The sequence below is a fragment of the Numida meleagris genome, chromosome 4 (genome assembly GCF_002078875.1).
Source record: "Numida meleagris isolate 19003 breed g44 Domestic line chromosome 4, NumMel1.0, whole genome shotgun sequence".
NCBI lineage: Eukaryota > Metazoa > Chordata > Aves > Galliformes > Numididae > Numida > Numida meleagris.
Genome location: NC_034412.1, coordinates 34792268 through 34897704, shown reverse-complemented (window position 1 = coordinate 34897704; position 105437 = coordinate 34792268). Strand labels below are relative to the sequence as shown.

Here is a 105437-nt window from a genome sequence, read left to right as displayed (position 1 = left end):
CTCCCATCCTTTCTTTTGCTTTTGTTTGCCCATGGCCAAGAATGTGTTGAAAAATGATTGATGTTCCTCTTAGCCCCAGCAAAGCTTACTGGAGTGCCTCAATGGTACAGCTTTGCCCAGAACTCAAGCAATGGTACATAAGGGTGTCACTGGTGGTAGCAAACATTTTGCATGCTTGCATCCAAACAGACAAGAGCTTCTACCAAGCACAGCTGTGTTGTTTTTGAGTGCTTTTGCTGTTTCTGCATGTGTGTATGGAAATAGGTACCATGTTGCTTTCTACTAATGTGTTTTATTCTAATAACCCAAATACAGGGGAACTGTGGGAAGATGTTAGGACCTTTATGGATGCCTGAGAAAAGTAGGCAAGTATTAAGCTGAATCAACCTGGATTCTAGGTTGCCTTACAGCTTACAGTTATTTATGCTAGGGTAGCTGTAGCTCAAAATACCTCCTGAATCACAGGCTGTCTTTATGATGGTGAGGAGACTGGTTTAGAAGCTGGCTAATTGCCCAGAACAGCTATGCAAAGTTAGCAAAGCAAGGCAATTCTGTGTAGAGACAAACTCTGATCCCAGATTCTAAGCAGCCGCTTGGTGGGCAGCCAGGAGTGGGGCGGGTGAAAAGCAGCAGCCAGGAGCCTGCCAAACAGTTGACTTTGTCTTTGCTGCTAAAATTGTGTTTGATTTACTGTGGCTTAATTAACAGGGAAACCAAGATGAAGATAGGTTCTCTGTAGCTTTGCCCATGCAGCCAGCTGGGTCACATCAACTATCCTTCTACTGGGAGCTGTCTTCTTCCTGCAATGGCAGGGTAAGGTAGCAAAGACTAGTGCTGTGGTGTAAACAGAACAAAGTGATAGGCATTAGCCTTTAAGTTGGATATTATGTCAGAATGAGAGCTTTAATTTTACCTTTGAGGAATCTCAGTTACATTGCCAGCATGTACATCTTGGAATTCTTCGAACTCTTTACATCTTGAACCTGAACTTTGACTCTCCTGTTCACCTCAGTTTTCTAAAACATTTAAAACTGCAACACTGAAATGCTGCAATTTGAATATAGTATGTATACTGTTCTTTTAAAATTAGCAAATTGTTAATCTACACATGCATTGTGATGCTTTATTATTGACAAATGAATTCATTTTATACACTGTACATTTTATATGTACCTATTAATATATATATGTATATATATTTTCAAATGTTCATAGTATTTATTCACTGTTAGGGGTTTGGGTTTTTTTCATTCATATCAGTTTCTACAATTCTGAGCCCCAAAACCTTACCACAAACAGGGCCAGCTTTTTCTCATAAAAGATAATGAATAAAAATAAATTTAAATCTGTATGTAAGATTTTACAGATATAGCTTAATGTGCAGTGTTAAGAAGGATACCGGTTGAGCTGAAAGTATCTATTGACTATATTAGATTCCTGAAAAGATTAAGAACAGATTTGGTTGAGTATATGTGGCAGAAAGTACAGGCTTGATTTCTTAACTACAGATAGATTTAAGTCTGTGATTTATTAAAGGCCCTCTGTAGGGGGAGAGGGGAAAACTGACCACAATAAAAAGATAATTTCCCTTCTTTCCTCCTTTCCCCTGTCAAAAATAAATAAATAAATAAATAAAAGGAGAATTAAATAAAATAATTTTAAAAATAGCTTTATTTCCACTGTTTTCTAACATCTCTCTCGTGGTCACTGTCTTTTTTTTTTTTTTTTTGATAAAAAAAATTAAAAATACACATACATTCTTCTTTAAGGTTTCAGAGAGTTCAATAGACTACATAGTCTTATAAGCACATGATTATATGTAGGCAACAGTATTCTGTGAAACTGAGAAATACGGCAACGTGACACAGACCAGTGTTTCTTTACAAGGTCAATTCAGGAAAGTAGTACAAACCAATTCCTCTGTTTGGTTTCATAAGATAACACAGATCAAGTGCAATGGCAAACCTGTCCTCCTGGGTTACACAGAACACAGTATTATTATTTACAGGGGACTTGAATGTGGTTAGCTGGAACTGATGTGAAGTTTTCAAAGCAAGTCAGCTCTTCAAAATTTAGTATCTTAGTATAGTCTGTTATTTTCAATAAGCAGGCAAATGACTAGTAAGCTATTCATTACTATTCATTTAGATATCAGCTTAACCGATTTTATTTGCATTTCAGGAATCATCTAGCTCCATTAAGAACATATAACTGAAATTTCCAAGTACCAATTCACATAGTAGCTACCACCTGATAAATTATTAAGCATTTGGTCACACAAAGCAAGACTCTACAAGCAAAAATAAAATAGGTAAAATTAAGCAGCAATGCACATACTGAACAATAATTGAAGAAATTTAAAGCAGTAATTATTCAACTATTTTTGCTAAGGAGTAAGAGGCATCACAATTATAATATATTACTCCAACTCTTACTTACTAACTCAATCTGTAAACTAAACTGGGAGGTCAATTTTTGTCTTTTGCTTCATGATGTCTCCCTACACAGTTATGCTTTTGAGATCTTGGAGTCACTTTTCAGGTTTCTGCCTTTAGCAACCAGAACTACTGCTGAAGAACTCAGACTAATGAAAGTTGTAAACTAAGTACAAATTAAATTAACTCCGCAAATTGTTCAGTATACAAATGAGTACATGAGTAGACCAGTACCTTAGCCTTTTCCTGGGTTTCCATAGATGAGATGCAGGCTCAGGCCTCAGTTAGTATAGAAAGTTTATCCTCTAAAGATGTTCAAATCAAATGTGCACTCTATTTTAGCATAACTGAGATAACAAAGTGTATAGAAAAGCAAGGAATATAATTGGAAGGCAAACATTTACTTTGAATGAGAGAGAAACAGACCTAACCAGTTCATGACTGAACAAAGTTAACTAAGTCCTATGACAAAGAATAAAGTATTTTAATTCAGGTGCTTAGCATAAGTAGCTCATGAAGAGGCCTGTGCTAAATAATCACTGAGCATCAACACTCAAAGCAAAATTAAGTCCAGCAGTTTCTCTGTTGTCCAACAAAACTTACACTGTCTCTCAGGAAATCCATTATCTCCATGAGGAACACATAGGTAATTGCAAAAGCATGTAATTATACCACCAAAATCTTTAGAATAAACATAATTCCTTACCGGTGTTTTTTTCTCACTCCTATCACTCTGAAGAAACAGGGCCAGTGAAGCTTCTTGCTGAACTGATTCAGTGACTTCCGATCTGTCCGACTGCTCCTAAAGGTGCTAACAGGAAGGTGCAAGATGAAGGTGGATTGAAGAACCTGAGAGAAGGCAGCAAATCATGGTGTTACCATGCTGTACACCTCCTTTTTTCCCTAGCATCTCACTGAAATATGATGATAGTGCCTTTTTCAGGGCAGTTGCTTTTTAAAATACCAACTGCTGTCAAATGTTTGTTTGTTTTCCTCTTATGTTAGTAACATTAGCTCAGTGGTGCGCAACCTTCGAAGGCATATTCAAAAGGGCTGTTATTTTTCTTCTCAATTTTATGATTGTCAGTTTTGTTATAGTAAACTTTAATAACTTCAGAGTTTTAACTGTTGAGCTTATTTCATCTGTTTTGGAAGATAATGAAATTCTGATAGCTCATGTATACGGATGTAGCTATCACATTTAAAGAGAACAAGATTTGTTAAGTTGTTAGACGTAACAAACCATGGACTAGTTAGTTCATCACTGAACTTTGTTGTAACAATGACAGATCTAGAACAATAGAATCATGGAATCATAGAATCATAGAATCATAGAATCATAGAATCATAGAATCATAGAATGGCTTGGGTTGAAAAGGACCTCAAAGATCATCGAGTTTCAACCCCCCTGCTGAGTGCAGGGTCACCGACCACTAAGCCAGGCTGCCCAGAGCCACGTCCAGCCTGGCCTTGAATGCCTCCAGGGACGGGGCATCCACAACCTCCTTGGGCAACCTGTTCCAGTGCGTCACCACCCTTTGTGTGAAAAACTTCCTCCTAATATCTAACCTACATGTCCCCTCTCTCAGTTTAAGACCATTCCCCCTTCTCCTATTGCTATCCACCCTTGTGAACAATCGCTCCCCCTCCTGTTTATATGCTCCCTTCAAGTATTGGAAGGATACTAAGGATACTAAGAAAGAGTTACAGAACAAGAATATAATTGTATTTTATTTTGAACAGTAGATGGAAGTAAGTCCAGCTGAACAAAGCTTGTTTCTTTTTAGGTGAGGTAAAAGCTTTGGCCATAGAGGCAGTAGAGTTCGTATCACAAGTCCATAAACCAAATGTAAGGTAAAGAGTGCCAGTTATATCCAAATGATGGCTGGCTACTTTAGAAAGTATTATGAAATTATTCTGGAGTGATAAAGGCCTTGAGAGTGACTGACCCTGGTTCTGATTCTGAAGGATGCTGTGGTTAGAGCTGGGAAGTGGGGAAATCACAGGTGCTGTGATTTGAGTACCTTTATTAGAAATATCACAGCAGATTTGCTGGGGGACTTGAAGCAAGAATTGCTTTTTATGATTCCATTTGCACATCTGTATAAGTGCCTCTTATGTGCATGTGCAGGAACATGGTACAAGTGACATCATTATTTCTGAGTGCTTCTTGTTTCTTCAGTAAAAGGTGTTACAGGTGTATAAACACAGAGTTGCAGCAGTTCAGTTAACTACACACTTAGAAACCTCAGATAGTCTTTTTCTGTTCCCTCTTTCATTCCCCATCACACCTAATGCAGAATCCTTTGGTCTTTCAAACCTTTAGTACTATTTATGAGCCAAATACTTATCACAAAAAGCTCAGCGCCTGCTCTCTCCACATACAAGTAAGATGTTCATTTAAGGCAGTCAGAAGCTCTAGGCTTCTGGATAATGATGGCTAGGTGCTTTCCCATATTTAGGTAAGCCCTTGTGTGGGACCTTTACGGCCATCGCTCCAGGCTGAACAGTGCGTGCGTTTATTATTAAGTGTTGACCTGATGTTATCTTATCTTTAGTCCTTGCCAGCTAAATGGCTATCTTGCCCTGCTAGCAAACGCCCGTTAGCTGCACCGAAAAAAGAGGTTTTGGGGGGGGGGGAATAAATTGTAAGACCGGTGCTTTATTTCATCTTTTTCCTGCTTGGGAAGTGATACCGCCTCCTGGGCTGATGACACTGCACAGAATGGCTGTGCTTCTAGAATCACGCTGATTTTTGTCCCCAAGAGTTCCAGCATTCTGAGCGGTATCCGCTCCTCATTTAACCACTTCTTTAATCCCTTCTTCCAAACTGAATGGCACGTGCTGGAGTTTTAAATCTCACAGCACCTATTCCTTGACTGGCTTTTCTATTTTTCACCTTACATTTAAGACACGTATACGCTCGTGCGCCTACGCCTTCCGCTGACCGGGACGGAGGAGCGCGCCCCCTGGCGGCGGGCTGCTAAACACAGCCGGTTGCCGCCCCGCCCCCTGCAGGCGGCTCGCGCCGGTGCAACGGCCCCGCCCCTCTCCCCGGCTCGCGGCGGCCTCCCGCGCGGGGCGCGCAGGTGCGGGACGCGCGCTTCAGTACGCGGCGCGCGCGCGCGGCTGCTCTAGCGCGCGGGGCCGGGCCGGGCGCCGCTGATGTCACCGCCGTCTTCGGCGCTGCGGCTGCTGCTGCTGCTGGGGGCGCCGCCGCCCGTGGCCGCTCGTCCGCGCCCGGCGGCGCGCGGGTAGGCGGCGGGAGAGCCGAGGGCATGCGGCTGCCGCCCTTCCGCCCTCCGGCCGTGCCGTCGGCCGGGCATGGTGGCGTCTGATGCGGCCGCTGCGTGCGTGAGTCCCCGCGCCCCGCAGGCGGGCGGCAGGGCGGCCGCCCTTTGTCTGCGCCGGGAGCATGTGGGTGAACCCCGAGGAGGTGCTGCTGGCCAACGCGCTGTGGGTGACGGAGCGGGCCAACCCCTACTTCATCCTGCAGCGGAGGAAGGGGCACGGCGGCGATGGAGGCGGCGGGGGCCTGGCTGGTAAGGGCGCTGCGGGGCGGGCGAGCGCCCGGGATGGGGCCGCCCCTCTTCGCCGGCCCGGGGCTGCGGCCGCTGCAGCGCTGCGGGTCGCCGGGTGCTTTCTCGGCGTTGAAGTGCTTCACGTGGAACGCGGAGGTTTTTCTTAGGAGGCTTTGTGCAGGTGGGCAGCGGTGTCTGGTGCCTCCCGGCGGGAGGGTGTGACCCGCAGGGCTTCTGGTGAGGTCGGGGGTTTGCACCTCCAGGGCGTGCTGTTGGAAATAAGAGCAGGCTGTCATTCACAGCCATATGTAATCAGAACAGGGTTGTTTGGGCTGCTCTGTCTTCCCTGGGATGTCCTTGTGAAGTCTGTGCCCTGAATGCTTCGTTTTCAGCCTCTGTCAGCTAGAAACGCTGCTGTAGTTGTTTAGGTCGTGTGCATGTTGGTCTCTACAATAGCGTGTGTACGCATCTGTCAAAACCTTTCATAATTTTTAGGTAACGTACATACGTTTTAGTAAAACTGGAGACAAGCAGCCTGATGACGTTACTACCACTCCCTCTTGATCTGGCAGAAAATGTGCACGCGTGCTCTCTGCAGACCGTGGCCTTTCCCATACCTGCTTACACTGAAGCGAGTTCCTCAGTCTAACTAAAGTAAACGCATGGGCTGCATTCAAGGTCCTGTGTGTGCTTTCCAGAAGATTAAGTGTTCCTTCAGCTTTGGAGTGCTCTGTGGACTTGCAAACAATTTGCAATCTCAACTAATGCACCACGGTGAAGTGTTTTTGTATGGAGGCCCTTGAGATCTTAGCGCTGAAGGTTAACGAAGCCCACCTTGTCCAGGAAGCGACTAGCAGATGCTTCACATTGGCTGTAGATGTCTGTCTGTTGTTGTTTTCTTGCTGTCTTTACTGGTTTTCAGTCTCTGAAATTACAGAAAAATCCAAAGTGTTCACAAATCTATTTCAAGTATTTCTTGCTTCAAAAGTTTACAACCCTGCTGTTTTTCCTGAGGAATTCTTTGCAGACTCTCATGAATTACCCACCAGCCTCCAGGGGACTCTTCCCTCCACCTAAGTGATTTGAGTAGGCATTCTTGTACCTCTCTTAACTTTGAATTAAAGATTACTTGAGAAGCCCAGACGACCTTCCAAATATTTATCTGTTATTGGAGAAACGTTTTGAGAATTTTCTGTTTTCGTCTTATTTGCAGAGTGTATTTCTAGGCCTCCTTGCAGCTGTATATGCGACAGTGCCATTGGCAATACCGCTATACAAATGGAGAGATCACTTTGGAAGATTTTGTCCTTTGAGTGAGGATTGTTAAATCCATGTTTTGTGAAGCTCAGATAAGGCAACAGCATTTAGGAGATCACGCTATAGAAATAGTTCTGTCTTTGTTTCTGCATTTTTTTTTCCCCTCTTCATACTGAACTTGTGAGACTTTGCCATCTTAGAGCATGTGTTTATGATGCAGTGGTGGGCATGTGAGTAAGGAAGAAAGAAAGGGGCGTGGAGCGTCCAGACTGCTCTCAGCTTGGTAGGCACAGTAGGAAGTGGAACCTAGGATGAGTTGTTTCTCTTGGAAATATCAACACTGGAATTTTATGCTGGTTGTTCTAACAGCTGTGGATGGCCTGTTGAGGGCTAATACAGGCGAGGAAAACCAGTGGCTCACTCTTTGCAGGCAAGGCTGGCTATAAGCCAAATACTGAGGGACCTAACTGATCCCAAGAGTGAAGAAAATGGCTGAAACAATTAACGGGGTATATGGTTTCTAATAATGATAACATTTAGGATAACGCTGTGGGAAGTTCTGTAGATTCTCTAGTGACAGAGTTTGGAGGTTATTAGGTCTACGTTAGAGAAATAGGGAAAAAAAGGAGCTTTTGACTTTTTCCCTCTCAATTTTCTGTACTGATGCAGTACTGCAGTTTGCTCAGATAACACCCTAAAAAGACACCTGCCTTATCATGTGTAAAGCTTGGTACAATTGCTCTGAGGAAAACCAGATCATGTGTTCTTGAAGCTGACTAGAAACATTGAATGTAAGGTGTCTCTGGGGCTGAGAGTCATTGAAATTTATAAATTTAAAAGAGGATGTAAGTTCAGTTGTCACCCTTTCTTTCCTTGTAATCTAAGCTCTGCTAGTGTGTCCTCCCTCATTGACTCTTCAAGTCATTTGTCTTAAACTGTAGAATGATAATTGATTTTCTAGTTGATGAGAATATGGGCTCAGTGACATGAGATGGCTTTGGTGTGTAACTTAAACCATGGTTCAGCAATGAGAAGCATTGATTTCCTGGCATTCCCTTCGAATGTAGGTTTTCTGTGAAACTAACCAGTCTGAGCTGGGCTGAGCGTAATGCTCTTCTTCGTTGACGTTTCAGACTTGGAAGAATGAGGCTGGTCCACATTGCCGTTAGCTGACAGAAGAGGTAGAGTGCTTTCCCATAAGTTGTGGATTGGGAAGCTTGGGTACAGACTTCTCCAGACGACCTTGTGTTTGGATGCTTTGACTGGAAATGCAGCTTAAGACTTGAAGTCACCCTCAAAGTGGATGCTAGGGTCTTGGTGTATCTGTCTGTCTTCATTTCCTTGTCACCCTCCAGTAGAGGGAGGTTACTATTGCCAGAGGGCAAAAGAAAGGATCCAAAAGGTCCAAAAGAAAGGATCTTTCAGGTCTTTAGACACACCTCAACTGAGGGGAAAAAAAAAAAAAAGTAGTTCATATAGCATTAAGAGTGAGTGAAAGTAATTCTGGTGACTTTATGTTGAGAAGGAGCATTACTCGCATTACCTGTTCTCTTGGATCTATTCTGAGCACAGCAATCCTTTGCTGGAAAGACAGTATTAGGAACTTTAGGAGAAGGTCTGAACTCAGCCCTTTCTGCACTGATTCTTTCCCATTGGCCTCAGTTTATACAGCTTAGCAGAAAGGAGAGAGCCTAATTTAATTACTCATTTGGATGTTAGAGACTTTTTCTACACCTACATTAGTATTGCATTGTAACCTGTTAGAAGCATGACAATCATCTGGTTTGTATTAGGACAATTTTAAATTGTTTTTGTCATTGCTGTTTTGCAAACTTGCATTGTCTTACATCACTGCATAATTCTTCTAAGGATGAGACTAAAAAATGTACTTTCCTGCTGTAAAAGTGTTTGGTAGTTGTATGTAGCCCTGTATTTTCTGTCTGTGTGACCTTCACCTGAGAGTTTCATCTTCCTTTTGTTCACCAACAGGGGAAAAAGTCATTTCTCAAAGGTGCGGTTGGTTTTTAACCCTCTCTTCTTCATAACTATTCTATTTCCTGTTTGTCAGCTACCTGCCTTGCTCAGGCTGGTAGTTTGGACCGTGTTAAATACTTCCTTCACAAGAGAATCCAGTGTGTAATAGGGCAACTTTTACCAGCTGATGCAGAGGCAGCTGGAGAGAATGTGAGCAGAGACCTCTCCCACCATTTGGGTACTATGTGCTGTATGACCATATTACTTTGATGGATGTAAGGATCTTGAACAGGTCATAAACATGCATAACTAAAAAGCTTAGGTTTTTTTTATTAGTATATGTTGCATTCTGATACATCACATGGGTTATAAATCCCTCTGTCTGCTTTCTGCTATAATGTAGTAAAGCTTGCCAAAGACTTTTATTTGGGAACAACATTACAAGGAGTTAGTGAGACTAACAGTTGACAGTAAAGCAGTGTGTTCACAGTTTACAGAGCATGGTATGTTTTACATAATTGCTGTGTTCCTTTTGCATGTGTACATTTCTGTATGAAACAGACATGAAATTCTAATTAATTTCCTTTAAAATGTTGTTATTTTAAGATCCCTTTGAGTCCCAATGCAAATAAATTCGTCTTAATTTGCAAGAACTGTTTTTAGGAATGAATTATTTTGAAGATAGGGCATTTATGCTTACAGCTGGGACAGTGCGTGTGTGAGAGATTCAGTACAAGTTTGTGAGTCCATGAGACGTTGCCAAAGATGATTCAAATGCTTAAGCAGAAGAGAGCAGATGGAAATTTGCTGACTTCTGGCTGTAAAAGAAATTGATGAAGTACTATCGTTCTCACCAGCTATTTTTGCTAAAGGGATTATCATACATTTTCTGCACTAGAAAGTCACAAAGGAGAAGTTCTGAGCCCAGCTGACTAATTCAAGGCCATAATGTTGAATCTAATATTTTTAAGACTGTGACAGTGTGCTAACAATGCTTTTTTGCAGCCTTCTTGGGCATCACAATTAGTAGCTCAAATTCGGAGAAGAATTCCGTCTTGCTCTCAACTTAGAGGATTGAGGAAGGAATTACTTAAAAGCCTGTTTATGCCTAAGATAAGTTTTGGACCTGATTAGATGACAGTACGTGCTTTAACAAACTTGTTGCTTTCTGTCCTCGTTAGCTCAAGCAGTTAGGTTTTATATGTCAAACTTGTTGCACTTCAGTAGAAAACATGCTTTCTAATGCTTGAAGTATAGCAGTTATCAAAATTCAGACATTTAGTGTAATTACTTGACTGGTAAACCTGTCCATTAGCTTTCCATGCCCATTTTGGTTCATGGAGTGGGAAGTCTTCTGTTTGGCTCTGTAATCTAGTGTTGCATCAAATGTGCTCTGCCACTGCTGAGATTCCTTAATAGGATCTGCTGAGGGTTTGGCTCTTTAGTAGACTTTCACTTAAAGAGATCCAGATGCCAGAGAGTTGAACTTGTTTTAGTTCTCTGGATTGACTCACTCGTCTTTCTGCTCAATCCCAGATGCTTTCACAGATGCTTTACTGGAATTGTCACATTTTCTGTCTAATGCTTGTGTTGATGTCTGATTCTTACGGACAAGGCACTCTTTGTATAGCTGTAGCACCTGAGATGAAAATTCTTAATATTGGTTGGTGTGATGTAGCTCAGGTTTCTGTACCAGAAACCTGTTTCTGTACCTTATTGGCCAAAGACTTTCCCTGACATTACTTCATCTTTAAGACTTGGCGTGACCCATGAAGGTCTGTGCGCTGAGCTTTCACTTGCCCTTTTTGCCTTCTGACATAATGTTTTTGCTTGACAAACAAATTCAAGATTGTTTTCTGGACGTGCTATTTCTCCTGAAATCTGTTGCTATGAAATGCTGGTGTAACTCCTTTAAGCATCTAATTGAAATTTTCTTCTGCTCTACTTAGTATATTTCTGATGTCTGATTAATGTTGATGTTCAATAATGTACACTTGCATTTTGCCTTCAGAACTGTTGCTGAGGTGGGCTCAGGTTCTGTAGGACTGCTTCAAAGCCTTCAGTATTTTTATTTTCCTTTCAAACATAAAGGTTGTAAATATTTTCTAGACCTGATTTGCGATTTTTTTTTCTGGAGTTGGTCCAAAGTTCCAAGATAGAGGACTGTGAATTCCTACCACAGCAGCAGCCTTAATTTTGGCAAGTGAGTTCTTAAGATGATTTGGGTTCTTTCCTCACAGTCTTGTCTTGTACTTCCCCTTTGTGTTTTCCAGTATTTCAGTAGCCAGAGTTCTTGGGGTTTTCTCTGCCGTATAATTTCTTTGCCTGGTAAAGTGCCCCTTCTGGTAGCTTTGAAGTTCTCTTCTATCACAGGTATTCAGTCAGAAGAGGTAGAATTTGTGTATGTTTTTTTTTTTTCTTGGGAGTGTGAAACTTGATTGATTCTCTTTAGATTTGGCTTGTATTTGCTTCAGGACTATCCCTTACTTCAAGCTGAGTTGATTGTACATGCTTCAATTGTTGATTTGTACCATTGCTTATACTTAGTTGATTCATTCTCAAGTCTTATGTTGGTGCAGGTGCAGTTGGTTTAAGTTCTGGTACTGAGTGAAACCTGTTTAGTTTTCTTACACTACTCTCATAGAACGTGATGCTTATCGAGAGTTAGTTTTGAATGAAATTCAGTGACTTTGCTGCTGTTTTGGTGAGCGGTTGTTGGTCATGCTTTTCCCAAGTGTGTGTGTGTGCTTGTTAAAACAATTGAACTCATGAGGAGTAAGTTGTCAACTCTATGTGTATTCTTCTCACTGTTTCTACAACACTGATTTTTGCTTGTTTCAGCTCGAGTCTGGTAGGTTTGTTTCTGGGAACTTGCTCATTTGGATACATTATGTCTGCATTACTGTACTCGGACAGTCTGTAAACTTGGCCTCAGTGGAAATAATAGCAATATATTTTTTGGCTGTATGTGTATGCATCTGTATTTACTTGTAGTGATTTAGATTATAATGGATATTTTGGTTTTCATCTCTGAGGAGAAAAGCCGCAAACATACAATGCAAAAATATTTTAAATGGTGCTTTGTAGATAATGCTGACAAGTGTGGTTATATCTTAGAATGATTATGGGAGCTTCAGCTTATCAGCCGAAGTTACAAGAAGTTGTGAAAGCTGAAAGTAACTCTGGTCAGATGTAGATTAGAAGGCAGGATACAGATTTTTTTACAGGGTTGGTCATCAGTTGTTTGGACCCCTTGACAAGTACTATGGTAGACATTTAGTTGCTGATGACTTCTAAATTAAGATACCTAGAAGTTGATCTATTACAGTTACTCTTGTTAGCTTGAAGGGAGGATGAAAGCTTTATCCTTTGTTCCAATTTTGTCCTGCAGTAGTAAAGCCAGACCATCACGTTAAAAGATTGGATTTTCAGTCTTCACTCTCACCTGTATTCATCAACTTGAAGGCAAGAAACTATGTACTGTTTTTGCTCTTTGTCTTACTAAATGTCATCAGTGACAGAACTTCGTCAGCATCAGTTTCACTGGTGTTTAAAAACCTGGGTCTGAAGGAAACTGTGGCAAATAAATCCATCCTACATGAAGTTCGGTGGTAAAATGAAAAATGGGAAAGGCAGGCACTGAGGAAAACAGACCTAAGGCGTTGATTTCAGACTAATTTTTTTTTACTTTACCTATCATAATATAGTAATACGTGTCCATATGAGCTTATGCTGTATAACCCGCATGAGAAGACAGTTATCAAGTATTTAGGTTTTATTTTGCTTTAGTTTGTATGAATGGAATGCATAGTACAAAACCCTTCGTGAAGTTCCAAGGGTGATATTCACAGTGAAGATACTTTCTTCGTACTTTTGAAAAAAGTATCCTATTATTACTAGGGTGGGAACCTTAAGTTTGTAGTTACTTCTAAGTAATTTATAATATTTACTATTAATTTAGCCTGTCTCATGAAGTGAAACCAAATACAGTTGCCTCGTATGAATGAAAGAAATCGGCAGTATTACCCATGGAGTTGAGATTGTTGCTCTAGGTGGAGGTTTCTCAGACAAGTAATTGGATGACCTCTTCCTGTAATAACAAACAAGTGAGCTAATTACATAAACACGTGGACTGCCTTCAAAAGATGGAAAATAAATGATTCAGTGTAGTGTCTAGTAAAAACAATAGCTTGTACTGTAGTCCTTATCTATGTATTGTTACGAGTTACTATTCATACAGTCCAGAAAGTAATAAACTTTAGAAAGATTTTGTTGTCTATGAAATCAGTATAAAGCTGAATGCTCAGGGTGAAAATACGGCTTAGGCAGACCCAGTTGAGTGAGACATTTTCAGAAATCATCTGAAGTCTACAAACCAAATAGGTCTCTTACGGTCAGAGCTTGTTTGCGTGTCCTCCATGTGTTAGTGGAAACGGAAGAAGGGGTTATCAGCACACTTGGAAGACAGGGAATCAGTTGAGCAGCACTTGTTTCATTCACTGCTGGAATGTTGCTATGCCTGTTTTGAAAAATTCTTACTAATTATGCATGTGACTTTGCAAGCTTCCGTATTTGTTTGTAGCATTGAGCTTGTATACAGATAGGTTGCTGACGTCCATGGGAGTATTTGAGTGGTAGCTCGTGAGTGAGACTCCAAGAGTCAGACGTGAAAACTCCTGATTCTTCTCTAAGTGCTGAGAAGATGAATGCATGCTATTTGTTTGGGCATTTAAAAAATTATTTTTTTTACCAGACATTTTGAGAGACTGTCAGGCTGTTGATTATATTACTAATGGTTTGTCAGTAGTCTTCTCGTGGAAACAATTTGTCTAAAATGTTCTATAATAATAACGATGCGTGATGTGATGCTTTTTTTTTTAATTGTCTTATGCTGTGTGACGGTGTTACTAGCACTGCAAAAAGGCCATGTGTTAAGTTAAAATGTCTCATTTTCAGGCTGCTTCCACTGTAGCAAAAGAAAATAAACACCCTGGCAAGGTGATAAATTTAACATCTCCAGTGGGCTCAGTGAGGGCAATACACAGAGTGTAAAGCCACATGGAATCAAATGTAGTTTGGTTTCTGCTGTCCCCACCCCTGGCTGAGCCACTGAAGGTTTGCTGCTGAAGGAGTAGAAAAAAAGGGGAGTAGGGAATAAGTGAGAAACATTCGCTGCTCTTCTGTACTGCACACATACATAGTGCTGTGCCTGCGTAGTTCTTCTGCCTTGCGTTCACTCTTCTGCCTCTGCTCAGATTCCAAGAGCTATTGACTACTCCCTTTTAAGCATCTAGCTGTCTGCTGCATTCTTGGGTTTTCTACTGCAGTTGTGGCTAGTCGTAGAGCTGGGAGAAGGATGCAGCAGTGCTGGTGGCACGGTAGGGTTCAACTCTCAATTAACACATGCTTGTCATCTGGCAAACAGAATAGAGGAGGGTGTTCTGGGTGTCAGTATCAGGTACGGCAGTTGAAGCAACTGTAGTGATCTCATTCCAGCTTTAGTCAGGGCTTGATGCAATTTCCCCGTGATATGGAAGAATGAAGGTGTTGCAGATTGTTGGTAGGCACTGATAGTACCTAAGATTTGAGGACTGCAAAGGCTAAAGCTGAGTGGAAAGTGTCATTTCTATTGACGTGAGATTTTTGATATATAGTATTCACTATGCAAGAAAGCTATGGCTGCCAGTAATTTTAAAGGTCTGAGTGGTCATTGTTGTCATGTATGAACAGTAGCTAAATTGGTTTTGTTGTTTTAATAATGTGTGCCAGAGTTAATATATTACTCAGGTTTTCACCTTTGGATGTGTAATCCAGTCAACTTTGAGGACCTTGTATGTTTTGGCAGGTAAAATATGAGCTCACTAACATAATCAAAAGATGGCTGTTGGAGGGGCTGTAGAAAAGGCGACTTGATATTTGGGTCTCTTAAAAAGTGTGACTTTTGCTGATAGAGACTTATTGTTTGTCAGTAAGAAGAGCCTGTTGTACCAAAAATCAGTTGTTTATATGTAAGGTGCATATACTTCTCCTTTTAAATATGTCAGTAATTGCAAGAAAAAAAAAAAGTAATGACTAGTTATAGCTTAAAGGAAGGGAAAGAAAGCAGCATAAACATACCTACAGCAAGTATCTGTGCCACAGTCATCAAGCACAGCAATTTATGAGTATCCAAACAACTGAAAACATGATACTGTGTACAGTTTAGAGCATCACAATATAAGGAGATAAAACTACTGGAGAGTGTCCAAAGAAGAGCTACTAAGATGGTGAGGGGCAACCTGTATGAGAAGCAGCTGAGGTCCCTTGGTCTGTTCAGCCCAGAGAGAAGTCTGAGGGGAGGCCTCGTGGCGGGCCGCCCGCTCCTCACAGGGAGAGGAGGGGCAGCGCTGAGCTCTGCTCTTGGGTGGCAGTGGCAGCTGCAGGGCCCTAGGGAACGGCATGGGGTTGTGTCAGGGGAGGGTCAGGTAGAAGTCATTTGGCCTAGAGAGAGTCCGTGTTACAGACCAAGTCACATTTCATGTGGTTGTAAGCCCTTCTAGTGAAGAACACTTGAAAAAGTCATTGCTAGTGTGGATACAGTCTACTAATCTACACACCTGGTGCAATGATTATAGCTCTGTCCAGTTTAAGAGTAAATGCGAGGCATAATGGTCAGATAAGTAAAATATATTACTGTGTTGGGTTTTTTTTATATAAATTGCATGAAGTAACTGAAGCACTTAACAGTACTACCCTCTAGCACATTGTATATCCTTCTGGTAGAGTGAGGTAGAGCATTTGCCCAAGCTTTCTCCCAAAGGAAGTGAAGACATTATCCCTCATCTTTCCCCGTCTGCCCCCCTCTCTAGGTGTGGTTACTCTAGATGCGTGGCATGTGTAATGGGACTTTTGCTCAATATAAGGTTACTCGAGCTTGACTGCCTTCAGGATTAGAGCTGTCATGTGTTAGTCAGATGCTAATCCCATAAACTTTTAACACATGCATTACATCTTTACTGATAAAACATTCACTTGAACAGGGACTTGCAGGTTTAATAGTCTTACATTGGATATTTCTTCCCTTGTTTCACTGTAGTCAGAAACCTGATGAAATAATGGGTAAAAAAAATCTGTAATTGGCATAGTCCTGTGACTGTTGTGTGCATAATTCACTGGCTCTTGTTCAAGGACCAATTGAACAATGTTTTTTTTTTGCTTGTTACATTTTTATATGAACTTCATTATTAATCATCTCAAAAGATACTTGCTGTATGAAGAGTTAATGAATAATAATAAGTAAACTGTTCTTATTTTTGTATTACTTCATGAAGAAAGTCCTCAGAGGTTATTTGAACTCTTGTGACTTCATTCTGATTGCATCACGTGTCTGTATTGAAAAGAAACAAACATAAACTGACCTACAGTGCAAAATGGAACTGTTCCTGAAGGACAGTGATAAGGGATGATTGTATGATTACATGAGTAAATGTTAATTCACTTTAACATATAAGAATGTGTAAACTATATTCTAAATATCTATGTATCATCTATCAAAGCAGCTATTTCATTATATGAGATAAACTGTTACAATAGACTCCATAAGCTGGACTTTGCTAGATTTTGAATTTTCTGTGGGATCTTCTGGAGTTCTGTGCGTTTCTTCCTTTAACTGTACTTCAGGGATATTTCTACAATCCGATTGCTGAAAAGAGACTGGGCGACTCTTCCTTATCTCTCTCCACCTTTCTTGAAAACATAGTTCTACCTTATGTTGTTTGTGTTGTTGGGAGCTGGGGCTGTTCCTGTCATTCCCTGTATCTAGTATATGAGGGAGAAGGAGATGGGATGGGAACCTTTGTTTACATTGGTGTTGCTGCCCAAGTCAGTAGGCTTGTTCTAGCTCTCTGACCTCAGCTGAGTATCCCATTTTTAATGGCTGCAGCACACTCCTAGAACTAGTGGCAGAATTGGTAAGTAGGACCACCCACACATCAGCATGTTTGGGAATACAGCACAACAAAAGAAACGAGCATATTTTTAAAGATTATAGAGATGTAACAATGTACCTGCTCCTTAGAGAAGATGACATTGGGCCAGCTTACAACTTCCTGTAGATACTGCCTCATGCCTTTTGCATGTTTGGTACTGTCAGTAGACATGGGAAGCTGCAAACCAAGAAAAATCTTTGACGTAAACCCTTTTACTTGTTTGCAGCAAACCCATATTAATTCAGTGTAGTGTCTGGCTTGGTCTGTGCTACAGTGGAGAAGTGCTTAAAGCATTTGAGGATCTTTGTCTATGGTTGAAAGTTAGGTATGTACCTGTGTGGTTTTTTTCTGGGTCAGAGCTATACTGTTCCTGTGACAGTTGAATGGAGAGTGTATGTAACAGGAAAAAAAATGCAAGATGTTGGAAGTTTAAAGGAATATTTTGATCTATTTCAGTCTACTGAGTTTAAAAAGAGTCAAGATGCATCTAGGAAAGGTGGTGGAATATTGATCAGAGCCATCCTGTCAGTATATACAAATAATCAATAGACATGAGAGATGAAATACCTGCAACTAAATAGGCAGTAGTAAGAATTAAAGGCAGCTTGACTAATGAACAGTGAGATATGTTAGATTAGTATTTTCTGTTTGTATTCTGTAACCAGTACACAACTTTCTAGCAGTACTTGGGAATGATTGATAGCATGTGTGGGCTTTTTTATCATGTATTTCAGAGTTCTTGGATTAAAAAGTGATATTAATGGATCAGGCAGGAAGAGGTTATGTTTTGTGGTCTGTAGAGATCTGCGTGTAAGACTTGTTTCTCTACATCAGTGGAATACATAAAATAGAGGAATACAAAATCACTGATATGTGGGTTATTTCCAAATGTCAATTGCAGTTCTAATTTTAAAAGTCTGCTAAGAAGAGAAAATCGGTAGTGCTTTTATTTCTTCATAATGCATAAAGCTAAACTGGAAGAGGAACAGCTAGGAAGCAGTGTTCTGTACCCATTATGACAGTACAGAATGGGGAACTAAAAACTATGACAGTAAAAGAGGAAAACAGCTAGTTGAAATGAGAATTTTAACAGTGATGGTTTTTGAATGGCTTTTGGTGTGTGTGGTTTATTTCAGCTGTTAAAAATTAATAATTTCTGATGATTTCTGCCCCAATAAATACTTCTTGGAAAAAACAAGTCTTTGGAAGTTAAGTCATCTGTTCTTAAGACATGAACTTGCTGAGGACTGACGTGAGAACTATAATCCAGATCTCTGCAGGGAAGATGGAAATTCCTTTTGGAGATGAAAAGGGAAAAATCTTTTGCATTTTTTAAGAATAAATAGAGCATTTTGTGAGAGAGCATTTTGTTGGGGTTGGTTTTGTGTGCAATTTCTTTGTAAAGTACCATCTAGAAATTGTATAAATAAAGTTAAAAATGATTGAAAGCTCTTGGTGTGCAACTGTTGATGGGCCCTCAGCAGCAAAGAATTTTCAAAGCTACTGTAGAAAAACAGTTTGGCTTTGTATTTCAGCAGTATCCTTTCAGCTGTTTTTTGACTGTTTGCATTTTGACTGTTAAGCATTTTGATCCTTTCTCTGCTAAAGAATCAGACCATTAAATAGCATAATTGTCCTTGCTGGAAGTCTTGTTTTTTCCTAGCTGACATCTGAATTTTGAGCTCTTACAGGTTGTATTGTCTGGGTTGTTTTTTTTTTTTTTCTGTTGTGTGTTTGTTTGTTCTTTCCTTTAGGGCTCCAAAAATACATAGAACAGAAAAGAGCTGCACTTGTAAATAGCTTTATGAAGCAGCTACGTTATGCTTTCCTTCAATTTCCCTGCCTCTATGCAGATGTTGATGTATGTTTAAAAATTGAAGTCATGTTGAAACTGAAGATGTTTTTCCCTGTTGAGTCACTCTTCCTCATTATTTGAGAAAACAGATGTGGGAATGAGTACATAAGCCTGCCTTTTCCTGAGGAGGGTGAATTGAGGGGTGGGGGCATGTGGACTCCTTTCATTTGGGGTCCCAGATGATTAATCACTCCGTATTTATCAGAATCTCCTTTTCCGTAGGTCTCCTTGTGGGTACTCTTGATGTTGTGTTGGACTCCAGTGCCAGAGTGGCACCGTATCGAATCCTCTACCAAGCACCAGACTCCTTGGTCTATTGGACTATTGCCTGTGGTAAGGACAAGTACAGTGTGACATGTAGATTTTCGTTCTTCCTGGGTACTCTGCTACATAACTCAGAGAGCATTCTGCCTGCTGAGTATAGTCATTTTATGGCAAATAAATGGGTCAGAATTAGAACTGGTTCTAATGGTTAAATTAAGAAGCTCCGGAACTTCTAACATGAGACCTGGTTTGCCAGTGTGTGCGTACGTGTTGTGCTTGACTGTGACAGAGTGAAAACAGAAATGGCCAGGCCATGAACGGGAAGAGAGGCTTATGTTACTTCCCACTCTTTATCTCTCAAATTAATTCCCAGGCAAGTAGTCTAGTGTCCCTTGACCTTTATGTTCTTCTCCATGCCCATGGCTTACTCCTTCAGCACTTTGAAAGTTCAGCATTCCTGAGTGATGAGAGTGTATGAAGTGTGGCAGAAGGAGCAGTACCTGGGTTATGGCCCCCCCAAATTATCTGAACTGAGCACCTGTCTTCCCTTGAAATGGAAACTGGGAAGATAGTACAATCCCAGCTCTGAATCTGAACTCTAGCTGAAATTGCTAACAAAGTAGTTAATGCATATACCTATTCCCATTTTTTTTTAACTGTTTCTTGAATTTTAACCATATAATACCAGGTTGGGTGACTGGCTTGGTTATTTTTTGTTAAAAACTAAGGCTGCAGTAGCTCAGACTTGTCATCTGAAGGGAACGGTGTGGCTTTTACAGGGAGATTAAATGTTACGGAGCAAATCATGCATCTGTGCAACCTTAAAGATGAGCTACCCAGTGTTGCCTAAGGTTCTGGACTGTAGTTACTTTATGAACTTGCAACTACAATGATCCTTTCTGAACTGATCAAGGACTGTTATCATTATACAGGATACTATGACATTTTGCTGCATTTAGCTATGGCAGTCTGATTTGTCCTACATTGTATAGCTGTCTCTCCTTCTTCCCTATAGGTAGACTGCTGTTTATTTGGTGCTTGTAATCTCTTAATTTTGGAGATTTCTTATCCTCCTATGCCTTCCATAAAGCAGTAACCTCTATCTCCAGTGAGTAGCTGTACAGAATGACAGGAACAAATGCAATTGCTTTCTGTTTCGTTCATGCCGCTTGACGTTGGATCTTCTGTATGGGACTCTTCTGGGGAAAAAATAACCCAGGGGGTTTTGTTTGCTCTGAAATGACTATTTAAGTTACGTATAGATGCGAGAACTGTTTAGAATGTATTTTTGGTGTGCATGTGAATTTGCTTTGGTATTAGCTGTATGAGAATGTTAACTGATAGATTTGAGGCTTTATAGCTTCGTAAAGCGGATTTCTAAACAGCATATTCTCCAGTGCAGTGTTGTGTTGAACATGTGCAGGTGAGGAGAAGGGCAGGAGTGCAGAAGGCCTCTTTTCCCAGGAAACTAGCAATAGAATAGGATAGGTTGGCTTTCAGTTGTACCAGGGAAAGTTCAGATTGGATATTAGCGAAAACTTTTCTCAGAAAGAGTGGTAAGGTGCTGGCACAGGCTGCCCGAGGAGGTGGTGGAGTCACTGTCCCTGGAGGTGCTCAAGAGACATGTAGATGCGGCACTGAGGCACATGGTTAGTGGGCGTGGTGGTGATGAGTTGATAGTTGGACTGGATGATCTTGGTGGTCTTTTCCAACCCCAATGATTCTATGGCTCCCATGCGTTGTAATTCTGTCTGTTGAACGATACTGGAAAGATATTTTCGGTAACTTTGCAAGAACAGTTAAAACATATTAATTTTGTAATGGTCTAGAAATTCAAAATTTTTACCTGATGAGCTTTGCATATTTTAATAGCACTTCCCACCCCACCTTGAATCTGCTAGTGCTAAATTTAGGGGGAAAAGTGCGTGTATATATGCATATACGTGCTCTATTTGAAAGCAGACAAGATTTTTTTAGATCCTACTCCAACTCTGAAATCAGTCATCCTTACTATGGCTTTGTCTGTGTTTCAGATGTGGAACCATTGCTGTAGGTTTTTTGTAATAATGTTTTTTTTTTTTTGTATACATTCCAGTACAGGCTTCTAAATCTGTATTTCAGGTGTAGAAAAAAGTGAGTGTGAATTATTGGAGTTGTGTTACATGCCTTGGAAGAGGTTTTGAAAAAAGCCTGCGTGCTCTGGTTAACAAAGTGTTGTAAGTTTTAGAGTGCATGGATGTATATGCACAGTTTGAGGTTTTTGCTGTCCAATTCCAGAGCTTGCCATTACTGGCAAGAGCAATTTTAGACTCCCTGAGATATTACAGCTTTTCTTGTAGTGCCTCCTGTAAACAGCAGCAGTTCAAGTTGACTAGTAGGCTTTACAGTTAAGTCTTTGGGAGATAAGACTGGGCATGACTAGGTAATTTTCTTCTCGGACCTGAACTCAGTCTTGTTACCACTATACCTTCACATCTTACCTTTAGACAAACCAACCTAGCTGCTGGAAACCTGACACTGACACCCAGAGACGTTCCTGTGTTGCTTTGTGCTATTATTCTACCTCACCTGCAGGGCAATTCCTCGTTCTCTTGCTCTCTCCATGCACAGTGTATCCTTTCTGCCACTCCCGTCACCTGCAGATCCCTTACCTTTCTGGCTTATGTTTAATGCATTGATCTGTTTCCCCCCTGAGGATGAGGAACAGTAGCTCAGTCTACCAGGGGTTTTAGTCAATCATAATTTCAGCTATGGAGCACTATTTAAAATGAGTATCCATTTAGAGGAGGGGATTAAGTGATTTGTAGCATGTATTACATACTGTAGCTATTTTCCCTTTTATTTTGTGCTGATCTTGAAGGGCTCTATTCCCAAATGTAGTGGTCAACTTTGAATAGGTTTATTTATTGCTTGTTTGTTTTTCTTCCCTCAGAGTAAGTTATTGATTTACCTAGAAGGCCAACAGTGCTATAATAATGAATGCTTCTAACATGCAAAGATAGGCAAAGACTTGGTAGTAGCAACATCAATAGAACAGTTGTTTAAAATCTCACAGTGAACATGTTTCTTTAATCCTGAGTAAATAAAGAAAAAATTATTGACTGTGAGGAGAATTTGGCTAGAACTGCTCCACATCAGGTCTGGATTTTGGCCTGCTTGGATGTTTTTCTGTAGATGACACTGTTTGGAAGAGTGAACTGTAAGATAATGGAGACAAAAAGCAATGGAAACAATGAGATAAGAGATCACGGGTTAAGGATATCTACATTAATAGTAACCAATGAACCACAAACAGGGAATAGATGGATTCATGATAGTGTATGCATTGCTTGTCACAGCTCTTAGAGTTGAGCCATTGTTCTGATGGCAGTCTAGTTTAAAATATGTATTTCTTGTATTTAGTCATTACTTCGTACAGCACTGTAAAAGCCAACAAGAAATAAATAAATCTTTAGACCACCTCCTGAGTTCCAGAAAGACCTGGTTGCGTCCAGAAGTTTTAAGGAGAAGCAGTGATGGCAATCACTTGTGGTTCTGAAATAGCATTGTTTAAGTATGCAGGCTATTCTGCAACATGATTTATGTATCCATATTAAAGCTGTAAATTTGAATTTAACATGGAAAATGCGCAGGAACATTACACTGTGTTGCTTTCACTGGAGTTGTGTAAAGCTCTGATGGTATTGTCTAGAAATATTTTTTCTTCAACACTGATGAACAATGAGGAAGACAGTTGTTTGCTATGTATTCAAGAAGGTTGCGCTGAGTTCTTGTACGAATGACTGAAATGTTTATGTTAAAATGGCATAGCATAAACCGGCATAGACAATTTGTGTCTGTAGGTAAGTTGCAAAATTTATAATAAGCAACTAGTTATAGTGTAACCTCTTCCTAATGGTCATTTCATATAAATGGCTATACGTTGTTGTATTCTGTAGGCTTTAGTTACCAGGTAGATACATTTACTTGCTTGTTCTGATTAAAATAAACCGAAGCTGTGTTTGAACAAAACTGTGATGTGGTATTGGCTCTGTTTCCTAGTTGAATTTACATCCTTTTAGTTAATCTTCAATAAGATGTGAACATTTAATGTTTCTTTTCTGAAAATACTGAAAATCCCAGTTTTGACACAACTCCCTCAGTTTCTTTTGGGGGGAAGTAATATTTTTGTGAGCCCTTAATTTTTTTTTTCCTTTGAGATGTGCACAAATTGATAGTGAAGAGCACCAACAACTTTATTCCACAAAGTGTTGAGAACAGAGGGAAAAAATTGAAGTTGTACTTGTTTTAAGTGAGAAGAAGCAAAAATTTGCATGTTAGTTCTAGCTTATACCAGGAGCTTTCTCATTCTTGTTTGGTACTGCATTATAGACTATGCGTATGTTGATTCCTCAGTATCAAAGATATCTCGCTTGGCCCTTTTTGGTTTGCAGAGAAAATTGAAGGGTTGCTGAAATTACGTTTATTCTTTCACCATGAAAATTAAACCACCTTAGACAATCCTCTCACCTCTGAAAAGACATAGCTTTCTTAGAGGTCTTTCAGCACTATCTTTTTTGAGGAAGAGCCATCATAATAGACTTAACAGAAAATTAGTCCTTTTCAGCATTTGCTCTTGTAATTTCATCATTAATTCATGGTTTTTAGTTGTACATAGTGTAGAGGAATTAGGAATTGTATGTCAGGTACCAATAGGTGCAGGTAATATCTTGGCCAACTTTTCAATGTGATGCTGGGCAGCACAGTGTCATTTAGAGTAGTTAAAATTCAAAATTTATGGTTTTCTTGCTCATCATATTTACATAAGCCCTTTGTACATCTTGAAGGTAGCCACCTATTTACTTTTAAATTACAGCCCTAAGGGAAAGAATTCTAGAGTTTCCAAGGAAGCAGCATGTGTTACATGGTGAAATATTATATCTGTAGTTACTGGCAAATTTTATTTGAGCCTTTTGTGATTAAAAGAACGTAGACATTGGTTATTTTGTGACTTTTTTTTTTGTTGTTGTTTTTTTTACTTTTTGTATATACAGGTTGCTCAAGGAAGGAAATCACTGAACACTGGGAATGGCTTGAACAGAATTTGTTGCAAACTCTTTCCATCTTTGAAAATGAGAATGACATAAATACGTTTGTCAGAGGAAAAATACAGGTGGTTAAGTATGCTACTGTAAATGTTGTTGATGATAGATATGACCATGAAAGGAAGACTGTTGTGAATTCTAAAGAAATTCAATGTAGTAGTCCTAAGACTGCTCTATCTTTGAAATAAAGCCAGATTCTGAGCAGCAGCTTGTGTAAAAAATAAATAGAATTGGGATTAGCACACATGACCACAGCAGTGCAATAAAAACAACATTACCTGCATGGCTACAAACATTAAGGATTCTAAAATTAATTTCAGTTTTGCTTCTGTCTTAAAGGTAGTTTTCTATGTAACTTCTCTTCCCGTACTTAACTGCTTTTTTACATGTGCTTATTATATAATATCTTTTTACTTTTTTTTCTGTGTAGTTAAATCCCACAGTGTTGACACTGACGTTTTATATAGGTGGTGGAGGTTACCAGTTGGTTTTGTTTGGTTTTGGTTTTACCAATACATCTTTCTCTCCTTAAGGGATAGGGAGTAGTTATGCTTCTTAAAATGCTTCATTCGTGCTTAAATAAGAACAGATATTTTGGTAAAGTATTGATTGTAAGTAAAATTACTGTACTTAATTTTTGTGTATTCTAAGCACTGGCTTTGTCTCATTCCTCTTATCATTTCCTATAGTAAATCATTTGTCCTAAGAATTCCATGGTTGTTAGAGGGATTTTTACTAGTGGGTCAAGTATGAGGGCTATAGATGCTCACGGAAACGAATTATTTTAGATGTCATCTGTTCTGTGAAATACTCTGTGAAATATTGTCCTTTAAGGAAATTGTTACTCTTTAGACAATTAGAATATTTTTTAGACTTCTTAGAGTATTATGTATTTGTCCAGAAGATGACAGAATCACAGGATGGTTTAGGTTAGAATGAATGATGTTTTGCTGTCCTTTGCTGTACTTTCTATGTAAATGGACCAATCTGAAGGCACAAAGCATCTTTACTTTCTATAGCATAAAAGGCAGTAAGAAAAGATGATGGAAGAGATCGGAAAAAGAATAGAGCGGAACTTCAGTATAGAGCAGAAACTACTCTAGTCTTTGAGGTATCAAATCTAATCTAATATTTCTTTTTTTCTTCTGCTTAGTTTCTCTCAAGATACACTAAGAGAGATCGTACCAGTTATCCTTCTTTCCTTCTCTTTACAGGAAAATTTTCTTGTGAAATTCTATCCATTTCCGTATAGAACATATTTATGTGGAAGGGGAAAGCTTTACAAATCACAGGTGCCTTAAGTAGTAGTTTGTAGTAGCGGTAGTGTTTTTGATGTTGATTTGCGTATTTAAAATGGGATACTGGTGCAGCAGCTGACTGGTGGTTGTTTGGTTACTTTTGATACAGTCATGGTAGGGAGCAAAGTAATCATAAAGGCAGCCTTGAATAAGGTAAAAAACTGTGTAAGTAAAAGAATGAATAGAAGAGTAATAAGTAAATTACTTCATTGCTGTCACAGCTAACTGTTGTGGCTCTCACCACTGAATGCAATGGTAGTAAGGATACCCAATAGCCTGTAGCAATATACTATGTACTTCTTTCACTCCCTTCTAGGGCATCATTGCTGAGTACAACAAAATTAATGGCATCAAGGAGGATGATGATACAGAAAAGTTTAAGGAAGCCATAGTGAAGTTTCACAAGCTGTTTGGGATGCCAGAAGAAGAGAAATTAGTGAACTACTACTCTTGCAGTTACTGGAAGGGGAAGGTTCCTCGGCAGGGCTGGGTGTATCTCAGCATTAATCACCTTTGCTTTTATTCTTTTCTAATGGGACGGGAAGGTATGTTTTACAGTGAAATGGTTGTTTGTGCATCTAAGAATTGTTTGGGAGTCTTCTGTAGTTTGTTACTATTTGCGTGCTGACATATTTGGGATGCAAAGGCAATGTGGCGTGAAGTAGAAGGAAGGAGCGGTTCCCTGTTTGCCCATACTGCTTAACTGTGCACTTGTTGCCTTATTTGGTTGCACATCAGGAGAGGCTGACTGAGTACCCGGACAGTGGCAGTATTTAATCTATTATCCTTGAGCAGAGTGATTTTTTTTTAATGCACAAAATGTTTTATGATTCTTGTCTAGTTGCTCAAATACTTAACTGTTTTTCTTTTTAAGTGAAGTGGGATGCTGTATTATGATTAAATTAAGGACGTTTCAAAATCCAGTGATAAATAAACTGTGAAACAGTTCATTAAATGGCTTTAGTTGTTGAGGAGTAGTTGCAAGCCTGTCTGATGCATTCAAACTACATTTCCTTGCGTTCCTAGGAAGAGAGAACATCAAGAGTCTGGTCAAGTGCTGTGACAGTGCAAATTATCTTAGCCCAGCTTTGTTGCGTTTGCATGTGGGTGTTCAGTGCAGAAATAAATGATAAACTCTTTTATCTACTGTTTGTCAGATGATATAGTTTGTTTATACCAGCTATGTCTATTTATGCTGTCCTTCTAACTTTTCAAGATATATGAAAATTTCAACTGAATACATTTTATAGTAACTGAAAGATAAATGCTTTTGAATACACTAACTTTTTGGACTGTATATTTTTGTTTGCTTCTGTTCAGCCAAGTTAGTTATCCGTTGGGTTGATATCACTCAACTTGAGAAGAATGCTACACTGCTCTTCCCTGATATGATCAAAGTGAGCACAAGGTCCAGTGAGCACTTCTTCTCAGTATTCCTTAATATCAGTGAGACATTTAAACTAATGGAACAGCTTGCTAATATAGCTATGCGACAACTTTTGGACAATGAAGGGTTTGAACAAGACAGGTCATTACCCAAACTGAAAAGGAAATCTCCCAAAAAAGTATCTGCACTGAAACGGTAAGTAGCACTGACCCTTAGTCATTTGCTTCTCCTCTTTATTTTTACTTACAGCATTCTGTATAGAAGTTTTCTAATGATGCTGCTGTGTGGTGTTATTCCAAAAGGAATGATTGATTCTACATGGTGGCAAAAGGTGTGGAATTATTTAGATATAATTAGTTGGTCTCCTGTTGAAGTAGGAACAGGAAAATACACAAATATGTAAAACAGGAAAATATTTGAGTCATGTTCTTATTTATTTAGAAGCTCTTTTATGTATCATTTGACACTGGCTGCGTTAGATAATCTGTTGCAAGGCCTCTTCGAGAAAACATGTCTGATGTTTATACTTGGTCCTATGGCTGGAATTTAAAAACTATGCTGGGTGACAAATTCCATCTAGAACTTGTTCATTGTGTTATATGTTGATCATGTTAGTGAACCATACAGAATTGTAACAAGTCTTTGTTTATATTTCTCGTTACTTTGTGACATCTGACATTATTTTATCACTTAAATTTGACTGCTCTTCTGTAGTAATTCTTCTGTAATTCTTCAGTGTTTTGCACCAAATGCATTAGCAAGACTAAATCTTGAAATTAGTAGGACTGTAGCCCTACAGATTCCGTTGTATTAATAAATCAACTTCAGAGTAACATTTTTTGAATAATATTATGTGGTCTGCTATTTAATAATCATAGAATCATTTGGGTTGGAAAAGACCCTTGAGATCATCGAGTCTGACTATCTGCCTAATCTTACAAGTCTACTGCTAAACCATGTCTCTAAGCACCACATCCCCACACCTCTTACATACCTCCTGGGGTGGTGACTCCACCACCTCCCTGGGCAGTCTGTTCCAATGCCTAACTACCTCTTGTCTGAGGAAAATTTTCCTGATAGTCAGTATCCAAACTTGTCACAAATATCCTTGTCACAACTTGCAGCTGTTGCCTCATGTCCTCTAGATTCACTACATACTCAGATAGAAAATAGGACCAAGTGCCAAAAGATCACCTAATCTGTTTCTTCTGAGAAATCAGGGTCATTATTTCTGACTCATTTGTAGCAGATTTCTTTTTCTTATGCAGTCTTAGAATCTCCCAGCAAGGGAGATAATACACCACTTACAAGCAAACTATTTCCCCTATTTGCTGTACACTTGGTGTTAGTAACTGAGTTGTATGTTGTAGGTAATGTGCAATAGCTTGTATAAAATATACCTTAAAAAGTATTACATATTTTCTAGAACAAAAGACAGTTTTTGATAGTGTGTTTTTTGTTTTAGGGATCTTGATGCCAGAGCAAAGAGTGAGAGATACCGTGCATTGTTCCGACTTCCCAAGGATGAGAAATTAGATGGACATACAGACTGTACTCTGTGGACTCCATTCAACAAAATGCATATTTTGGGTCAGATGTTTGTTTCTACAAACTACATTTGCTTTACTAGTAAGGAAGAGAACTTGTGCAGCCTTATTATCCCTCTTCGAGAGGTAAATACTTGTAGATTAATGTTAAAAAAAAAAAATTAAGTAATATTGTATTGGAAATTGCATCCTAGCTTTTTTCCATTGCTGGAGAAAACCTCTTTTCATCCCATTAATTTCCTGTGAGCATACTATTCTGATGCGTTCTATGTAATACTTAATGACTATATGTATCTTAGTTCTAAGTTCCTACTACTAAAATTGACTGAGAGTTTTGCCTCTCAGTTTTTATAGCCTTCAAGAATCCTTCCTCTTGTGTAATTTATATTCTGTTTTATGTTTCCATGATATACTTCTTGTGTCTCATAAATGATATGAATTCCTGGATAGATGAACACTTGCTTCTGTCAGATGTAAAAAGATTTGTAATACTAACAGATTCAATCATCTCTTAATACAGACAAATTTGAAGTCCTTTGTTGCTGTACTTGGAAAGCATTCATCAGTGTTAAACAAATGGGTGTATTGCTCTTTTTAAAGATAGTTGCTTAAAGTAAATTTTCAGTAAAAATAATGCAAGTTGGATGCAATGGAAAAAAAATCATACTGAGGAGGTTTTACATAATTGACTTGCTTTGTGGATGGATGGAGAAATATGTAGTCTTGAGAATATTAGCAAAGCTTATCTAAGCAAGGCCAGTTAGCTGATCTGAAGAACCAAAACAAATTCTGTTTGTCTGGAAACTTTGAAGTACATCTTCCCTGTGGTGTGTTGCAACGACCTTGGTTATTTGAGAAGAGATATTTGATTATGGTTGCACTATTTGTCTGGATTTCTGAGGGAGCAACAGTTCTCTGAGTAAAGGGATAGAGGAAGGGTATAAAGTCTGCATTTACAGGGCCTTTTTTTCTGCAAATGATCTTTTTCAGCAACTGATTTGATAACCACAGCCTCAGTAGCATGTGACTCAAAGCAGCCTGAAAGCTTTAAGAAATAGTTGAAGAAAGAAATGTTTTTTTGTGAACAGGTAAGGTCTCAGCACCAGCAAGGAGAGCAGCGCCAACCATTGGAATAAGAAATCAGTATTCTTAATAATTGAAAGGGAAGCTTTCTGTTTAATTTAAGCTTTGCCTCAGACCCAGTGTTCTGTGACATCTTGGAGTGGTTTTGACACAGAAGTCAATGACAAAGTATTGATTCAGGAACGGTGACTGGAAAAAATTTTCAGTAGCTGACTGCACTATTCATTGTGTATAGTCTCCAAGGTCGGTGCTTCAGGTACCTGTGTCTACTTGAACAGACCTAAGTGGATTTTCAGCTGTCATTGTAGCAGAGCTTACTTACTATAGTGTTTGACCTGTGCCTCTGTAAATTCTTTTGTGCTGATTATGCTCAAGCACTTTTTAAGTGGAGTGGAAAAATAATGTAGGAAGAATTTTTAGCTTCCTTCAGGTTAAGGAAGAACTATAAGAGATTTGTAGTTCACAAAAAGAAACTGAAGTTGGCAGGATAGAGAAGTGATTTAGGATCTGAGCTGCACGCTGAAGCTGTTAAACAGATTTTTAAAGTGAATATTGTGCAAAGCATTATCCTTTTAGCTAGAGAAACACTAATATTATAGTACTATTGTCTCACCATTGATCCCTTTTTTTAAAAAAAAAAAAGTGTGATGGGACAAAAGAAAAAGTTGTGATAAACTGAGATGTGCCCTCTTTGATACCAAAGACAGTAAGACAGATTTTATTACCTAGGAAATGGTTTAAAGTCAAAAAAGACAGAAGTACTTCAAATTGCGTATTGAGCTGCACAGAGTTGGTTGGTTGATTTGTTTGAGGCTATTAATAATGCTGTTACAGAATTCATCCACAGTGTGCAACTTACCCCTGAGACTTTGAGGTGTAAACATGCTTTAACAAAAATTCAGGGAACTTGTGCCATGTAGTCAGTAGATAGTAGCATGAGTACTGCTTACAGATTGGAATTCAGTTAGATTAACTACACGCTTACTAACAGCTGAAGGCCAAACAAACTGCCACATCAGAAGATAGGTGTTTTCATTTCAAAGGAGCATGGCATTAGTTTCCCTTAGCTGCAGGTTTCTATACATCATGAAAATGCAATTGAAATAACAGTTGTTACAGCTACATACTGTGATAACATAATAGGAGTGTTCTTGAGGAAGGAGGAAAAGAAAAAAGGCTTATTCATGTATGTTAGCAATAAAAAGTAAGCAAAATTCTCTGCTGATTCAGCCTGTAGTAGTGTTGGGGAGTAGGAGAAGGATTTTGAGGTCCTACAAAAAGCTCATAGATCTGAATCCCACTGAAGAAATTTGGTTGTGCTGCCTCTTGTAAAATGAAGCCTGAGGGAAATAAATGAAGCAGAAAAAGGGAGTTTTGCCAGAGAATGTATAGATGCCAATTGTAGGGGGATGGCAGTCTTCATCTTTAGACTTCTGAATCTTTTAATATGTATCCTGTTGTCCAGTAAAGGGATGCCTGTGATACAAGGGAGGAAAGGACATGGGTTTATTATACTTAAATGGTTTCTTAAAGCAAGGAGCTCAATTAATGAAGATCTTAAGGTAGCTATCTGTTTCTCCCTAGGTGACGATAGTGGAAAAAGCAGATAGCTCCAGTGTCTTGCCCAGCCCGTTGTCAATCAGCACTAAAAACAGAATGACATTCCTGTTTGCCAACTTGAAAGACCGAGACTTTCTTGTACAGAGGATCTCAGATTTTCTGCAACAAACCACTTCAAAAATATACTTGGAAAAAAATATGTCTGGAAGCTATATCAGTTCTGATGACGAGGTATGTAGAGGGGAATGTGAGTTGTTGATTACAAGTGAGTTTTAACCGGTTCAGTAAGAGGCAAGATGACAAAAATGTTCCACTTATTCTAAGGCTACTCCTTTGGACACTGAAATCTTAACGTCTGTGTGTTACTACCTTTAGTTTCCCCTAGGCTGAACAATTAAAATGTTAGAACTAGAATATCCTTTTCATGATAAACCTGAGAGAATTCACCACTGAGGTGGAAGCTACTTTAACTCCTGCTTTCACATTCTGCGATCACAGTACATCTTTTCAGAAAGTAGTGTGGTTATATAACTGGTTAACTGGATATTGCTTTGACTTATCCAAGTCAAAATATAATTGTGAAACTTGAGTATTTTGAGGAAAATATCAGTTAATATGAAACTTGTTATGCAGCTCTCCAACTGCTAGATCTGATACTGTCATACTTCAGGAAAAAGATGTTTGAGTTTGCATGTATATTCTTACTGAACTTCACAACATTTGAATTATCAGAATAACCCTCTTCTGGGCGTCAGATGGCCCTGTTCTGTACCAGTTCCCTATTTTCCCATGCAAAGTAAATAATTTTAAAAAGATATAGTTACATGAATTTTTCTCAGGCACTCTGAGTAGCAATGCTTCTGCTGTGTGTGAAATTTAGGTGCGTCATATCACGACCTTATCAAATCTGTTAAACACAGAAGAGCTTAATAGGCAGAATAGGCTTTTGAAGTGTATCATGTTGGTTTTAGATAGGTAGACCTCATGTTACAACTCCATACTTAGTTTTGCACCGAGTAGCCCTACTGTGTTTGCCATGTAAAACTTCAGTTAGTTTATCGCTCACTTTATTAGTGGTAAGGTATGATTGGTGTATTGTTATAGTTGCATTCCAGAGCACATGCATGTATCTGCATATTTTTCTTGCCTTTTGCTCTAGGTGAAGCTTATTTTCTTCCTACTGAATTACAAGCACAAACCACTATCATTATTACAATTAGTAATATGTCTACATACGTAGAGATGAGTGACCACTAATTCTAATTCTACGCATATGGTGTGAACTGCTATATGGGATCTTACTGTAGTAAAAGTTTTCAAAGCTGTTTGAGAAGTCAGAAAGTTCTGTCTCCAAAATATTTTTCTTTCAAATAACAATCCGTGTTGTCTGTGTTGAATATTCTCTATATGACTTTTTTCAAGTGAGGGCTGCAAAATAACTTCTGTATGGACATCTTTGTGTGTGTATGTAGATACACACAGATGTATCTGTGAATCTCCAATTCTGGACAGCCAAGGAGCCACCTGGGGAGTACTGTGATGTTGACAGGAGACTAAGAGAGCTAATGTAATTGACAGGGTGTACTTAAAGGTAGCACTGCTTTAATACTTCCATAGGATTTAAATACTACTATTTTTTTTTTTGGTAGAGAGGTGGTAGGGGATAGAGCTAGTGAGTAAACTGGAAACAGTTATGTTATTTGACATTGGTTTAAAGTCTGCTGCTTCATGCTCACTCTGAGATTTAATTTCTTTGCTTTGAGTTAGTTTTTTAGCATATATAAACTGTGAAGTAAAAGAAAGTAAAAAGTCTGGACTCGGGCTTAAACCCCATGCCTGTATTGTTTGTGACTGGTTTCTGCAGGTGTTTACAAGATCAAATAGTATTGTTTCTGCCAGCACTCATAAAAGCCTCAGCTCTGAGTCAGAAGGAGAACGACAGTTCAATCTCAATGGCAATGGCATTCCAACAGCAACTCAAGCTTTAATGACTATGTATCGACGGAGGTCACCTGAGGAGTTCAACCCCAAACTGGTAAAAAAAAATAACTTGAAGCCCTGTACTTAACTGAGAAAAGTAGTTCTGTTTGCTTCAAAAAATAAATGCTTTTGAGCCAGACAAGTTTCATTCTGCCACACTAAGGGCTCTACAAGAGGCAATATTTTTTCACAGAAATAAAGCATTACATGTGCTATTGCTCTACCAATAGAAGCAACTTTGCTACATTAAAAAGCAGAGTTGGATGTAAATCAAGGAGAATTTGCATTCCTGTTCTGAAGTACAACTACTTCAATAGTATTCTTTTAACAGCAAGATCTGATGGGATAGAAATTAAGAAAAGAGAGAAGGCAGCCCTTTAATAAGTGAATTGGACTGTAACCAGGTTATTTATTGCTTTCTTGGAGAGTTAGAACATGAGAGGCTTTTAGCATTTCAGTGGGACAGCGTTAGGAAGAGCCACATCTTGATGTATTTCTTTCATTGCTGTTAGGCTAAAGAGTTTTTGAAAGAACAGGCCTGGAAGATTCACTTCGCTGAATATGGCCAAGGAGTGTGTATGTATCGTACGGAGAAGACCAGAGATCTTGTGCTGAAGGGCATTCCAGAAAGCATGAGAGGGGAACTCTGGCTGCTGTTTTCAGGTAAGCATTTGTTCAGATGAGGTCTGTGGGATATAAGTAAAAGCACGAGAGGAGAGAGGATTTTAAAGATATTTAAGAGCGTAGTTAAAAAGGAAACAAAAATATTTGGAGCAAGTAAGACTGTGATTGTTAACAGACACCAGTCTGGGTTAGGTAAGCGTTCTGTTAAGCAGGAAAATACTTTTTTTTTTTTTTTTTCAAACGAGGCTCAGATAATAAGAATATAAAGAAGTATATTCTTATACCAAAAGTTCATAATCTAGGAGGTTCCAGATGCTTAACAGCCATCCACAGGCCTGCTTTGTGTTTGTTATCACTTCTGAATCCAGTTTTATTTCTGGCCTTCACAATAAGCTGTTGCGAGGAAATCCTAAATATAAACTTGTTGCTGTGCCCCCATGTGGAAGATAGTGAGAAAATTTTCTTTGTCCATTCATGTTTTCTGTGCCATCAAGGATTTTCTACTTCTGTGTCCCCTTAAGCATTTGTTTTCAAAGCTGAAGGAATTTACTCATTTTATTACAGCTTGCGTGGAAATGAGTCTGTGCATCAGGTTTTCTTCATACCTTTTCACTTTCTGTATACCTTCTCTAGCTCTGTCCCTTACTGAGAGAGTTCTTTGCAACTACCCTAAAACACTTAGGATATGAGCACAACAGGAACTTTTTATGATGACATAATTAAGCTTTTTTAAAATTTCTTTGCTAATAACGCCTAATCTCATACATGGTCTGTTTGCTAATGGACATTAAAGGGATGTTTTCAGAAAATACATGCAAGAATGCACACATCTGTCCTGTTAAAGTCACTAGTGAAATCTCACAGCAACCCTCTGAGTGTGTAATAGTGTCCTTAAGACAGGTTGAGTCCCCTGCCCAAAATGACCAGTCATTTTCAGAGGGAGGGTAAAGCTCAGGAGTTCCTGTCTTCTCCTTTTTGGCTGAGATGCTGCATTTTCTACAACTGAGCATAATCTATTCCCTCCTTTGGACAAGTAGCTTTCTCAGACATGTTTTGAGTTCAGGACTGTGAGCCCCACGGCCAGATGCAGAGAGAGCTCATGATACCATGTGATGGCACAGCTCTTCTTCATACTTCCTGTTTCATCATAAGTGAGAGGATGGCTTTTTTTTTTTTCCTCCTCTCTCCTAAACTTTGATATTAATATGTCTAGAGGAGAAGACAAGTAGAGTTATTCCTCAGTCATCTCTGCATTACCCTTTTATTTCTTAGATCACCTTTACAAAACAAATATTTCTTATTTGCTTTCAAAATGTTTGTTGGATTTTAAAACTGACCTTTGAGATGAAAGGGTATCAGACGATGATCATCATGTTGGGATGTTTCATCTGCCAAGCCTTGTTTTTTCTTGTGGTTTTAATTGCTGTTCTCCCACCCCCAGGAGCTATTAATGAAATGGCCACTCATCCTGGCTATTATGAGGACCTAGTGGAAAGATCAATGGGGAAGTATAACCTTGCTACAGAAGAAATAGAGAGGGATTTGCACCGCTCCCTCCCAGAACACCCAGCTTTCCAGAATGAGATGGGTATTGCCGCTCTAAGGAGAGTGTTGACGGCTTATGCTTTTAGAAATCCAAACATAGGATATTGTCAGGTAACTGAAATACCTTGACACTCCTTCAGTTTCTGGAATTCCAGTTTTTTCCTTTTATTCCTTCTTCTTCATTTGCACACACTTGAGTATTTAGCCATGTAAGTTCACTGGTAATGGTACAGTGCTTGGAGGAGAAGTGTCAGTGCTGCAGAATTATAATAGTGCTGATGTCAAAGGGATTTGATGCCAGGGCCTGCTCCAGCAGAAGCATTTGCAGTGCATGCTCAGAGGCGTGCCTGGTTTTCTGTAGTTGCATTTTCTGTCTGTAAATTTAGAGACTGGGAAGAAGTTAACTGCAGAACTGTATCGAAGTGTGTCTACAGTAAATGAAAAGTGAGCCACACTTGGGCTCTTCTTTGGGTACTGTTAAACAGAAAAACTTTTTAATTGCACATCTTTGAATTTATTCCTGTGATTCAAGTCAGTGTAGTTTCTGATCTCCAATCATTCTTTCTACATAATTTTCATGAATCACCTGGGCGGTTTTCCCCCTCCCTCCCCAAATTTAACCATTTTTGCATAATGAAAAGTTGAATTCCGGAGTGTTAATTAAGAAGCTTGATTCATGTCTGTCTGAGTGCTACATATAGCATTAGTAAGTGAAAATACAAGCAGTTCTAACATACAGCATCATAAATTATTTGATACCAAATATAACATTAAGTATTAGATACAGTAACCTTTTTAAAGGAAGATCAGTAGAAAGGCGCTGTGTGTCTAATTGATAAAGCTGTCATGATAATTGTTAGTAGCCTTGAGACTTGGTTCATGGCTTTCAGAATGCTGATTCATGGTTACAGTGAGAATTCAGGCCCGGCAGTATTGCATATGTAGTAGACAAGGCGAAAGAAAATAAAAGACTTTGACAGAGTTACAATGTTGTGAGTTCCATTTGAAACCTTAATTGCTATTTCAGAGTAGATAATGATCAAGCTGGACCCTTGAAATGTTAATGACTCAGGATCTGAAATGACTGGCTAATTCCTAAAGACATAAACAGAGAAGAAAATTGCACTGAAATGCTTCATTTCTTCAGACAGAAGACTAGACAGAAGTCTAGTCCGAGGATCTAAGCAAACAATTCAGAGGTCATTATACACTATTGTGATATTTGAAACAGTTTGTAGAAAAAGACGTCAAGAGAACAGTTGAACGTGGAGAGGGAGCAGCAATGAGAGACTTATGTTTCACTGTTAAGCTTTGGTTATTTGTGACCAACACTCTTACAGACACTTGCCTCAGCCCAGTGATTCCAGTCCTTGTACTGGCAGAAAGCATGGGGAGCACAGACTACCTCTACAGGCAGTAATAGATCAGCAATCATCATCAGTGCTCTAGGAGGCATTTTGTCTGTGTTGGACTTGGCTTCCCTAAGAGCACTTATTTACACAATATTGGTAGCAGCGAAACTGGATGCATGCAAACCTCAGTAGGCCCTTGATTATGCAAAGAAACCGTGCTTTTTCTAATGTATAAATAGTTTATTTTTTAGAACTAATTAATTTTTGTCATTTATTTGAGGTTTTCTTAAGCTTTCCTGTGAGCATTGGAAAAAGTCTGAGGTCTGCAGGGGGATTTCTACCTAATTTTCTAACAGTAGCAAGCACTTACCTGCCCACTTACAGTGCTAGATACTGAAGAAATGGATGTAGCAATTTATATCTGTCCTTCTTTTAGGCTATGAATATTGTCACTTCAGTACTTCTCCTTTACGCAAAAGAGGAGGAAGCTTTCTGGCTGCTGGTGGCTCTGTGTGAACGTATGCTACCTGACTACTATAACACGAGAGTTGTTGGTATGCTATGAAAATTTTGTTTAAAAAATTGTGTTAAACAATTACCCAAATGAGTGGGTAACAAGAAGAACCATTTGTGGCACGGAAACTGTTGTGAATGCTCACAGCAAGACAACTTGCTCAGACAGAATAGAAGCAGTTTGCTAAACGGATACAATGCTAGTTAAAAGTTTTTCAACTACTTAGGGTTACGTGGCATTCTCAAGTGGGCTTAAACAGAGTACATCTAAGAGTTGCAGGAGGCTAGAATTGGAATTTTAGAAGATCCAGTTATCTAATAAGGGTGGAAATAAGAGCTCTGACAATTCACAGTAGAGTTCTTTGTGTCTTTTCGCTCCTGATTTGGAAGAGCAACAGTATCTGAAAGCTCTTACTATCGGGTGACAGCTTTCTTGTGTATGTGAAAGTAAATGGCTCTTTCCTTTATCAGGGAAATAGTCTTTGCTCACAAACTTACTTGTGAGTTGCAACTTACAAATGCATGAGATACTCCTTCTTTTTGACTGCTTAAGATACTGATGTTATGGCATAGATATAACCAAGGAGTCTCTAAATTCAAATCTTCACAGGCAAGTCACCTTCGTTGCCTTCAGTAACTAATACTGAAAAGCATTATTCTGTTAGTAATATTAAATGCTAAGCCATAGTATAACATCTATAGGTCCCAGAGCAAATTTGACTCTTTATTAGCTCTTACGAAGTCTGTAATTAATCCAGGAAAAGCCTTACTATAATCTAAGTGCAGCTCAATAGTGAAATAGAATCTACTTATCTGAAAATGAGAAAGTGTATGTAAGAATCATGTAAAATATTCTGAATTGTTTTCTGTCTACAGAGAAGATAGTTTTCTCCCCCAGATGATGATGTGTTCAATTGCTCCCAAATTAATGGACTTTCAACGCTGCTTGTTTTCAACAGGAGCGCTGGTGGATCAGGGTGTCTTTGAAGAGTTGGCTCGTGACTATGTTCCTCAGCTTTATGACTGCATGCAGGACTTGGGTGTAATTTCCACTATTTCCCTGTCCTGGTTCCTCACTCTTTTCCTCAGTGTAATGCCATTTGAGAGTGCTGTAGTGGTTGTGGATTGTTTCTTCTGTGAAGGAATAAAGGTGATATTTCAGTTAGCACTTGCTGTCCTCGATGCTAATGTAGACAAGCTGCTTAATTGCAAAGATGATGGAGAAGCCATGACAGTCTTGGGAAGGTATTTATTACAGAAAATCAAGTGTCTTTATTTTTCTTTTTGCTTCCCTTTCTGATTTATATTCTGCTACATTGAAGTTTAAACCAGTACACCAAATGTGAATCTTTTGCACGCTTAAGTACTTTTTCCACCCGTATAGAGTGCTTTTTGTATCATCTTACAGTAATGTTTAGTGACTAACGCAAGTTTTTCTCTCAAGACATTCAAATAAATGTTCCAAACTTTTTATAAAAACTTACTTCAGTTGATTAGATAGTTTTTATTACTTCAGCTTTTACTTAATACTTTATAAATACTTCTAAGAAAAAGCCTAGATATCGAGGGAAATTGTTTTGGGAATGGTTTAAACAGAAGAATTAGGTAGACTCTTAAATGAATGAATTTAGAGGGGGCCAATAAATAGGCTGCTTTGTGTCATTTAATACAAACTAACACTGCTGTATGCAACCTCCAATTTCCTATAATTTGGTAGTACTGTTTAGATTTCAAAGTGCTGCTGAGACTTGAGCTGTTTTTCCTAATAAGTTTTGTGAGTATCGTAGGATCGTAGAATGGCTTGGGTTGGAAGGGACCTCAGAACTCATCTAGTTCCAACACTCCTGCTGTGGGCAAGGTCGCTAGCCACTAGAGGAGGCGCTATATCAGGTTGCCCAGTGCTCCAGCCAAGCTGGCCTTGAACACCTCCAGGGATGGGGCATCTGTACTGAATGTCTTTGGAATTAGAGAAGAATGTGGCTATCTTTACTCTGAAGTAAAAGCCCCACTCTTTACTGAGGCTGTAAGTGTTGTGCAGCTGCCAAGTAGAAGACAGATTCAAAGCAATTGGACCAGTGGGAATGACAAGTCATTTAAGCCTATTGCAGCAAGATTGGGCAGTACTGGATGGGGATATGTAGACTGGAGGATGCTGACGCTGGTTCCAGTGGTATTTCAAGTGTCATGCTTAATTTTGCATACTTAAACAGCCAGAAAGACCAAATCAGTTCATGAACCACACATAAACTGTGACTAGCTACATTTGAGCTTTCTTGATACAGGCAATGTATTCAGAGAGCTACCATAGCTCTGAGAAAAAGCAATGGCAGGGATTAGGATTTGGCAAGGCAAAAATGGTGTAGTTAATTATTATTCTTATATTTAATTAATATATTTGTTACCCATACTCTATTAGCCCTAAGATGGGAGGGAGTTCAGTTGAATCTTAGGTTTCTCATTTCATTGTCTTTTTCTCACCAGGTATTTGGACAGTGTAACTAATAAGGACAGCACTCTTCCACCTATTCCTCACCTTCACTCACTTCTCAGTGATGATGTAGAGCCTTATCCTGAGGTGGATATCTTCAGATTGATCAGATCTTCTTATGAGGTAGGATAGGATTTCTTAATAGGAACTTGCCAGTGCACATTAGTTCTGCTTTACTTTGTAGTTAGGCTTTGCTTGGAATTGGAAGCAAAGAAAACCAAAATAGTTGGATGGGAGGGGGCTAGTCTCTTTTTTTTTTAAACCACAGCTTTGCAGCTGTTGTGTACAGAAGCATGCAGCATCACAGGGAGAGCAGCTTGCAATCAAAAAGCTGAGTCAATATGATTTCCCAAGACCTTTCCATTTTCAGTCAGACTTTGTTTCTTTTAAGTTATCAGCTGGTACTGAGTAGTGATAATAGAGAAGTTAGTGGCCTATGATCACAAAGCTAAAACATTTTAAAGTGAAGGGGGTTGTTACCAACTAATACTTGGAAAGCACAGAAGAAAGCCTACAGAAAAACTGAAACTTGCAAACCAGTTTCGTTGTTCTTAAATTAAAAATATATATATATAAATATAAATATCCCTGTTGATTACTCTGACTTATTTTCTTTTATAAAAATTAAAGATTAACTTTAAAGGAGTAATTCTCCTTAGCTGCCGTATCTTTCCTTCTGTTGACATGCTGAATAAACTACTATTTTAGCTCAAGATCTAAGTTCCTATGAGTAATATGTCAGCTGTTCTGAGTCATTTCCTACACCCCTAAACCCTCCATGCTTTAATAACATGGTATCTGTTCAACAGGGAATAAGTAATCCTTAGCACATTCTGTGCAGAATGGAATGAAAGATTCAAGTTAGATGTATAGTTCTCATTTGCACAGTGTTGTAACAGGAAGAAGAGTATTTTTGTGTAATTGTTCCCTTTTGAATTTTTTCTGATTTCCTCATCATGGGGACATCTTGTGTTGGCTTAACTGCATTTAGATGAATAACTTGACTCCATGCAGAGCCAGTCTGTCTGTTTGGTGCTCGTGCAGTACAGAGCCTTGTTGCTCCATACTGATAAATAAGTAGCAGTTCTCCTATATAACTAGGCAAAAACAAAAAAAGCATGGGGAGGTGAAGAACTATGACAGAAGCAGTAGACAGGTGCAAAGACATGCAAAAGTAGTTCCAGGAAAGTTGTTGTTGGTTGATTTGATTATTAAAATACCCAACAATTCTGTAGAAAACCGTTAAGAGGAGAAAAAAAAACAGTCAAGACATCTGTTATTTAATGATTGCTACATTCATCAATTTGCTGGATGCAGTGGGGGCTGGGAACTCACTATGTTAGCTTTGTTACAATTACAAGTAAGAGTGTAAGTACCATGCAAGCGTATCTTTACTATTTTTAGAATTTTAGCTGTGATCCTTCACAAAATTGAATTTCTTAAGTACATTAAAGGAAAGGTATACGTGGTTAATACACAGACTATCATTTTCCTCTTTAATTTTCTCTTAAGAAATTTGGAAGTATCCGAGCAGATTTGATTGAACAAATGAGATTCAAACAAAGGCTGAAAGTTATTCAAACCCTTGAAGATACTACAAAGCGCAACGTGGTAAGTAGTGAAGTAATATTCTTGACAAAGAAAAAAGTCCATCAGTTTCTGAAATTAAGTTGTCTTTTCATGAGACATGGATTTCATAACAACTGTTAATGTTATGTTTCGAAAGGTACGAACTATTGTTACGGAGACTTCTTTTACTATTGATGAATTGGAGGAACTGTATGCTCTTTTCAAGGTAAAGTTGAAGTGAAGATAAGATCATGTGCCTGCAGGAAAAGCAAATGTTTACGTATGATACAGGCTTGGATTATTTGTTTTCTAAAGGCCAGGCTGTGTCTGTGAGCTTTCTGTCAGGTATCGTAACGCAAACTTGAGTTAGCTGCTAGATTACTGTATATAAATTAAAAAAAAAAAATTAACCATTTTTAGAAGCTGAGGGAAGAAGCAATACGTGATTTGTTCATGGAAAAAAATGAGTACACATAAACACAGTAAGCTGATATTATGAAAAAGTTAACATGAAGGGGCTTTTGATCAATCTTTGTAAACTTGTCTCTCTATACCTGATTTTTAGAGTTGAACACAGAAATGTCTTCATTAATATTTTTGTATCACAACAGCTGAGTTTTGCTGTTGTTAATGTTTGCTTTAATGTAATATGTGGAAATACAGTGTCACAAAATGATGTCTTAGTTAAGTGTACAGCAATATACAGATTTAATTAAAACACTGTAGCTTCAGTTCCATTTGCAGTGCCCCTATACAAGATACTTTAATCCCCTGGTTGGTTATAAAAAAGATTTTATGAGATTCCATGAAGTATTTATTTCCTTTTCATTTCCCATGTGTAATATCAAGGCCTAAGTTTGTCTCAGTCCTGCATTGCCTTCTTCCAGTCTACTATGGAAGCAGGGAGACTAAGTCCAATCTGATGGATCATGGTGCATTGCGAAGACTTATTTCTCTAAGCTTCTGAGTTGATTTGAAGTAGGTTCCACTGAAATCAGCTCTAGGGCTTCCGTTGACTTCAGTAGGACTAAAAAAGTAGGTCTGCATATGGTATTTTTGAAACTATATAGTAAAAAAAAAAAACAAAAAAAAACAGTTCATATACCCTGAAACTGGAGATTCCATGGGACCCCCCCCGTCCTGACTCTTTGAGAGGGGGATATCATTTTGTGCTGGACTGGGGAGAAATTGCTTTTGCAGATTTGCAAGGGTTAGGTGAATGGAAATACATCCGTTACTCGTGTGTAGTATAGAGTGTGTTTACGAGTTTTGTTCCTTTATCATTGATAACTGATGAATTGTTTACAGAGGTGATGGTAATCATAGCATTTGCCTTGTGTTCAGGCAGAACATCTGACTAGCTGCTACTGGGGAGGAAACAGCAATGCTATTGACCGTCACGATCCCAGCCTGCCTTATCTGGAGCAGTACCGTATTGATTTTGAGCAGTTCAAGGGGATGTTTGCTCTCCTCTTTCCTTGGGCATGTGGAACTCATTCAGATGTATTAGCTGCACGCTTATTCAGACTTCTTGATGAAAATGGAGACTTGCTCATCAACTTCCGTGAATTTGTGTCTGGGCTAAGTAAGGAGAATTCACAGCACTCTTAAAATAGTCTGACTAAAACAGTTGGTTTCTAAAGGGGATCCACTCTGTCAAAAATGTAGATGCTTTATCAGCTATCCGATAATGAGTTTGAGTTCAATGCATGCTGGTTTGCACAAGTCGTCTTTTGTTTTAAGAGCTCTTCAAGCTACTGTTCAGTTAATTTAATCATGCCTATAGCAGTGGTGCTCACAGGGGTTTAGGCTGGTGTCGGTAGGTGCATCTACACTAGGCATTGGTGTATCACACGGGGAGAAGGACTGCGCATGAGCTATGCATTGATTACAGTACACTGTGCACATCACTGGTTCTCTGTGGCAGTGTGATGGGCACGGCCTCATGGCTGTACCCTAGATGTGGTGTGAAGCAATATCCACAGCTGTCCCAGGAGGGCCTAGCTGAGAGCCCAGTTGTAGGTCTTCCTTAAAGTCACGGTGCTACCTATATTTTGCTACCTATGCTTATCCACTTACCATGTGGCCAAGCAAAGCCCTGCCTCCTTTAAACCTGTGAACACGAATTCATCTAGAAATCATTACATTAGGATGCAGTCTTGTTTTTTCCTGCTTTAGCAGCAACTGTCAGTGTTAATGTCAATGAACACACCTGCATCTGGCTGAACATCTTTGAAAGGGGCAAGAAGATAGAGGCTTGTCTTCCACAGACCTTGACAAACGATCTGGCATGCTCTTCGCAAATGGGCTGTCGGTGATTGTTAATTCATTCTACTGCTTCCTGCTACCAGCAGCCTGAGGATAGGGTTACATTTTGCTTGGAAACACAGCTGAGGCCAGAACAGCAAGCAATCACCAAGCATTGCCAAAGAGCATGGACTGATGGGATTGTGCTTGCAAGAATTCCGTATGAGAAGCAGCTTTACAGAACCCTTTACAGTCTCTGTCCACAGTGCAACTAATTTGTTGCTATAGCTGTATTACAGCTTGATGCTGTCTCTTATGGGGCATGGTCCTAAAGAAGGGCTATAGGAATTTGAGATACCGTCTGAAGGAAATGGTGATGTATAAAATTAATTCTGAGAGAGAACTTCTAACTTTCTTGAACTTCACTTTTGGCTACATTTTACAGTTAAAAGATAAATAAAAAAAAAAACAGCAAAACCAACCTCTACTTCACAAAACACTCTTGTCATCTTTTCCGTGCACATCTGCTTGGATTTCCCTGACTGACTCATGAAGGTGGCCCACAGATGGTATGCTTAGTGGTGTGATTACTTCTAATCAGTGTGTTTCCTTTTCACTGTTCAGGAGGATGACTTTTGAGAAGTTCTCATGCGTATACAAGGAGCAGAAGGAGGATACGGTCAGGATATTGGTTTTTTTGCCCCTGAATAAAAACGGCTTCTCTTCAGAAGTCTGCTGACAGCACATATTTGTGTCCCTATGTAATAGAAACGTATCACATCTCACAGCATATGCAGCGAGGTACTGCTTATATTACTTCTGTAATCAATTGCCAGGCCTGCAGATTAAGAGAGAGAGTAGGGTAGAAGTAAACTGAAAATGGAGAAAATGATGATGCTGGTTGGATAGGCAGCAGAATGTGGTTAGTTTAGAAGCTACAGGAAGCATGACGTAGAGCCACATAAAGATATTGGGATGAGACATGAGTGAATAGTGTATATCATCCTTGCACCACCAATTTAAAACTTCTGGATTAAAAACTGGCAGAGTATCCTACAAGGATTGCACCCCAAAAAGACAAGATTTGTTAAATATTGTTGATGGTTGTAAGGCCAGAACTTCCAGATTGCCAGGAAGGGAGTATTCCTGAGTGGAGCTAAGGATGGTCTTACCATCTCCTCAGGTGCTGTTCACGGACCTTTGGCAGCAGCATCTGTTTTGCTGTTTGGGGATGTAGAGGCTGGGCAGGAGGCCCTGTGTTCTTTAGGTTCTCTCGTGGAATGACCCCTGTTCCACAGTGTGGAGGTAAAATGATGTCCTGAGCTGAGGCATCCACCTGTGCAAAGGTCTCCCTAACTCCATAATAGAGACACATCTGCCGGAGGTCTGTTTCTGTCTCTTGTCGCTATGGCTGTAGAGTAATTTTATTAGTTAATTCTGGGGTGGGGGTAGCCCACTGGAGGCAACTGCCAGGCAGTTCCTGCAAGTTGCCAGTAAGCTGTTTGTCCCATTGCAAAACTGTCTGACCTCTTCTGGGAGAGGCCCAGGGTGTTGTCTCTGAGAGCATCCAGATGACATCTTGTCCTGCATTGTGTTGTCTTCATTCCTATACATTTTGGGGAGAAAAAGAGACTTTCATTAGGAGGAACACAGATACATTTCAGGAAAAAAGCAAAGAGCAGTGCTGTTTGAGCTTTTTCCACACTCATTACGTCTGGGGAGATGGACAAGAACAAGCCTACAGATGTCACCAGATAGCCTGCGCCCTGAATCCTGTTTTGGTGAAAGCATTTGTAGCTATTGCTGGAAGACTCAGAACTGCAGACTATTCCATGCTTGAGTTATTTCATGTTGCCTTTACCAGTGAGGCACATCACGTGGTATCTGGATGCATAACCTAAGGCAAAACGTCACCAGAAAAGAAAGCGTTTGCACAGTGTGGTGGCACTTAAAGAAAAAGGACCAAGGTAAAAGTAAAATGACTAATGTAGATGCACCAATTTCTTTGGCTTGACATCTGTATTTATTGCAGTCTTAAGTTTAACAGTGGACTATGGTAGTATTTTCCAATCCATACTTTGTTGTAGTTTGCATAGCAGAGGTAGGTTGACACTGTAAGGTAAAAGAAATCTGTTTAACCTAGTTAATTAATTCAGAAATAAATTAGCAATATATGTCATAAAAAGGATGATTTATGAAGACGTCTGACTTTAAGTTATTTTGGTGCTTTCAAATGAACTAACGTCAGTTTACTTAATACAGTAGTCTACAGTAGACTGCTTGGATTTCATACAGCTAATTTCAGCGTAGGCCTGAAAGAAAGAAGTTGAGGTAGATATCTATCACCAGAGGGTATTGCATAAATATCAGGTTAGCCCTTGGCTAAATGGTGATGAATAGTGTTTGCGTTTGCTTGAATGTCTTTTATTTTTACTTCTTCCTGATAAATGTTCTAAGTCATGTCATGTTCTTATTGGATCCTCAGATTGGGAAGTTTGAAGTCCACACAAAAATGTCGTCTTAACTTCTAGCTGGGGACCTTTCTTAGTGGCAACATGGTGGTGATAGGTTATTTTTGAGAGTTACAAAATAGATATTTAACAAAGGACCTAAGGCTGAAGTACAAAATTTGAAGTAAGATGTTCTGTATTCTCATGCTATTTATTTATTTCTACTGCAGACCATATGATCTTAGAAATCAAATGACTGCTTTCTGATCTGTCTGGGGCTGTAAAGGGGGTACAGTGACGTAGCTGCAGAAGGTAGCAGCTTCTAAATGCAATATTCTAGTGATAATAAATAGAATGATGTTGAATACAGAGTATTAACATACAGTATACAATGCTGTTTAGGTGCAGCATGCCATGGCGATCTTACAGAGAAGCTGAAGCTACTATATAAAATGCATGTTTTGCCTGGTAAGTAAATTATGTTAAAATAGCTGTCATTGTAGCTAGAACTGAACATGGGACCAGAGCTGTAAACAAGTAGTTGTCCCAGTTAAAATGCATTTGTAGAAATTATTTTATCTGTGCAAAATAAGAGAGACGTTGCCTTAGCCAGATGATTTAGAAAGACTGAAAGCATCATCTGATTCTCTATTGCTCCTGTCACAAAAAGGCCATTGATATGGGTTTCTTGCCAGTTTAGCTGTGGTTGGTGACTTCCCCCATGCAAAACAAATACAGTGTTCTTTAGGGTTTGTTAACATAACTTATTTTATTTAGCAGCAAAGCTAGTTAAAAATGTTCCTGTATGACCTTATTACTTGGTTCTGTCTTCAGGCTTCCTTCTCAGGTTCCCCACTGGATTGGTTCAAGTATTTCCAGAAAGATATTTTTGATTGTCTGGATTTTTAAACAATTTTTACGGATGTTTTCCAGGGAGCTATATAAACTGTTGAACTCAGCTAAGTGAAAAAGACAGTTTAGGGTGGAGAGCGAATGCAAACGTCTCAGAACAGTTTTATCCCTGAAGAAAACAGTGTCTTGGAAGTGTATCCTCTGGCTTGTCTAAAGCGTGTCATGAAGCACCTACTGCTGTCCTCACTGAATCTGTCATTTAACTACACTGCAGTTGTGCTTTAATTAATGTGCACGTTTACTCTTCTGGTAAAACCTGTGAGAGGATGTTCACCTCCATATGCTTTGAACATGTGTGTCCCAGTTGGGATTACTTGGAGGTAGGCTGGAGTGATTTAGTAGTTTAACTGAAAAGAGAACAGTCAACTTTATTGAACAAGAGATCTAGTTATAAGAATGCAAATTATGGTACTGAGGAACTAGGAGGCTCATACCAAATCATAACAGGCTGTTTCAAGCTAGTATGGGTTCACATCCTGCTTAGGACACCCTGCACAGAAGAATGTAATGGAAGTTAGATGTGGAAACAAGCCAGCTTCTGAAGGCAGGCAGCTACGGCAAGTCAGAGAGAGAAGGTGGGAGACAGTAAAAAGGTAGTACCCGATCCAGTTGTTTCATCTCCCATGAATTGAACCTTCACATCTTTAAACTACTATTTCTAGAAAATGAAATGCTAAGCGTATCAATTGGAATATGTTATAATTTTTAATGGAAGTGTTGAGTTTTTGATGAAATGGAGTTTTGTGATATTGTTTAGATCCATCCCCTGAGCAAGAAGAACCAGACTCTGCTTTTGAAGCCACTCAGTACTTTTTTGAAGACATCACACCAGAATGTACGCATGGTAGGCATCTTTTGTCTTGAGTATGAAAATACAAGGTAATAGATTTCAAACACCATGCATTCTTAAAGCTACCTTTTCGCTGGATCAAACTCTGTAAGTGAACTATTTTCTGTAAAAAGAAGTATGTAGCCTGTGTATCTATTCTGGTATCCTTAGTGTGGGGGGGTGTGTGTGTGTGTGTGTACCCCAGGGGGTCCCCTGGATTGTGCATCAGAGAAATACTCCCAGAATAATGTCATTGGTGTGTTTACTGTAGAAGCAGTTCTGTGATAAATTGAGCATATGTGCCTTGAGGGAGAATGAGAATAAATATATTGGCTTTCAAGATGAATTTGGATCACAGAACTTAGGAAATTCTTTAAAAAAAAAAAAAAAAGCCATCAGATATATCAAAATGTAGTTCGGTATTTGGAAATCTTTTTGTGCCCTAATGAGAACCTGTCTCCTGTCTCTCCTTCTCTCAGCTGTGTTGTCTTAAATGACATTTTCTTCCTTGGAGATATGTGATACTAAGTTTCTCTCTGACTTAAGAAAATATTACTCGCTCTCCAGATTACAAAGGGAAGGAAGGTTGTTCGAAAGTACAGATATAACTTGTAACTCTAGTCTATCAATTTCTAAGTCCTAATAGATAAAACAAGATGCTTTAATATAATCACCAAAGATAAATGATGCCAGAAGCTGTTTGGGTAGCAGTAACAGACTAATCACTGTATTACACAAAAAATTCAAGTATTTATATAAGTGTAATTGTAAGTAATTATTAATTATGTGGGAATTGTCAGCAGACTTAAGAATAAACGAAAGTCATGGTTTAGTCTTAGTATTTCTGCTGTGCATTTTCTGTAATGTGAATTTTTTCTTTATTTTGTACTGTACGCCTGAAATCTATGGATGTAAAACCACAACAGTCTCTCTCCCCACCCTTTGATTTTCTAGTTGTTGGTCTAGACAGCAGGAACAAACAAGGAGTAGATGATGGGTTTGTTACAGTGAGTCTGAAAACAGACAAAGGTATGCCTGTTGTCTCCCTCTGAATTACATCTTTAATTTCTTGACAAGATACTCCTTTTGAAAATGGAAAAAGGTATTAATTTAAGGTTTCTTCATGGACTTTTCTTGCATCTCTGGGTAATTTGTTGATAATAGGCAAGAAGAGTTCACAAGAGAATCGAAATTATCTGAGAATGTGGAGCCAAGAGAACAAATCCAAAGCAAAAAACTCAAAGGACTTGCCCAAGCTGAACCAGGTACTTGTGCTGACATGTACTTTTCATGAACTTTAAACTTCTTTTCTTTTTAAACATATTTAAAAATATTCAATACATTAATGCTGAGTAAAGGTTTTATTTTGAGGCAAATAATTCTTTTTACCAACACAGCAGTCAGCTGAATATGTAAGTTAGTTGCTTTCAGCATAATGGCATTCTGCTCCCAGAACATCATGAAAGTGAGATGCATGCATACAGGAATGATAACGTGTTATTTAGACTGCTAGACAAAGGGTGATATCACACTGAACATCACCAATGACCACAAAATGCCCTGAACACGCGGTACCTGAAAGAAACATTTTTTTGTTTTGTAATTGGTACTGTTGGTCTCAAATCCATAGCAACTAGGGGAGGGTAAAGACGTATTGGAACAGCTGTTTTTTCCAGAGTTTATAGGGAAGTTCACTCCCTGCAGAACAGTGTTTCTTTCTTTAGATAGCCCTAAGTGAATCTTTTCCTTCCAGTTGGTCAGTTTTGAGTTTTGAAAGGTTTGTATTCAACTGAGTTACAACTGCCAATTAGAAGAGCACCACAAGTCACTTGTTTCATTTCTCGTTACTTCTCACTGGTTTTATCAGACTACCAGTTACACTAAGCATTCTTCCAATAAGAAAAGTCACCAGAATGAATGCTGTGTTTCACTGCTCGCCCTCTGTTGCCCTCCTCTGGCTGCAGAGAGAGAAATTTGTCATCTGTTGGAAGGAGCACACAGTAGTTTAGGATATTCTAAAAAGCTTTGAGAGAGGCAACACGTGTGGCTGTCCAATAATTGAAAATAGTTTCTAGACTCTACCTAGAGCATTTTCAGTTTCAGTTGAATTTCATAAACTATTGTCATTCCTCTATTCCAAACTATTTTTAAACTGATTTACTAGATCTCAAAAGCTGAACTTGTTTCCTGCTCTCTCATTAATGTTTCCTCTTTCTGTGTGTAGGGGCAGTTCATCGAACTGTGCAAGACAATGTATAATATGTTCAGTGAAGACCCCAATGAACAAGATCTGTACCATGCTACCGCTGCTGTGACAAGCTTGCTTTTGGAGATAGGTGAAGTTGGTAAGCTCTTCTCAGTACAGCCCGCAAAAGAGGCAGACAGCAGCAGTAACAATTGCAGCAAAACTATTCAGAGCGAGCTGTTTCAGAAGAACGACAGCCAGCAGTACCCCCTTGAACAGCATAAGCCGTTCCAAGGCAGCCTCGTCACCAGCGATGAGGAGGCCGTTTGCACTGAGAGCGCCCTGGGTATGCAGATGGAAGACATAAAACTTGAAGACTCTTCTCCCAGGGACAACGGAGCCTGTTCTTCCATGCTCATTTCTGATGATGATACAAAAGATGATAGTTCGATGTCCTCCTACTCGGTGCTGAGTGCAGGTTCGCACGAAGAAGAAAAGCTCCATTGCGAGGACATTGGTGAAGACACAGTTTTAGTACGGAGCAACCACACCACTTCTCTTCATAGAAGCACTAGCATTGACAGGGACTGGGCCATCACCTTTGAACAGTTTTTAGCCTCCCTTTTGACTGAGCCAGCGCTGGTTAGGTACTTTGATAAGCCTGTGTCCATGATGGCTAGGATTACTAATGCTAAAAATGTAAGGATGATGGGTAAACCAATCACCTCGGCCAGTGACTATGAAATCTCTACTATGTCGGGATAAAAGGCAGGTTTTTTATTTTTTTTCTATTATGTATTTATGAGTACCTGGCACAGGCCTTGGTATTTTCCAAACATTATTGTTTTCACTAATGTGAAAATGTTGGGGTGCATACTTAACTGTCTTGAAGTATAATCACTCTTTCTGTGGGAAATGTTACACGAATGCAAATTTTATTCAAAATACAGAAAAAAATATCAGTTGTCAGTGAAGTGTGTGTATTATTAACCTTGCTGTCAATTTTAAATGGTAAAGATTAGTTCTTCTAAATGTAAACTTAATGCCGATACTTGTGTGCATTTTTAAAACAGACGTATACAGAGATTTTTGAGGGGAAATTAAAAAAAAAAAAAAAAAGGAAGTACCTAAAACTTAAAGGGACACTGTCAACCTGAATAGAACTTGAGGGTGAAATTAAGTTCCAGGCACCGTCCTTGCAGGATAACTTCATTGCATTTAACTTTCTTTTTTTTTTTTTCCAAAGAGGATAATGTTTTTTAAGATATGCTTCATATTCATTTTCCGAATACATGCAAGATCACTTCAGTGATGCCTGCCTGGGGCGTAGCTTCCCTTAGTTGAAAGTGGTACGCTCACTCAAAAGTAGAAGGGGCATCCCAAGTCGAGCTGGCACATCACTCAAATGTGGTTAAGTATGGTGATTTCTGCTTCAACAGAATGCAGAGTCCATTTGCCTTTCCCTCGGTTCAGCCACCTCCAGCTTCACCAAACCTAGCAGAGGGACAGCCCTTGGCCCCCAAGGGGAAATCTCCTTCGTGACCCTGCCTGGAGCTGTGTTCCTAACGAGTGGGCTTGGAAGCCTTGCTGCTGTTGCACTCCAAAGACAGCGTGTGCAGGTACCAAAGCAGATTGGTGGAGTCCCTTAAAAATTGAGAGATGTTTTTGGAAATTAAAAAAAAAAAAACCAAAAAAAAAAAAAAAACCCACAACATATATAGCTGGATCTACAGCATATTTAGCTTAGCTTATAAAACTAACCTTTACCACCAACTTTCTATATCCTTGTTAGATTAAGAAGTTAAAAACCTGTATTGCGTAAGTCTTCATTTACAACAGTGTAAAGTAGAAGTAATGGAAAAGCTGCAAGATAATGTAACTGAATGTTTAAGTCTTACTGAGAACACTGTCACTTTATATAAAATGAATAGTATCCTGTATCAGCTTACTGAATAGTATGTTAAAATGCAAACTGGAGCACCTGCACTTTCAATCCTTGCTTCTTTTATACAGATATTCAGGATTTTTTTAAATTTTGTTAGCTGTTTGATAGTTCATACTTGTTCAGTTCAGGATCATGCTTCTGTGCCTATCCTTTATTTGCTGTTTTGAGAATATTTTCTGTAGAATACTGTTGATTTTTTTTATACTCCTGTATACTGCAGCCATGTAACTTGCAAATTTTTAGCAGAAGTTGTGTTTAATTTTTATTTTAAAAGAATGCTTTTAAACTGTCAGATAAAGTGGCTTTTAACCACAAATAGGTAATGTAAACAATAAAATACACTGCACAGATCTGATTTTTAATATTAAAGTCATGCTAGAGGGAAAGTAGGTGATCGGGTTTTATTATAGAGGCAAATGACTTTGATTCTTCAGCACCAGGTTTCAGAAGAAAAATGTTTGCCACTTGTGTTCCTTAAACACTTGAATGTGTTTAATTCCATCTGCAACAAGCAAGCAGTCCACATAGGCCTCTCACACTGTGCATTTCCATGAAACGCTTTTCCATGTTAGGCTCACATTTGGTGACAACAGTTGTTAATACTTCTTCACGACCCACAGGTATTTTGTAAACAGTCTGTGTTTTGCTGTAGCTTGCTCGGCATGCTTCTATGTTTGTCAGTATTAAAATGCTTTTCATAGGGTAAGCTGTCAGCCTCACAACCATGGCAGTAATAGAACAGATAATATATATCTACTCTGTAAATACGTATTTATTTTTGAAACTTCTCATCTCTACATCTGTGTGTAGATAAAGCCTGTTGATTTCTGAGCACTTTGAGTTAATGGCCATGTTCACATATCCCTTACCTCAGCCATATTGGTGTCAATTTTGAGAGTAGAGTTCGCTTCTTTCCGTCTTAGGTCTATGTAGTCTGTGTAACAATATAAAAAAAAAAAAAAAACAAACAGTAGTCCTGTATACAAAAAATATGCAAGTTAGTTTACATGCATCTCAAATGATGACATTAATGTGAAGCTATAATCACAATTTTGAAGAACAGGACTTAAAGTTTTAACTGCACATGCTAAGGCCAGAACAGGGTGCTTTATCATAAATGCCTGGCAGCCAGTAAATCACTACACAAGTCTTCCTTAAGCGTACTCAGCCTTTTTCAATTCGTAGAACCCCAGAATAGTTCTGTAAGCGTCTGTCATGGCCAAGTGTCTTTAAGCATGTCAGCAATCTCCCACACACCTCAAGAGTTATATGGACTACAGATGAGGAATGTTTCATCCTACAAGAGTTTGCCAGTTGTGTTCTACCCACCAGGACTGGCAGTTTTGCAGCAGAATAACTTTCATGTGGCAAGAGGTGGCATCCACAAGGATCCCTCCTATCCCCATGGCCATTTACGTGGTGACTTCTGTTTGTCTTTCTGCATAGCCTTCCTTACCCTTCTGAACAACACAACCATCTCAGCGATGCTTTTAAGTGTGAGCTGAGTCATCTTTAAGAGTTGCTTTGCTCCAGGAAGCAGCCAGGTGAACTGAGTTCTGTAGGCATTTTGGTAAGGCTGCTCCCCTGATAGGAGCCACATCCCATGGCCACCTGGTAGGTGCTTGTTAGATGGCAAGAGCTGCCACAACCTGGGTGCAAGTTGTTGACAGGAGAGTTACCAAAGTTCAGCTGACCAGCATGCAGTCACGCAAAGACCTTCAAGAAAATGTGAGTGCATGTTTGAAATCTTTATATATGTAGACATGTTGTGTAAGCAAGTCTCTTGACTGATATGTTTAGAAATAGAGCTTCTCTTGAGTCTGTGAGTGGTAGAGTTGAGTTAGGGCTGTTGGTCTCACAGCCAGAACGAAAAGGAAGACCTTCTCCATCTTGAGAACTAAAACTTTTGTCTGGATGTCGATGTGCTGCTTGTCTGGTTTGGGAGGAGCCTGGTGGGGTTGGGGGATGCCACCGGCCATGTGACAAACAGTGGAGCCATGAGGGAGTGGGACTTTGTTTCATACAGCTCTATTTGAAGGAAGAGGGGAAGCTACAAAGAAACATTCTTCTAAACATTCTTCTATCAAGTTTTCTTCCAATCTATCCTCCAACTTACTCAGATACTCATAGTGTATGAAAGTTCAGTGGTACCTATTTTCACAACTTCTTAGACCTCGTGAATTCTGGGTGTTAGAGGTAAGGGCAGTGTTTGTTGGGGCTCATAAAGGTTTGCTTGACCTGTGTTTTTGGCAAGCAGATTGAGATCTCATCTATTGTGTTAAACCTACTGAAAACTTGACGTTAAAACTGTTCGAAAGAGAAAAGCATCTTCAGGGGGTGGATATAGCGGCACTGGCGCTTCTGGTACAGTGGATGTTAGCTGCCAGGTGCTGTGTCACAGATGAAAATTGCAGAAGGCAGCATGGTGCACGCGGTATGCTGTGTAAGAGGGCTGTGGGAGAGCAAGGAAGCAGGCTTGGTGCAATTGGTCAAGCAAAGAGATGGTACTTGTGTTGGGTAAACTGTTACTTGCTAAGCTTCTGTGCCCCTCCTTACAGGTTCTCCATTATTAGTAACTTTGCAGCAACGTTTTAAGCCTGTGGTAATTGGGTCTCTTGACAGTAGGTGTAGTTCAGAAACAAACGAACAGTTAGGGTTTAAATCCCATTGGGATACTTAAAGCAACAAATTAAAGGTAGCGCATAAGCAGAGAAAGCCTACAGCATGCCTAAATGAAGAAGTGATAGATCAGAAAAGGTACCTCTAGCTGTGTCGGTGTATTACAGGCAGGGAGCACAGCTCGTCACTTCTCTTCCCATCGAGCTTGTATCCGTGTTCTTGAGCCCCAGTGCTGTTACTGTGTTGGTATCCCTCTCTGTGAATCTCTACATTGGAATATATCTAATACTAAAAGAAAGCAATACATGGTTCTACCAGTAGTGTCACTGCAGAAGAGTGTTTCAGTGCTGTGTGTACAAGGCATGAAATATAGGAAGCGATTTTTTTTTTGCATTTTTTTGCATGATGTGATCAGAAAGTGGTGATAGGTAACCTCCCAAAGCATGTCCTATTAGAAGATGATTCACCGCTGCTTGTCTTCTCTGGAGTGCTCAGTATCTGTCTGGATTTCCTGAATATCTGCTTGCTCATCCCATTTTCTCAGGTAACTGATATTTGATGATATTTGACCAGCTTGACAGTTGAGGTTTTGTTCATCTTGAGAGTGGGAGAGTGCAGGGCCTGTTCTATGCTTCTGAATAAAAAGGGGAAAAAAGACCAAGAGGTGAAATGGTTAAAATTCTCATATAGTGGTACTTCTGTCCATTAAAAGAAGCATTTGGTCTCCAAAATTCAGGAGTAAAAGCAGAGGCCAAGAGGAGAACTAAGTGAATTATTTAACAAAGCTTGTATGAAGATGAAGACATGGTGAAAGATACAGAGGTTTAAAAAAAAAAAAAAAAAAAAGCCTCGGTTTGGGGAGTGGAGAGAAACCAACCAAGATAAATTGGGGTTTCTCTTTCTCCAGAAAAGATCGCTGAGTCTTCCAGCTGTCACTTTGCTCCTGGAGCTTTGCTCTCTCTTAGCACTGAGAAGGCTTTTCCTAGCCATTAAAACAACATCCCTGATATATTTTAATGATATATACATACATATATTCTTGTTTACTTTGTTTTAGTGAACAGTGATCAAACAATACTGGAGACAGCTGGTGACTGTTAGGGAGCGGTAACAACCACCTCCCCCGGGCAGCAGGGGATGGCGGTGCATAGCAACCTACCTGTGCAATTCTTATTCTGCAACCCAATTTTTGGTCCACCATTGTAGTGCTGTGTTAAGAAAAAATGTTTCTTCATGGAGAGGGAAGGAGGAAGTGTTAAATGTCACAATACACAAAAATTTATCAGATGTGTCAAACTGACTTTCCCATTTTACAATTTCCTGTTACAACAGATGTAAGATTTCAAGCAGACTTGCCTGTAAGCATTGCTCTAGAGCACGAGATGAATCTTGAGAGTTAAAAATAAACACCTTTTTGTGTAGATCTCGCAGTTGGATTTTAATCTAATTCCTTTCTTCTCGGCATTTGATTTTTAGATATGTATCTTGGATACGGATTTTAAACCTAGAAAATGTAGATGAGGCAGCTGTTCCAGCTGTTACATTTTTTGCCAGTTCAGCTCCCATATAGATTCATGTTCTGCAGCCTCAACTTTACAGCACAGTTGACAGAAGCAGTAACTAGGAAAGACACAAATGCGTGGCTAACCGCAAGCTGTTGGTTTCCTAACAATTCAAGCAGGCCAGAACACACCAATACTGATGGTATTTTTAATAACTTGTTCTTTATTTGCTACCATTGTAAACATATGTTTTTCCATTACACAGACATCACAGTTTACATTATTGCTTTTATACTGTGGTAAACATAAATTTCTATTAGTATGCAGTTATCTAAGCACAGTGTGGTAAGAAGAAGCTGCCCAGCAGCAGCGCTCTCAGGCAACTTTTTCTTATTTTCCCCCCTCCACCACCCCCTTCCCCAGTGAAAGACAATATGTAGACTGGCACAGGAAACATCAGTCCCAAGACAGATCACCACTGCACTACAGCAACACAAAACAAACAGGTAGGACCAAAAAAATTCACTAGTCATATTTTCAATAATCGTGACTACTGAATTCCCACGTAACCAAGCACAAACTTCCTCCATCACAATAATTCCTAAGACAAGGCTAACTGACGTTGTTGTTTTTAAATATTTAAACTAGGATGGAAAAATCTAGGACATGAATGCTTGGGGGTTGTTTTCTGTTTGTTTTACCCCAGCGAGTGAAAATCCAAAATGACTCGAGGTGCTTAAATTGGCCCCGTCTCCTACTGTCCTTTTAGGACAGGACATCCCATTGTCTGCACTATCAGATGGCAGAAGCAGCAGTTAAAAAACATTTTTGTTTCTTAGGTAGCACTGTCTTCAAATCATGCTTTCCAGTTAAGTTGGTTATGTATGAAGCCACATGTTTAATTAATGAAAGACCAGCTTCAACCTTGATTTACAACAGTCTTTACATCTCTTCAGATGACTTCGCTCATGGTGCGATACCACATTTGAAGCATACGCTTGGACAAGGGGAAAGAGGTAGTTGGCTAAACGGTGGCTACAAGAACAAAAAAAAATTAGAGAACCACTTTGTGTTCAGTCTGATTTTTTTCCCCTAAAATGACTACGTAGCAGCCGTGGTGTAGTGAACGCTTTGAAGATGCAGCCTGTTAGCACACTAACAATACTTACATGTTCCAGTAAGGTAATACATGACACTTAATAAATACCAGCAAGAGAATTTCCCAAGCTTTAACCTTTAAGATTCTTAGAATAAACTCTGAGCAACAAGTTCTGATGTTAAACAAATTGATCATATCAACTTGCAGAAAGGCGCTTACCTCCCTTTTGAATTTTCCATAGCCTTAGGATTGTCATTCTGTAACAAGAGTTGGTAGGAAATACACTGGCTAGTAAAACACCGTTCTAAACACTCTTCTCCCCTTGCCTAAACGCAGTTTTACCTCCCCCCGCCCCATGTTCTAGTCACTACCACAATACACTTAGTGCATAACAGGGAGAGCTGGTACTACTCTACACACAGTGACTCTCAGAAGAACTGGGGTACCTGATCACACCAAAATACATGCAGGTTCTAACCGTATACTGGGAAAGTGAAGTCTAGCAAATACTCATCTTAAACAAATACTACATAGAAACTAATGCATTCCCATATATATTGCTCACAGCTGAGTTGACATTTTGTAATTAAAAAAGGCTAATGAAGATACATTTCACAGACCTCAACATATATTCTATACTAAGATGAGTTCACTGAGTGACAGGAAAACTAAACCATGATGGTAGGGCTCGAAATGCCTTGGCAGTAGTTAGACAGCAGTTACCTAGAGATCCAAGAGCTGAATACAAGTTTCAAAGCTGGAAAGACCAGCGTGTAGGCTCTGTTAGCTACCACTGCCAAAAAAAAAACCAAAAGTTGCAGACCCTACCATAGAGGAGAGGGATTTTTGAGACAGTAACAGCTCCATTACTGCCTAGCAAGTGGAAGATGAAAATCAAAAATGGGATCTCCTTGTCTGGTAGCAGCAGCAGGAATCTTGTGGTCACTTCTGTAATGCAACAGATGCATCCTATTTACTTGGAAATGAGATCTACAAGCAATAGGAAAAAATCATTAAAGAAGACGAACATGAAAGAAGCTGGGACTCAAGTAACTTTCTAGCCAGTGTGAAAGAGGGCACTTTCCACTCCCTCCCTCAGTCAGGCTTTAGGAATGTCCAGTTTGCACAGGGATCAGAGAGAAACGGCACCACAGGATCTCAGTTTTTCCAGTGGTGACAATTACAAGACTCCAAGTACCTGGGAGCAGCAAAAGAACTGCTGTTCTGCCTACAAGCCATAGTATAACCATACATATTCTAACTACTAGCAATTTTTACTTTTTAGTAGAATAGTATCAATCCAGCATAGGTGAGCTGAACCTCTGTCCACCCTGTGCACGGTAAACTCAAGGACTGTTCAACCATTATCAATAACTAAAGTACCATAAAAAGAAGACAGAACTGCATTACCTCCTGTATATATATTGTATACCTTGACCAGGAGCTTTCCCACTAATACAAAGATCACAAGCATTTAAGGGATCAAGAGCAACTGGGGGGATGCAGTGCAAGAAGTCACTATTTATACGACAGAGGATCACGTAATTATTGAAGTGGGGAGGCACCTCTGGAGGCCCCATGGTCCAATTGCCCCCTGCTTTAAGCAGGGTCACCTAGAGCAGCTTGCTCAGGACCTCGTCCACGTGGGTTTTTAATCTCCCCAAGGAGACATAATATTACATATGACAATAATAAATGTACTGTTTATGTAGTGTAGCATTACTCGTTACCTAAAGGGGTTTGTCTCTTTACTCTCCTGCTCCAAATCTGTGTTCTTCAAGAACCTCATCATTATGAGTCACTGACTAAAGTTAACTAATTTACCTGAGATGATTTAAAAATTAAAAACCATGAAAGCTTTTGTTAGCATAAAAATGTTGTGCCAGTGTGCTACTTAGGTATATACTGAAAGAGTTTTTCCCAAATAACTTGAGCTTCTAAGGCTACAATCTGGTTACAGAATAAAAATAAAACACTGACTGAATAAAGCAGAAGGCACTTGTTTAGTAGTAGGTTCTACAAAAAGAAGTGATGGTTTTACCAAATCTGTTTAAAGCTGCTCTAAGCAACAATTAGTCAAAATACACATATGAACTCCTATTGATTAGATTGTCTGAGGATGCCAAGGTTAAGGAATACGTCACAGCTGCATCCTTAAATGAAGATGAATTTTCATTAGAAGTTGGAGTTAATTTTCACCGAATAGATATGAAAGACCCAACTGTGGTTTTTTCTTTTTAATTTTAATGAGTGAACTCTCTTACTCTCCTGTACTTCCCAATCAGAATTCCCCATTACCTGCTAAAAGAAAGGGCTGGCAACAAAGTCAAACATCTTAGATCAGAAAGAACGGAAAAGTTTCACAGCAGGAATGTTTTCAGAAAGAGGACCTGATCCTCACACTTGATTTTTGATTCTTTTTCTGTTTGACAGCAAATCAAGCTTTTCCCAAACATAGAAATTTGCTGGTAAAAATCCACAAACAGAAAACTTCCTCAGCCAGAAGTAATTTGTAATACATACATGAGTATGTTGATGAACTAAGCTTCTTCTCCAAGATTGTAAATGACTAATGCATTCCCTTCGTCACAGAAATAGAACACTGACAAGTGGATGACTGACTACACGTACAGAACGAGAACACAAAAAGCCTAAAACCAGAAATGTCACCTAAAAAAAGCTTTAAAATACAATTATTAGATAAACCTATTAATGAAAAACACCATACAGAATAAATGTCTGCTTCATGCTCTTGCACCAAGAAGTATAAAAGAAATTGAGAGCAAATGATCCGGAGGATCTTTAGACTTAGGGGTTAAAAACAAAACCAAACTAAACAACAAGATAAATGCACACACACAGAAATGTCCTTTGGGGAATAGCATATAAGAGCTGTAAACAGAGGTTGATTGTCCGAGCTTTCTTAACCGAATTGAGCTTGCTTTTTGCTTTTTTATGCAAAAGAGTTCTATTGTTATACAGTTCGTAGTGAAACTTGCAAAGCTTTCAACCAAATGCATAATTCCCTTGTTGATGCAGAATGTGATATGCTGCAGAGGAGTTAGGGTTTCTTTGTATTTTGCAAGGTTAGTACCACATCATAATCCAGTAGAAGACCCTTAATCTTTTCATGGAATTTTTCTCTGTACTGGTTGAAGTGCATAATACTTTCTGGTTCTTCTTCAAACCAAAACTTGTCAAACTCATAAACCAGATAGCCTGTGAAGAAAATAAATACAATCTGCGCAAATGAGCTCCGCAATTTTCTGCCTCGAGCTAGTTACACCTACTAGGATCCTTTAGACTGTGTTCAAACCCTTAAAATACCAAGTGCCTCATCCTTGTTAACAGCAACCTTTGGGGCGCTGAAATAGTGAATTAAAAATAAATAAAAATCTGCAAATACTGAAATTTCAGACTGCAGATACAGAAAGCCACCTAAATTTACTCCTTCGGCATATATTTCTGTAGCACAGTGACTCAGTGTTGGTTGCAGTTCCAATACGTGATCTTGCTGCAGCCAATGATGAAAAAAGTGGAAGCGTGCATCAAAAATAAACGAACCAAACTCTGTTTATAGGTCTACCTCCAGCAATCGGTACTGAAAAAGCCATGGGTACTTACAGTAAAACTGATGGAAGTGTTCCATTTGGGGCAATCCAGGGACCATGTTGTACAGATGAGACTTCAAAGCACCATTCTTAAGTAAGCTGTATGCCATTTCAGTCAGATTAATTCCAACTATTGCGTAAGAATATCTGCAACAGCAATCACCGTTCATTTTTTTTGTAACCTGATGTGTTGAAGGACTTAAAAGTTTCCCAGAAACAGATGGCACTGCAATAACTGTAAGAGTCAATTTTTCCTATATTACTTGTTGACAAGCTAACTCTGACCTACAGGCCCTTTTTCAGTTCCCTATTTCATCTATCCACACAAAAGTGAGCTATTGAAAAACATGTAATTTCCTGTACAATAGTTTTGTAAATGCCTCCATGAGGCAACGAGGAGATGGGAAGGTCAATTAATACTGAATTCAGATTACTCGTTTGAAATGATTGCATCTTCTGGAGTATTAAAAATTGGGCATGGAAAAAAGCTGCTACAGTATCAACGGTACGGTCACCTCAACTTATTCTCTGCATTAAAAATCTACTTTTCTGTTGCATGGTTAGAAAGCTTCACACCATCAGTTTTTAAAGGACTGTTAAAATGCGTGTTTAAAGAGAAGAGGAATTTATGTCAGTGATACGTACTTAATTAATGTAAATGGCTCAGGAATCTAGTTAGTCGTCTAATTAGGTACGGTAATATTCCTGACAATGAAAGTCATAAAGGTTTCCCATTCTTGGCAGGTGATTGTGTTAACTGGGGGAATAGATGAATCGAACAACATTATACAGATTTACCATCTCTTTTCTGTACCTGAGTTGTTCTAAAATATACATGTTTTAATACACAGCTTTCAAAATTGAAGTTAAACCCTTGAACAGCAGCAAAACATCTACTTGTATTTACTTAGTACAGAACAAAAGTCCAGCAAAAAAGATTAGAGAGAATCTATACCATACTACGTGGCATAAATAAGAAGGTGAAAAATAAGTACTCATTTCTACATCTAACCTAAACCTATTAAAAATACAGCTGTGATATTCCAAGTGTTCACAGTGTTAACCAGAGCCACTACTTTGCATCATTTTAGTCCTATTGAGTCTGTTCTAAAAAAAACTGCCAACAGTTCTGGTTCTGAAAATGATTTGTGTTCAGTTTCTCAAGCCTTTCTGCTTTGGCTTCTACTCAAATGGAAAAAACACAAATATTTTCCTCTTTATTTTCAGAAAAAGTACCTGACAGTCTTCACATGCTCTTCCACAAAAAATAGCAAGAAAAAGTCTTATGACTTACCCCAGCTTTGGGTGATTTGAATGAGAAAGGATCTGACGAGCTTCATTGGTGAAATGCTTACTAAAATACCTGCCAGCATGAAACAAAACCTTCCATTATTTTTAAGTTCACGTTAAAAAATATTGTGTTCAACATCAGCGTGTGTAGCTTTAAACTAGAGCTGAGTACTGCTTTGTACTAAAAACATCACAAAACAAAAACCAAGGAGACGTCACAAAATTAAATTATATTCAGTTTGTGCCAATACAATTTAAAAAAGCAACACAACTGATGTGAAGTTCAGCTAAGCCCACCGACTAGCTTAGCAAAGGTATTCAAACATGGTTTTCAATGCAGTTATTAATTCAGAAACTTAAAAAGCTTTCAGCAAGTTACTTTTAAGTCAAAACCAATCAAATGGTGCCCAGAACAAGGTGTCTGCAGCAACTTGGTTTCTCCCCTCACCTTGTCTTCAGCCAACAAGACATCTGAAGAAGTACAGCTGCTAGAATCATCCACTTATTTTAAAATATTGGTTTTGTCTGTACGTAAGCACCATTTCTAAGTGCTTTCATTTGGTCTTTATTGAAAATAGAATTAATTAGTGCGAATTCATAGAAACTGCAAACTCATGACAACAGAACTTCAGCAGTTTGTTTCACTTACACCAGATTCACTAATCCCAGCAGGCCCATTCCTCTGAAGTCTGTTTTGGGGTCATCGCCTTGGAAGCCAATGTCACACCACTGCTTCGTGATTCTGGCCTTCAGATTTTCTTGAGGCATCAGCAAATTCCAGAGCTGCACAAACAAGTTACCATGTTATGCATTGCTCTAAAGTATTCTAACTCATAATTCAGAGCACGTCAGAGACCATTGACCATGGCACAGGATACATACAGCCTGCACACTGCTCTCTGTCAGTGGCGACCAGGAGTCATACTGTAATAGCTTAATCAGGCAGATATGAAAATGATTACATTTAACATTAAAAGTGTTAGTTTCCCTTCACAGACACTATAGAAGCAAAGACTTGCTTCACTTCCAAAATAAACTTATCCTATTCTGATAGGACAGCAATATACTTAAATACAAATTCACAACAAATCACACTGCATAAATTTGGGACTTCCATGGCAAGTTGGAGTCATTAAGAATTACTAAGAAAATGCCATGCTAACGCATTTGCACGTTAGAAGTTCTTTTAAAAGCCTTAAACAGAATTGTATTATTTGAACGCTATTACTTGTACTGATAATTAAAAACTGGAAGACAGAACTGTGCTCTTCAACACTGTGATGCAGTAATAAGAAAACACGAGTGGGTTGATTCTTTTCTTTCTATTAAGTAAGTGTTAGCTGAGAAATTTATAGAAGCGTGGGTGAAATTGTACATATTGTTAGTTAAGATTCTTCAGTAACCTGTTAGGAAAATTAGTCTGCTGCCGGTGTTCTGTCTGATTTTACAGCAGATGATCGCAGTGCAGGCAACTTTAGTTTACTCACTTGTTTTGCTTTGATGTTTTATTTTGATGAGTCTACAACGGCCTAGCAGTTTGCAAGTAGAAAAGAGCTTTAATTTGGGCAGCTGTTCATAATGCTGATGTTAAATCAAGTTCATTACAACTGCTGGACTTGACGGTGGGCAATGGGTACAGCTTTTGCTTTTGTGTTTTTTTTACCTCAATTAACTGTTCCTCGTGTTCCTCGTTATCTGAATCATACGTGACCTTCCTCAGATTTTCCACATCCAAGTACAGTTTTTTATAACCTGTTATCTGCAGTAAGGACATATGCAGATTTGTCTTAAACCTGGAATGATAACAAATAACAGAAGCTATTAAGAGGCATAGTTAGCCATACATTCTTGCTTGAACGATGTTAAGAAAGATAAGCACAACGTAAATGTTAAAATTTGGAAAGGCTTTATGTTTACATTTCATACTTCAGCATACTGGTACTGCTATTTGGATCCTACTTCTATTCATAAAACCACTAGGTGATTTGAGAGCTGCACAGTCAGGCCCTCTTCACTTAAGTGCATGAAAGTAAAGACACTCAGCTAAAATCTCTGATGACACAAAAACTCCACGCATCATCCTGACTACTGTACCTTCACATACCCCCAGCCTTTTTGTAAGCCTCAATCCAAACTTTGTCATAAATGTTACAACTTCAAAGAAGAGTTTCATTCTGAATAGTCAAAATTCAAGTTCAGGTTTTCCCCTCAATCACTCGTACTTACTTCTGCAGAGGAATGCAAACACGAATCTGGCATCGTGATATTCTCTCAAATGTATCTGAACAACTACACAGTTCATGTCTCAACTTCTGCGATAATGCTGCTACTTAAAAGCAAGGAGTAACACAACTGACCTGTGAGATATGGAGGCGATTATCACAAATTCGTGCCAATTTAAACTTCGCAATTTATTTTCCAGAACTTTGACAGGACATAGCTACATCTTATTTCCTAACTCCACATAAAGGCTTGTGCTGAACTGCCCAATGATTGAATCAGACCAAGCGACAGCAGGAATGTGACAAGAAGTTAGAATTACTGGCCTTGAAGATCCTGTGTTAGAGTTCTAAACGTACCTGATATCCTTCTGTTCAATTTTCTTTTCTTTCATTACATCTCTGACACACTTCTCTATTTCAGTTTCATCAGCGTTTAGAGCATTTCTTAGAACCTAAGAAGTTTACAGAGCAAAAGACCTCATGAGGAATGCAGAAATTAATGCAGAAATCTATCACCTGCTTTACTCCTGTTACTTCTCAGCCCCTGGATGCCTGCCACATGAGTATTCTTCAAAAACTATGAAAAGGGAACAGTCAATAAATTGAAAATGTGTACGATAAATGTGCTCAAATCACAGACAAGATCATCTTCAGTAATTTAATTATTAAATTTAATCTCAATTAAAACGTGTAATTTGTAGGTGACCCTCAAAAAATAAAACATGCAAGTTTAGGTTCATGTTTGCCTTCAAATGCTGAACTGAAAGATGATCTTCCTAACCTCAGTCTAAATAAATGCAGCTATCAAGGAGCAAAAGTGGCAAAACTTCAATAAGGAAATAATGCTTCAGAGTTAGGAGAGAGTAAACCAATGAAATTGAGGTACGAATCCTGAGCTGAAACAACAGAACTCAATATAAACTTCTGCCATTCTACAGTCCTCTACAGCAAAGGGCAAACTAATAATAAATACACTCTGAAGCCACTTTGCAACTATTTACTTTTTCTGCATTTCCCATGGTCATGACACATTCTTAGTACAATTTACACTCACACCAACACCGCTCTGTTTCGGCGACCATGACAGTTACTTCTTTAGAATTGAACTGAGAGATGCTCAAAGACCCACCCACGCTGTGGGTCTTTGAAGGTGCACAGATTTGAGGGCATTGAGCGTTAACTACGGTATCTAACTGCTAAGGAACACTCAGCATGAGCTTGTTAGTTAAAAGTCTACCTGCAGACTTGCACTCTTCCTAATGATTTGAGCAAGTATTGTCCAGGCAGCACATAACTGCTCTCTCTGTGTCACCCGCCCATGTCTCATCTCTGGTTTCTACAAAACCAGCAAGGCAGACTGTTGTGACAGGGAGAAGCGACCTTCTCCAGGAAGAACAACTCAGCACCATGACTTGTCTGACTGCTGCTGAGGAGCACTGAAGGGGTGCGGGGTTATTTTTGAAAGCCATGACAAATCCTGGCATGCAGAACCCAGAACGGTGTTCTTCTCCCGCTGTCTCTTCCTCCTCTACTTTCTTCTTCCCTCAACAAGCATTTTCAGGCATCTGCCTCTGAAATAAGGTTAATGATAATAAATAGTTACCTTATTTATCATAATTTTATGATTTTTAATAATTACCTTATTTTTTGATGATCCCAGTGAACGTTCTGCAACAATAACACAAGAAAAGACACTTACATTGAACTGGCTTGGTTTTATTAATTTACAATAGGCGTTCTTGCATTATTCTGAGCAATTTTTTGATTACACGGGCAGAGCAATACTAAAACCAACAGGGATCGGGCAACTGAAAGCCTTAAGCCACGGACGTTGTTGATGGTTGTTGAGCGCAATACTGAAATCAGACTCGTATTGGCAGCATTTGACCCGCCTCCCTCCTCTCAGAAACGAATCAGTGTATTATTTTATGTATGTGTGGCTTTTTTAACGGAAGGAGGACAACACCGGCAAACAGCTCCGAGCTCGCGTCAGCAGGAGGCAGCGAGCGCGGCCCCGCGGGGCTCCCCCCACCCAGGCACCGTTCCCCCCGCCCGCAGGACGCACGCGGTAACGCTGGGGCGCACGCGGTGACGTCGGGACGCACGCATCTCCGCACGAGCTCCCGCGGCCGCCCTCCCCACCCCCGTTTACCTATGCCCAGCGTCCTCCGCGCGCCCTCCTTCGCGCCCTCAAAGACGCGCTGCAGCTCGCACTTCCCCGTCAGCAGCCTCCAGAGCCACTTCAGCCAGAACCGGAAGTAGCTGCTGTACAGGAACCCCCACAAGTGCACCAACATCTCTGCCCGCGGGGAGCCCCCCTCAACGCGGAGCTGCCGGCGCCCCTCAGCCCCGCGGGCCGGCAGCGCTCGGCGCCCCGCAGCCTCCCGCCGGAAGCCGCCCGGTGCCTTCCTGACCTGGAAGTGATGCCGGGAAGGGGGGACGGAAGTGTCGGCTGCGGGGCCGCCGGGGAGCGGCGACTGGGAGGGGAGGGCAGAGCCCTTCCCGCCGCGGTTGCCGTGCGATGCAGTGCGGACCCTGCGTGGCCGAGCGCCGGCCTCTCAGTCGTGGGGCGGCACGGTGCGCAGGGACAGGTGGCCGCCTCAGCCGCAGCCTGGCACCAGCGCACACCTTCGCCGCTCTGCTGGTGCCTTAACGCAGGCGCTTAATGGCTGCTTGCTGAAGTCTGTACAAAGCTGTGTGCTTGGAGATGTGTCCCTCTCGCTGTAACTCAAGGGAAACGTGATCAGAAAGGAGATGTGAATTTGCCTGGGCTGGGTGCTTGCGAGGAGGGCCTCTGTGCCATACCCCTCACTACAACACGTTGGGGTTCTGAAGTGTGTCCAGAGAAGGGCAACAGAACTGTGAAGGGTCCGGAGCACAAGTCTTATGGGGAGCAACTGAGGGAACAGGGATTGTTCAGTCCGGAGTAGAGGAGGCTCAAGGGAGACCTTATCACTCTCTACAACTGCCAGAAGGGAGGTTGAGGCGTGCTGGGGGTTGGCCTCTTCTCCCAGGTAACAGCAATAGGATGAGAGGTGATGGCCTCAAGTTGCACCAGGGGAGGTTCAGGCTGGACAGTATGAAAAACTTAATAGAGTGGTGAGACGCTGGATCAACCTGCCCGGGGGGGGGGGGGGGTGTCACCATCCCTGGAGGTGTTCAAGAATCACGGTGATGTGGCACTGAGGGACATGGTTAGTGGGCATGGTGGGGATGGGCTGACGATTGGACTAGATGATCTCAGAGGTCTCTTCCAACCTTAATGATTCTGTGGAGCCTTCTTTGCCACAGATTCAGTCCAGGCATTTCGTTTAATACTGGTAGGCACCTCCATTGTATTATAATGAATGGTTGTTTTAGTAAACATGGGTTGAACCTTCAAGAACAGCGGAAAGAATTCCTATTCCTCTAAATTGTATGCAAAATTTGATTGGAGAGCACAACAGGAGCTGACAGACTTGCTTGGCCGCATTCTGATACATTTTTGAATGGTTGGAAATCAAAGCACCTTCTGCACAGAATCAGAAGCCACGCGGCAGGTCTGGTGGCCTGCATCCTAAGGGTGGTTCCAAGAGTGGACCAACACATTAGGCGTTGGCCCTTTGGATTTTTGCAATCACAGGTGTGCAGAGTTTCATGTGGGGGAATCACTGACAGGTCAGCTTCAGTTGCTCGATCTCAGGTCTGATTCCTGCTCTTGAAGACCATGGGGAGAGCTCATTAGATATAAGGAAAATATCTTTTACAGTGAGGGTGGTGAGGCACTGGAACAGGTTACCTAGTGTTGTGGTTGATGCCCCATCCCTGGAGACTTTCAAGATGAGGCTAGATAAGGCCCTGGGCAACCTGATCCAGCTGTGGTGTCCCTGTTCATTGCAGGGGAGTTGGACTAGATGGCCTTCAGAGGTCCCTTCCAACTAAGGATTCTACGATTCTGTGAGAGGTGGTGTGTCTTAAGAGATGGCAGATGTTCATTCATTTTTTCCAGTGTGGCTTCTTAAATGAGTCATCTGACTCTTAAAACACTGGAGTGCTACAGGATAAAAATAAACTAGAAAGTATTTCTCTCTATTAACAAGTATTTTTATTCGGTGATAGGAGGGTGTGATGGTTGTGTCAGACAATCTTGGCTTCAGCAGCAGTGGCGTGTTACAGTTTAGGAAGACAGAGGAGCTGCAACAATGTGAAGAAATGTGGGTAAGAAATTGAAGGGTGACCAGGTCTTTCCTGTCTGTCTCCATGCCCACACGTTGATTGCTCTGAGACAGCTGATGAGGAGCATTAGCTACTGGATTTAGTTCGAAAGTCCAGCAGGTGCATCCTCACAGTGTGGGTCTGTGCAAACAACGTGTAGGGAAATCTCAGCAGATGGCAGTTTTGTTGGTGGGTACCAAAATAAAGCCTTCCCACAGCCTGGTTTAGGAGTGTAGCTTTCTGTTGTGCGTTTTTAATTACTTAGAAATATCTTCATATGAGTATCTGTCCTTTTTTTAAAATTATGTTATTTATGCTTATGTAGAAATCTCTTTTTGTATAGATTATTAAGAACCAAAGCGACATCTTTTTGTACTACAGGTTTTGGGAATTGTTCTACTTTGTCTTGTGATAATCTTTAACTAGAGATATTCAGAGCCTGCTGCTGTTGTCTTTGCAGTCAGTTCTTACTGCTTCAGTCTCCAGAACTGATGCAAAGAGTATTTGGTGTTGACGATACATTCTAGTTGGACCTGCTGGGGTAAGCATGAAAAATTTGTAGGTCTCCTTTTAAAGTGCTTCTGAAATACACAAATGTACAAGAAACAAGGTTCAATCTAGCTTATTTTTTTTTTTACTCTTAAAATATATTAAAATCTGCATTTGGAAAACAAACTCTGTAACCAGTTATTACTTTAAAAATAAAGCATGCATTTTTTATTTTTTTTTCACAGCTTTCTATGAATTATTAAAAAGATGCAGTGCCTTATTACTGCAAATATGGCAAAAGGTAAAGGTGATAATATATATATCAGGGATTTAATGTCACTTTCTATTCTAAAGTTGATGGTCTTTTTCAGTGTCTAACAAGCAAGTGTAAACTCTTAACCCAAAGCTTCATTTGGTTCTTTATGCAACTGAGTGATCCAGCAGAGAACGTCTGACTTGACACAAATGCTGCTGGTTGAATTGTGCAGGATGCTTCTGTATCATGCTGCTCAGTCAATCCATCAGTTACATTAGGACATTCAAAAACATAAGGGGTAGCTGAAGAAAACAGTCCTGGTTTCTTCTTTTTGTGCTCGGTGGTTGCCTTCTACTACCACCCTCAGAGAGACTTGGGCTTAAGGAGGGATAATGACCTGCTGTTCACCTTTTAAAATTACGTTTCTTAAATAACAGCAGGGCAAATACTTTAACCAGCAGTATCAGCTGGATCTCTACAGTCAGAAAGCGTTCCATGGCAGTGACTATTACCTACTGTTACGGGTAGTTATTCTTTGTTTGTGTACCCTTGGAGATGAAGGACGGCAGCAATGTGCACGCAGAATAATCCTATTAGTTCTTTCGCCCATGAGCCTGTGTTTTGTCAAATATTTATTTTAATCTTTCTTATCTCTATTCTTGCTTACACAGAGATGTGTGAAAATAGTACCGAAAATGCAACTTACAAGAAAAGACGTTCAGTTAAAGCATATGAAGACCAAGCCCAGAAACCCGTTCTGGCAGGTAAACCATCACAGTGGAAGCAGCCCACTGCCTCTAGACCAGGTTGCTCACAGCCCCATCCAACCCGGCCTTGAATGCTTCCAGGGAGGAGGCATGCTTCTCTGGGCAACCTGTCCCAGTGTCTCACCATCCTCACAGTAAAGAATTTCTTCCTAATATCCAGTCTAAATCTACTGATTGAGTTCAATCCTCAGCTGAAAATGCATCCTTCACCTTGCCAAAGTCAGATTCTTCTTCAGCACCCAGTGCCTCCATACAGCAGCATGATGAATTCCAGCCACTGCGTATGGATCTGCTGGTTTGCTTATGGAGTGCCAAGGACCTACACGGGAACAAAGAGGCGCATATCTCCTAATGGCTGGCACACGTATGTTTACCCGTGCGCTTTAGATGTCATCCAGTCACATTTTGCCTCACTTTTGCAAGAAGGTGGTAACTGAAAGGCTTCGTTTCCTTAACTGGCCGCGCCGAACGCATGTGTTAACTGTACGTTGCAGCTTGGCCTCTTGGTACAATCGTACGAGGAATACGCCACCTGCACAGTTGGTTCTAAACGCCTACGGACAAAGCAGCGTCATAACCACCAGCAACATAACCACGTCGGTGCTGGGACTTGAGCACACAGCCGACGCGTGCCGCAGCCGGGGCTGGCAAGTAGCGGCGGGGCCGTTACCGCCCGCCCGGGGAGAGAGCGGGCCGGGCGCGTGCCCTGCTGCCCGAGGGGGGCCGGGCGCTGCCCTGCTCCGGCGCGGGGGCGGGCGGCTCGGAGCGGACACGCCCGTCGGGCGAGGCAGGGCGGCCGGCGGGTGGCCGGGCACGGGCGGCGGGAGCGCCCCGCCGGGAGATGCGGCTGCGGAGCGGCCCGCTGCTGACGGCGCTGTGCCTGGGCGCCGCCTTCCCCCTGCTGTGGTACGCGGCGTGGCAGGGGAGCCGAGGTGAGAGTCGCCGTCGGGCGGAATGGTAAAGCTGATGCGATTTGCTGCAAATAAACTGCACGTCTCTCCCAGATACCTGCAGGGCCGGCAGACGGCTTGTTACGGGATAGCTCGTTTGGGATGGGGGAGAAAGAGTAAATCTTTAAGAGCTTCCTATACGCTTTCAAAATGGTCTGGTTTTTCGGGTGCAGAAGGTTTAAAAAAAGGCAATCGTTAGGTTTTGGGATGAACACAGAACTCATACTATCTGCTCCATTTTGCTTGTGTTGATCATTTTTGGGACCGACAGATGTGGACTTGCAACGCAACACTGAGTATTGCTGAGCAGTGCTGATCTTCCTGCCTTAGTCACTTGTCATCAACCGAGCACTGCCTGCCTTACAGCATTTGACGCTTCAAGTCGCAATTCTGCTAAGAGTGGGGTAAGATAAAGTTAAAATAGGACGTGTCTTAAGAAACTGAGGTCCAAGAGATGATAGCTTGTCCCAAGCACAGTGAACATCCCTGTCACTGTTCTGTTGTGGTATGCGTTTTGTGACTCTTTTGCTGAAATGCCATTTTCCTTCAGCTTCCTTTGTGCCCTTTTTCTGCCGGTGTGCTGTGGGTTGGTTAGTTTGAACCTTTTTATGGCTGTGTTTGTTCTGCCTTCTATCTGTATATTGATTTTCACAGATGTCTCCTCCACAACCAGCTCTTCTCAGATAATACAGTTTTCCTAATTATTTTAGCACCTGTGTTATTAACAGGCTTTTAAACTTTCCAAATGTTAATACATAGTGTTCAGAAACATTCTCTCTGAACTTGATACATCTCACAGATGTGCAAAAGTTGATAACCTTATCTAAAGGAGCATGTGGTAAGTTAGTTTGTGCTGGTGATTTCACTGGAAAGATACCACTCATGCTCCTGAGGGTTGCTAGAAGACAGCAGTCTCCCATCTATACCAACCAGAACCCCACAAGCCCCCACGTGTTGTTACTTTTTTTTTCCGAGGAGAGAAGAATCAGGAGCAAATCAAACACTGCCCCACTGTCGTGGCAGAGGATCTGCTTAAGCAGGGGGTTGAAATGAATGTTTTCCCCCACAGCAGGCGTATCGCTCTGCTCAGATAGTGCTGAACCTCTCCCCTCCATTGAACTTCCTCGTGGCACACCTAGAGCACTGCAGGAGTTCTACTTTACTCTCATCTCAAAGGTGATCTGTTTGTTTCCTAATGCCCTTCTCTCTTGCCTCACCTGTTATCGAGAGGTCAGCTGCCATTTCTTCCACTTGTTTATCAAATGTGCTTCTCTAGCTCATTTTTTTTTTCCAACCTCCGCTTACTTTTTTTGCTTGTCTGATGTGCCCATTAAAACATTCAGGCTGTTCTTGGTCTTTGAAGGGTGTGGCAGTCAGATCTATGCCCTTTGCTTTCTGGTCATCCATGGTTTCTTGAGTTGTGGTGATGGTGGGGTTGGAAATGAACTTTTTGGTTTGTTGTCCAACTGGGACATCCTGGCTCAAAAACAGAGATCTGATGTACTCTGATAATATAAGCATTATCTAATAGCTGTGTAAACTCTTGTGCAGTTTGTAGCCTTCCAGCCCTTCTGTATTAGCTTGAAGTGTAAATCGGACTCTGTCCTGATTTCAGTGCAGATCAAAACTAGAGTACTAGAGCACCTGGTACTAACGGGCTAGTTACCTGGGAAGATTCTAATTCAAAGGGTGAGATGTTTACGAAGGTGGATAGAGGCAGGACAAGGGGGAATGGTTTTAAACTGAGACAGGGGAGATGTAGGTTAGATATTAGGAGGAAGTTTTTCACACAGAGGGTGGTGACGCGCTGGAACAGGTTGCCCAGGGAGGTCGTGGATGCCCCGTCCCTGGAGGCATTCAAGGCCAGGCTGGACGTGGCTGTGGGCAGCCTGGTCTAGTGGTTGGCGACCCTGCACTTGGCAGGGGGGTTGAGACTCGATGATCTTTGAGGTCCTTTTCAACCCAGGCCATTCTATGATTCTGTGATGTAATGTGACTACAGGTAGCATGAACTAGCATGGCAGGGATAATGGTCATCATCACTTCCACCCTTAGGAATGAACATTTAGGATCTGACAGAGCCGCTTCAGCTGTTCTGGACTTGGATTCTTGCCTATAATATTGTAAACATTTTAACTACGCTTGAAAAGTTTTGTTATTCAGTTTTTCCTTTATAAACAGGTAAAAGCGGAGGTTTCAGCTTCAATAGGCTGGCTGCTTCTTGTGGCAGAAAAATGATAAAAGTAATTACAGAGACAATCAGTAATGGCCAGATCTGCAGCAAATCTTTTTTCAGTTTGTCTGTCTAAACTTGTATGGCAATTATTTTAGCATCCTCTAGAGTGCTTGCAGATGCAGGCTGCTATTGCCAACCAGCCTTGTTGACTGGTGTAGCAATACCTGTCCCACATCCTGCGTGGTTTGGTTCTCAGCTTTTTGGTCCCTCCCAAGGTGCTAAGCAAGACCTGTCTGAAGCAAGCAGTTTGCATCTGAGGGCAGGGAGGGCTGTGACCAGGATGATGCAGATGTTTCTACTGTTACGCAGCTGAGTTACAATCCGCTTATTAATTCACCTGACCACGAGTATGTTCTCTCATATAAATACTCCCCGTAAAAATTTGTAGTTATGGAAAATAGTATGCGTGTTAACAATGTATGTAGTGATTTTCTCATACAGTTTGAGTTAGGGTCATGGCAATGAGGTGAATAGAATCATTTCAAGTGGCAGTGCTTCTTAAAGGTGCTTGTATAAATTACAGTGTTAGATCAGTTTGAATTTAAAATGTATCGCTACCCTCTCCACCTAAGTTTGTGGGATAATCAAGTAAATTAAGATTTGTCTGGAAGTTAGGAGAAGGTGATGCTAAAATATGATGTCACATGTAAGCATATTAATATATATGTGCAAGCATGTTAATATAAGTGTGTTGAGACAAACTTTGTGAAACCTGGATTTCCATTGTTATTCCTTTGAGGTGAGGAAAGAAAAGAAGGAACTGTTCGCGCTTAAGCGCATTCACAGAAGTATACTTAGAGTTTATCAGATAGTTTATACATTAAATGTTTCGGTATTTTGCAAAGCTTAACTTCAGTGGTACAAAGGGTTAAAAAGATGTTTCTGCTGAATGTCACTTATTTGCAGTTGAAAAAAATGTAATGTACATGCTAGTACTAACAGCAGATTACACATTTCTTCCTTTTATTTCCACTAACCTTCTCTACCTGGTGTGACACGTGGCTTCTGCAGCCCAGCCCCTGCGGTGCACCCAAGCGGAGCTCCCCGTGTGATTCTGTGGATTGGGACGGAGCTCTTTGCAAGTTTCCCGTCCAGACCAAACTGGCGTGCTCTGGCTTAAAGCTTCAGTTTCAAGCAGTGGCAAAATGACACTCACTGAATGTTTATGGAGACCAAACAGTGAGGCTGCATTGAAAAATAGCATTCTGTAGCTGAGAATTTGCTCTGTCAAATAGTGTTACCGTTCTCTTCGTATCTATTGTAGTTTCTGTGAGAATAAAGAGGAGGCGTTACTTTCAGAGCTACCTATGTGTAAAGAAGTTATTGCACATCCAGGTTTGCTCACCACGCAGTCAGGATGTGACCAAAATGCACGGTGTGGTAAGGAAAGGTGCTCCTCCAGTCCCTTGGATGCTTAGTCAATTTCTTTGCATGGTTCGCCATTTAAGTATTTAAAAAAAAAAAAAGCAAAGAGCAACCTGAAGTGGAACTTGAGGCTTAGTATTACTGATCCCATGTTTTATACCAAAATGTGTATCCAAGACCTACTGAAGTTGTACAGTTTAACTGGCTTCTGAATGCGTGATTTACTGAGCTAAGGGTCTGCTGCTTTTTGCAGTTAATTTAGGTGGAATAGTGGCTGCCTTGTCCTTAAAAGTAAAGGAAAGAGTAGAGTCATAAATTCCATCAAGGTTCAGGTGCAAAATGAAACTGGTTACTGTTGTTATTTGTAGAGGAAGGGATAAGGAAGATTTCTGACTACTCGTTGCTGTGTGTGCATCATCACAACGTGCACTTAAACAAGTGTACACACATTACATTCATGCTTTCCTAGTGTTTCACACTCGGTCTCGAGGAACAGTTTTATCCCAAAATAATTTATTTAGTTGGTAGGCATTTAATAAAGTGTGTTTATAAATGGATGATTGTTGCTACGTCAGGCAAACCACTAAAAATACTGAAAATAGTAGCCAGAGTGAAGCAATAACCATTTAATTATCCAAAGTAATGAGTCCTACTTATTTGTTTGATAAAGCCCGTATTCAAATCAGAATTTGCCACTGCTGTTAAGAACCTTTATTGTGCTTCTAACATTTCTATATTTAAGCCATACCAATTATGTGCAAAACCCATAGTATATCCATTCAGTTTATGTTTCCACTTATTTTACTACTCTTGCTTTCCTACATAGAAATGTTCTGATTATTTTAAAATTCCTTTCTTTTGCAAAAAAAAATCTCAGATCTGAAGTGAGGATTGTTTACTGATGTCTTAGAAAATATTATCAAAACTCATATTTTCTTTGAAATGTTTGTTTGCTTCTCTGTTTTCAGTTAGATACGATACGTAAATGGGCTTAGTAAAATGTATTCCCTGCCAAAACCAGCAGCAAGTCTTTATTCATCATACAGTCTAATTTATTTTTAAAATTCAGCAACTAACCTCGATCCGCCTTTTACTTTTTGAAGTTTATTTTGTCTTGTTTCTTCATTTTAGTATTGAAAAGTGATTCTGATTCTCTTCCTAGATCCTCTGTGGAGGAATCCTAGCTTCCCGCACAAACCTGCTGGCGCTCTGCTTTTATCTGCTGTCGCTGTGCTAATTAAATGGTCCTCCACTGTCCTGAAGCTCCTAACGTGGATACTGTCAAAGAAGGTGGATGCGCTGGGACAGCACACTGCTTCCCGGTTCCTTTGCTTAGCTAGAAGCCTGTACAGCGAGCAGTAGGACATGGTGAGAGAACCCTCACTGCATGTTAAGCCACGTGGTTTGCCTGCTGAGATCGCATATGTGTGATACTACTGCACCACAGTGGGGCAAAGGTTTCTGTCAGCCAGCTGGGGTGTGTCTTAATTTGCTCCTTAATGGACTCTGCCGCATCAATAGCCTCTGCAGTGCAGTTGCTATTAGGGCACAGGTGACTGGAAACAGTTAGAGGCCTCCCAGTCAGTCAGCCTTCCCTTTTCAGCTGCATAAAATAAACCACCGTGAGCACTGATTGACTTCAGAGGCTCCTGAAGATTTAAGATGTACGTTAAGACGTGCTGTGTCCCATGGCTAAGGCTAAACACGTGATGCTACCCCAGTTCTGTTCAGGGTTAAACATAAGGGGTGAACGTACCCAGCCCAGGTGAAAACACCTTTGACATCATGGTAGATTTTCTTGCTTATCTCTAGCCTACAATAATTGTGTTGTAATGCTATAAAAAAGATAGTTAAATCTCATGGACAAATTCAGGGAGGTGTCCTTACCTGGAAGGGTGCCTGTATGCCCTTGGACTTTAGCACATTATTGAATCGAGCGTTTGTATTAGAATCGACTGTTCAAAACTAAGACAGAGGCATTGTTTGCAGGATTTTTCTTCCTAATTTTAGGAAAACGAAACAGAGCTTGTTACGCGCTTTGCAAGATTTAGAAATCTTGTTATTCTATTCTAGTTTAGATCAGTTACAGGAAGATAATAAACTGCCACAGTTACTAGTGCCACACATGCCTCAGTGATTTAATGTGCTTCATTAACCTGAGCACGGAGCAGTGGTTCCAAGTGCAGCTAATGGCAAGATCTTTTGCAATCTGTGTGTTTATATAGTTTTCTTTAAAGAAGGCATTAACCAAAACTAAGTTTCCAGAAAAAAAAGTCTATATATGGCAAAGAGCGTGGCTTGTAATCAAGAAGTAAGAAGGGTAACTACTAGACCATGGGGTGTTTTCTTCCACTGTTTCTGGCACTCCTCATTTTCCTTTAACTTTTTTTTTCTTGAGTAGGAGGGGATGCTGATGAATTCTTCCAGAGCTCTTCTGTATTCCCAGAAATCTAGTGTTAATAATGGAAGCATTTATGATAATAGGAAGTTTTGTGTGGATGGAGCTGAGATAAATAATTATTTGACTTTCAGGATGAGTGTGTTTTAGAGATTAGTATTGTTTCTAAACAATTTCGGTTGGCAGTGCAGAAAGTTATAATTATGTATGTATTGGGAGATAAGACTGCAGTTAAGCCAATTTGAGTATTACCATCTTGGAACTGCAGCACTCATAAATATACATGATAGTATAGTAAACAGAAGAAATACTGTATAGTAGAGTTGAAGATTCATTGAAAAGCTTTGAATGCTGTCTCTCAATCTGGCTGATTTTTTTTTTATTATTTCTTTTTTTCCCCCTGGCTTTTAGCCAATGTAACCTCATTGAAATTTCCTAGTAGAATTTCTTTAGCACATCAAAGTGTTTGTCAGTTCCGCAAGGAGAGAGGAAACATTTATCTTTATTTATATTTTTGTAGTTTTGCCATGGGTCCTCCTAGAAGAATCATAAAATCACTTGAGTTGGAAGAAACCCTTTAAGGTCATCCAGTCCAACTCTCCCACAGTGAACAAGGACACCTACAGCTCAGTCAAATTGCTCAGAGCCTAGTCCATCCTGACCTTGAAAATCTCCAGGGATGGGGCTTCCACCACCTCTCTGGGCAACCCGTTCCAGTGCCTCACCACCCTTATCATAAAAAAAAAAATCATAGAAAAATTTCTTGCTGCTTTCTCTTTTTCTCCCTACAGTCCCAATCAGTTGCACGTAGAAGCCTTCAAAGAGGAGGTGTTGCTAGGCAAGGCCATTGCTGGGAACAGACGTAGTGCTTCGTGATGTATCTGTAGCTTCCTCCTTCTGGCCCTCCTCACCTTGCCAGAGTTATATCCGTGGAAATGCACTGTGGTTCTTTCCAAGCAAGCTACTGGAAGACATTGTTTTGGTTCTGTGTAGATACTTAGAAACTTAAAGCAGTGCTTTCCACATGCATGCTAAAATTCATTTAAACGTAACGATCACTTAGTATTTAGAGTATTTAGCTTCATAATATTTCTGATTTTATCTTCGTAGTTTGCTAAACTTATATCAGTAATAAATTTTGATTATGATGGTGTCTTCTTAGACAGCAAAGTACAAAAAGTTCAGTACTGCTTTCCAAACATTTTTTTCCTCCAAAGTATAACTAATAGACAGTATTGCTTATTTATAAATAATCTAGTGGCATGTTATTTCGTGCTCCAATTTGTGTACAATTGCATATTCATTAAGGGTGAGCAAATACTACATTCCTTTTGTCAAACCTATGTTTCCCCAGCTGTCACAATTGAATAAGTAGGTCAAGACTCTTGAAATGGGTGAACTGAACAGAGGCTTTAATTCTGAAAGACTCAGATGTGGTTTCCCTCTCTGGCCTGAAGAAATAGATAAGGTCATTTACAAATGCTGACTTCTGTGGCTGTACTTGGTAATAACTGAGTATTGACATTTTATTTCCCAGTGGCATCTAGGATTTTTTTGTAGGCTCACCTCTAAGTAAATAAATAAAAATACAATTAATTGGTGCTGGCTGAAATGTCATCCTGGTAGTGACACTGGTAGTTTTGAGTCACACTGACACTAGATAGCCGAAATAGTACTAAAGAGAGAGACTGTAATGTTTTTATTCACATGCAGTTTCCGTACTGATTCTTCCTCTAACATAGTTGTAGTGAAGGAATTTTATTTTACGCCGTTACCACTTTGGAAATGCCAATGGGATAACAGTTTCTAGTGTTTAATTGTGAAGCACCACCACGGGAAGATGGTTGATTCCCTTTGTCAAAAGCATTGAGTTGCATCTTGAGATTACATTTCCTACAAAAGAACATCACAGAACTACAGTCTTCAGTGTGACAGGGAATCATCTGCATGAGTCACTTACTGAAAAATGCTGGGTTTACTGGATAGCATCTTCCTTTGCAACTCATAGTCTTTCAATTATTTTTTCCTTATTACTGACATTATACTTTAGTTCTCGGCTTCAATTCCAAGCCTTTACCCAGCTGTGCTCCCTAAATTCTACTTCTGAATTCTCTTCCAGGCTTCTTCATTCTATGAGTAAATTTTGAGCAGCGTCTCTGTTCCTATACTCCTAGACATGTCTTCCTCTAGACTGTCTCCTATTCTTAAACTTTTGCTTTATACTATAATATTAACTGACCTCTGCAAATAAATTGTGTTCTCTTTGCAGGAAATGACCTAGATATGTACCAACACCAGTTCCTGGAACTTCGCCAAAGACTACTGTATGCTGAAAAAGAAAATAAGAGAAGATCACACGAGCTGAGCAGTGCCCTAGATGAAATAAAACATATAGTTGCAAAAAGAATTAACTTGACAACGAATCATACAGGTTTGTATGTGTAAAACAATGTATTGTGTTAAAAATTAGACATTGTGTGTGCTTGTGTTTATTTAATACTAGCATGAGGAGAAAAATCATTGATTCAGCAGCAAATAAAAGTTTCTATTGAAAAAGAAAAGCTGTGGTGAAGCAACTTGTAGCCTATCTTTAAATAGCATCTAACCAGTAGTGCATTAAACAAATAAGGAACTAAGTAACTAAACAAACAAGGGAGGAAAAAAAAGGGGAACTGGCTGCAGTGATGTAACAGGGGCAATCACAAGTCAAACCTGTATTATTGTTATCTAGCTTTTTACAGTGTATGAACTCTCTTGGTGCCAGCTACAGAGCACTGTATAAGCTAATTTTTTTTCCGGCTTTGATTATGCAACTACACCCTGATAATACTAGGACTGTGTCTAATCTGGGAGGCAGGTACACCTCCTCCCTCATGTGTTCCACCATCCCGGCTCCATCCTGCCTAGGTGAGAGTATGTTTCAGCCATGAGTGCTTCGCGTAAGTAAGGTTACTGCTTGGAAGTGAAGTCAGTTTAAGAAAAGAAAGGGAAACCTTTGAGGAGGGGATGTTCAACATTGTTGTTTTGTTGTGTTTCTATTTGAAGAGGAAGACCAAAATGGAATTAAGTTTACTGTAGTGATCTGGCTTCTTCCCATTGTTTTATTAAACATATTAGATGGTTGTCTTAGAGGCTATTGTATATCTCCATCTATCTGCAGACCGGTAGTTGCATACAACAAATCAGACAATTCAGTTCTCTTCCCTAAAAGAAATGATGTAGGATCTGCCTTCCTCACTGTTCAGATTAGAAAAGCTATTTCCCTGGGGAGAGAAGAAGAAAAAGAGAAGAAGAAAGAAGAAGAAAATCACAAAGGGAGTCTCTGCACTGGAAGCATTCCACAACACACTCGGACTTGAAAAAGAGTCTGGGTGCTGCTGAAAACTATTTCTTTAAAATCCTTGTTTGTATTCAGTACAGCAGACTGGTGTCTGATTAGAATAGAGGATTATCCAGGACTGGTACAGGGAAAAAAGAACAAAATGCATTCCTGGTTTGTGTAGTCAACTTGTTGTTGTTTTTAAAATCCTGTTATTCCCTGCCTCTTTTTGGTTGTTGTATTCAATATTAATGCAGTGAGACTGTTCAGATGCATCTAAGAAAATGCTTAACTGTGGGTAGGCTATTGGAATGTTAAACTAGAAATTGTGTTGTCAGCCACTAATAGTACAACGTACTGCACACAGAAAGTTATTCCCTGATGCACACAGTAGCAGCAGAGGGAAGTGCAAGTCTCTCTTCCTTCTGCTCTTTACTCGTACTGAATACAGGCAAGTGTGAAAGTTTTCTGTGCATCAGGTTCAAAGCAGCAATTTCTTAAAATTGCTGAATGTTCTTAATTTTTACTTTCTTGCGGGTATTTTAATTCATTTTTTCTTTCATTGTACACAATCCAGCTAAAGTCCCTTGTGCAGCCCTTGATAGAACTACTTCCTACTAGAAATGGAAAGTCCTATAAAGTTGCAAAGGTGTTTAAACAGCAACAAAAAAGTGTATATGCCACAAAATTCCAGTATGTTTAATGGCAAAGCCAGCTGAAGGACTTGTGGGTGTTCATACCCAAATACTTGGAGATAGATATTTCTGTTTGTGTGGTTGTTTGTGGGGTGGGTTATTTTTGTTGTTGTTGTTTGTTTTTGTTTCTGTTGTTGTTTTTTGTTTTGTTTTATTATACAGTAAGACTGAGGAATCTCTGCTGATTCCCTGATTTTCAGTGGGAGTATATTCTGAAAACTGAAAAACTTCAAACAAGTATTGGCCATTCTAGGCCTAAGACTTTCAGAAGTCTTCACTGAGCTAAGCTGAATGAATAAAGCAGATTGTGGTGTTTTATAGGGCTTGTATTAAGTAATTTTGTACACTGTTAAATTTGGGGCCTCACGTTAGGCCCCTATTCTTTAATAATTCTATAGGTCTCTATTCTTTAATAACTTTCTAAGTCAATAAGCTTTCTGCCGCTCTGCTGTAGACTGTAAGACTATGGGTTTTCAATTCTTCTGCAGCTTGAAAGGTTGCTAACATCATGTTGTTGACAAAAAGTAATTAAGGTGTTGCTCTGATACCATGAAACGCACAAGCACCAGCCTCTGTGCAAAACTGATAAAGTATCTTGAGGAGGCAGCCACTGAAGTAGGAACTACCACATATAAATTCATACGAGCAGCTTGCTTGCAGTTTTCTTCCTATGATGAAATCTAGTCTTTATTTCAATCCATTCAAATACTTTTTTTTAATTACATAGAATCATAGAATCATAGAATGGCCTGGGTTGAAAAGGACCTCAAGGATCATCGAGTCTCAACCCCCCTGCCAAGTAACATCATACATATTTTCTGCTTCTGTGGATGTCTTACATTCAGTATAATTTTCTTTTGTCAGCTTATAATTAAATCTGCAATGATTTTAGAATCCAGTTGTTCACTTATTTATTAAATTTATTTTAAAGACTGTTTACCGCCACTGGATCACTCAGGGATGCATTTATGAAGGAAAAGAAGCTAGGAAGTGAATGGTATCTATTTTTCATATGACTCATTTAAAATACATGTATATATATTTCTGTGAGGTCACACGTCAGTTATTTCAACATAGATCAGTATGCTAATTACTTATCTTTGTTTTAATCTAGTAAAGAAAGCAAAATATAAGGAATATTTATTTAACTGCAAGAGACTTTCATTTCTTGTATATCTTTTCAAGGTGTGGGTCTGGTTGTCTCTTTTACCACAGGACTTGTTATACCCTAGGAACTTCTGACTGATCCCTGAAAACCACTGTGTGTTAAATTTTGGGGAAAGCGCTTAACTTGTTTTAAGCAATTAAGAAAGATATCAATCAGAAGCTGTATTCCTTTTCATTTAAAATGCTGCTCACCACCTGTGCAAAAATTGACTTTTTCTTTCTTTCTGCTTTTAAAATAACTGTTTATTGTGTTTAAAGAAGGCCCTGTCCTGCAGCTTTTTAAGCACAGAGAAATGCAGGCAGAGCTCCCAGGATGTTCAGCTGTGGAGCTTTGCGTAATCTCCTGGGGGAGGTGTGGAGGGTTGTGCTGTGCCGTTCTCTGCTGGTGTTCCACGGGAGGGGCTCAGGCTGACTGCAGTGTGTATGTGCAGCCGCGTGTTACCGCAGGCTCCTCTGTGGGATCTCGTCAGGCCCATTTCTGAGCTAGATCAGAGAAACTGGCGAAGTTCCGTTAGTCTGAAACAGGACTCGAATACCAGGCAGGAGAATTATTAATCATTATGAAGTAGGTTACAAATAATCATTTTTGATGAATGATTCTGATGGAATAAACTTGTGTATGGTAATCAGCTAAAATAATAGCTAGTTGAAATAGGTGAAATAATGGCAGACAGCTTTATTTTTTATGTTTACGTGTGGATTTCTTGTTTCTTTAAGATGGTATGAAAGTATTAAATGTCACCAGAAAACTCCCCGTGCATCTTACAAACCTGTACTACTACCTTCCTCACCTTCGAGAATATGAAGACGCCATTTTTCCAAATGTTGTTATTGGGCAACAGAGAACTGGAGGTAGGAAATAAAGTTTAATTTGTATTTTATACATGCACTGTATACATTGTTTGTATTACATTCTAGCTATGACACATGCTCAAAGTTAAGAGGGATTTTTCTCTGGAAATTTTATATAATGTTGCCAAACTGAATAAATGTTAATGGGAATGGCAAAAGTACTTCTAGAACTGCTATCCTAATTTCAAGTCCTTACCCCAAAGTATTCTGATAAACTTTTTAAAATATCAACAAAAATAATCATAATTGAAAAACAGTATTCTTACATGTTTAGTCATGTTTTCATATGGCTAACAAGCATTGCTGGGCATTTTTTTCCACAAAGCTACTATAAATAGCTGTGCACAATTTACAGTGCACTCAGTTTGCTAACATTGAAGCAGATGGAAAGGTGATGTTGTCTTTTGAAAGACATTAATACATCTTCAGTCTAACTTTTTCATCCGTCTGAGCAATCTGATGGTGATTGCACAAACAGTAATGAATTCCAGTGAACTACAATACAAATGATTAAGTTGCATCTTCTCCCAGCTGTTACGTTGTAAGTAGAAAGGGTGGTCAAAGGCAGTAAGCAAGCAATGAATTAACCAACTGTTTCGCTGGGTTTGTATATATATATATTTAAATTTGACTTTTCTGTGGGGGTTATTTAATGTAAAGAAACATTGGCAGCACTTCTGATTTGATTCAAAAATGACTTGACATGGCCCATGACTTGACATGGCCCATTAGGTGTTCAAGAAACGTTTAGATATAGCGTTGGGAGACATAGTTTAGTGGGGTTGTTGGTGGTAGGTGGATGGTTGGACTAGGTGATCTTGTAGGTCTTTTTCAACCTAGCTAATTCTATGATTCTATGATTCTATGACAATGGGTAACTTTCTACAGTCTTCTCATTAGTAGGTGTAGTTGGAGAAATGTGGTCTAGTATGGTGGTTCTCGCTGGAGTGCTCACAGATCTGTGTGAGTCTGCAAAAGGCCATAAGTAGTCAGCAAAATGATTTGCAAATAACCCTCAGAAAGCCTGGCACATTTCCAAGCAAGCAGAAGTGAAAAAGATGGAAGAAAGAAGTAGTGAAAAAACACTCTGCTTTTAATTTTTATTTCTTTGTAAGTGAAAATCACAATAGCAAAACCGCAGAGTCAGGTCTTGCTGTTGCGTGCAGGTTGACCTTCAGTGTGTAAGAACAAACAAAACCCTAGTGTTTAGCAAGTTGTGTGCTGGAAAGGAACACTGGAACATGTGTGTTTTTAAGTTCATGCTGGCACCGATGATGAAGTCTGGAGCAAATCACTAACTGAACCTATTCCTTTCCTTTAAAGCCTTTTACTTCCTTACCAACCTCCTGAAGTTTTTGTGAAAAGGAATATTCTGCAAGGACTAAGGATTCCATATGTTTATCAAGCTATATTAGGTCACTGAATTCAGTAATGCCCTCACCATTCAAAAAAGAGAAGTCCTGCTTACAGTCTAATGATGTAACATAGCACTGTTCCACTAGGTCAGTCTTTGCCAGAGTCAATTTAAGTTCCTTTCTTAGTAATGATTATGCATACATTTCTTTTTCTTCTTATTATTTTAAACTATTAGTTCATATCAGTTAAACTACTCAAAGATTTTTTTTATATGGACTTCTTTCTGAGATAGCCAACATTCATGCCCTGTGAGAAGTTTCTAACTAAAGCAGTGTTGTTTTAATTCTTGTTACTCAGATCTCCGTACCACGAATTAGTACTTATTTTGCAGTACCCACTTCTGAAACTCAGTAGCAGATACATGTGTTTGCCAGAAGTAGCAGTATATTCCCAAATATTTATCATCTGTGTAGTGTAGACTGGTGCTTGTAACACAGACATAGGTATCTCTAACCTAAGCATACCTGAATATATCTCCTCTTCCAGGTAGCAAGGCAAATGCTGTCATAGTCCTATAGCAATATTGAATGCCACCACGTAAAACAACCAATGAATGTTCACAGTAGTAATTATCTTCTAACATGATAGTCCCTTTCAGATGACCCCACGTTATCTCAAACTAAAATTAAAATGGAATTTAAGTTTACTTTTACCTGACAAAAGATGATTGACTTCCGATTTCTTTCTTTGCAGTCTCAGTGGTGATGGGTATTCCTACTGTGAAAAGGGAAAAACAAAGTTACCTGATGAGCACGCTGCATTCCCTGTTGTATGGACTTTCTGAAAAGCAAAAGAATGACTGTGTCATAATCATCTTTGTAGCAGAGGTAAGTGTGCATGAGAAAGTTCAGAATGCTAATAGAAAGACAGACAACACAGAAATTCATGTCTTAGTATGAAAGTGTAGAAGGTGCTGCAAAATAGCATCTTCAGGCTTTGTGAAGGGTTTCTTCAGTGTTGGAAGAGTCAGTCTTCGTATGTGGAGAAAACTGTAACTCAGATGTCTGGAGGGGGAAAGATGCCCATATTACATTTATAAACATAGCTGATACAGTCAGATTTTGATATAAAATAATACAAACTTATTATTCTACCTGAAAATTGTGCGCTACTGAAAGTATGGAAAGTAAGTTCTTCAGAGAAAAGTTCCATAGAACCTGAAAAAAGTAAATGTATTCAGTCTAACAAAAAATACAGCTTATTTATCTGCTATTTTGACATTATATGTCTTGCAAAGTACCTTAGCATGTTGGAGACTTTTTTGTTAAAAACGAAGTTGTTTTAAATTGTTCGGAGATATGAACATTCCGTATTTGGAAAAGTGAACAGTTCTCAAGGTAAAATACTAGCGACAAGTGATTTTTTTTCTTGTTTCAATTGGTCTTGAGCACACTGGAAAAAAATAAAGCAGAAGAGAGCTGATGACATTTGCTAGCAGGTGAAAGACTGCAGTTATTCAAAATTCATTCTTAATATTTCTTTGTCCTTCCATAAATGACGTTATATTTCACAAATGAGTTGAATGTATTCATAACGAGCATCTTAGTGAGTAGATGCAGATACTCATTAAGAGTTAAAGTTTGTTTTTCAGTTGAGTAACAATTTACAATAGCTTTTGCAACTGTAATACTGTCAAACAGAAATAGCCCAACAGTCTAAACTTTAGATAAATCTTAACTGCCATTTAGATAAGCCTTCTATTACAGTGCTTTAGAGAGTTTTTTGATTTTCTAAGTGTTAACTTCTGAAATTATACAGTTTCTCACTGTGGACAGTTCTAAAAATGCATTTTTTAACAAACAGTAGTTTAAGTTTTAATAACAGTCCAGTTCAGCTTATTGAGGTTTAAACTGCTGCTGCAAGAGTCAGTCTCTCCCCCTTCTCTCATCCCCAAAGTCAGGTTCATGCAACTTCCATTTTTCAGCCATGCAGTAAATTACAATAGGTTGATTGCGCTGATATGAGAGGTGATAAGAGCATGTAGTTATAGGAAAAGGGCAGATCTGTTCACTGGTCAAGAATGCACGCCTTCCTTTTTCCCACAAAGTTTCCAAAGATCAAGGTGAATGTTTATATCATGAGTTAACTCAGAGTAATTTATTGCCTGCAAGTGCTGGTGGCCTTTTTTTTTCTTATCACAATTCTTTACTTATCACATTTTCTTCCTGCTTACCACAGCTTTATTGTATAGCTGATAATCATCACTTGTGTATTACAGAAAAAAAAAACAACAAAACTGCCAAGACAAGTATTGTATTGCTTTCGAAACGCATTCATTAAATTCAGCACTGCATAATGTATGTTGGTCACTCCAAAAGCAATGCCTTCTATTTATTTCCATGGAAACTACAACAGATACAAAGAACTCAATAACACTATTTGATGGAGCAAAGTCTCATCTACAAAACACTGTTTTTCAGCATAGGAACCACCAGTAGCTATGCGTTTTCACCAGTAATGAACAGGAGCCTGCATGCTGTGCTCGTAAACATCTGCACCAGTGGAGGTGACCTGCTGTCACCATTGCTGAAAACGCACCACCCACCACCATCCATTGTTTGGTCTCCATAAATTTTCACCAAGCATTGATGAATGTGCAGTTTTTTTCCGCATGGGGGAATTCAGTGACATCCCTTTGGTTCATGCACACTTCTGCGTCAGACACCTTTTTGTCAGAGTGCCCTTCTGCTGCCATCTGTTGCACAGCAACAACATGGAATGGAATATTGGTGGGAAGGTTCAACCTCTACTGCCATACCACCAACATCCGCCTTTGATGTCATGGGCCAACATAATAAAATAGGAGGCATTACATTTGGAGCAGCTTCATAGTTAACAGATGTGTTTTCCACACTAAAACTGTTAATTTTATGAAATAGCAGCAATGAACAAGTGTGTCCTCGAAGTTTCCAGACCAAGAACGAGAAGTTTGTAATATTAAGAATAAACTAAGTAAACATTTAAAGTGTTGTTAGCTTTATAAAATTTTAGTTAGGCAACTCTTCTCAACAGCCATGAGCCTCTTTTTGTGATTTTTGGATGGTTAACCCCAAAGAATTGCTTTTAGTGACAGTTACACAGCTGTGCTTTTCTGGCATAAGTGAAAGCTATAGAATAGTTTCTGCAGAAAATAGCTTGGCTGTCTGCAGAAGCAATGAAAAAACAAAATGTCATACTGTCCTGTAGCAGAAATGCAGCTGTAATTGCTCTTGCTTGTAATTAAATAAAATAGAGAATAGAAATGAAGTGTTCTCATGGAAATATCTCCTACAAAATGTTGCTTAATGCTTAATACAGAAAAGGGTGACTTGAAATGAAAGCCCACATCTTTTCTTTAGGTGAATGCGGAATATGTTAGCAGTGTTGCAGAAAGTGTTAAAACCAGGTAAGTCCTGTACAGTGCAACATTGAGCAGCTAATAGACACGTTTTGAGCTTTTATGGAAAGAATAAGAGCACTTCAGCAATAAATTATAACTCTACCACACTGAAGTGGAACTGCTAAAAAATGAGACGAAGGTGCGCTCTTAGTATGTGTATTGTAAATTAAGAACACAGGGATTTATATCAGTTTATTTTCCTTTTTACGTTCATAAATATGCTTTAAATAATCAGAGGAGGTCTCAGCTCAAGCCTCTGGATAAATATTTACTTGAACCTAAGTCTTTTATCTGTAAATTTAATGATGCAGTTGGAAGCACTTGGGGCTACATGTATTGAGTCCCCTCTGACTTCACAGCCCTACACTTGTGATGTTTATCATATTTTCTAGGTGCTTTTGTTTCCTTGTTTGCTCCTCTTTCATGAAGGCTGTGGATTTGGGGCAGCAATCAGATTATAACATAATGTAAAGTACCAATAAATGATGGGTAACATGAGATGGATATTCTTAGCCATCCAAAATTATTGTTAGCGTTAGCAAACAAAGGCTTGGATCCTAGTGCAGTTTTGCTCTGCATTCTTTCACATAGACATTTACAGCCATGAAAAACCTTAGAGTAGCTTGAGAAGAACACCACTAAATAAAAATGCTCGGGCAAAAGAATGCATTCCTTGGTAGATTTATGTGGTCTAATGAAAGCTGCTTTCTAAGAAATGATGTATTGTAGCTAACAATCACAACACAGATAAGGCCGAAAGCTCTGAATCACAGTTATCTGAAAGAAAGCAAGAGATGATATATGTTTTTTCACTGACTTTTAAAATGGAAAATAAAGCTGAGACCCAGACCTCCACGCCAGACCTCCATTCAAAGACAGCGTCATGATGGTTGGAATGTAGAAGTAGATCGAGGAAGAGTAAGGAACGTGGTAGCTCTTGCACAGTTGCCTGTGATTCTAGGAAGTGGATTTCATTGTTAATTACAGCATTTTTGTGTGATTTCCAATTCAAAATTCTCTTTAGTTACTTGAATGGGATACTGCCTGCCTATTCTAATGGTTGTCAGGGATCTCATCTTGGTTCCTAATGCCCCTACCTGGCAATATGTGTGATTACGTTCTTTGCTAGACTTGTGAATTCCACTTCTGGAGATGCAGACGTAATTTTTGGGAGCCACTGTGTGTGGTCACAGTCAAATCTTTTTGAGGAATGGAGTCTCTCTAAACTTTTCTTCATAGCTTCCCCAGAGAAGTCCAGTCTGGAGTCCTAGAGATTATTTCTCCTCCTGCTTCTTACTATCCAGATCTTTCCAATCTGAGGAAAACATTTGGGGATTCAGAGGACAGAGTAAGGTAAGACAGCTGCAATAAAATCTAAGAGTTTTTTTCGAAGAGTATGAAATGGAAAATTCTGCAAAAGTCAACATTGTTTGAGGTGATACGGTTTTCATATTTCAGAGCTAATGGACCTCAAGTGTACTCTTTTTTTCCCCCCATTTTTGTATGTATATATTTATTTATTTAGACTATTATGCAAGGAGTTCTTTTGAAGAGCTACACTGTACATGGGCTTCAGGGTGAGAGCCGGGGCTTCTCCTTTGTGTCCTGTCTCTAGGCATCCCGTAGGTTTTAAAACATACGGATGATGCCAAGAGATGATAGAGTAGGTGATCTAGTGATAAAGGAAAAACAAAACACGTTTTGTCTAACAACTAAGGGAGAGGATCTGAGAATGCACAGAGAAAGGCCCATGAGGCTCCGTAACTAACTAGTAACAATTAGTGTGGGTTTAATTAATGACCTAACTTGTGGTGAATATGGACGTTTTTTAGTACTGTTAATGATTTATCTTAACTTCTGGGGATTTCATTCAAATTTACTGAGATTATAACCTAACAAAATTGATCAGTTGGAAGAAAATAATTTTATTTTGACCAACAATAACTGTAATTTATGAGAAAAAGAAGTAGCGTGCCTAGGAGCTACGTAAACAACGCAGCAAGAGGCCTGCAGTACTTAGAGTTTATGTTGATTGAACTCAGCACGTGTAAGGGATTTACAGATAAACCTATTTTCCAGAGCATAAACATGCTTATGTACTTAAATTTCAGATACGATTAGTTCTGAATCAGGTACGCTGTGAGCACACTTTGATGTTAATTGTTTTATGTACTCGTACTTAGCATTGAATACGGAGTCCCAGCTTCCTCCCTTGGAGGAATGAGACATTGTACTTCACAGAGAAAAAATCTGTGTTTGCATTTAAATCAGAAAATGAATTTTTATCTACCTGCTTCCCTATTCTTGATCAGTAAAAGCACTCAATTCTGTAGTGTTGTGAATGATCTTTAAATAATCATTGTGTATTGACCTCTACTGTTCATAATTTAATGAGCAGACTCCTTAAGTCATTTGAAAGGAATCTACTTGTTAAATGTTTAGTTTTGGGCTGAGTTGATACAGATTTAAATGTTTGGCTTAGTTAACATAAACTTTTATGGGGAATTCAAATTATTTGCTGATGTTTACACTGATTAAAGACGGAATTTTTAGATCAAAAATAGTACTTGATCTCTTCTTACTCACTTAACATTGAGTTAGAATACTCAGCTTTATGATTTTATTGTTCTAATGCTTTTACTATACAAATAACTTTTGGAAACTACCCAAGATGATTTTCAGAATGTACTTCTTATGTTTAGGTGGAGAACAAAACAGAATTTGGATTATAGCTTTTTAATGCTATATGCTCAACATAAGGGAACATATTATTTACAGGTATGTTCATACTATCATTAAGCAGCTGCAATACATCTCTACTGATTATTAACTTTTGACTTTTTTTTTCAAAGGCTTCAATAAAAATGTGATTTTATGTGTGTTTTCTGTGTTCTTTAGAAACATCTATATATTTCTGTGTTGGTATATGTATCTTGCAGCTAGGTACTATTTCATTAAATCTATCTGTACCTCCGTGACATGATGGTAAGGTAACTGAAGCATTAGGTAAAGAGAGTCAGAGTTTAGAGTGTTTTCATTTGGTGCATAAAGACAGAATAATGGTAATAGGTCCAGGTTACCACCCAAATCATAAGGAAATATACCAGTGTAGAGGCACTGGTGACAACATTGTGCAGCAAGTTTGTATGGATCCTTGATTCACCAGATGATTTAGTGTTAGATTTTAAGAAGGTCCCCGTGCATTCAGGCCGAGGTTTAGCCATCATTCTAGATCTGTGCTAATTTGCATGCCATAGTGACGAAGCTGTAGAACACTGTTGTGACTTAGGAAGCTGTTGTAAAACCCATGAGATAAAAAAAAAGAAGAACAAAAACATGAATAGTGGCAATTCTGTGAAGCAAATTTTCAACCCAGGAAGTTCAGGTGAAGACATACCTAGTTTGGCTGTAGTGTAATTATGCTATTATCTTAATAAGATAAGAACATTTTGAAATAATGGTTTTCACTATATTTCCTGGAATGTACCAGGGCCACTTGAGACACTTAAATAATATCAGAGACAAGTTAATGGGATTTTAACATAGGTATAAAAGCAGGCATCCAAATCCAGGACTAGTTGTGAGGAGATGTATTTGTTCTTTGTGTCCATGTAGACTGAGTTCATTCTGAAACATTTTACATACGAAAGCATCTTTGAGTTCAGTTACAGCAGTTTTAGGGAAGTGTTTTCTACTGACATTCATGTGAACCAAACATAAAACATTAAATCAATTAGAATCCTTATTTAAAATCTGTTATAAACTTGGGACTTAGTTAATTGAATTACTGCTAAGGCTTTTTTTTTGCATTGTAAGGTTTTCCCTGGGGAGACTGGGGAGCTGCCTTGTGTCTTTATATACAGCATATAGACATATGTAGGCTGCAAGTCAAGCCTCCTATTTGGTAGAGCTTTAAAAGGAATAGCTTTCATGAAAGTGCATTTTTATCTGACATTTTCTTTATACGAAAAAAAAAAGATTTTAATACAATCAGCTATTTCCGTTGGAAATGAGTAAGCTTTTTCAGCTTAGCAATCTTCAGATTTGTTGAACAATGATTCAAAACAGAAAAACACACTTGAATGATTTAGAAAGGAAGATGCATTCCTCTTGGATGCCTATACTTCCTTTATATGCTACCGCTCTTGTTGCTTCTTGATTCTAACGTCTCTTAGGCATACTCTTAGATGGCAATTGGGCAAATGGACTAGACAGTTTTTATCTTGAACTTCCCGTCAAGCTGTGTACAGCCACTTCATAACTTCCTTTTGCAGATAAGAGCATGTGAAGAACAAGTGGCTGTACACTGAAACCAGAAAAATTCAAAGTAGAATGTAGGTACAGTGTATTAAAGGTTAAAGGTAATTGAATATAGTATACCTTAATGAAAAAAAAAATCTGATACTGAAATCTCTAAGCAATGGCAGATGCTATTCAAGAAGATATGCTTTAGTGGAACACAAATCATGGGGCTCTGTAGAATTAAATTACTGCATATAGGCTGTGCTACATAGGAGATCAAATTATATTGTCTAATATTCACTTTCAACTGTCAGCTCTGGAAGAGGCCATTTTCAGACCTCTCCCTAGTCAAAACTACAGTCGTAACATATTCACTACCACTTTGCATCAGAGCCTCTATATTTTTCTTTTGTATGCTTTCTTCTGGTGTTTCTCAGTATGGAGGTTTTTGTGAGGCATGGAGGTATTTTTGAGATGCTGTTCTCTCTGCCTTTTTTTTTTTTTGTATTCACTCAATTTCTCTTTGAGGATTCTCTGAAACTCTGTTTGATTCCCTGCTCCTCCTCCCTCTACATTTAATGTTTATTGTTAGTGGTGGTTTGGTTTGTTTGTTTGGTTTGGGTTTTTTTGAGTTGTTGTTGTTTTCTCTTGTGTATTACTGTCTCCTCAACTCAAACCTCAGATCTCAGATCCTGTTATTAACAGTTAACTTTGACCTCAGTTCATCTGTTTTTTGCTGACTTGCCATCAGCATAAGCTGGCAGGATCAAAGCAGATCTCTTCATCTTGTCTTTCAATTTTGTTCTACTCCCTCCTTGTTCTGCAGTTGGTGACCCATTTCTCCCTCACTAACCTTACACTTGTAAACTTTTAATGACCAAAATCAGCTAAAAGTTGTGGGCCCGCTCCCTCAAACTGTTGTTGCTGAATCTGTTGAATGTGCAAAACCAGCAGGAAACCATTCATTCCCTGTAGCATTCATTTTCTACCTATTTAGCTCTGTGAACCAGATTCCAATGCCATCAGACAAGCACCAGGACCATAAAGTACAGCAGTTAGATCAAATCAATTGTGTCAATACACTGCACTCCAATAACATTTTCCTGAAGGCTTTGACTACTCTTCCTGTGTTTTTCACATTCATACCAAATTCAGATCCTGAATTGCTTTCTCCTGAATTATTTTGTTAATTCATTTTTTTATTTGCCTCTGAACTCTTTGTTCATGGTCATTATCTGCAGATTTATTAACTGGCACAGCTTCTGTTTTTTCAAATCTCCCATTCTTCTCTGAAAACCATTTAAAAACACTGCCAAGTCTTTTCCCATTTCCTTGATGGACATCACTTTCCTCTTCGACTATCCTTTAGTTGGCTTTACTGCTGCATTCAGTTTCAGCCTTCACAACGTATTGGAAGCGCTACGTATTTCTGTCCTTCAGTGTGTTTTACAGCATGTTCCTTTTTCCATGACAAGTACTCCCTGAAACGTCTTGCACTGGTATGTCAGTAACCATTCCCAGTTCTTCTCCATCACCTTTCAGGTACAGCAGAGTCTGCCTGGGCTAATCTGTCAAGCCACTGGCCATCTGCTTTAGAAGTTTTTCTTCCCAGTTTGCTTATGCTGCTTATCGGTGCTTATACAACTTCAGTACAGACTTTCTGTTGTTTTCCTTAACCTCTATCATTTTGCTTAATGTTTTTTTTTCTAAGTAAATAGTATCTCTTTATGGTAGGGAGTACTTTTTTTTTTTTTTCTTCAAAAAAGAGAAGCAATCATGGTAAATATTTAATGAATTATACTAACACAGAAATATGTGGCAACACCACCACCTCCTCTGCAAGCTATCAAACCATCAGTTGCCTTGGTTCTTTTTGTTTTTGTTCCTCCCAGCTGGAAGATGATATTATAGCCAAACCTGATTACATTCAAAGTATAGAAAACTTTGCTGCTGAACAGTCCCAAGAGTGGATGATTCTTGAGTTCTCCCAGCTTGGATTTATCGGTAAGTGTTAAGGCCTCGGCAGCGACAGTTGATTTGGAGCTGTGTGAGCAGGTCTCACTCAGAATTACATTTCCTATATGGAAAGACTTGCGTATCAGAACTTAACTGGCTCTTCAGGAAAGCTTCCACTGGAAGCCTTTTACTTTCTATGCTCTTTGGCACTGTCTTTCTAATGCAGCATAGAATCCAGTCATTGGGTTCCTGTAAGAAGCAAATTGTTCTGTATCAGGGCACTATAGAATCATAGAATTAGCTAGGTTGGAAAAGACCTACAAGATCATCCAGTCCAGCTATCCCCCTACCACCAGTAACCCCACTAAAACATGTCTCTCTGTGTGCTCCTGCAGCCTTCTTTTCACAAATGGAATTTGTACAATCTGTAAAACATCTGTTTTCTTTCCTTTGTGGAGCACGACATGCATCCGATATTGTAATAAAGTTTTTTTTGTCTGTTTTTTTCTATTTCTATAGTAGTAAGTTTCCTTTTACATTTTTTTTTCTTAGGTTACAAAGAGATTTACTTGTGACAACACCTCGTAAGTGTTAGGTCAAACAAATAAATGTAACAAAGTCTCCTAATAAAAATAGCAAGAGAACTAAATGAATATTGATAGAGTTTTAAAAGCAACTTTTATTTAGGTCTTAATGTAAATTTATTCGGTCTATTATTGCCATTGAAACTGTATGCCTTTTGAGCGGTCCATCAGACTTTTTTTTCATCTGAAACACTTGATAGAAGTGACTGGCAGATTTCTGTTGGAACCAGGATATAACTGCATGCTTGATGACTCACCTGGTTGACTATGTGAGAATATCTTCAGGCATGGGATGGAGTTAAGTTCCAAAGCTGAAGCCTATGTAAAACTTCCATTAAATATCAGAATTGCATCTATGTGTTTAAGGCTGGAGTAAACATAAAGCTGGTGTGTGATTACTGTGCAGCAATAAAAAAATTTAAATATCCAACTTGTCTTGCTTTCAGGAAAATTGTTTAAATCAGAAGACTTGCCACTTATAGTAGAATTTTTTCTGATGTTCTATAAAGATAAGCCCATAGACTGGCTTCTAGACCACCTGCTCTGGGTCAAAGTGTGCAATCCAGAAAAGGATGCAGTAAGTATGTCTATGCATTTATGAATATAAGTAATATTCAAACAGTCTCTGTCACAACATAATTTATTTTCAAAAAACAGAATAAAAACCTCTCAACTCATGAGCTCATACAGATCTGGATAGTATGGCACTGTGCTGTAGCCCACTAGGGTGCATGGAGAGGCCTGACTCATAAGAATTTAGATTCTCACATCAAAGTTGTTTTACATCTGTCAGGTCAGAACATGGCCAGTGCAAACTCCTGCAGCTGCCCATTTAGACAACCCTGCAACATCAAAGATTTTGAACACGTGACCTTGTATGGACCGTCACTTCTCATAACTTTCTAATGACCTTCTAATGTGAAAGTCAGTGCAGCATACAATCTTAAAAATGCTGTTCTGGATTTTACATTCAATTTTCTTTCTCTCCAGCAGCAGAGCATAAGTGTTTTGCTTGAAATTTTTAAGTGCCTGGGAAAAAACTTGACTCTTTGCCTGAAAAAAAAAACACAGAGGGAAATGTGTAGACTGAAAGGATGAAATTATATTTTTCACTGAAAATGAAAGAATCAGTTGTGTTGGTTGAATTGCAAAAGATGCCATTTGTAGCATTACAGGTGAATTTGATGATATGTTAAGTATTTCTTTATGTCCTTTTGCATTCATTAACTGGTCTTTGGTGCTCATCACTACTCACACTTTTCTGGTACAACAACACTGTGCTATGTAGAAATGACCAGAGTTTCTTCCATTGTTTTTTTAAGGTTCGAGATTTGTTTTGATTGGTGTAGTGAGTCCCCACACCAGGTGTCTGTACACGTGTTATTTTTGTATTGATAAGGAAGAAGAGACAGATGGGAGTTGTGCAGAACAGGAGCCTAAGGAGAGCTGAACGACGAGCTTTCAGTTTTACTGTATAGCACAGGTAACCTGGGGACAGCAGAACGTACCTGATTTTACACTTCAGCAGTGCCACTGAGGAGTCTCTATCCCCAGTTCATGCAGATAGGATTAAGCTTTCAAATCCTACTCTTACAAGTTGGTCTAGATCCTTAAGTACCTCTTTAGGCTCTTGCCTAAACTCTGATAAGAGGAAAAAAAGACATGTTAACACCACTCATTCCAGATGTGTCTCGCATGTACCAACTTCAACTCCTACAAGTTAAACATTTTGCTTTCATTTCTAAAGTGGCTCTTCTACCATATACTGTATATAAATCGTATCTGAAACAGTGCTGAGTTCCTGAAAGTCAGGCAGATCGTGTGAGCCTGTCCTGACCAAACCAAAGCAGAGTGCTATCATCAAATTTCTAGTGAACTTCACTATTGCAATTTCAATTTTAATTGCTGTGCGTAGGCAAAAAAAAGTGTTGAGTCAAGTTATTCTTGTGCTGCCCCTGGGAAAGAAAGACCAGTGACGGAAACCAACTAGAACTATTCATGTGAATACAGAAAATGGAGGCTGGGAGAATGACAGGGATCCCAGCTGCTGTTCCCCCTGTACAGATTAAATTAGGGATTTGAAAGCTAGAGTTTCCTATAGATGAAGAAAAGGCAAGATGACAGAAATCCTCACACTTTCCAACTTCCAAGCACCTGAGAGTGGTTGCTACATGATCACACTATTCCTCCTGGGTGGGTCAGCATGTACTGTGTTCTTACATTGTTTTACTGAATGTCTGCTGTGGACAAACATAAAAATACTTGGATCTGTTATGTGCTTTCCAGGTGTTCTTGTACTTTTAATTAGTACTGTTCTAAGAACCATAAATCCTCCAGTTTTGCTGTTTAAGCCAGTTGAGTGAAGATTATAACTTCTAGCTTTAGAAGGCATTGATGTAATTTATGTAACATTTTTTCTTTTATAGAATTGAAAGCACTTTATTGAAGAGGTAAACACGTTATCCTCTCAAATCTAAATATGTGAAAACTGTGATACAGAGCGGTTAAATGATCTTCTGAACTCATCCAATTATTTTGTGACAGAACCAAGAGTCTTGGGGACTCTAACTCTTTGCATTTTTCATTCTCATTATGCTTTATTAATTCTTATAGGACGTTTGTTTCATTATATCTAACTGTGATGCTTTGTTCATAGAGAGCAACAGTTACATTTAAAGAAATGGTGTGCTGTCAGTCAAAAAGCAGGAAACCCTGAAACTAGTACCAGTTAGGGTTATTTAATTCCCTGGTATATGTCATGTCACAAAGTGTATCTAAACTGGAAAACAAGGATATAAACATAGTATCTAGGGGCTTTATGCAGTTCTAGGATAAATGATAGATACGTGACATAGAGTTTAGTATATTACATTATAATGTTCTCATACAGAGCAGAAAGAGCCAAATGATAAAAACGGAAAGGTAATCAGAATCTATCTCAAGAGGATCAATTTTGGTCAAAGCAGAATGATATGGCAAGGCCAAGGCTTGAAATGAAATTTGCCAGAAGCAGTTACACTTGAGGTGTGATTGATAATGTACAGTGCACAAATCCCTGAATTAACAGTGGTTGAGCCTGCAAATCTGCCTAGCACCACAAGTGGAATTATGATGAGCTTATGTCTGGAAACAGCGTATTTGAGATAAAATGTTTGTTAATCTAAGGATTACTCATGTATATATAGGTAAAAAACCTGGACCCATACGCTCAACTACATAATGAAATTGCCTTATGGAAGTTAGTTTGCATCTCCTTTATTTAAATAAAATTTTATTTTTTCCAGGCACACTGTGAAAAGGAAAAGGCAAAGTTACGTATCCGTGCTAAGCCATCTCTCTTTCAGCATATGGGAATTCATTCATCGTTGTCTGGGAAGATACAAAATTTGAAAGTAAGCTTAAGAAATGATTGCCATAGTTCTAAATTATATGCTTATGTTTTGGTTTGTTTCTCAATTTGGTATCAGGCATTGCGTCTTTGGCATTAGGTGGCACTTCCATATCCTAGAAATGCTACTTACAGATCTGGGGGAGAATGTTGATCTGGCATCTGAATTGCAGATGGGGTTTTTTTTTTGCTTCTGCAAAAACATTTTTGGTCTCTGATATAAATACTTGCATCAGTCGGAGTAGCATTGTGAGACATGTAGGAACCCTCTTCACAGCACAAGTTTTCATGCGCTGTACAAACATAAATGTTCATGGTGGTCTGTTTTGGCTGAATAGTTGCCAATACCAATACAAAGAATTACTATTAAGAGAAGTATTCTGGTAGGATAAAAGCATGATTCTACTGATTGCAGTAGATTTTGAAGGAGAGTTTGGAGCACAAACAAGTATATCTGCCAGGTATTTGGTAAGGATGAGCAGTGAAGCACCAGACTGCAGGTGCCATTCTGCTAGTACCATTTAGACTACTCACAAGATCGGTGTTGGACCAGACTAAATGTTTAGGTAGCCTCTGCTATTGGTTGTTCTGGTAGAAGGCATAGTAGTTAACTACAAAATAGCCTACCCTGGAAAAGTTTCTTCTTCAGTCTAGACAGCTGAGAAATAATCAGTACAGATCCATTTACGAACTAACACTGAATTACAGTTATAGCAGTGAAATAAATGGTTTTTTTTCTGTCACAAAGAGGTTGTATATTTTTTGAGTAAGTGTTTTCTGTTACCTGTAGTAATTCAAGACATGGGAGCACTGTTTTCATCATACTTTTAGGACTGAAATTACATTTCTTACATCCAACAGGATAAAGATTTTGGCAGAAGTGTGCTACATAAAGCACATAATAATCCACCTGCAAAACTGGCTACAAGTCTAAGCATATATCAGCAATATACCTTGGAAAAAGTTTATGAAGGAAAAGACTATTTTTGGGCTTCAGCTCCAGTGGCTGGGGACTATATCACCTTCACCTTTTTGAAGCCACTAAAAGTAGAAAAGTAAGTATTACATGGTATGGAATATGGCAGACTGCATGTACCCACTTTGGATACGACTGAGTCTATTCAAAATCACCAGTGTTCAACTGTTTGCGTAAACCATAGCCTGATTACTCAGGAAAAATCCAGGATTTGTTTCACTGACTGTATTGAAAACATCTGTATTGCCTATAAAAATTTAATTCTATGTATAACCAAGTTTCATCTTAAATGTTTTTCTTACTCAAAGAGATCCTCCCACCCCAATGGCTCACATATGCAAATGCTCATCGTAGGCTTTGGCAGTGCTTGTGCTCATTAACAACAATTGGGGATTATTTAGAGCACCTGAACTGATCACTGTTGATAGAGAGGGGGATTCTTTTGGCATTTAGTATACGCTCTTCTGGAGATCTTTCATGCCTTTGTATTCCAGAAGCCCAACTTACAATGAGCCCAGCCATAAGATGATAGGAATGGACTCGAGGACAGAACTTCCATAGCTATTTAAACCTGGAAAAATGAATTGAGTCAGACTTTGAGCACTAAAAAAAGGGAATGCTTGTATTCTTGGTTCCAGAGTAAGATGTTTTAATGCTTGTTAAAATAAAAATATCCTAGTATGGTTTGGTGACACATCAGAAAGTTTTAATGCCTATTTCTGTTCTCTCTAGCCTACAGCTAATTGAATTGAAGGTATTTAAAAGTTTCCTTCAGAAAAGGAAAATATTACTTCTCTAGAACTTTTCTAAAGTTATTGCAAATAATACACTTTTTTTTAATCAGATACTTATTTAGAAGTGGAAATATGGAGTACCCTGGTGATATACTATATGACACTACTGTGGAAGTGTTGCCAGCTGATGTAAGTCTCTTATTTCCACTTGCAATATACAATACATAATTTCATTTTATGAGTGGTATCTGGCATGTAAGGTCATGTTCTAGAAAGCACTGCTGAGATTTTATTCTTTCATTGTTATAGGAAGCTGTAAGGAAAGGACTGGTTGGTAATGGAAGTAAATTCAACTACCCTGCAACCAAAGATGGATATTTAAAGATAGGTAAATAGTTTATTATCGCTTCAAAAACAGACATTTGTTCTTCCATGTAAAATGTTTTGCACTTGAGAATTCCATTAGCTCTGTAATGAATGCAGCTTTCCAGGGTAGGAACTAATAAGGAATAGAAACTTTGCACTACTGCCTGTTGTAGTATGAGATGTTTCACCTATTCTGTTTTGATTAATGAAGAGTCCTAACTGTGGTGCTAAAAGCCAAGGCATCTCATCACAGGACAGCTGATGTTGGAAGGGACCTATAGCAATCATCAATAATGAGAACAACTCAGCCTCTGCAAGGTTTTTAATAGGATAATTGTTTCTGGTTTGGGTTTTGCAGCCTTAGCTGAAGAGAAAGAAATCCGTATTGATTACGATGAAGCATAATGCAATGCATTTTTGCACACCAGCTTCCCCTTCAGGGCAGCGCTTGACTGCTCTAAATGAGCTGCAGAATCACCAGATATCTGCCAAGCCTTGTTGCCTACTGTTACCTAAACTAAAATAACATTATGTGAATAAAAATGGGCTGCTGGGAGATCTACTTTCCTTCTACATTTTCCTTCTACTTTTCTTATGTCTGTTCTATCACGTACTTGCTGTTTTTTCCCAGTAAACCACTATGAGATCATTATCACTTCTTGTTTGCTTTAACTTGTATCTTCCCCTCACCTCCTCTTAGTTCTTTCAATCTAATTAAAGATCTAAAACCAAATGTTGCCAATTCACAGTTCTACATGCTGGTTCACAGGAAATGAAAAACACTCATTCCATGTATGATATTCATTTGTCTGTTTCATTTGCCAGTTTGAGAAGGTTAATTACAAAGTGTAAAACTAGTGAAAGAGTATATCAGAATTGACACGTGGTTCCTTATATCTCTTTTTAGAATAACTGTACTTCTCAGGAGAGGTCTTTCTTGTTGTTTATAAGCATTATCTTTCGGTGGCTATGCTTTGAACTTTTCCAAACATTTTCCCCTAATGTTCTAGAGTTATTTTGTCATGTAGAACTTTCACATAAGTTCACTTAAAAGTGTATTTTAATCTAATAGAGGCTTGTAATTGTGCTTTGTTTTTCATTTAGGGGCTTTTGAAAATGGAATTGCAGAAGGCAGCATCGATCTGTCAGTAGGAGAAATACTGGCTATTCGTTTATTAGTCAATTCTGATTCCCGTGTATGGGCAATACTTAGTGAGGTAAGTCTGTTAATAAAAGCGTAATTAAATTGGTTTCAGTTTCTCCTATCACATAGAATTGACAGTCACAAGTTTTTATCTAATTTTGAGTTGAATTCTGTGTGGAAAAAAATGTACTCAAGTGGAGAACTATATTAATTATTAAGTGGATGCGAATTTATTTCATAGAAAAAGTGCTGAAATGAAATAATTCACCAATTTTTGCTATGCTATAATACAGCCACTAGAATTTGGATCACGATAAACCAGAGGACACATGGAGGATTTTCTAGCATTTTTTAGTCACCATTTTGGGTATTAATTACCATATGCAAACATTTTCAGATGAACGTGCGGTTTGTTTGTTGGTTCTTTTGCTTCAAGTTTCAATCAAATGTCTGAATGTGCGTGAACCTATAAGTAGAAAGCAATCACTGACAGTTGCTATAGTCATACTCGGAAGTAAGGAAAAACACTTTTTAGAAAATATGTTCTATGGCTTTTGTTTTTTTTGTTATTGTTTTTTTCAGGTACTTATCAAGACGTCTGAAAACTGAGAACTGGAAAAAGCATATTTTTGACACGTCACTTGTTGCAGACTTGTTTGAAGCTTAACTAACAGCATCGAAGACCTGAGCGGATATAAAGAACAAATCCAGACCCAATACTGTGTATTGGCAAAGAGCGGAGACAATTGTTAAATCTTTATGTAACAACTATTAAAAGCTATGAAAAACCTGATTATGTTAGAACCTTCCATAAAATGCTGTTGATTAAGCTGTTCTAGATAAAAATTCCATCTCAGTTGGACAACGTTATTAATTACTGTAAGCAATTGACAAGGCATTACAGGCAACCTCAGGGACAAAACAGGACAGTATATTTCTAGTACACTAGAACTAAATGTATGGACATTTAGGGAAAATATTAAGCACTAAGAACACTGGTCTGTTTTGAAGGGAAAATAGAACTGAAGGAAAAATTGTCAGTATTTCATGCAAGTACTTAGAACAGTCCACCAGAGAAAGGAGTAACTTAGCAATATGAAAGTGGGTCTCAAACGTAGCACATTTCAGCCTTAATGTAGCATAAGGTATGTTTAATTTCTTTTTTTTTTAATGGAAATTGCTTATAAATTGCCATTTGAATACCTTGAAAATCAAACAGGTATTGTTCGGAGGACTGTAAAACTTTTCTGCGAATTGTGCATTGAATTAACTACAGGGAATAATCGGTATAAGACGTGTAACTATATTTTTGTAGGAAGAATATCTATTTCAATAAAGTTTTGTATGCTGCCATTCAATAATCAGTATGTCCTGATAAGTCTATACTGGTCACGAGCCAAAACTCAGTACAAATTTGAACAATGGCAAACCGCGGTAGTCTCATTTGAGGTGTTTTTGGGAAATGGCACCTTGGACATCTACCTGTGATGTGCAGACTTCCTTTATCACTTTTTTAGCACCTGAGACACTAAAAATAGCTTGGTATCCCTTAAAATATATGTTGTGGTGCCAAATACCTGTATTTGTATGTTTGTATTTCTTGGACCAGATACTGCAGCCTTCGCTAGGTTAAGAATTTAATGCAGCTTAAGAATTAATGCAGTAATCTGCAGTGCTTAAAGATACACAGGGGGAAACTTCATTATCCGTAAACATTGACAATCAGAAGGGTTGAGTGAGACCAGTGGTCAAACCACAGCTAAGGAAAGAAGGGAAATAAAGTGGCTCTGCATGGAGCTACGCACCATGTGAAGGGCAGAGCCTTCTCCCCCTGACCCAATCAAAATTTCAGATTTGTTTTTTTTGGTTTTGAGGTTTTTTCCCTCTGCTGATATGGGCGTCAGAGTGACATTGTTAGGAAAACTTGCGCTAAGGAATAAAACACCACCTAAATGCATGACCAAGTGAAAGCTTCCGTCTGCTTTTGCCATTGCTTTTACAGGAACAGACTTACAGTCGTGTCCGCATTCAGACTGTCTAGCAGGGAAGGTTCATTACAGGGAGGTGTATAGATTTCAGGTCAGTTATTCATCAATTAAAACACAGGAAATACCAAGGTAATTGATTTTTTTTTAACCAAAACCTCTGATTTTCATGATAAAACAGAATTTTGAGCAATGTGTAATTACAAAAAAACTTACCAGAGTACTGAAAATTATGTTAGGAAGTGACTGGACTTCCGTACATGTATATTTTTTCATTCTGTACATCCATCTCTGTACTTCATTTATTCTCTTTCAGTTTTTACATATTACACATAACCATTGCAGTGACAGAACACACTTCCCATCACTTTGGTGTAAATGAACCTTGTAAATGTTGAAAAGTAAATAATGAATGCTTGCATATGCACTGATAAGTGAAATTTTGCTTAGGTCCTGTTCTTCCCCGTGCTTTGTGGAGCACAGAGATTTCTTGCAATGTCTGTGGAACCACGGCTCAACTGTATAATGAAAGGAACCTCAGGAGAGGGACTATGGATTTTCAGTGAAGGACTGATAAGTAAATACTGAGTATTACAGCACCAGTAAGTTCAAGACCATGGAGTGTACATAAATGTACTTCTGCATGTTAAAATCAGCAGCTCCATGTGTTCATAACAATCTCTGCTATGCAAGCAGGGGTTACAGAAGATTACAGAATGATTTTTTAAGAAAATATATTATTTCCATTAGTTACATGGGCCTCTAATCTCATCAGCGTTACAGTGACTCTCTGTGCAGTTAAATACAAGTACACCTTTGCTGTAAATGCTAACAGATGGCAGATTTTCACTGAGAAGAGACTAGATTCTTAACGGCTATACCTGTCTAAATTTCTTAGAGGAGATCCTTAATCTAAACTTGATGATGAATTCGCATATTGAATTTAAAATTTTCTCTCATTTCAATGTTGAGTAGATAGCGTCCCATACACAAGGATGGACACTTCTCAATATTCACTTTTTCTATTACTCTGAGCCACACATTTGTTGGCTCTCTAATCTGTTCCACAAACAGCACAACATAAAGATTCCTATCTTTCAATTTTACTGTTTTTTACATAAATATTACTTATTCCGGATGCACCTTTCACAGATGCTTTACAACAAACAGTAGGAATATCAACAGTGAATTCTGCAATGTGCAGAATTCTTGAAATCTCCAGTTGCTTCTAAAAGGATGTATGTGTACTTCAAGTTGCAAGGATGGTTTTCATCTGTCTTTTTTCATGATGGATTGCACAAGAATATTCCTTGGTTTTTTTTAGCTGGAGGTGTCTACAGATGGAATTTTGTGTAGGAGTATGGTGCCATTTTTGTAAAGTACATTAAAGAAGCATTTGAATTAAGGTTTAACAGAGCCTTTGGATCAACATTAGTTACTCCTTAATAAGAGAAGAAATTATGTGGATTTCCTATGTGATAAACATACACTGTTTTTAAGTTGCGATATTTACATTCATCTTTGGAGCTTGTAATTGAAATAATCTATGGCACTCTTAAGATTGTATAAAATACAAATCTTATTAAGTTTGAAGCTTCTGCATTAGTTTACAGCAACCTTCAAAGGCAGAATATCACAAAAATAAATATAAGCATTTGCATTTATAGTCCATAGTAGGTGCTCTCATGTTAACTCCCAACCGTTCTGGGTTATTTAGGCTAGTTAGCAAACTAATATGTGGTAGACATGAACCATACAGAGAAATCTATAAAAATTACCTCAAGTTTAAATTATTTTAGGAAGGGGAAAGCTTATCTTAATGGTGTACAGGCTGTAGTCATTATGTCTACGAGACTGTTCCTGAATATGGTAAGCATCAAACAGTGTAAGGCAGAACCCAAACAGCCTTTGGTGAGGAGGCCATTTTTGACCATGCAAAGTGAATGACACAGTGTCACCTCTACCCCGACCTATTTTGTCACTAGTTGTGCATCTCTGGTGCCAACAAGTTCTGATGGTCTCTCAAGTGTCATGCAAAAGCTGGGAAAAAAACTCTCTAACTCGAATGGGGCTTAACCCTTACTTCATCCATCATCTTCTTCTTCTTTGGTGACCCTTGACCACCTTTTCTCTTGTTTTTAGGTAAGTCAGTAGTTCCTGTAGCTTGCCTTGCAACCATGAGCAATGCTTTATCTTTGTTCCCAGTTTTGTTAACATAATATTAAAGAGTTTGCTTAGAAAGTCCTTGTATGTACCAGGTAGACAATAAAGACAAAGGAAGCTGTTTACAAAAGCAAGCATTGTGCATCCATGGCAAGTAGCCAACACCCAGCTCAACCAGCAAACAGTGAAAAGATTTTGCCGA

General features: G+C 39.1%; 3 protein-coding genes across 18 annotated transcripts; 2 read left to right on the top strand and 1 right to left on the bottom strand.

Annotated features, from left to right (window-relative positions):
- On the top strand, positions 5642-52221 carry TBC1D9 (TBC1 domain family member 9). 3 transcript variants are annotated; one of them, XM_021397014.1, is made up of 21 exons: positions 5643-5977; positions 19232-19342; positions 24307-24425; positions 25972-26200; positions 26976-27237; positions 28508-28715; positions 31257-31463; positions 33097-33267; positions 33725-33875; positions 35278-35492; positions 37170-37287; positions 38206-38491; positions 39728-39857; positions 41247-41345; positions 41461-41529; positions 42648-42888; positions 46403-46468; positions 47670-47747; positions 48696-48770; positions 48906-49006; positions 49966-52221. In XM_021397014.1, exons 1-21 carry the CDS (start codon positions 5851-5853, stop codon positions 50689-50691), a joined length of 3789 nt encoding a protein of 1262 aa, XP_021252689.1. In that variant the 5' UTR covers positions 5643-5850; the 3' UTR covers positions 50692-52221. The 3 variants fall into 3 exon arrangements, with proteins under 3 accessions (XP_021252690.1, XP_021252689.1, XP_021252688.1); XM_021397013.1 differs by having other exon boundaries at positions 5644-5977; positions 47670-47756; XM_021397015.1 differs by lacking the exons at positions 46403-46468; positions 47670-47747; positions 48696-48770; positions 48906-49006; positions 49966-52221 and adding an exon at positions 44175-46395 and having other exon boundaries at positions 5642-5977.
- On the bottom strand, positions 53920-67190 carry ELMOD2 (ELMO domain containing 2). Of its 4 annotated transcripts, none has more exons than XM_021397031.1 (8): positions 66367-67190; positions 65854-65882; positions 64572-64666; positions 63656-63785; positions 62642-62775; positions 61997-62065; positions 60716-60849; positions 53920-55124 (listed from the first exon to the last, which is right to left on the bottom strand). In XM_021397031.1, coding segments are annotated over exons 1-8 (738 nt in total). In that variant the 5' UTR covers positions 66512-67190; the 3' UTR covers positions 53920-55122. The 4 variants fall into 4 exon arrangements, with proteins under 4 accessions (XP_021252706.1, XP_021252704.1, XP_021252705.1 ...); XM_021397029.1 differs by lacking the exon at positions 53920-55124 and adding an exon at positions 56190-58081; XM_021397030.1 differs by lacking the exon at positions 53920-55124 and adding an exon at positions 56190-57027.
- Positions 67389-102448, top strand: MGAT4D (MGAT4 family member D). 11 transcript variants are annotated; one of them, XM_021397016.1, is made up of 17 exons: positions 67389-68411; positions 69143-69198; positions 69825-69917; positions 79139-79300; positions 82768-82902; positions 85012-85145; positions 87657-87703; positions 88937-89050; positions 90400-90475; positions 93832-93943; positions 94926-95056; positions 97764-97871; positions 98729-98922; positions 99688-99766; positions 99887-99965; positions 101048-101160; positions 101670-102448. In XM_021397016.1, the coding sequence occupies exons 2-17, from the start codon at positions 69165-69167 to the stop codon at positions 101694-101696; spliced, it is 1638 nt and encodes a 545-aa protein (XP_021252691.1). In that variant the 5' UTR covers positions 67389-68411; positions 69143-69164; the 3' UTR covers positions 101697-102448. The 11 variants fall into 11 exon arrangements, with proteins under 11 accessions (XP_021252691.1, XP_021252693.1, XP_021252695.1 ...); XM_021397020.1 differs by lacking the exons at positions 67389-68411; positions 69143-69198; positions 69825-69917 and adding exons at positions 70712-70852; positions 71142-71274; positions 75634-75839; XM_021397022.1 differs by lacking the exons at positions 67389-68411; positions 69143-69198; positions 69825-69917 and adding exons at positions 70712-70852; positions 71142-71274.

What these genes read in the sequence shown, in the direction of transcription:
- MGAT4D (XM_021397016.1), top strand. Translation starts at nt 69,165, where the DNA reads ATGCAGTGCCTTATTACTGCAAATATGGCAAAAG. An exon ending in TACTGCAAATATGGCAAAAG is followed by an intron (nt 69,199 to 69,824) that starts GTAAAGGTGATA and finishes TTGCTTACACAG; the next exon opens with AGATGTGTGAAAATAGTACC. An exon ending in CTTGACAACGAATCATACAG is followed by an intron (nt 79,301 to 82,767) that starts GTTTGTATGTGT and finishes TGTTTCTTTAAG; the next exon opens with ATGGTATGAAAGTATTAAAT.
- ELMOD2 (XM_021397028.1), bottom strand. Translation starts at nt 66,511, where the DNA reads ATGTTGGTGCACTTGTGGGGGTTCCTGTACAGCAGCTACTTCCGGTTC. An exon ending in GCGGAGGACGCTGGGCATAG is followed by an intron (nt 65,883 to 66,366) that starts GTAAACGGGGGT and finishes TTATTGTTGCAG; the next exon opens with AACGTTCACTGGGATCATCA. An exon ending in TCAAATCACCCAAAGCTGGG is followed by an intron (nt 60,850 to 61,996) that starts GTAAGTCATAAG and finishes TTGCTGTTGCAG; the next exon opens with ATATTCTTACGCAATAGTTG.
- TBC1D9 (XM_021397013.1), top strand. Translation starts at nt 5,851, where the DNA reads ATGTGGGTGAACCCCGAGGAGGTGCTGCTGGCCAACGCGCTGTGGGTG. An exon ending in GCCATGACAGTCTTGGGAAG is followed by an intron (nt 38,492 to 39,727) that starts GTATTTATTACA and finishes TTTTCTCACCAG; the next exon opens with GTATTTGGACAGTGTAACTA. An exon ending in CACACCAGAATGTACGCATG is followed by an intron (nt 47,757 to 48,695) that starts GTAGGCATCTTT and finishes TTGATTTTCTAG; the next exon opens with TTGTTGGTCTAGACAGCAGG.